This window comes from Giraffa tippelskirchi, chromosome 4 (assembly GCF_054371585.1).
Source record: "Giraffa tippelskirchi isolate mGirTip1 chromosome 4, T2T-mGirTip1v1.2.pri, whole genome shotgun sequence".
Taxonomy (NCBI): Eukaryota; Metazoa; Chordata; class Mammalia; order Artiodactyla; family Giraffidae; genus Giraffa; species Giraffa tippelskirchi.
In genome coordinates, this window is record NC_137278.1 from 64,262,567 (window position 1) to 64,406,745 (window position 144,179).

At 38.5% G+C, this 144,179-nt stretch overlaps 1 protein-coding gene and 1 long non-coding RNA gene across 10 annotated transcripts; one reads left to right on the forward strand and one right to left on the reverse strand.

Annotated features, from left to right (window-relative positions):
- Nucleotides 1-8,676: 8,676 nt before the first annotated feature.
- Nucleotides 8,677-11,816, reverse strand: LOC145545328 (uncharacterized). Its single transcript, XR_014082004.1, has 2 exons — nt 11,748-11,816; nt 8,677-9,795 (listed from the first exon to the last, which is right to left on the reverse strand). It is a non-coding gene; the product is annotated as an uncharacterized LOC145545328 (long non-coding RNA).
- A 116-nt stretch (nt 11,817-11,932) lies between these two features.
- Nucleotides 11,933-86,468, forward strand: EFEMP1 (EGF-like fibulin extracellular matrix protein 1). Of its 9 annotated transcripts, none has more exons than XM_081589607.1 (11): nt 11,933-12,182; nt 16,100-16,223; nt 20,365-20,413; nt 20,577-20,978; nt 68,604-68,726; nt 72,556-72,675; nt 73,622-73,741; nt 74,973-75,092; nt 79,457-79,580; nt 79,660-79,855; nt 85,843-86,468. In XM_081589607.1, the coding sequence occupies exons 2-11, from the start codon at nt 16,143-16,145 to the stop codon at nt 86,002-86,004; spliced, it is 1,497 nt and encodes a 498-aa protein (XP_081445733.1). In that variant the 5' UTR covers nt 11,933-12,182; nt 16,100-16,142; the 3' UTR covers nt 86,005-86,468. The 9 variants fall into 9 exon arrangements, with proteins under 9 accessions (XP_081445733.1, XP_081445729.1, XP_081445737.1 ...); XM_081589603.1 differs by having other exon boundaries at nt 16,136-16,223; XM_081589605.1 differs by lacking the exon at nt 11,933-12,182 and adding an exon at nt 14,805-14,955 and having other exon boundaries at nt 16,136-16,223.
- Nucleotides 86,469-144,179: the final 57,711 nt, after the last annotated feature.

The window sequence follows — 144,179 nt, forward strand, 5'->3', positions numbered from 1 at the left end:
AATATTATAAAATATGAAGAAATGTTTGAAATATAAATGTTAAGAAAGAATAAAACAATATACAACATCTTGTATATACATTAATATAATGTACATGCTCAAAAATAACAATATTGTCTGCATGTGTGCGTGTATGCACAACTAAGTCACTTCAGTCGTGTCTGACTGTTTGCGACCCCATGGACTGTAGCCCACCAGGCTCCTCTGTCCATGTGATTCTCAGGCAAGAATATTGGAGTGGGTTGATACACCCTCCTTCAGGGGATCGTCCCAGCCCAGGGATCAAACCCATGTCGCTTAAGTCTCCTGTATTGACTAGTGGGCTCTTTACCACTAGTACCACCTGGGAAGTCTAATACTGTCTACATTTACATATATGCTTAGAATAAATATGGGGCAAAGAGAGAAATAGAGAGCAAGGGAGCATATGGAAAAGTCTGGAAAGAAATACAACCAAATGCTAATAGCAGTTGTCTCTTAGAATGATAATGTTTAAGTCATCTTCATTATGGATGATTTTAAGGAGAAGAGGGTGACAGAGAATAAGATGGTTGGATGGCATCACTGACTCAATGGACATGAGTTTGAGCAAACTCCAGGAGACAGTAAAGGACAGGGAAGTCTATTGTGCTGCAGTCAATGGGGTCACAAAGAGTCAGACATGACTGAGCCACTGAACAACAATTTTTATAAAATTCTGCATTGAGCAAATATTACTTTTAAAAATAAAAAAAAAAAGACAAATACTGTTGTCAAAAAGAGTCATTAGGAAGAAGGAAGCTAGAAAATGGTTAGAAACATAATAAATTCATTTTTAACTGCTAGCAAACTACTAAAAATAAGCTTCTAACCAATTAAAATTTTTAAACCTATTGTCCATATTCCTTTAATATACTTTAATGTACTTCTTTAAAAAATAAGTGCTATTTTGTCTAAAGTAAAGCTGATTTATGCATTATTTTTAAATTGCTAGTTATTAGTGAACTCCAGCCAAGAATTTCTGAAAGTTTTTGAAAGAAGACTAAGTGATAGAAACTCAGCATGTGTACACAGCCGAACCCCATTTCCTCCACTGATTGGATATTTCCTCAGAGAGAAGAGAAAATAACTCCTTAATATAGCAAAACTTATATACAAACTAAGTCTTCACAATACACAGAGAAGGAAAATAATAACCAGATATTCATAGAATTTGCCAGATGTTTAAACCAGCTATTTGGAGATTCAAGAATGAGAATAGGTTTCATTTTTATGTATCTGAATGTGATCATTTGAACCATAAATCATTTTGCATTGCACCTTCCCTCCGAGCCAAACATTCAATAAAAAAATGAGGATGACAACAAAGATCACACTACGTAGTGTCTTTACTGCTCATTCCACAAACATCTGATGGGTATCTACCAAGTGTAAGGCTATCTTCATTTCTTCAGCAATACAAAGATAAAACTACTTTCAGCTCCAGGTGTGTGGAAGCTGGGCTGTAGCACAGGCTGTGGTCAGTATCTCGGGAGCTTGCAGTAAGGGCAGATACAAGGGTCACTTGACCAAAGACTACAGAGCATAGTGCTAGGCAGAAATAATATTAATACAAAAGGTAATCTCCAGGAGAAACACCAAAATCAAAGTCAGGTTAACCAAGTGAATTTTCAGTCCAAAGGAGGATACAGGACTCCTAGTAAGAGGCAACAGGTAGAAATCAAGATAGACAGAAAGATTCATAGGCTAGGGACCGGTAGAGAAATTTCCTAAGGCAGAGGACATTCTGCATAAAACTTCATAGAGTATGTTCTGCAATATGGCCTGGAAGGGAGGCAGACAAACACAGTCCCTGATTTCAAGAAAATCAGAGCCTGGCAGAAGAGATAAGATCTATGTCATCCTGCACAGGTACATGTCAGTTCCACCCAACGGCTCCTTAAGCCTTGAAATGTGTCTCAGTCAAATGCTCAATTTGTATTATGTGAATGGATGATAATAATGATGGTTATGTCAAAGAGACAAAGGAGGCTGTAGATAAAGAGATTGGACAGGGAGGTGGAAAGCTCCAAAGACAAGGTGTCAAGACACCTGGTTCTAGTCCTTGGCTCTACTACTAACAAGGGTTAAGCTGGACAAGTCATCTAAGCTCCAGTTCCAGGGAATTGGAGCAGATGGCTGCTAAGATCACCTTTTTCTTCTTTTTCCTTTTCTCCATAAAAGGAATTCATCTTTCTTAGATCAGATTGGAAAGTCCTTTCTGATCCTGCCATTCTTCCAACTGTATTGAATAAATTCAAGTATTTTATAACTCTTGGACTTTTTAAAAATTAACTGCAACTGAATCATCTGCTTGAACAGAGTTATTTAAAAAAAAAAAAAAAAAAGACTGAAATCCAAGCAGTATCTTTGTGATATCTCCCTTGTGGATATATAAACTTTTAGCCTCTTACCTTGAATAGAATTTCTATATTTGCCCTATTTAATCAACTATAAAAGTCAGATATTTCATTTCTTATACTTTTTCTGTTAGCAGCATACTATAAATTCCAAGAAGAAAGGGATTTTTTTTTTCCCTTTCCACATTCTACAGTGAGAAAGAAGTTAATGCTAGTTTATCAAAATAATTTATGCCTTATTATGCCTTAAAATTCGTCAAAGGGCAGAGAGAAAATAACAATGTCCATTCCATTTTAGGCTTTGGTCTCAGCAGTTCCACTGGTATAGGATAAGACATACAAAAGGGGAAAAATCATAAATCAGTTTTAGAAATTCTATTACACATTTTAAAAAACATTTTCAAAGAGATTTTGAAACCTGCTTTGTTATCTTTAATCAGTATCAAGATACAAGATTAAGTATTCACAAAAGGACAGATAAGGGAGATTTTCTATTCAAATAAAAATTCACAACAAAAGGGAAAAATACTTCAAATAAGGTAAACAACGTTGGAAAGTAGAACACAGAAAATTCTAAAAGTCAACAGAATATAATGGAAAGATTCCAAACTCACAAAAGTGGGAGAGTGATGACCCATTTCATTAAATTACATATTGAAATAAAATTACTGATTTTCAGAGGACGTTATTTCTAATTTCATGTTCCACAGTGCAGTCATCTCAAAATCCCATCAGCCTTGATTAGTCAAATGAAGTTTCCGAAAAGCTAATTTTGAAAAAAGGGAGGAACATGTTGCTGAAAACAAAGCTTCACATCTGTGTCCGCATCTGAAGTTGCTCTGTAAGATCTAATAACTTGTTAGAAAGCAACTTTGGTTTTTTCAGGGCTTTTTTTTTTTTTTGCCAGGCTGTGGATTTACATCATACATTTTTTCTGTCCAAGGAAATTCTAATTACTGGTTCCAATCATTTCTGATTGATTTGCTTTTTATTCATCCAAGGTATTCTCTGCTCTATGATGAAATCAAGCCTTCAATAAAATTCCAAAAATTTCAGAACAATTTACAAGCTCCAGATGACTGAAAGTTTTCTCATGTCCGTTTGGCATTTAGAAGAAGAGTTTCACCAAATATATTCTGAAGAAGAATACATCTGGCATTCACTAAAACAAAGAACTCACCAATGACATAATTGAGGCAAATTAATATCACATAAAAACAAATTTGCCAATATTGTTTGAGGCCAAAGCTGCAATCCAATTTCCATGTATTTCAACAAGTCTTCTTCTAAAGCACAGGCCACCAATCACATAGGTTAATGTTTGGTGGTGTTTCAGCAATCGATTTCATCAACACACATTATCTTCTGTGGAGTGTGTGTGTGTGCATATGTGTGTATTTGAAAAGACTCAAGTGTGTCCTGAAAACCCACTTAAAATTCATATTTTCTCTTGGCCTAATGCTGACTCCAATTCAGCAACGAAAGATAAGATTAAAATAAAAGAAACTTAGCACTAAAAAGACTATTAAAGACTACTTATTTAATAAAGGCAAGTATAACAGAAATTCATATGTGTATTCACCACAAGAAAATTTTCTTGGATAATAATGGTAAACTTAGTTATTAAAAAATGCTGAATTTTTAAGCACTGATATGAAAGCAGCCCAAGAAAATAAATAATTTAATCAACATCATTCTTGCAAGACGATGTTACAGGGGCTATCAGTAGCCAGTAATCAAATTTTATCATGATACTAAGAAATCTGCTGCTGCTGCTAAGTTGCGTCAGTCGTGTCCGACTCTGTGTGACCCCATAGACGGCAGCCCACCAGGCTCCACCGTCCCTGGGATTTTCCAGGCAAGAACACTGGAGTGGGTTGCCATTTCCTTCTCCAATGCATGAAAGTGAAAAGTGAAAGTGAAGTTGCTCAGTCATGTCCAACTCTTCTCAACCCCACGGACTGTAGCCCACCAGGCTCCTCCGTCCATGGGATTTTTCAGGCAAGAGTACTGGAGTGGGGTGCCATTTCCTTCTCCACTAAAAAAAGCTCTTTTTATGAAAGGCAAAGGCTTGTACAGGCAAATCTGATCCCAACATTGGCTTCTCTTTCAACAGATTAATAAGGGCATATACTTTCACAAACCAACTGGACCCACATACTGTCTGATTTGGTTAATATGGTCGAAAGTTATAGTCCATTTCTGCTATTCATATATTGGTCTCTAGAATACAAAGGGTACCCAAAGCTGGACACAGCATGCACCTTAATCAGCCACTCCTAGAACTGAGCTACACTCACAGGGCATCTTTGTTTTAGATGTAAATGGAGACTTAAAGCACATTGTGTAGTCATCAACATCTGTGAATTCCTTCTAAACTGTGATTGCCACCCCACCCGCCCGAACCAAACATATCTTCAGATCTTTAAAATTTCAGACTCCTGTGGGCTCAGAGCAATTTAACAAGATGAATTTATTGCAATCTCCAATTACAGTCTGCTCAATCTACGTATCAGTTTGAATCTCTGTAGTGGCACCACAATGCTTCTGTTCTGCCCCTGAAATCCTAAATTCCGTTGGTGGTGGGGAAGGAGTGACAGAGATGAGAATTCAGAACAAGGGTTCTAGCACCAGACAGCCTGCTTTTGAATCCCCACTTTGCTGCTCACTACTGTATGACCAGAGCAAGTTACTAAACTGCTCGGTGACTCAATTTCTTTTTTAGTAAAACAGGCACAATAATAGTTGTGTTACATATGGTGTAATCACTATAAAAATGGTAACTACTACTATTTACTACCAGTAAGGGAATATAATTTCATAAGCCACTTGAAATCCAAGAAATTAGATATCTCAGATCCATTTATTCAAAAAATACTATTGTCTGAGGACATTGTTCAGAGTGGGGCCACAGATTTCCATGATCCAGTCATCAAACTGCAGCATACTAAGTGTCTAGACCCTGATTCTTGTAAATATCCCATAAATTAGAGACAGTTACACACAAAAATATGAAGAAATTTTTTAACCTTAATGACCTCTTTCATTCTATCATTCAGTTAATCTGATTACCTGACTTAAGTCACCAGGATCAGTAATAACAACTACAGCAATAGCTATGTGCAAAGAACTGTACTAATGTCCTTATGTGCATTTTCTTATTTAATACTCATAAAAACTCTATGAGCTAAGAATTATAATTATTCCCATCTCACATATGAATAAACTGAGGTCCCAAAAGAGTTAAGTAACTTACCCAAGTTCACACAGTGAGTGAGAGCCACAGCAGGACTTGAACCCAGGCTCTCTGGACACAAGCCCTACACTACACTAACTCCTCATTGGGAGTTATCTTAGGGTATGTCCATTATTTCTGAACCAACTACTGTGTCTATAGATTTGATATTGATTGGCACAGTCTGAGCCACATGCTCACCCAAAAAGTCAGAGAGGAAAAATAAGCTCCCTACAAATCATTTGAAGTGGAAATTCTCAAGACCAGATGGCAGTGTCTGGATTGTAGAACCATAAGACTAAGCAGGCAAAGGATACAGCAGTTCCCAGTTATCCATGGTTTTGCTTCCCACACTTTCAGTCACCCAAGGTCAGCTATGGTCTGAAAATATTATATGGAAAATTCCATAAATAAACAACTCAAGTTTTAAATTGCACCCTTCTGAGTGTCGTGATGAAATCTTGAGCTGTCCTGCTCCAGCCTACCTGAGATCCTAACCATCGACATCATCTGCCTACATCCAATCAAAGACATCATCATGGTCCAATGATCCAGGATCACCAGAAGCAGATAATACTCCGTCTGACATTGTCAGAACGTCAATAGCAGCCTAATGTTAAGTCCCAATTTCTGTTGTATTCACCTCATTCATCTCGTCATGTGAGCATTTTATCACCTCACAACATCACAAGAAATGTAAGTACAGTATAATAAGATATTTTGAGAGAGAGACTATATAACTTTTATCACAGTATATTATTATAATTGTTCCATATTATTAGTTATTGTTGTTATCTCTTGTGAAAGTGAAAGTGTTAGTCACTCAGTCGTGTCCAGCTCTTTGTGACCCCATGGACTGTAGCCTACCAGACTCCTCTGTCCATGGAATTCTCCAGGTAAGAATACTGGAGTAGGTTGCCATTTCCTTCTCCAGGGATCTTCCCAACCCAGAGATTGAACCCAGAGTCTTGCAGGCAGACTCTTTACTGACTGAGCCACCAGGGAAGAGTTGTTATCTCTTACTGTGCCTAAATTACAAATTAAACTTTATCATAAGTATGTATGCCTAAGAAAAACATAGTATATATAAACTTCAGTACTTTTCATAGTTTCAGCATCCACTGGAGGCCTTAGAATGTACACTCTCTGGATAGAAGTGGATGACAGTATAAATGAAAATAAAATTTCAAAGCGGATGCCCCAGGTCCTGGCCTGCCTTGTAGCTCCGAGTTCAGTTCAGTTCAGTCACTCAGTCGTGTCTGACTCTTTGCGACCCCGTGGACTGCAGCACACCAGGCTTCCTTGTCCATCACCAACTCCCGGAGCTTGCTCAAACTCAAGTCCATCAAGTCAGGGATGCCATCCAACCATCTCATCCCCTGTCATCTCCTTCTCCTCCCACCTTCAATTTTTTTTTTTTTCAGCATCAGGGTCTTTTCCAATGAGTTAGTTCTTCACATCAGGTGGCCAAAGGATTGCAGTTTCAGATTCAGTAACAGTCCTTCCAATCAATGTTTTTCAGGACTGATTTCCTTTAGGATTGACTGGTTGGATCTCCTTGCAGTCCAAGGGTCTTTCAAGAGTCTTCTCCAACACCACAGTTCAAAAGGATCAATTCTTTGATGCTCAGCTTTCTTTATAGTCCAACTCTCACATCCATACATGACCACTGGAAAAACCATAGCTTTGACTAGATGGACCTTTGTTGGAAAACTGATGTTTCCGTTTTTTAATATGTTGTCTAGGTTGGTCATAGCTTGTCTTCCAAGGAACAAGCATCTTTTAATTTCATGGCTGCAGTCACCAACTGCAGTGATTTTGGAGCCAAAAAAAGTAGTCTCTCACTGTTTCCATTGTTTCCCCATATGTTTGCCATGAAGTAATGGGACTGGATGCCATGATCTTAGTTTTCTGAACGTTGAGTTTTAAGCCAACTTTTTCACTGTCCTCTTTCACTTTCATCATGAGGCTCTTTACTTCTTCTTCACTTTCTGCCATAAGGGTGGTACCACCTGCTTATCTGAGGTTATGGATATTTCTCCCGGCAATCTTGATTTCAGCTAGTGCTTCATCCAGCCCAGCATTTCACATGATGTACTTTGCATGTAAGTTAAATAAGCAGGGTGACAGTAGACAGCCTTGACATACTCCTTTCCCAATTTGGAACTAGTCTGTTGTTCCATGTCCAGTTCTAACTGTTGCTTCCTGATCTTCATACAGATTTCTCAGGAGGCAGGTCAGGTGGTCTGGTCGTCCCATCTCTTGAAGAATTTTCCACAGTTTATTGTGATCCACACAGTCAAAAGCTTTGGTATAGTCAATAAAGCAGAAGTAGTTGTTTTTCTGGAACTATCTTGTTTTTTCAATGATCCAATGATGTTGGCAATTTGATCTCTGGTCCTTCTGCCTTCTCTAAATCCAGCTTGAACATCTGGAAGTTCACAGTTCATGTACTGTTGAAGCCTGGCTTGGAGAATTTTAACATTACTTTGCTAGTGTGTGAGATGAGTACAATTGTGTGGTAGTTTGAGCATTCTTTGGCATTGCCTTTCTCTGGGATTAGAATGAAAACTGACCTTTTTCCAGTCCTGTGGCCACTGCTGAGTTTTCCATATTTGCTGGCATATTGAGTGAAGCACTTTCACAGCATCATCTTTTAGGGTTTAAAATAGCTCAACTGGAATTCCATCATCTTCACTAGCTTTGTTTGTAGTGATGCTTCCTAAGGCCCACTGGACTTCGCATTTCAGGAGGTCTGGCTCTAGGTAAGTGATCACACCATTGTGGTTATCTAGGTCATAAAGATCTTTTTTGTACAGTTCTTCTGTGTATTCTTGCCACTTCTTCTTAATATCTTCTCCTTCTGTTAGGTCCATAACATTTCTGTTCTTTATTGCGCCCATCTTTGCATGAAATGTTCCCTTGGTATCTCTAATTTTCTTGAAGAGATCTCTAGTCTTTCCCATTCTATTGTTTTCCTCTATTTCTTTGCATTGATCACTGAGGAAGGGTTTCTTATCTCTCCTTGCTATTCTTTGGAACTCTGCACTCAATGGATATATCTTTTCTTTTCTCCTTTGTCTTTAGCTTCCTTTCGTTTCTCAGTTATTTGTAAGGCCTCCTCAGATAACCATTTTGCCTTTTCGCATTTCTTTTTCTTGGGGATGATCTCAATCACTGCCTCTTGTACAACGTCGTGAACCTCCATCCATAGTTCTTCAGGCACTCTGCCTATCAGATCTAATCCCTTGAATCTATTTGTCACTCCCACTGTATAATCATAAGGGATTTGATTTAGATCATACCTGATTGGTCTAGTGGCCTTCTCTGCTTTCTTCAATTTAAGTCTGAATTTGGCAATAAGGAGTTCATGATCTGAGCCACAGTCAGCTCCCAGTCTTGTTTTTGCTGACTGTATAGAGCTTCTCCATCTTTGGCTCCAAAGAATATATCAATCTGATTTCAGTATTAACCATCTGGCGATGTCCATGTGTAGAGTCTTCTCTTGTGTTGTTGGAAGAGGTTGTTTGCTATGACTAGTGCTTTCTCTTGGCAAAACTCTGCCAGCCTTTGCCTTGCTTCATTTTTTAGTCCAAGGCCAAATTTGCCTGTTACTTGAAGTATCTCTTGACTTCCTACTTTTGCATTCCTGTCCCCTATAATGAAAAGACATCTTTTTTTGGTGTTAGTTATAGAAGGTCTTGTAGGTCTTCATAGAACCATTGAACTTCAGCTTCTTCAGCATTACTAATTGGGGCATAGACTTGGATTACTATGATACTGAATGTAGCTTGCAGAGGCAAACCTAAATTTAGAAGTCCTGATAGCTCATGTAGAATGAGTTGTCTTCCAGTCAGAGAAACCTGGAGTCATGGGCTCAGTGCTCCTTGCATCCTCAGGCTCATCAGCACACAGAAACAACTTAAACCACTAGAGAAGACAATATTTCTACCATCTCACCAGACCTAACAGCCAGGTTCTGGACTTTGTCATTCTTCTTTTACTGGCACTAGAGAAGACAATACTTCTGCCACAACTTACCAGACCTAACAGCCAGGTTTTAAACTTTGACATTCTTCTCTTACTGGCATTGAGTCATTTCTCCTTATTTTTGGGGCCTAGGAATTTTTCCTTTGTGTACTTAGGGGGCATTCTATGGGCAAGACTGCTCATGGCCTACCGCTGTAAGGAAAGAAATGACAAACAGGCAAAAGCAATGTGAGAAATATAGGTAAGTAGAATGTAACAACAACAGGTAGGTTCAGTATAATAACTACAAATAAATCTTGTTACCCAAGTCAGTGTTTGTGTAAAACTGACACAAAGAAGTTGAGCAACTGCTATGATTACCCAGCTAAAGCACAGCAAAACTCCAGGCAAGAACTCCTGGGTCCTTTCATATTTTCTCTCTACCACACCTTTTCTCTACACTTTTTTTTTTGTTTTGGCCGCACCACACAGTTTTCAGGATCCTAGTTCCCATACCAGGGGTCAAACCCAGATCTGAGCAGTGAAAGCTCAGAGTCCTAACCACTGGCCTGCCAAGGAATTCCCTTTTCTATACCTTTAAGTTTGCCTAGGATTGAGGGCTTTCCAAGGATATAGAACTTCCAGTGCAAAACATGGAAAAGTCCTGGGAAAACTGGGATGAGTCGATCACCCTGCCATTAATCCCTACATAATTGTTCCATCTTCACTGCCTTCTTAATTGAATTCATTTTTTTCACAGATTTCACTTTCCAGTTACCCACACCCTAGTGAAAACTATTAATCAGGTTTTAACCACAAGATTTGTGGCTCCATGACTCAATTAAAGCTTGTAGGTCCTTGAGACTTCTAATTATTTTCAGGGAATTTCTTTTTAAAAGGGAAAGAAAAAGTGAAGTCACTCAGTCGTGTCCGACTCTTTGTGACCCCATGGACGGTAGCCTCCCAGGTTCCTCCATCCATGGGATTTTCCAGGCAAGAGTACTGGAGTGGGCTGCCATTGCCTTCTCCATTTAAAAAGGGAGCAATAGTAAAATTTTATTTGTGATACATATAGTATAATAGTTGGCAAACTGGAAAAGTTACGGCTCCCTTATCATTGGTCATTTTTCAAATCCTATGAAGAGAAGCCAGAGTTGTCTTCCAGAAGCAGTGACTATTAAAGGAAAACCTCAATTCTTAAATCTTTGAAAATCACAAACACACACACAAAGGTAAGAAGATGGAGGGGGACCCAAAAGCTGATCCAAGCAGAAGTGGCTGGAACTCTCAACTTGCTCCAAGACAGAAAACCTGGGAAGCTCTCCCAATAGACTCTCCTAAGAAACAGCCAAGGCCTGGCACTCTGGAGTGCAGGACACAGGTAAAACACTTCACAGGAACCAGAGCTCCCAGAGTGGGATTCTTCCTCATGTTAACAGCGAGATGTTTTCTGTTTCAAGTAACTGAACACCTGACTCAAATTGGCTTGAGCCATAAGGAAATATATTACCTCATAAAACAGGGGTGCAGAGTCAGGGCAGAGTTCAAGTTTGGTTAATTTGGAAGCTCAACAATCAGGGCCACATTATGACTTTCTGGTCCCTGGGCAGTTTTACCTTCTTGGGCCCCTTTCTCCATAAAAATGATATTTTACAACTGCAATAGTATAGAGACAAATATAATCCAGACTGGATGATATTTATTTATTCCTTCTGACTTTAAAAAGTAAAATATTATGGAGAGGACTTCCCTAGTGATTCAGTGGTTAAGAATCCACCTGCTGATACAGGAGACACGAATTCAGTCCCTTCTCTGCAAAGATTCCACATGCCATGGGGCAACTAAGCCCAGGCATCAGAACTACTGAAGCTCACCGAAAGCCTGTGCTCCACAACAAGAGAGGTCAGCACAATGAGAAGCCCATGCACCACAACTAGAGAGTAGCCCCTTGCTCACCAACTAGAGACAGCCCTCAAGGAGTAATGAAGACCCACCACAGCCAAAAGTTAATTAATTAATTTTAAAAAACACTGTGGAGGACCCCTAAAAGTATCATGAGTTCTAGGGTCAGTTGGCCCTCTGAACAGTCCATCAAGATCCAGGTTCTCTCCATGTGGTTGGCCACACACAGCATGTATCACCTTTTTATGCTCAGGCTGGCTTACCTCTGGGCTGTGTTATGGCTGCCAGTGGCAATGGAGGCAAAGGGCTCCACTGTTCTCCAGTGTGGTCTTGGGCGACCTTTCACCTAGGAAAGAAATCCTTCCCCTCAGTTCTGATTGGTTGAGGTGGGACAATGGGCTACCCTGAAACAACAGCCAGAGAATGCCACTGCTGATTTCATTACCTTAGACCTGTCAGGAGATGCCCTATTTAAGGAATACCTAAAGAATCCTGGGTTAAGTTAAGATGGAGGAACAGTCTACTATAGCCTATCACACTATATATTCTAATATCTCAGAACAATCATTCACATGTATTTGATATTTACCATGAGTTTCTCACCTAGTCCCCACAACCTTAAGAAAGAAAGTGCGTTATCCTTCCTATTTTATAGAAGCAGGAACTGAGGCTTAGAGCGCTTACAAGATTTCCCAAAGGTAAGATTTTGTAAATAGTAAGTAAAGAGGTCAAAACATGAAAGAAAAATTTAATGTTAGACTTCATCAAAATTAAAAATGTTTGCTTTCAGTAAAACAGCATTAAGAGAATGAAAAGGCAAAACAAAGACTGGGAGAAAACATTCAAAAATCTGACAAAGAACTTGCAGGGAGGCTATATTTTTAAAAAAGCTTGTACTACTAATAAGACAAAAAAACAAAAATAAAGAAATAAATTAAAGATTTGAATGGGCTCTTCACAAAAGAAGACATAATGATGGATAATCAGCATATAAAAAAGTTCAGTATCATTAGCTATCGGAGAAAAGTAATATAAAACCACAATGAGCTGCCACTTACACACCTGCCATAAAATGGCTAGCATTATAAATTGCTGACAATATCACAAAGAGTTTCACATACTGTTGGTAGGAATGTAAAGTGGTATGGCTACTTTGGGAAACATTTTGGCACTTTCTTATAAAGTTAAACATACCTATACCATATGACCCAGAGATTCCACTCTTAAGTATTTATCTAAATGAAGGGAAAACATATGTCCACACAAAGATTTCTACATTAAATGTCCATGATGGCTTTATTCACAAACAATCCAAATACCCATCAACAGGTGAACAGATAAACAAACCAGGGTATATCCACACAGTGGAGCAATACTCATCAATTAAAAAGGAGTGAACTTCTGATATACCTAACAGCAAGGATGCGTCTCAAAAGTATGCTGAGTGAAGGAAGCCAGATGCAAAAATGTACATGTTCTAGGATTCCATTTACATGAACTTCTGTTGAGAAATGGCTGCAGGGGAGCGAGGGTGTAAGTAAGGAGAAAGATGAGGAGGCTAAAATAATTTGTGTGGAAGATGGTGGTGGCAGAGGCTAGCATGGTCATGAAAGAAGTGATAAGAAGTAGTTCAGTTCTGGATACAGTTTAAAGATGGAGCCAACAGAGTTTTCTGAAGAACTGAATGCAGTGTGTGTGAGAAAAAAGAGAAACCAAGGATGACTCTGTGATCTTGGATCTAAGCAAATGGAAAGATGAAATTGCTGTTCATTAAGATGGTGAAATAGGTGGGCAGAGAAGGTTGGGAAGGAGAATGAAAATCAGCAGACTGTTCAGTTTGAAATGCCCATTAGGTGCACAAATGAAGATGGCAGGTCAGGAGCTGGATGTACAGGAAAAATTCCTGGCTGGAGATAGAAATTTGGGAGTTTTACCCCCCCCCCCTTTTTTCTGGGGAAAGGGCTGAAGATAGGTAAAAAGAATTTAAAAAGTAGAAGAAAATTTCTAGACAGATCTTCTTACTGTACAAAAGCAAAGATACAATTTATTAAAGTTTGGAGGTCATTAATGACTGGGGAAACAAACACTGGAATTCTGGCACCAAAATCTTCAATACTATTACCAAAACCCCATACACTAAAATAACTGTGGTGAAGTATCAGGGTGGTGAAGCTCCTCTGATCTTGTCCACTGCTGTGTGGCTTGCAACCAACCTGGCAAGGTAGGTTGGCAACCTATTACATACCCCAGAGATAAGGACAGAGGCTTCCCCCTGGCAGCCTCTCTCTCTCTTGCATTCCCTATCATTTGATGCCCTTTGGTCCGCAAGGAAGGAGAAGGAACCGTTGGGCAGAGCCTCTGCCCCTGCTGAGGGAGTGCTGAATCAACAACTTCAGCTTGCATATTGTCTCATTCATGAAACTGTATTTTCTTCAGAAGTCATAACTGCCTTGGAGGCAAACTATTAATCTGACTTCAGAGTTGGAGCTTTCAAAGATAACCACAATCTGTGTGGTATGACTTGAAGAAGCCAGAAAAAAATTTTTTCTCTCCAAATTCCTGAAATTCCACCATTAGTATGAAAGGTGAAAGCGAAATATCCAACTTCGAATGACCAATGTTGGGGACTCCCACAAATGAACCAGTGGAGAGAAGAAAAGCAATAGACAAGAAAAGGGGCCCAAGGAGGGATGATGGTGGTTGAGAGACCAAAAACAACGCAACCTCACAATTTTGTGTGAGTGCTACTTGGCCTAGTCCCAACACCTCGCACACAGTAAGTCACAATTATTTGTTGAATGAATGCTCTTTTTTCTATATTTGAGGAAGTAGACACTCCTTCATCCCCTCCCCCAAAAAAGGTATCTTAAAGAAAAGGTGAAAGAACTAGTCCTATAAATGGGGTTAATTTACTCTCCTAGGATTCACTTATTGTTAAAAAAAAAAAAAAAAAGAGCAATTTCTCAGGAGGCTCGCAAGCTCTCTAGGAGAGCAGTTTTCCACTCCGCGGGGCACGAGAAATTGCCCGGGAGGCTGGAGCATCACCAAGGCCTATTCAAATCCCAAACATCACATGCCAAACGTGCCATCTTCTGCCTAGAGTCCCGGCGCGTCTGGGAGCCAAGGGTGAGGGGCTGGGAGGGGCGGGCAGGCGGGCCCTTGGAGGAAGGGGCGCAAACCCAGCTGCGCAGCGCGCCCTCCCTCCGGGTTTGCAGCGCTCAGCTCAGCCCTTGCGCCTCCCTCAGCTCTCTCCTCCGCCCCCCTTCGCCCTCCCCTTTCCCTCCTTTTCTCCTCCTCCTCCTGCCGCCGCAGCCGCTGCCAGACCTCGCCAGTTCAGACCCACGGGGCTGCCCTCCCCTGCTCTCTCCCCTCGCTGCCCGGGCCCGGAGCGCAGCGCGGCCGCGCAGGTAGGAGCCCCGGAGCGGGGGTCACACCAGCGCACCCAGTGCCCGCGGGGCCGCACGCCGAGGAGTAAGTGGGGTGACCTGAGGGGTGCAGTGGACCTGAGAACTGTCCCCACATAGTGCAGGATCTCTCAGGCAGAGCGGGAGGTGGAGGTGTGAGGTCTCGGAATGCGATCTGTCAGGATGTGCGAGCACTAGGTGACATCTGTTTGGATGGGCATGTGTGTGCGTGCCGACAATCAGCCGACAGGGCTTTGCCAGCAAATGAGGTTTTGAAAGTTTCAGGGAGCCAATGTGTGAGATTTAAGCCGCACCTGGATTCCACCAGAACTGGTTAGAAGCTGGAGCACTGAGCAGTTCCCCAGAGACAGCCGCCTGTTAACATACTGTTAAGAAAGCGGACCTCGCCTCCCTGGGGACGCCTGGCCGGCCGCCCTGAAACCGGTACTTCGGGCTGCGGTATGGTTCCCCAGTTCTGGCCCTAGGCAGACCCGATCCTGAAGGTAGCATTTCGGGGACCGAGACACCCGTAAAGCGAGAGGGAACTAGACGCTTGGGCTGCTCCCGTACACCACCTGGGGCTTTTAAACAAAGCTGCTCACAGAGAACGCGTGGAAATGCCACTTGGAGAGTTTGCGCTGGGGAATGTGAGAAGGAGTTCTGAAGGGCAGGTATTTTACTATGGGAGGAGATTGCTCCAGAGTTTTGCTGTGGTATTTTGTTTAAAAAAAAAAAAAAAAAGCTTGAAGTCAAAGTAATTCATATTGGTTCGCAAGTTTTTCTGCTGAACTTTGCAAGGAACTTAACTAGCTGGAGGTGAGCTTGTAAGGAAAGCCTTAACGTTCAAAGGAACATGAGATTTGCTGCCCCACTTCCACCCTCGAAAAAAAAAATGCACCATCACCTTTGAAATTAATTACCCTGTATTCTTTCTCTTTCACCCCCTTTCTCAAGCCTATTGTAGGTGCAGTGTAAAATGCGTACCTTACAGCTTTTGTGTATATTCATCGTAGCCGGACAGTGTAAATCGAAATGTAATTCTGCAGCCGTCTTCAGCCTTTGGTGTCCCGTTTGGCCAAGGGAAAGTTGAGGAGGGGGTGGGGAGATGAGAAGTAGATTAGAAGTTTGTGTAGGACGGAGCCTCAGCCTTCTCCACCTTCTCTACCTTGCTCGTTACTTTACAGCTGAAGTTTTATTTTCCTCCGCTGCAGATGCTAAGCATCGGTTTGTACTGTGTTTTATTTGAGATTCACGATGTTGAAAGCCCTTTTCCTAACTATGCTGACTCTGGCGTTGGTCAAGTCACAGGACACTGAAGAAACCATCACGTACACGGTAAGGGGTGATGGAATTTGAGATAAGTGCGGTTCAGTGGGATTCTGTGGCACAAGGGAGACTTTATCCAGTCCTGCCAGTCTATGTGGGCTATTCTCTGCGGAGGGTAATAAATTAAACCAGCGTTAGCAAGGTTCACGTTTAAGATACGTTGTAAATAGCCCGTCGTTTCAAAAGTTCACTTAGATCGCCATTTGAGATAGGGACCAAAATGTAAGGATTTATGCAAGGCCAAAAAGGGAAACTCCTTTAAAACAAAAATCAAAGTAAGCTACATGTTTATGAAACATTCAGCATATTAATGAGTATAAGTAATTGGAAAACATGAATTACTATATACATGCAGATAAAACCAGAACTCAAGGAGTAAGACTCAAATAGGAATGTTAAATATCACAAAAGCCCATCACCTCATTTGTGCATATGACTTATGTTCTCATGTAAATGGATTTTCTCAACTTTATAAAGGCTATTATTCACTTACAATCTAACTGATAGCTCATATAAATGCCACTCAGATAGACATGTGTTACCAGGATGCAGTATTTGGTAAAATGCATTGTGTGAAATTTGGTTTTGTATTTTCTGATTAGCATATCTGATATTTCCAAGTAATTTTTATTAATTAGCTAATTGTATGAGTACAACAAACATTGAATAAAGTATTGAAAATATCATCATCTAACCACCCCTCCCCCCCACTGCCCAGAATGGATATGGTGAGAACAAAGGGCAGTGCTTACCTCACTTCTGATGAGTTTGTTTGCACCTCTGTTTTGTGTTTTCTAGTCTTTAATCAGTGTTGTGAGGCAAATGACATTTGTCTTGGATCAGAATATGAAAAACATATTTTTCTACTTGCTCCCAACTTAAAATTAAGTAATCTTACTCAAAAGAATGTGGAAAATTTTTGAAAATAAAACTCTTAAAAGTGAGCTAATGTTAATTACTGATAATAAACATTATCTCACTTTTTTGATACCATATTATCCCTAGAATGTTAGTATTCATCTGGCAAATGTTCCTTGTTGTCCAGATCAACTATAAATCAAATGGGGTTTAGTATAAATATTTTGTTAACTTAATGGTAAATGTAGTTGCTTCCTCTGCTGAAGATAAATAAAGCAAGAGAAATGAATACATGTGTTGTTTATCTTCAGATGAAATTGTTTTGTTCTTCAGGCTAAACTTACTACCTTCTTAGGGAATTAAAATTAAATTAGCTACCCCCTTTTATATTCATGTAATAATAGATTTTATTGCTTTTACAATTGCTTATCTCGTACTCCCTTCCCTTTGCTAATCACCTAAACCTTACTCATCTTTAGCAGAGAAAGTTCCCTGTGGTTTAGACACTGTAGTTTTAAGACCACTAACTAGGGTTCCCCATTAGTATAACAGGTTTCCCAGATATGACACCCTTTCTGTGCCAAGATTAAATCTATTCTCTTTTAAACTGTATATGGCTATTAGTTCATGGTTAAAGGACAAGATGTAACTATATTTTTAGTAACTCCCTATGGAGACACTGTCTCTTTTCCTCCTCATAGCAAAGTATGAGCTAAGTGGCATGCTCTTACTTCTACTGATAGTAGAACTGAAGATCAGAGAGGTATATAAATTAAGACTACACAGCCAATAAGTGGTGAAACTAAATTCAGTCTAGGTTTGTTTAATAGTGATCCATATTGAATGTCCTGGAACTGAAAACCTAAAACAAACTGCAAGTTGCCTCTATTTAGCATACAAATTTATCAAGTGAACTGCCATTCTGCCTGGCTTGAATGACACTTTTCAGAAGGATGGGATCATATCCACAAGATAGCCTCATATTCTCCTTTCATATTAAAGATAGGATCCATTCAGTTATGTATTCATCATGTACCTGCCCTGTGCATAAGCAATTCTCATCACTATCAAAAGGATTCAAGTTTATTTGTTTACTAAAAAATATCAGACCTTAACCTTGGGGAATTTACCTTGAGAAAAGTACTGTTGAAAAGTACAAAGTATTATGCAGCTTATACATGTTGCTAAAGAAATACAAAAGCAGAGAGGTAATTAATGTTCATACTGGCAACCCACTCCATTATTTTTGCATGGAGAATCCCATGGACAGAGGAGCCTGGTGGGCTACCATCCACAGAGTTGCAAAGGTTTGGATACAACTGAAGCGACTTAGCGCACGCTGCCTTCAATAAGCTACTGGCTTATTGAAGGAGTTAGAACTTGCTGCTACTTCTTGAAGGAAGTGAGGACTTTGGATTATTCTAGAAAGGCTGAAGAGGCACCTGAATCAGAAAAGATGGCATAGTCAAAGGCTAGAAGGGAACATAGCCAAGTCAAGATCAGGAGGTGACAAGAAACTGGGTGGTATGGAGAACCTGAAGATGGTAGTAGTTGAAGATGAGGGGTCCGCAGGCCCCTGTGAGCTCTTAGATGGAGGAGCAGTGTGGCCAAGAGAGCAAAGAAAGTTTATCATAGAGGCTTGTGTGCAGAATGCAGTGATATGGAGACCAGCTAAGGAGATTTGCCTTCTCATGAGGTCAGGATGGCTTACACCAACATGGGAGATATAAAAATGAACACAAAGACAGCAGAGCTTGAAGGAAAATAATGGAAAAGTTGAAGTTAAAATTGTTATCCTGGTTCCTGAGAAATGTGGTAGTGCCTTGGACAGTGTTGGTAAAACTAGAAGCATTAGTTTGGGAGATAAAATGAGTTTAGTTTTCACCTTATTAAGTCTCGGAAGTCAGTAAAATATCTAAACTCATCTCTGTCTCCATTCAGCTATTTATTTGCCAAGCATCTGTTGTTTGCCAAGCAACTCTTGGCTCTTATGAAAGAATTTAAGTTTATTTGTTTATTTACTCTACTTTTGTTTAATCCTTCCTGAAACCTCTTGCTCAAATCTGCATGTGATCAGATGTTTTCTTGAGCTTAAGAATTCTTCAGAGGCCTCATCACTTAGACCAGCATTTCTCAAGAAGTAGCCCATAGATAACTTGTATCAGAATCACCTAAGTTGCTTGTCAGGAATTCAGATTCCATGCCCCCTACCCAACCTACAGAGTCAGAGCCTTTGGTTGGGCCCAGGAATCTCATTTTAACAAGCACCAGACTGATTCTTAAGCATAATAAAGCTTGAGATTCACTGACCTTCAAGGTGGAATTCAGTTCCCACTTGGCCTGTCCAGAGAAAGGCTTCCCAGGTTTGGCCCTGCCTACCTCTCTTACCTCACTGCATCCACCCAGGACTACTGGTAGCTCCTTCCAGCTTTGCACCTTTGCTTATGTGGTCCCTCATCCTAGACTTATCACTTCTCCCTGGAAAAAAATCCAACTCACTTGTAGCTTCGCCCATAAAGCCCTCCCTTCCACCCTATCATGCCTGCCCACAGTCCTGAGCAGAGTCCATCACTCCTTCCACAGGTGAACTTGTGTCACGACACCTGACATCTTGCTCCAACTAATCTACCTATCTCCTCTTCAGGCCTGCGAGCTGCCTGAGAATAGGAACAAGATCTTAATCATCTTTGCTTTCCCAGGGACTAGGATGGTGCCTGGTGTAAAAGGGCAGTTGGTTGACAGATGGTTCTGTCAGTGAGTGAACTAGAGAGGACCTTTAGAAACTGAAGCTGGGAGGCAGGCCATGGTGTGAGAGGACGGATCAGGACTTGACTGAATAGGAATGGTAAGGAAAGTCAGGTGCTGGAATGTTCTAAGAGGATTTAGAGAGAGAGGGAATAGTCAAGGGCTGAATAAAAGAACTCAGTTGGATTTTTTTTTTTTTTGGTAAAATTTATAATGTGGAAGAAGGGTCAAGTAAAGTGAAAAAAGCAGTCAGAGGATTACAGAATATTAGTATCAAGACAGAAAGGAATTCCAACATGGTTATGGGTGACTAGATCCAATGGAAATGCAACAAAACAGTTGAGACAGGTGGTGATTGAGAAGGGATCCCTGCAGCAGTCCAGTGCACAGGTGTGTCTTTTTAAAAAAGCTATAGAATGTTAAACTACCCATCTCATCATCTATGTGGGACTCTAGTACCAAGACAGTTGCCATAAATATGAAGCTTGTAGAGTGACTTCTTAGAGAGTGGATACTCAATTAACTGTCTCCTGGCCCCTCTTCACAGCAATGCACAGATGGATACGAGTGGGATCCTGTAAGACAGCAGTGCAAAGGTGAGCCAGCTTCAAAGACTTCCCATCTGATCATAGCTCTCTGTCTCCATCTAGTATGTCCTTCATGCCCCACCTGTATTATACCCAAAAGGTATAAGCATGCATTTACATGTTCAGCTTCCCCTGTAAGAAGATTTCTGACTCATTTTATTACTCACCACAGATATTGATGAATGTGACATTGTCCCAGACGCTTGCAAAGGTGGAATGAAATGTGTCAACCACTATGGAGGATACCTCTGCCTTCCTAAAACAGCCCAGATTATTGTCAACAATGAGCAACCTCAGCAAGAAACACCAGCAGCTGAAGGTGTGGGTGCAGCTGCAAATGCAGCCGCAACCTCTAGTACAGGCACTGGGGGTGTAGCAGCCAGTGGCATGGCTGCTAGTGGAGTGGTGCCTGGGGGTGGTTTTGTCGCCAGTGCTGCTGCTGAAGTGCAAACTGGCCGAAATAACTTTGTCATCCGGCGGAACCCAGCTGACCCTCAGCGCATTCCTGCCAACCCTTCTCACCGGATCCAGTGTGCAACAGGCTACGAGCAGAGTGAGCATAACGTGTGCCAAGGTAAGCATGACTTTCTATGCTAATGAGAAAGTTCTTGCCCAAGTGCACCTTTTGGTGAGAAAGACAACAGCTCTCATTTATTGAGAGCTTCCCCCTCGCCATTCTTTGTGCTAAGTGCTTTGCCTGCATTATCATATTCAATCATCACAAAAATCATAAAAGGTAGTTGCTGCCCATGTCATCATCATTTTATAAATTAGGAAACTGTGTCTCAGAGAGGTCACCAGTGGTTCTCAACCTTAGCTGCACATATTTAGAGTCGCTTGGGAGCCTTTAAAACTTTTCCAAGTCCAAACCACACCCCAGCCCAATTAAATAACACTCTCTGGGGGTGGGTTCCAGGAATCAGTATTTTTTTTTAAGCTCCCCAGGTGGTTCCAGTGTGCAGCCAAGTTTAAGAACCAGGGGTCACACAGGTGGTGAGTGCAGAAAGTGAAGTTGCTCAGTCGTGTCCGACTCTTTGCAGCCCGATGGACTGTAGCTTACCAGGCTCCTCCGTCCACGGGATTTTCCAGGCAAGAGTACTGGAGTGGGTTGCCATTTCCTTCTCCAGGTGATCTTCCCAACCCAGGGATTGAACCTGGGTCTCCCACATTGTAGTCAGACACTTTACCATCTGAGCCACCAGGGAATTCCCGGTGAGTACACAGCCAGCCTTCAAACCCAGACAGATGGGGCTAGAGTCACAGCTGTCAAAAGGAGCAGTCAAATTATTCATTTGGAATTTGAAATTGTGCTGTCAAGCTACTCCACAAATGCCTCCCTGTAAGGTCTCAAGCTTTTTTATTTTTTAATTGAACTTGCCAGTGACTTGTTTTCCTCACTGAGGAATAAAGAAATGGGACCTCTGCCTCTCATTACCTTTGAAGGAGTCTTCCCCCACTCACACTTATATCTATTTTTAAGCTCTCATTTGAGCACATTTCGCTTATATCACTTGCACTATGGCACCATCTGCCTGGGTTTTTCTGTTTATTCTTACAAAGAATACACATCTGGTAGACTCATGCTAGCAAACTGATAAGAATCTTGGGCTTTGAAGATGTGTAGCATATGAACTAACTGGACTGTGTGAAGGGATTTTGTTCCTCTTTGCCTACTTAGCAAACCCTTTTAGATCTGCCTGATGTGGCCATAGAAGCTTCAGAGTACTTTTTCACTGCCAGGCACTGACTGGGTACACCCCATATACACCATAAGTGCCTGGTACACACTGGCCAATAGGAAGGGCCCAGGAGTTCTTACCTTCTGCTTACATAAGTGAAGAAGAGAGCACCTTCCTCCCTCAACACAGAAGAGTTCAACTGGGGTCACCTAGCTGCTGTATTAAGTGAAAGAAGCATCTTTTGGTCTTCTAGGATGCTGCCCCTTATTCACGAGTGTTGAGTTTTATCTTCTGTATAAAAATATAGTAGATTTTAAATGGCTTATAGATGAAGTAAGGAAACCTATCAGGCTCTGACTTTTATTATTTTATATTTTGCATTCAAATTTTCAGTATCCCACATCAAGAGCTAACCCATGCTGTGATGGTGTCACTTTTCAGAGTGCCTATCTTATTAGCATCTGTTTTGTATTACTGTCATTGAGTCAGAATTCCACTATTGATGATGAATGCTTCAGCATCTGCTTGATATTCAGATATTTAATTTAGGATTATGTCAAAGAGATAACCTCATGAGGTTACTTATATTATATATAAATATATATTTACAAATAAATATATATTTATATATGTATGGTGTGTGTATTTGAGTGAATCTTGGCTTAAAAATACCTTGAATTTATTTAAGATGCCAACTTTTAATTGTGTTATTTAAATATATAATTATATTGGAAGGTTTGGTGGTATTTTTCCTGAAACTGAAAAGGTTTGGTGAAAGTTTTAAAATATTGACTTTTACATATTGAATTATTTTTTATACTTCAGACATATGTTTGAATGGTACTTAGGAGAAAATAAAAGCAGGTAAATGAAAGGATCATTTATCAGAAACTACAAAGTAGTTTATGGTCCATCATTGACAGTTGTGGTTGAAAGCAAGAAGAATGCCTAGAATCGAATGAAGTTCTAGAATAAAACATATTCAGGATTTACAACATGCATTGGTTACAGTAAAAACTGTATAATAAAAAGTGAATAATAAAAATGAAATCCTATTTAATCTTTCTTAAACAAAGATTTAGACTACCTTACAAAGTAAGGTCTTTTCTTCTCTGGGAATTTCTTTTTCAGTTATAAGCTAAAACTCTTAAATTCTTATGATAGATGCTAAATACATATTCATTGATTGTGTGCACATGGGGCATTTCCAACCCAAACTGTTTTGCATAATTCAACCAATTTCTACAATTTGAGATTGGGGGTCTGTATTATTAAAAGCAGGGTTAAAAGTTTTTTTGGATGACTTAAGGCTTAAGTTGGATTTCTTCCCATCACACACTTTTGCAAAGTGCCCATAAATGTGGATTTACTTAATTGTTGATAAAAGGGGGTTATTTAATATGATAACAACAGGATAACCTGTCTAGGGAATCTGACTAACATAAGTCGAATCACACTTGTGCCCGTTTATTATTGAGCTGATCAAACATGCAGTCCAGCTTCTTCTAATTGCCTACAGATGTATGACATTCTCATTCCAGGCCAGCAGCACAAAATAAGGTTTTATAACCAATGTGAAAGTGTAGGGACTTCTGCTTAAAACAATAATGTGCTCCAAGGACCTATATTACTGACATCATTGTAGAGTTTGAGGAACTTTCTGTTTTAATAAAGATCTCCATTCTCCTTTTAAATGTTGCATACTTATAACCAGTAATCCAAACACATTTACCATGATTGCTGGGTCAGAATAAATGAATGCCTTAGATGAGTCATATTTTTGTCATAAAATTATTTCTTTTTTCCACATATATTTTTCAACAGGTACAGTTTATCATTATATAACTTAAAGCTGAGGACATTTTTAATGTAATGACTGAAATCTGAACTGTATTTCAGTGTTAGTCAATTGTGCCCTTGCATGCACTATTATCAATCACAGTTGGCACTTAATAATTTAAATACCACTAGATATTTTAAAATATTTTCTATTTTAGGGACTTCCCTGGTGGTCCAGTTAAGACTCTGCATTTCCAATGCAGAGGGACAAGAGTTCAATCCCTGGTCAGGGAACTAAGATACCTCATTCCACGTGTAGTATGGCCAAAAATAAACAAGTAAATAAATAAATGTATTCTATTTGATAAATATATTTTTAACCAGCTTTCCATGTTTTACCATTTAGTCAAAACATGATTCTTTAACCTTTGTTCATCTATTTGTCCAGGTTTTTTCAATTTTATGCAAAACTAAGGGGTTTAAAACATAACATCCAAGTATCAATTCACAGTAAGCATTTTTCCAGGCAATTGTAAATAAATGAGCATGATACTGGGAGGTCATTCACACTGAGAATTTCAAATGACAGGTGGCATCTTTGGCAGCTATCAAATTTCATGAATATCATTTCAGTGTCACATACCTGGAGTCACGTAAAAATTAAGCTTTAGAAATTAATTATTTTCCATGAAATATCATCCACTTCAAAGACAACAGATATTCATCTGTTCCAAAAGGAAGCTGGACCTTTAGTGCATAGTCACTATGTAATCTTCAAAGGATATGGAGTTAGAAAACACTAATTCAAGTTGAGGAAGAGTTTTTTTTTTTTTTTTTTTTTTTTTACCATACATAACATTCTAATAGCCCCATTCTTGTAGGGGAAAAAATAAGAGAAATAAGAAAATCAATTGCCCAATTGAAAGGAATTTTTCCACTTAATTGAACTTTCACAAATTAAATGTAGAATATTTTGAATGGCTGGTAATTAAATCATTACTAAACTCAGCCAGGGTTTGCAAGTATCATTACTTACCTGCTAAAGAAACCATGCCATTAGAAAAGGAACTTGATACAAATGTCTAATAAAGCTGATTGTGGAGTCAAATCCAGAGTGCAATTTCTGGCTTGTATTATATAAGGTATAACTGAAAGATGTGAAAACATATCCTAACGTTTCCAACCATCTCTGTCTACCCAAGACTGTCCTGGTCTGAAAACTAAATGTCCCACTTCCCTGGAAATGCCTCAGTCCTGGAGAAACGGCATTGTTGAGCACCTCAGCAAACTCCCAATAACCAAATGTCCTGCACACCACAGCCAACAGTGGGAAAGTTTCAGCGTTAAAGCCACTTTTTCAGGTTAAAGCATTGTTTGTCCAGTAAGACTGTTTTTTCAATTTGTTTTAAACTTTGAAAAACTGTATTTCATTGATCTTTATGTACCTGGACAGAGCCTTTCTTTGCAGTTGTCAGGATTCTGCCCGTTTGTCAATTTCCACATTGTTCTAGATTGCATGTGTAGGTTACCTAGACATTAGCACCTACATACTTGTATACATGTCATACCATAATTAGTTCCTCTTTCCTCATTTCCACTGGGAAAAATTTTACCACTCAGCTAAATTAAAAACCATACTTCAGCTACAAACTTTTGTTTGCCAGATTTTTTTTTTCAGTTTTAGCTGTATTTTCAATGATTTTATTTGATTTCTGTTATTATCACCTATGATGCAGGAGCAACTAAAAAGCTAAAAAGAGAAATATGCTGCCTTTGGTAAAGCCTAAAGGAATTAAAAAATTATACTTAGGGTTAAAAAGCTCTACACTCTTGGAGACTATATATTATCCTCTGCACATTTCTTTATAAACATAACTAAAGTACTATTTTGAAAAGGAAAAAAGTTATTATCTATACAACTACTTTAAAAAAGATAAATTTGAACTAACACATAGAGATTCTCAGATGTTAGGGACATCTCTTGTTGGCTTCTTTCATTTGAAACTTAAATGATATCATATCCAAAAGAGGATTTATAAATTACAGTGTAATCAAGTAGCTTAGCATACTTGGCATTGTCATTACCAAGCAACTTTCAAATACTATCCTCACTACTGTCATTAGGGTCTCTGGTTGCTCCGGTTAGTTTTGTGAAGAAGTGCCTAATTTTGTTATATATAATTATACAGCCCAGCAAAGAGCTTTGATCTCAGAAAATAGATATTTTGCTAAAAGAAGACTATAATTGAGTAAATTATTATATTAACAGAAAAGAAATATTTCAAGCAGAATGTAAAATGGGTATTTTACCTACTAATGGTTTATTGTGTTTAGCTGTTAATTATCTTTGAATATCTTAAAATTCTCTAAGGCCATGTAAATGCATAGGTGTTGAGTTTATAGGGAAAATTTAATTACTTTTTAAATAAGCTGATGCCATATAATTGCATTGATTTCCTCCTGAAAAATTTAGCATTGTTTCATGATTTACATCTCCAAACACTATAGTCACCAAATTTCAGTTAATTTAAGACCCATTTTAATACACATTTGTAAATAGTATGTACATCTATGTGATTCAGGCATAGTCAGAAAATTCCTTCATAAAAATTGAATGATAGTTACTTGAGGTAGAAGGATGGAAGAGATTGATATTATCACACTTCTGCCACAAAAGACTAAGTTACATAACTATTTAACTCAATGATTTTTCTAAGTGTGGTTTCCAGACCAGAAACATCAGCATCATCCAGTAACTTATTAGAAATGCAAAATCATGGGGCCCATCAGAACTATTGAATTGGAAACTCTGAGGATGGAGCTCAGCAATCTGTGTCTTAACAATCCTATGATTTTGATCCCTACTCAAGTATGAGAACCAATGGCCTAATGTAATTTTAACCTCAGGAAGTTGCATTCAGTTGTAAAAATCAAAGGCCGGGGTCAGAATACTTTTTGTGGGATATGGGAAGTAATGAAGAGAAAACATCAAAAATACTTTCTGCTTATGGGACAGAATAATATGTCTACTTCTCTCACCATTCTTATTGTCATCACCAGTGCCCTCATCCCCAAATATGATTGGCCATGAGTCCTGGTTAGGACTGCATTCTTGAACCAAGAACATATATGTGCAATCTAGAGGGAAAGGGGGCATCTTAACAAGAAAACAAGGGGTCTTTCACCTCTCTATGAAGCCTGCAAGTGTGAAATACCAGGCTGCTGTCCTGTGCTCAGTAGCTCAGTTGTGTCTGACTCTTTGTGACCCCATGGACTGTAGCCCACCAGGCTGCTGTGTCCATAGAATTCTCCAGGCAAGAATACTGGAGTGGGTTGCCATGTCCTACTCCAGGGGATCTTCCCAACCTGGGATCAAATCCGCATCTCTTGCATATACTTCATTGGCAGATGGATTCTTTACCACTGCATCTGGGAAGCCCTGTGAAATACTATAAATGCCCTTAAATTGTCAGTAGGTGAAACTCACAGTTATGTTTTGGCTATGATAATGATTGGTGCTAAATAATACCCGTACCTTCTAAAGGCATCCCCCTTACACTCAAGGCACAAACATGTGGAGGTTCAGTTCATGTAGAGTTGCAAAAGAGGAAGAGGTTGATTCTGATTTTGGCCTTAAAAGTGTGCTTTATTTACCAAACTGATAGGAGATCCTTTCAATACCAGATACATGGCTGACATCCCCTTTAGATTCTGTGAATATCATCAAATATTAGAATACTATTCATATAAGTATCTTCTGTTCAATTAAAACTTTATCAAAGATTTACTTCCCATCAAAGACAAGATTCTTAAAACTAGTTAACACTTAATCTGCAGAATGAATTTTCCTCGCCCCATAGAAGCAAAAAAAAGCAGATTAGAGTAGAATTGCAAGTCTGGGTAACTTCAGGAATGTGCATTGGGTACTCATTATCTCTTTCTCCAGAAGAAAATTTCAAACTAGAGTCTCTGAAATCAACAAATTGCCCCATTGGTAAAGATTGCCTTTGCACTTGTTGAATTATTGGCACAATTTTGTTCTTTGAAACCAAAGAGTAAACAAAATTTGTCCCAAATGTGTTTGATTTTGCACGAATGTACAAATAAGTAAGCCGTGCCACATCTGAAATTCATTAGCATGCTTCTTTTTCCAGGAGTTAACTGCAAATTGCACACTCAAAAATAAAACTGACCAAGAAAACTGCATTCAAATATTGGCAGAAGAAAACAGCTCTCATTGTAAGCATTTAGCCACAATTGCAGACTTGCAGCTTGAACCTAAATGATTTGTAAACATTTAATAAAGATGAAGTTAAGGAATGACATGAAAGGAAGGCTGAATGCCAGGATACTGGCAGCAGCATGGATAGCTTATTGCTGTCAATTTTGTATAACCACAGATTAAAAGGAGGGACAGAGTGTGAATTAATGTTATATAAATGTGTACTAAATAGACTTTAAAACTTAAGATATTTGGCTAACTCAATTCTAAAATTTGAACTACCTTTGAAATAATTCTATGTTTATACTAGTCAAGGGTAACCAAGCAATACCACAAGTGAAACTGATCAAACAGAATGCAAAACCATTCAGTTAATGTTCAGTAATTCCATCAAATTTTAAGAATCACTTTTTGTTGTCAACGCACTTTGGTAGAATCAAAGTAGGAGTGGACATTGTTCTTTGAGAATTTGCCATCATCAACCTATGAATTATCAAATAACAATAAAAGAAACAAAATACAACTCTGGAAAATAACTCATGGGACATCATGAGAAGTACGTAATGAATTGCCAGAAGTAGTAGCAAAATCAATATGTGATACAGGTATCCTTACAATCTACTAAAATCGACATTTAGATAGAAAAAAAGAACATGTCCCCAGATATATGGTAAAGAACACATATATGGTTCCTTCCTGGAATGGAATATTTAGAAGAGAATAATGAGGGGAAGTTGAGAGTTCTGAAGAAGAAATTAAGATCCAAACAGCGAGGGAAGTAGCATCATGTAGACAAGCCAGAACAAGGGAAAAACAGCTTTGTGTCCATGTTCCTCCTACTCAAGAGTGGTTTCCCAGGAGACTCCCCCAGAAGCAGGGTGCTGCTGATAGGAATGCTAACAAGGTTAGGGGTGGGGGTATGTGGAAGAATACAAAATTAAACAGTACCCATGATGCTGAAGCACTGCAGAGCAAACATTTTGACTGGTTCCATCCTCAGTAATGCTCTCCAACGAAATACTAATGTGGTCCTCCAGCTCTGTCTCAGTATCTTCACAAATTATGTCCCATTTTACTTATTATTGAAATGGCACTAAGCAAATGTTTTGTATTTGTGTATGTGTGTTGTTTGAATAAATGAATGGTTTTTAATCATTAGAGTATTCATGCTTAAAGTTTACTTTAGTTCTAAAACCATCCTTGAAAATGAACTATTATGTATACCATATATGTATAAATTATATTTCCCAACTCTGTATGTATCAAACTTTTTATTAACAATGGAGACCTTAGATATCTAGTACCTATCTTAATTTTAAGACATTTGAAAGAAGAAACTATGAAATCTATTCTTTATATTATGGATTGTTAGGGTTTTAATAAACATTGGCAAATAAATAAGTTGTTGTTATCCCTAAAGCAAGACTAATAATAAGAAACACTATAATTCTTTTAACTTTCTGACAAGCCATTTAACCAGTGATTGCATCTCTGTATCAGATATATCCCTCATGAGAAATATAATGGTGAATAATGAAAATACAGTTGGGTCGGGGAAATGTTAATATTTATGATATTTGAAGTGAAATAATCACAAGGCTGGAAACATGTTTATGTAAGCTCTCCAATATTGTGGAGGAAATCAGGGCACTGGGTAAAACTCGGTAAAATAAGAGCAAAATAGGAAGAAGCGGTCAGAGCAATCTATCTTGGTCCTTTCCCTTGACTGCAAGCCACAAACTATCTGTTGTTTTTTTGTTGTTGTTGTTTGGTTATGTAATTTAAAAAAAAACTGAAATATAATTGACTTACAATATTGTGTTAATTTTAAGAGTACAGCAAACTGATTCAGTTATATTTTTCAGATTTCCATTATCAGTTATTATAAGATATTGAATATAGTTCCCTGTGCATGTATGCCCAGTCATTCAGTCATGTCCAACTCTGCAATCCCAAGAATAGCCTGCCAGGCTCCTCTGCCCATGGAACTTTCCAGGCAAGAATACTGGAGTGGCTTGCCATTTCATTCTCCAGGGGATCTTCCCGACCTAAGAATTGAACCTGTGTCTCTTGTGTCTTCTGCATTGACAGTCGGATTCTTTACCACTGAGCTACCTGGGAAGCACATAGTTCCCTGTGCTATACAGTAAATCCTTGTTGCTTATCTATTTTATGTATAGTAGTTTGTATATGTTAATCCCATACTCCTAATTATCCCTTCTCCCCCTCCATTTCTCCTTAGGTAACCATAAGTTTGTTTTCCGTCCGTGAATCTTTTTCTGTTTTGTATATAGATTCATTTGTATTATTTTTTAGATTCCACATGTAAGTGATACCATAAAACATTTGTCTTTTACTGCTTCACTTAGTATGATATTCTCTAGGTCCATCTATGTTGCTGCAAATGACATATTTTATTCTTTTTATGACATATTCCATTGTATATATGTATATATGGTGTGTGTGTGTATGTTTGTTGTTGTTGTTCAGTTGCTAAGTTGTGTCCAACTCTTAGTGACCTCATGGACGTCAGTGTACCTGGCTCCTCTGTTCTTCACTATCACCCCAAGTTTCCTCAAACTCATGTGCATTGGGTTGGTGATGCTATCTAACCATCTCACACTCTGCCACCCACTTCTCCTGTTGCCTTCAATCTTTCCCAGCATCAGGATTTTTTCCAAAGAGTCAGCTCTTTGTATCAGGTACCCAAAGTATTGGAGCTTCAGCTTCAGCAGCAGTCCTTCTAATGAATATTCAGGACTGATTTCCTTTAGGATTGACTGGTTTGATATCCTTGCTGTCCAAGGGACTCTCAAGAATCTTCTCCAGCACCACAGTTTAAAAGCATCAATTCTTTGGCACTCAGCCTTCTTTATGGTCCAACTCTCACATCTGTACCTAACTACTGGAAAAACTGTAGCTTTGACTATACAGACCTTTGTTAGCAAAGTGATGCCTCTGCTTTTTAATACACTGTCTAGGTTTGTCATAGCTTTTCTTCCAAGGACCAAGCATCTTTTAATTTCATGGCTGCAGCCACTGTCTGCAGTGATTTGGGAGCCCAAGAAAATAAAATCTGTCACTGCTTCCACTTTTTCCTCTTCTATTTGCCATGAAGTGATGGGACTAGATGCCATGATCTTAGTTTTTTGAATGTCAACTTTCAAGCCAGCTTTTTCACTCTTCTCTTTCACCCTCATCAAGAGGCTCTTTAGTTCCTCTTCACTTTCTGCCATTAGAGTGATATTCTCTGCACATCTGAGGTTGTTGATATTTCCTGTGGCAATCTTAAGTCCAGCTTGTGATTCATCCAGCCCAGCATTTCGCATAATGTACTCTACATAAGCAGGGTGACAATATACATCCTTGACGTACTCCTTTCCCAATTTGGAACCAGTCCATTGTTCCATGTCTGATTCTAACTTTTTGCTTCTTGACCTGTATACAGATTTCTCAGGAGACAGGTACGGTGGTCTCATATTCTCATTTCTTTAAGAATTTTCCATAGTTTTTGTGATTTCATACTTTGTTGTGATCTCCATTGTGTAGTCAATGAAGCAGAAGTAGATGTTTTTCTGGAATTCCCTTGTTTTCTCTCTGATCCAGTGAATGTTGGCAATTTGATCTCTAGTTCCTCTGCCTTTTCTAAACCCAACTTGTACATCTGGAAGTTCTTGGTTCACATACTCCTGAAGCCTAGCTTGAAGAATTTTGAGCATAATCATATTAGCATATGAAATGAGCACAATTGTATGGTAGTTTGAACTTTCTTTGGCATAGTACATCTTCTTAAACCAATTGTCTGTTGATGTGCACTTTGACTGTTTCCATATACTGGCTATCATAAATTGTGCTGCTATAAACATTGGAGTGCATATATCTTTTCAAGTTAGTTTTCTTCTTTTCTGGATATATGCCCAGGAGTGGGATTGCTGGATCATGTGGTAGCTCTATTTTTAGTTTTTTAAAGGAACTTCCATGTTGTTTTCCATAGTGACTGTACCAGTTTACATTCACACCAATAGTGTAAGAGAGTTCACTTTTCTTCACACTCTCTCCAGCATTTTACGATTTGTAAGCTTTTTGATGATAGACATTCTGACTGATATAAGGTGATAATTCATTGTGATTTTGATTTGCATTTCACTAATAATTAGTGATGTTGAGCATTTTTTTATGTGCTTGTTGGCCATCTGTATGTCCTTAGAGAATTGTCTGTTTAGGTCTTCTGCCCATTTTTTTATTTTTATTTTTTTAATATTGAGCTATGTGAGCTGTTTGTATATTTAGGATACTAATCCCTTGTCTATTGCTTCATTTGCAAAAATTTTCTCCCATTGTGTAGGTTGTCTTTTTGTTTGATAATGGTTTCCTTTGCTGTGCGAAAGGTTTTAAGTTTGCTTGGCCCTGTTTGTTTATTTTTTATTTTATTTCTATTGCTTTGGGAGCATGATATAAGAAAATATTGCTGCAATTTATGTCAGAATATTTTGCCTATGTTCTAAGAGTTTTATGGTGTCATGTCTTGTGTTTAGGTCTTTAAACCATTTTGAATTTATTTTTGTATATAGTGTGAGAGAGTGCTCTAGTTTCATTGATTTACATGCTGCTGTACAGGTTTCCCAACACTACTTGCTGAAGAGACTGTCTTTTTCTCCATTGTATATTCTTGCCTCCTTTGTCATAGATTAATTGAATGTAGGTGTGTGGGTTACTTCTGGGGTCTCTATTCTGTTCCATTGATCCATGTGTCTGTTTTTGTACCAATACCATGCTATTTTGATTACTATAACTTTGCAGTATCACCTGAAGTGTGGAAAGGTTATGCCTCCAGCTTTGTAATTTTTCCCCAGAATTGCTTTGGCAATTATGGATCTTCTGTGGTTCCATATAAATTTGAGGGTTATTTAAATTCAGACTTAAATTGAAGAAAGTAGGGAAAACCACTAGACCATTCAGGTATGACCTAGATCAAATCCCTTATGAGTATACAGTGGAAGTGACAAATAGATTTAAGGGACTAGATCTGATAGACAGAGTGCCTGACGAACTATGGACAGAGGTTCGTGACATTGTACAGGAGACAGGGATCAAGAAAATCCCCATGGAAAAGAAATGCAAGAAAGCAAAATGGCTGTCTGAGGAGGCCTTACAGGTAGCTCAGAAGAGAAGAGAAGCAAAAAGCAAAGGAGAAAAGGAAAGATATTCCCATCTCAATGCAGAGTTCCAAAGAATAGCAAGGAGAGATAAGAAAGCCTTCCTCAGCGATCAGTGCAAAGAAATAGAGGAAAACAACAGATTGGGAAAGACCAGAGATCTCTTCAAGAAAATTAGAGATACCCAAGGAACATTTCATGCAAAGATAGGCTCGATAAAGGACAGAAATGGTATGGACGTAACAGAAGCAGAAGATATTAAGAAGAGATGGCAAGAATACACAGAAGAACTGTACAAAAAAGATCTTCACGACCCAGATAATCACAATGGTGTGATCACTCACCTAGAGCCAGACATCCTGGAATGTGAAGTCAAGTGGGCCTTGAAAAGCATCACTATGAACAAAGCTAGTGCAGGTGATGGAATTCCAGTTGAGCTATTTCAAATCCTCAAAGGTGATGCTGTGAAAGTGCTGCACTCAATATGCCAGCAAATTTGGAAAACTCAGCAGTGGCCACAGGACTGGAAAAGGTCAGTTTTCGTTCCAATCCCAAAGAAAGGCAATGCCAAAGAATGCTCAAACTACCGCACAATTGCACTCATCTCACATGCTAGTAAAGTAATGCTCAAAATTCTCCAAGCCAGGCTTCAGCAATACGTGAACCGTGAACTTCCAGATGTTCAAGCTGGTTTTAGGAAAGGCAGAGGAACCAGAGATCAAATTGCCAATATCCGCTGGATCATCGAAAAAGCAAGAGAGTTCCAGAAAAACATCTATTTCTGCTTTATTGACTATGCCAAAGCCTTTGACTGTGTGGATCACAATAAACTGTGGAAAATTCTGAAAGAGATGGGAATACCAGACCATCTGACCTGTCTCTTGAGAAACCTGTATGCAGGTCAGGAAGCAACAGTTAGAACTGGACATGGAAAAACAGACTGGTTCCAAATAGGAAAAGGAGTACGTCAAGGCTGTATATTGTCACCCTGCTTATTTAACTTATATGCAGAGTACATCATGAGAAACGCTGGGCTGGAAGAAACACAAGCTGGAATCAAGATTGCCGGGAGAAATATCAATAACCTCAGATATGCAGATGACACCACCCTTATGGCAGAGAGTGAAGAAGAACTAAAGAGCCTCTTGATGAAGGTGAAGGAGGAGAGTGAAAAAGTTGGCTTAAAGCTCAACGTTCAGAAAACTAAGATCATGGCATCTGGTCCCATCACTCCATGGGAAATAGATGGGGAAACAGTGGAAACAGTGTCAGACTTTATTTTTTTGGGCTCCAGAATCACTGCTGATGGTGACTGCAGCCATGAAATTAAGAGACGCTTACTCCTTGGAAGGAAGGTTATGGCCAACCTAGATGGCATATTTAAAAGCAGAGACATTACTTTGCCAACCAAAGTCCGTCTAGTCAAGGCTATGGTTCTTCCAGTAGTCATGTATGGATGTGAGAGTTGGACGGTGAAGAAAGCTGAGCGCCGCAGAATTGATGCTTTTGAACTGTGGTGTTGGAGAAGACTCTTGAGAGTCCCTTGGACTGCAAGGAGATCCAATCAATCCATCCTAAAAGAGATCAATCCTGGGTGTTCATTGGAAGGTCTGATGTTGAAGCTGAAACTCCAATACTTTGGCCACCTCATGTGAAGGGTTGACTCATTGGAAAAGACCCTAATGCTGGGTAGGATTGGGGGTGGGAGGAGAAGCGGACGACAGAGGATGAGATGGTTGGATGGCATCACCGACTCGATGAACATGAGTTTGGGTAGACTCTGGGAGTTGGTGATGGACAGGGAGGCCTGGCATGCTGCAATTCATGGGGTCACAAAGAGTCGGACACGACTGAGCGACTGAACTGAGCTGTTCTAGTTCTGTTAAAACTGTCATAAGTATTTTTATAGGGATCATATTAAATCTGTAGATTGTTTTGGGTAGTATGGCCACTTTAATAATATTAATTCTTCCAATCCAAGAGCATGGGATATTATTCCATTTCCTTGAACCACCACCAATTTCCTTTATCAGTGTTTTATATAATTTTCAGTGTATAGGTCTTTTACCTCCTTGGTTAAGTTTATTCCTAAGTATTTTTATGTGATTTTAAATGGGATTTTTTTTTTTACTTTCTGTTTCTGGTATTTCATTGTTAGTATAAAGAAATTCAGCAGATTTATGTATATTAATCTTTTATCCTGCCTGTCTTGCTGAATTCATTTATTTAGTTCTAAAAGTGTTTGGTGGAGTCTTTAAGGTTCTCTGTATAGAGCATCTAGTTATCTGCAAATTGTTTTACCTCTTCCATTCCAATATAGATACCTTTTATTTATTTTTCTTGTCTGATTGCTGTGGCTAGGAATGAAACCATTCTTTTAAAATCTATCCTGTTAAAATGCTAAAGGGTAGAATCCAGGAAAGTTACTTAGTTGGTTGTAGGTGACTTAAAGAAGCACAGTTATGATCTGGTCCCAAGGTAGGAAGAACTGAATTTCTAGAGAAGTGAGAAAGAAATCTGAGAGTCCCAGGAAGAAAGAATGCAGAATACTGATGGGACCCTGGGAGCTAATAGCTAGCTTGTGCTTAACTCTATGTGTATTAGGAGTGTGAAGGAGACAACAGAACTAGAGACAACCATGAAAGCTGTGTGTTTTGCTTTATGTGTGCCCAACTAAAGTGAGAATCATGATGGAAACCACAACTTCCTTTGTGCATATAAAATCTCAAAAAGCTCTAGGGACTGTAGTGAAATAAGTTTTGCACTCTAAACAGCTGTATGTGCTGCAGAGAATCTAATCCTACTCCCTTGAGTGGACAGTGGAACACAATCCAAAATAGGAAACAACTCAGGGGTTCCCACTCATTGTTCAACCTGGAGACCAGATCTGTCACAATGTGGATCAGGGAAGAATTTTTGTTTGGTGGTGATTAATTAGATCTCACTATTTTGTCATAAGGCCCTCCTCTTATACATACATTCACAAAATGTCATTAATTTGTTGCTGTCATGTTCACAAAATGTCATTAAATTGTCATTAAATTGTTACTATTCACTAAAAAATTTAAGTATCTCAATATTTTTAATATACCAAAATTATGCAGAGCAGTATAAGTCTGCTTTCCAGAATCTATTATTCAGTCCTTTGAATTTGTTTATTTGAAGAAGCTTCTTAAAGAATTAGTTCAAAATAAATCATTCTCCGAAAATATGTGAGCAATTTATGTATCTGGCATCATGCAAAACCCACCAGTAAACTTTTTTCCTAATCACTGTTTTTCATCATTTGAGGCCTAAAGAGATAATGTTGTATAAGATGGTTTTCTCTGCTTATCCATATTCTGTCCTGAGAAATTTGTGATATCAGAAGGTACCTCATCTAAAAAAGGAAAGGATATTCCAAAAGAAGTTGTTAAAAGACACCTTAGAGACCTGCCTACATGGCCTAAATGCCCCCCTTCCTTGCCTGGATTTAGTTTGTTCCAGCTATTTACATTCACACATGTGCACATATACACATACCTACTCGAGTTTAGCCCATACAGATTCATGTGCACGAACATGTAATACACCATTTTTTTTACAGGAAAGTAACATGTACGAAAATTAAGCTGACCAAAGCTGATAATGCTTCTAAAATGATTCTCTCATTATTCTTATAGAATCAACTCTAGGAACTGCTTTGTAAATTCATGATTTTACATATCACAAGACAGCAGGGCACCTTGGACAGCTACTACATGATTCAAGCAACAAAAAACATGTTAGATGGAGTATAGAAAGAGTCAACAAAATAGAAATAAAAGTGTTAAGACATAACACTCTAAGATTGTGTTCTCTTACACTTCTGCAGCATCCTGGCCATGTCTTGACTAATCTTTCTTAGAGATTTACCTGGATTCCATCTTGACCTGTCTTTGTGTTAGAAAAGAAGAAAATGAGCAACTGAATTTTTAACAAAATAAACTTTTTAGATAGACCATCATAGAATGAATTAGAAAATAACATATCTGGGACTATTACTGAATTGCCATACTCTTCTATTTCTTCAGTTCAGTTCAGTTCAGTCCAGTCACTCAGTCATGCCCACCTCTTCGCAACCCCATGGACTGCAGCACCCCAGGATTCCCTGTCCATCACCAACTCCCGGAGCCTGCTCAAACTCACATCCATCGAGTCAGTGATGCCATCCAAACATCTCATCCTCTGTCATACCCTTCTCCTCCTGCCTTCAATCTTCCCCAGCATCAGGGTCTTTTCCAAGGAGTCAGTTCTTCGCATCAGGTAGCCAAAGTATTAGAGCTTCAGCTTAAGCATCAGTCCTTCCAATGAATATTCAGGACTGATTTCCTTTAGGATGGACTGGTTGGATCTCCTTGTAGTCCAAGGGACTCTCAAGAGTCTTCTCCAACACCACAGTTCAAAAGTATCAATTCTTTGGCACTCAGCTTTCTTTATAGTCCAGCTCTCACATCCGTACATGACTACTGGAAAAACCATAGCTTTGACTAGACAGACTCTGGTGAATTATAGTCAGGATGTAGCCCAGAATAAAAGATCACTCAAAAGGCAAGGCAGAAAATTCCAGTCATTCTCAATTAATTAAACCTCCCAATAAAAGCTATGGGCCCTTTTTGTTCATGACCTGGCATATAAGAAGAACCATAATCCAAGGAGGAAGGTAGCCAGAGAAAAAAGTTCTCCCACACAAGCTGGTAAAGATGCTGGGCTTTGTTCTAAACTTCAATTGCAAGACCTCCCTTCTTTAGTGATGGGAGTGTAGGGGTGCTAACGATAAAAAGAACCTAAATGAAAGAAGGAAATTTAATTGAGGTGCAATTTATACAACTAGTGATAATTCTGAAAAGCTGGGAAAGATTATTTAGTGGCTAGTTCATTTTGAAGTGAAGTGAAGTGAAAGTTGCTCCATTGTGTCTGACTCTTTGCAACCCCATGGACTATACAGTCCACAGAATTCTGTAGGCCAGAACACTGGAGTAGGTAGCCTTTCTCTTCTCCTGGGGATCTTCCCAACCCAGGGATCATACCCAAGTCTCCCACATTGCGGGCAGATTCTATACCAGTTGAGCCACAAGGGAAGCACAAGAATACTGGGGTAGGTAGCCTATCCCTTCTCCAGCGGATCCTCCCGACCCAGGAATCCAACCAGGGTCTCCTGCATTGCAAGCCATTTTTTTTTACCAACTGAGCTATCAGGGAAGCCCCTAGTTCATAGAAAAACCATTGTAAATTGGAGTTCAACTCTAAGTAAACTAAAAAAATCTTCTCATTGATTTTTCAATTTAAGCAGAAAAATAGATTGTGCAAGCATGCCAGAACAAGTTTCCAATAAACCAAGCTATCACCAATGGTTAATACCTAAATAGAATATCACTCTTAAAAAAAGAGCTTGCGCTATTTAGTTGTCATTGAAAAACTCAGCCCCAAACAGCATTAGGATTCTAATAGGGTTTTAAAAGAATTATTGGAAAAGCTGACTATAATGTCAAAGTCAGGAGTAGGCAGAATTACACATTCCCCAAAGCATTATCAATCCATAACAAAATTGTTATAACTGTTTTTCTTGGTAAAATACACTGTTTCTGGTCTCATATTAAAAGGAACAATATATAGGGATAGAGAATAGAGAAGACATCAGTAATGAAAATTGAATGAGTTATTTGATTAAATATGAATGATGTTTTGTATTTTCTCAAGAACTTAAAACATCAAGTAGAAGTCCTAAGAAGTGGGTAAAACCAACTGCAAGCAACTGCCTATTCCTCAGTATAAATCTCATATTAGGAAAAGAAGAATCAATGCAGAGTCAAGTCAGCCTTTGCAGTTGACTTGGAGACATTTTAAAGCCAGTTTAATAGATGACACACTCTATATTATGTTAACTCTATTACTCAGCAAAAAAGCAAACACCACTTTCCCTTAAAGGAGAAGAGATACTTTCTCTTCTCTGTTACTGTTAGGTGAATCTCATAACTACAAAGATCATAATTGGATAACTACTGATGCTGAAAATTCATGACTTAAGTGTTGCTTGTGCATTCAACAATTTTAAATACAAAAGTCTCCATTCATCTGCAAATACATTTCAAGGACTCCAGTGGATGCCTGAAACCATGGAGAGTACTGAACTCTATATATACTATTTTTTCCTATATATACATACCTACGATAAAGTTTAATTTATAAATTAGGCACAGTGAGAGATAAGCAACAATGACTAATAATGATATAAAATAATTATAACAATATACTGTAATAAAGGTTATGTGAGTGTGATCTCTCTTGTTCTCAAAATATCTTTTCGCATAAATTTAATGCCTTTTCCATTTTAACTTAGCACTTATTGCACACTGACCATGGCTTTTACAGTTTGAGTTTTGATAGCGAAACTAGCACAGATTTTTTTTTCCTTCCTCACAATTTCACATTTAGAAGATTCCTTCTTAATGTAGATCTTAGCAGCCTCAGGGTACAAATTTTTTTTCTTTCCTTATTAAGTCAAGAACTTCCACCTCTTCACTTAAAGGAAGCACTTTATAGTTTCTCTGCGGCATACCCTAATTGCCGGGATCACAATTCTTGAGCTTTGGGAAGCACAAGAATACTGTGCTTTGGGACCAGTATTATGTGAAATATGGGTCACTTGAAAACAAGCACTGCAATACCCAAAAGAGTGGATCTAAAAGCAAGATGTTACTAATCGGTTGCTGGGTAGGATATGCTAGACAAAGGGATGATTCATGTCCCGGACAGCATGGAGTGGGATGGCAAGGTATTTCATCGTGCTATTTAGAATGGTGGGCAGTCTAAAACTTATGAATTATTTATGGAATTTTTCATATAATATTTTTAGACCATAGTTGACCATGTGGGTAAGTAAAACTTCCAGAAAGTGAAACCAGAGATAAGAGGGGCAACTATATAAACCACAAGTTAAGATGAAACAGTGATGCCAGTTATGAAAATTTCCCTGGCTCCGCTGCTGAGTGACTCAAGGTAACAGTAACATTCTCCCCCCAACACCCACCTACCATCCCCACACACCACTCAGTATAAAAATTAGTCATCTAAGGAAAAAGCAAAAATGCAGTGAACACCTGTGAGGGTAGAGGCCAGTACAATATTCACACTTTTGTGAAGGAAAAAAGCAAAATAAACAGCTGAACCATATCCTTCTCTTCCAGGAACCTCCCCTTACCCTGGGAGACGAGCAGCTATAAGAGGAATGAGAGGCAGAAAAGGAGATGTTGAATGAAACTGTGAGAGAGAAAAAAATAGGGCAAGGTAGAAGAGTAGAGGACAATGAGCAAGTGTAAGACTATTCTCATCAAAAATGGGATGTACTGAAGTATCTTGTAAAATAGTATTACAAGGACCACTTTTTACCTATGTACATAGTAGGTATAAATGTATATTTTCCTCAAAAGACTGATGAAGGTAAAAAAGAAAAGGTGACAACTAAGTAAATCAGTTTTGCTGTTTTTATGAAATTGGCTAAGAGATTCTTTAAATTTGGGATTCAATTTCCTAATATGTTTCTGAGAAACTTCTATATGCTATGTGTGATAGGCCAGCAATTCTCAAATTTTAATGTACATATGAATTCCCTGGGATCCTATTAAAATGAAGGTTCTGATTTACTATGTGTGGGATGAGACCCAATATTCACACTTCTAACAAGCTCCCAGATTTTCTTGATATAGACAGAGCCTATCTTCCAGTTGGACAAGACTGAGCGAGTGAACTGAACTGAACTATCTTCCAGTAGCTGGCAATTTGTGCTTCCCACCAAGAAACTGATACGTCTAGTGATTCTTCATTCTCTATTTTCTGCAGTTATCAAAGTGGGTATACTTTGGATAAAATTAGATCTGCATGTGGTGGGGTTTTTTTCCCAAAAAGATGTTCTTCTTCCCTGATGAGATACTCAATGTCTCCAATATAAATTCCATTGTAACAGTTACAGCTATAATACATAGATATTTCCTTTGCTTACTAATTAATAGAATTTTCTCCTGTAGTGGAATGTTTTTATGCTTGAATGCTCAGGAGGATACAGAAAGTAGTTTGGCAGGAAAAGAGTGGCAGAAATTCCATGAAACTTAGTAAGAGAAAAAGGTTCCCATCTGAATCTTCCCCAAGTGACTCAGACTGTATTAAACCAGTTAACCTCTCTGAGACTCAGCTTTCTCAGCTGTCAAAATTAAGAGTTGTCTCTTCCAGCTCTCATTCAAAATAATTTTAAAAGAATGAGAAAGAGAAAAAGAAAGGTAGAGAAAGCGTACTTTGTCTAGCTACAAGCCTTGGAAGTGTGGTCACTATATGATTCTTGAACTATTTCTATTGATAGGAATTCTGTGCCTTTCAGTTGGCATTTTTTAATAAGGAAAGGCATACTAGAGCAAGTTAAAATTTGCCCTGAGAAGAATGCAGGTGTCTTCTGTGATTATAATAAAATTAATGACTCAGAAGGAAAAAAACAGACATTCCTAATGATCTGAAGCTTTACTGACAAAACAGTTCACACCTAGTACTAGTTGTTTGCTAAAAGTCTGGACCAAATCTCTGAAGTTTTAAAAGCTAGATCCCTGCAGGCTTCCCCCCAGGCACTGACATGGGCAATTGTTGTGGTTCATACCACAGCCAAGGACTCCATTTCAACCCTATTGTGGAAAGGAGTTGGGTTGTTCGGTGTGTGTGTGTGTGTTTGTGTGTGTGTGTGTGTGCGCGCAGGGTAAATATACTTTTTTGCATGTATTACTATCAGTTCAGTTCAGTTCAGTCACTCAGTCATATCCAACTCTTTGTGACCCCATGGACTGCAGCACGCCAGGCCTCCCTGTCCATCACCAACTCCCAGAGTCTACCCAAACTCATGTCCATCGAGTCGGTGATGCCATTCAACCATCTCATCCTCTGTTGTCCCCTGCTCCTCTCGTCTTCAATCTTTCCCAGCATCAGGGTCTTTTCCAAAGAGTCAGTTCTTTGCATCAGGTAGCCAAAGTACTGGAGCTTCAGCTTCAGCATCAGTGCTTCCAATGAATATTCAGGACTGATTTCCTTTAGGATTGACTGGTTGGATCTCCTTGCAATCCAAGGGTCTCTCAAGAGTCTTCTCCAATACCACAGTTCAAAAGAATCAATTCTTCAATGCTCAGCCTTCTTTATGATCCAACTCTCACATCAATACATGACTACTGTAAAAACCATAGCTTTGACTAGACAGGCATTTGTCAGCAAAGTAATGTTTTTAATGTGCTGTCTAGGTTGGTCATAGCTTTTCTTCCAAGGAGCAAGCGTCCTTTAATTTCATGACTGTAGTCACCAACTGCAGTGAGTTTGGAGCCCAAGAAAATAAAGTCTGTCACTGTTTCCATTGTTTCCCTTTCTATTTGCCATCCATGAAGTGATGGGACCAGGGAAAAGAAATCCAAAAAAGCAAAACGGCTGTCTGAGGAGGCCTTACCAATAGCTGTGAAAAGAAGAGAAGCAAAAAGCAAAGGAGAAAAGGAAAGATATTCCCATCTGAATGCAGAGTTCCAAAGAATAGCAAGGAGAGATAAGAAAGCCTTCCTCAGTGATCAATGCAAAGAAATAGAGGAAAACAACAGAACGGAAAAGACTAGAGATCTCTTCAAGAAAATTAGAGATACCAAGGGAACATTTCATGCAAAGATGGGCACGATAAAAAACAGAAATGTTATGGACCTAACAGAAGGAGAAGATATTAAGAAGAGGTGGCAAGAATACACAGAAGAACTGTACAAAAAAGATCTTCACAACCCAGATAATCATGATGGTGTGATAACTCACCTAGAGCCAGACAGCCTGGAATGTGAAGTCAAGTGGGCCTTAGAAAGCTTCACTATGAACAAAGCTAGTGGAGGTGATGGAATTCCAGGTGAGCTATTTCAAATCCTCAAAGATGATGCTGTGAAAGTGCTGTACTTGATATGCCAGCAAATCTGGAAAACTCAGCAGTGGCCAGAAGACTGGAAAAGGTCAGTTTTCATTCCAATCCCAAAGAAAGGCAATGCCAAAGAATGCTCAAACTACCGCACAATTGCACTCATCTCACATGCTAGTAAAGTAATGCTCAAAATTCTCCAAGCCAGGCTTCAGCAATACATGCACCATGAACTTCCAAATGTTCAAGCTGGTTTTAGAAAAGGCAGAGGAACCACAGATCAAATTGTCAACATCCACTGAATCATTGAAAAAGCAAGAGAGTTCCAGAAAAACATCTGTTTCTGCTTTATTGACTATGCCAAAGCCTTTGACTGTGTGGATCACAATAAACTGTGGAAAATTCTGAAAGAGATGGGAATACCAGACCATCTGACCTGTCTCTTGAGAAACCTGTATGCAGGTCAGGAAGCAACAGTTAGAACTGGACATGGAAAAACAGACTGGTTCCAAATAGGAAAAGGAGTATGTCAAGGCTGTATATTGTCACCCTGCTTAATTAACTTCTATGCAGAGTACATCATGAGAAACGCTGGGCTGGAAGAAACACAAGCTGGAATCAAGATTGCCGGGAGAAATATCAATAACCTCAGATATGCAGATGACACCACCCTTATGGCAGAAAGTGAAGAAGAACTAAAGAGCCTCTTGATGAAAGTGAAAGAGGAGAGTGAGAAAGTTGGCTTAAAATTCAACATTCAGAAAATTAAGATCATGGCATCTTGTCCCATCACCTCATGGCAAATAGATGGGGAAACAGTGGAAACAGTGGCAGACTTTGTTTTGCGGGGCTCCAAAATCACTGCTGATAGTGATTGCAGCCATAAATTAAAAGACGCTTACTCCTTGGAAGGAAGGTTATGACCAACCTAGATAGCATATTTAAAAGCAGAGACATTACTTTGCCAACAAAGGTCCGTCTAGTCAAGGCTATGGTTTTTCCAGTAGTCATGTATGGATGTGAGAGTTGAATGGTGAAGAAAGCTGAGCACTGAAGAATTGATGCTTTTGAACTGTGGTGTTGGAGAAGACTCTTGAGAGTCCCTTGGATTGCAAGGAGATCCAACCAGTCCATCCTAAAGGAGATCAGTCTTGGGTGTTCATTGGAAGGACTGATGTTGAAGCTGAAACTCCAACACTTTGGCCACCTCATGCGAAGAGTTGACTCATTGGAAAAGACCCTGATGCTGGGAAGGATTGGGGGCAGGAGGAGAAGGGGACGACAGAGGATGAGATGGCTGGATGGCATCACCGACTCGATGGACATGGGTTTGGGTAGACTCCGGGAGTTGGTGATGGACAGGGAGGCCTGGAGTGCTGCGGTTCATGGGGTTGCAAAGAGTCAGACACGACTATGCGACTGAACTGAACTGATGAGACCAGATGCCATGATCTTAGTTTTTTGAATGTTAAGTTTTAAGTCAACTTTTTCACTGTCCTCTTTCACTTTGATCAAAAGGCTCTTTAGTTCCTCTTCACTTTCTGCCACAAGGGTGGTGTCATCTGCATATCTAAGGTTATTGCTGTTCTCCTGGCAGTCTTGATTCCAGCTTGTGCTTCATCTAGTCTGGCATTTCGCATGATATATTCTGCATTTAAGTTAAATAAGCTGGGTAACAATATACAGCCTTGATGTACTCCTTTCCCAATTTGAAACCTGTCAGTTGTTCAATGTCTGGTTCTAACTGTTGCTTCTTGACCTGCAGAGATATCTCAAGAGGCGGTATTACTATATTACTATAGTAATATTAGTATATAGTATACTATATAGTATAATATAGTACACTGTACTATATTATACTATATAGTATAGTATATATGTTTATGTATTAAAATATGTTTATGTATTTTATGTATTTATATAGTTTATGTATTACTATAAGCTCATTTAAAATGTAAAGGTGCCAACATTAAATGTTACAGCTTCTTTATTATTTTCTTTTTTCCTTTTCTCTTTCTGTTTTCTTGATTTTGAATTAAGATTTCTTCTCTTCACTGTGGGACATAAGTACCTTTCAGCAAAGAACAACCTATTAAAAGTCTACAGATTTGTTCATTTCACATTTCAAGACTTTTTCAGCCTCAGACTCAAACTAGGCTTATGACCAAAGGTCTTTCCTGACTTCGTGCATTATTATCTGTTACACAGAAACCATAACGAAGTCTATGAGTTATCTCTTGCCACGTGACAAATTGACCTAAACATAGCAGCTTAAAACAACAAAAATTCATTATCTCACAGTTTCTCTAGGTCAGGAATCAAAGTATGGCTTAGCTGGGTCTTTAGGCTCTGGGTCTTTTACAACCTGCAGTTGTCTCAAGGCCTGACTGGGAAGAATCCCCCTCCCAGCTCACTCAGCTAGAGTTTGTTGGTAGGATTCACTTCCTGCCTCCATTCCTCACGAGTTCTTCCTCCATCAACTCCTAGCCACATCTACCTCTCTGTAAAGCATCTCACAGCACAGCAGCCTTCTTCATTAGAGTAAGCAAGAGAAAAGGCAAGAGGTGTCAGCAAAAGAGAGTACTAATAAGACTAAAGTCACAGCCTTTTGTAACTCAATCACTGAAGTGACAGTCCAGAACTTTTACCACATTTTGTTCATTAGAAACAAGCCACTAGATCAGCCCACAGTCAAGGGTGTGAATGCCAGGAGTCTAGGATCATTGAGAGCCATGTCAGAAGCCTACCACAATCTGTAATTAAAACTCCCCCTGAAATGATTCCATCTAAACCTTTAGAGTTAAATCTAGAATTTTAAATGGTTTCAAAAGGCAAAATATGGGTCAAAAAGCAAAATGCACCCACCTCCCCAGCAGTTCAGGAGAGTGGATGACTCATTCAGATACGCATTCTGATGGGTGCGGTCCAAACAGGCAAAGTACTGTTCAAAAGAAGAACCTCATAGCTTCTAACAGCTCCTTTTGAATGAATGTACCCTTCTCTTCTTCATGGACATGGAACTTCTAAAATGCTATCAATTCTCTCCAAAATCACTCCTAAATATTTATGAATATATTCTCTGATTTTCAAGTGTTTTAGTTAAAATCCTGCTTTACTCCACTCTACAAATAAACAATATCCATGAAACAAGAACTTTATGAGCAAACACAAAAACTCCCTTTATTTTTGCAGATCAGCATGTATCCGCATGCTTGTTATATAAAAGAAATTTAATAAACACAGTTCTTACTTCAACGTGAACTTTTGTCCTAGACATCTGTGATATTTGTGAGTTTGTTAGAGGATCATGGAAAATGTTCTCCATCTCTCTAATAGAAATCGCTGTTCTGTTTTGGTCATTTTTCTTCCTACAACCTATTCAAAAGTCTGCTCCTAGAGTTGTCATTTTTGTGTTTAAATATGTTTACATCTTTTCTTTTGCCTCAAATTTCTACTAGGAGACATGTGATGAATATAACCTAAGGTTACAATAAATAAGTTGTGTAAGACTTAAAAATTCAGTGGCCATAAAATCCAACATGACCTTTCTTAGGATTTAAGGAGCAGGTGTCTTGATAGGAGACAGAATGGTGGTTTGTTTTTCAACAAGAAGGCAATAATGAGGTAGAATAGCACTCTAAGGGAAAAGAAAAAGAGAAAGGGTATATGAGAAAAAATAGAAAATCACTATGATGGGAGATACTAAGAATTGAACAACCTATAAAATCAGATGGTGACATGTAGGAAAGGCCATCAGCCACATCCAATCTCCCTAAAAGAATATTCTGGTAGCGAGATTGTAACTTAACCAGAGTGAAAGAACCGAGAAAAGGCTAATGCAGCTATTAAAAGGAGTAACCAAAATCCAAAGGAAAGGGTTTGTTTTTTTTTTTTTTTTTCCTAAAAGAAAATGGAAATGGACCAAATGTTCTTAAATTGCTTTTTAAAGTACATAATACAGCTATGTATGGAGAGCAGTACATTTTCTCCTTGGTTCACTCTTCCCCAGAATTAGTCTCCAGGTTTTCTCAGGTGTTTCTAATGCCAATAATAAAACGCTCTATGGACCTGTTGAGTGGGTAGCAGGATAATAGGTGCCTCAGCAGCCAGGTAGCAGCCAGCCTCTGGCCTTGGGCCTGGAGCATTCCCAGGAGGCTAGACTGGTTCAAGAAGCAGACAGTGAGAGCTGGGGCAGCTCTCATGGGGCCCTCAGTCAGATCTGGTTCCCTTTACCATGAAATACAGGGCGGGGGGAAGCATTATGCTCATAATATCTCTTCATATTCAGCCATCCATTTGCTAATACATTCGCTTGACATAAGTAGCCTCACTAAATTCCTCTTTCCTCATCACTAACTCTAAAATGACAGTGTAAGGATTATCCTTTCTGCCACTTAACCGTGAAACAGCTCCAGACCAGTTTGTTGCAGGCTCTTCTGAGCTTAACCACATAGCTCACAACTGAGTGGATAATCAATCATTCTATGACTAAATCCATCTGGAACAAATTTGAAGAAGTGGCCATGTAGGTTTCTTTTGAAAAAAAAAAAATTAAACTGAAACCAGAGTTGATCTTTTCAAAGGTTCAGGAAAAAAATACATATATAACTTAGCAATGACTTTTCCCTCCAGAACTTGTGCATGCTCTCTTAATAAGATCGGTTTTGTCCTGGACCCATTTTGCATTTCATTTAATCTTTGAGAGAAGCGGTCCTCAAATGCTTTTGGAGGAGAGTCCACTTTCCAGAGAATGAGGTCATGATCCCTCCATGGAGAGAAGGAAAAGGGGACATTGTGTGGCCAGGTGGTCACCATAACTTCATGCTGATCTTAAATTCCTAAACACACAGGACTCAACAGAGAGATTATGGAACTAAAAGAGCCCATTTCTGGCTATTCTTTCTGAACTCACTACATTTTTGCCCTGCAGACATTGAAGGATAATTTAAATATCAAGAGTCTTGACTTTTAAGAACTCTCCCTTTCTTTTCCTCCGTAGACTCCAAATTGTTAGTGTAAATTTAGGATGTATTTTTTTCCATCTGTATTCTGAAATTCATACCATTCATACATTCATTTGTTCAATTTTTAGTCACTTATTCATCAATTTTTGCATCAATGCATTCAGTTAATATGTGTTCAAACTATACTAGATGTTTAGACACACCACCTTTCTTGCAAGGACTTTTCAGTCTATCTGAAGAGGTTTGTTGTTGTTCTTCACTCAGTTGTATCCAACTCATTGTGACCCCATGAACTGCAACATGCCAGGCTTCCCTATCCTTCACAATTTCCTGGAATTTGTTCAAACTCTGTATAGTCCATGGGGTCGCAAAGAGTCGGACATGACTGAGCAATTTTCACACTTTAACTATGTCCATTGAAATAGGTGATGTTATCCAACCATCTCATTCTCTGTCTCCCCTTTTCCTCCTGCCCTCAGTCTTTCCCAGCATCTGGGTTTTTCCCAATGAGTCAGCTCTTTTCACCAGGTGGCCAAAGTATTGGAGCTTCAGCATCAGTCCTTCCAATGAATATTCAGGGTTGATTTCCTTTAGGATTGACTGGTTGGATCACCTTGCTGTCCAAGGGACTCTCGAGTCTTTTCCAGCACCACAGTTCAAAAGCATCAATTCTTCAGCACTCAGCCTTCTTTATGGTCCAGCTCTCACATTCATACATGTCAGATTTTTAAAAATGAAATGAAAGATAGATAGAACACATTGGTGGTTGACAGAGGTGGGTGGTGGAGGGTGGGTGAAATGAGTGAAAGGAATCAAAAGGTACAAACTTTCAGTTATAAAATAAATAAGTCATGGGGATATAACATACAGCATGGCAACTATAGTTAATAACACTGTATTGTATATTTGAAAGCTGCTAGGAGAGTACATCTTAAAAGTTCTCATCACAAGAAAAGGGATATTAACTAGATTTATTGTGGTGATCACAATATATACAAATATCAAATTGTTATATCCCTGAAACTAATATAATGTCATATGTCAATTATACATCAATAAAAAAGAAAATTAACCAAATAATTCAGCTCAACAATTCAAGTCAACAAAACCCTAGTTAAGGGCCATAGTCCCTATGTAGTAAATGGTAAATGATGGTTACCAAGAAGCACTGGAGGGGGATGAACCTAGAGTCTGTCATACAGAGTGAAGTAAGTCAGGAAAAGGAAAACAAATATTGTATGTTAATGCATATATATGGAATCTAGAAAAAATGATACTGATGAACCTATCTGCAGGGCAAGAATAGAGACACAGATGTAGGGAATGGATTTATGGACACAGCAGGGTAAAGAGAGGGTGGGATAAATTGAGAGAGTAGCATTGACATATATACACTACCATGTGCAAAATAGACAGCTAATGGAAAGCTGCTATATTACACAGGGAGCTCAGCTTGTGCTCTGTGATGACCTAGAGGGGTGGGATGGGAAAAGTGGAAGGAAGGGTCAAGATGGAGGGGATATACATATATATAAATATATATACATATAGCCGATTCATGATGTTGTACAACAGAAACTAACACTTTGTAAAGCAATTATTCTCCAATTAAAAATTAATTAATTGATTAATTTAACAAAAAGAACTGGAAGGGTCCAAAGGAGGGATTGGTTGCTGCAACCAAGGGCCAGTTAAGAGTTTTGTGTAGGGAGCAGATGTTTTACAAATGTGAATAAATCTGAGAAGAAAATGGGCAGGCCCTGCTAGATGGACCTGAGCAATGGTAACAGTACTGTATTACTGTTCAGGGTGACGGAAAGAGGGTCTGTTACAGGGGAAGCAAGAAATACGATAGGGAAGTCATTGAAGGAAATTTATATAGAAACTTGAATTCTTGTTAAGCTATTTTTATTTAGTACTGTCAAAATTAGTAAAATGTTTTGAGCAAGGAGTGATCTAATAAAAATGCTACCTTTAGATAGTTGTAAGGCAAGGGGAAGAAATAAGCATACACATATGGTTAAATGTGTTAAATCACCCCAATTGGACTGGGGTGCGGAACTGAGACCAGAGGGCATATGTTAGTCTGTCTTGCTTAAAATTGAGTTTTTCAAGAAAGAATTGTACATAAATTTCAAGTTAGTAAATACAGTAACAATGCTAATAATAGCTATAAAAAAGTTTACTCCATAAGGACTATTTTCAGAATCATAATAATGAGTTAATACTTTGTTAAAAACTATTTCCAATAGACACATTCATTATTTTTGCATGCAAGTGCTTCTCCTGAGTCAAATGATGGTTCTAAACAAGTTCCACTTCAAGTAGGGTAAATTGTTTATAATATTGTTTAGCAATACATTTATTCATAGGTTTTACAAAAGTAAACATCAAATTTGTAAATTAATAACATTCTGGTGTAATTCAGCTCCTGTACCCAATGAAATAGCCAATTAGGAGCTAAGTAAGCCCTTAAATGATCTGAACAATCAGCCTTTGTGCTTCATGCCCACATCCATTAAACTGTAGAATGTTCATTAGTCATACTGTATGACTGAAGGAATATGGAGCAAGTCTCTAACCATAAACTGTCTAAACATAGACTGTTAACAACAGTTTCTCTTATTTTAACATATTTAAGTCTGTAACACTGCAATATGCAACGAAAACAACTGAAGTAGAGTCACACCCTAATTAAATAAGGGTTTTGCAGTTATAGAAAATTATGGCAAGAGGCAATTATCCATAGGCCCAGTCTCCCCTGTGAGTCTCCTACCATCCATTTTGTAAATAAGCATAAACTAAAGGAGTAATCTGATTATAAACAGAGGAGAACAACAAGTTCTCATGATATGTCATGAGAATATGCATGGGAAATGCATTTTCCAGTTAAAAATGATCTTCGTTTAAAAATGCAAAATGGGGAACAGCAATTTTAGAGTGGGAGTGAGGCTAGATTGCTAAGCTAATACAGCAAGAACTTAAAACCATAAGAATATATAGTGTAGCCTGTAGAGTAATCCAGAAGAATTTTAACTAGATTTAGAGATCAGTAAGTCTTGATACTATTTGGTTGGGGGTGGTTGTTTTGTTTTGGTTTTTTTGAAGATCTACTCACAGCTAGAATTTTGCAAAGACAAAACACCTGGCTTGTCTATTTATTGATCTAAGTGTCCATTCTGGAACACTTCATAAATAACAGTCATGCTTATGCTTTTCAAGAGTGGGTCTCCTGGAGATGAAATGTTAGTTGTCTATATTTGCTTTTTAATTATATTAGATTTTGGAATAAGATGGGAGGTAGAAATATTTTAACATTTGCTTTGTTACTTATAGTTTGGGAGATGGCACAAGACCACAGAGATATCCTATAGCTGGATCCCTAAGCATAATTTCAAAGTGTGAGATTATTCAACAAGGCTGAGTTGAGTAACTACTGTGTGCAAAGCATAGTAGGTGTTGAGAATACAAGGATGAAAGCTTATGGTGCCTGCCCACAAAGAGCTCGCAGTCTGAGCAAGAAGACAGTAATAGCAATGTGACATTTTGAGTCCCATTTCAGAAACTTCCCAGAGAAGGTACCACCAGACCTCAGTCTTAGGAAGTTGTGGGGATTAGCCTTTAATGAACTGGGGGAAGGGATGGAGGGAAAGAGAAAAAATGTTCTATGCAGAGAGAAGAGCATTTGCTAGTCATTAAGTAGAACACAGAAGAAATAAGTGCTCTGTATAGTTCAATGAGCATTTAAGATGATAAGTAAGTCAAATCAGGAAGGGGCCTCAACGTCCTGTTAAAAAGTTTGGATTTCATCCTGAAGATAGGTGGGAGGTGACATAATCAGGTTTGTTTACAGAAGAGGCAAACACATCACTTGCTTTTAAAACTTATTTCTAAATTATAAATTTGTTAACCTGGTGAGATAATTTTATTGTAGCTAATTAGAACTGTTTTAATTCTTCATTTTATACCAGTGCTACAAAGGCAAATTTAGTATGAATTTCATTATAAAAATGGCACAGTCCTGTTTATAAGTTTCAATCTTTATCAAACATAACACAGTGGGAAAAATATCTTAGCTCAAGGAAAAGCTTATAAAGTCAAATCCAGCCTTAAAATTCCACTCAGCATTTAGTCATTGTTCCAGGCCATTATGACTTTATCCACACAGAATATAACTGTAAACTCTTACAGGATTTTTACTACTTGAGATCTGTTCCATCTTAAAATTTGTACTAAAACTTACTGGAAAACTAGTTTGAAAATAAAATTATAACTCAACCTCTCTGTAACTTTGCAGAAGCTACAAGAGTTTCCACACATTCACCTTATTTGGCCTAGCATCCCTAGCCTTATAAAAAAATTGTTGTAGTGACAATATAATTATATAAATGCTATGGAAGTATTGAGTGTTATTTATCTTAAGTGTTTTGCCACTTTATAATCTACACATCAAATCTAATGGAGAGCTCAATTGGTACCTTCAACAAATTGAGGCTATAAAATTATATAGGCCACTGATGTGTGCCTAGGGTAATTCAGCTGCTGGTTTTTCCTAATGGAGTGTGCCAGAATTCAGTAGTCAGAGAAAAACTTATTTAGGACCCTAAGCCAGACAAAGTGCCAGAGGCACTCCTTCATCCTTAAGGTGAGTCTAGTTAAGCAGGAGGGGATAGGGGCAGCTGTCACCAAGATCTCTCCAAGATAGTTGATTTTCCAGAGGTAACGGGTATACTGCTATTCCTCTTTCTTAACAAGGATAATTTGTGGATATAGCAGTCCCAGAGCTCAACTGGACAGGTTACTTTCTGCAGTCATCTTACATTGGGCAAAGGAACCTGGGAAAAGAAGCTTAAGGAAGGTGGATATGAACTGGATAGAAGGACAATCTATCCTGTTAAGGTAGAAGGGTTAGGGAGAGGCTCGTGGGCAAAGGCAGACAAGTGGCAACATGTGTTTGCACCATGGAAATATGTAGCCTGGCTGATATTGAGGGTCATACAAGATGATATTGTTGAAAAGACTAGTTTTTATATGAAATTACCTGTTATATTATAGTGAGGTTCATCCAGTTATACAGACCTTCTGCATTTTATTGACATCCATGTACGTTTGTATTAGTCACAGGATTAAGTCGCTGGTGTTGGGGTTCTGGGGACCTGAGTAGCAGCAGATCACCTTACTGAAGAGATGGAGATGGCAGGGACAGTCTGCTGAGCTCCTAAGGGGTGCACTGGAGAGTCACAGCCCTGGGTCAGGGAAACAGCACTCACAAACCATTGCTAAAGCAACAGTGCCCAAGGCCTGCACTAGTAGGAGATCCTCACACTACCCTTGGATGTGGCATCAATCAGAATTCTCAAGGTAAAAGAATGGTCTGCCCGACTGAGGTGAAATTAAGAAAGGGCAAATACAAGATCAACTACAAACGCAAGCTGGAATCAAGATCACCGGGGGAAATATCAATAACCTCAGATATGCAGATTATACCACCTTTATGACAGAAAGCAGAGGAAAAGAGCCTCTTGATGAAAGTGAAAGAGGAGATTGAAAAAGTGGGCCTAAAACTCAACATTCAAAAAACAAAGATCATGGCATCCGGTCCCATCACTTCATAGAAAATAGATGAGGAAATAACAGAAACAGTGAGAGACTTTCTTTTCTTGGGCTCTAAAATCACTGCAGATGGTGACTGCAGTCATGAAATTAAAAGATGCTTGCTCCTTAGAAGAAAAGCTATGACAAACCTAGACAGCATATTAAAAAGCAGAGACATTACTTTGCCGACAAAGGTCTATATAGTCAAAGGTATGGTTTTTCCATATGAGAGTTGGACCATAAATAAAGCTGAGTGCCGAAAAATTGATGCTTTTGAACTGTGGTATTGGAGAAGACTCTTGAGAGTCCCTTGGATTGCAAGGAGATCCAACCAGTCAATCCTAAAGGAAATCAGTCCTGAATATTCATTGGAAGGACTGATGCTGAAGCTGAAGCTCCAATACTTTGGCCACCTGATGGGAAGAACTGACTCCTTGGAAAAGACCCTGATGCTGGGAAAGATTGAAGGCAGGAGGAGAAGGGGATGACAGAGGATGAGAGAGTTGTATGGCATCACCGACTCAATGGACATGAGTTTGAGCAGGCTCCGGGAGTTGGTGATGAATCGGGAAGGCTGGCATGCTGCAGTCCATGGGGTCACAAAGAGTCGGACACAACTGAGCAACTGAACTGAACTGAAATGCAAGATCGAACACTGAAATAGGAAGAAAGAGTCAGAAATGCAGGATGGAAAAAGGTGGGATAATAAGACAATAGAGAAGGAAGTCAGCCTTGTCACTTTCTGGTTTGTCACACTGCCACTGTAAGCATAGTGTTTTTCCTCAGGCTTTAAATTCTTTAATTTTTCCTATTAATTTTCTATGTTTTACTTTTAATATGAGAACAAGAATTTATCATATGCACCTATATAATTTATATATGGATATAATGAAAGCATTTGGAGGTCATTTGGTATCCAAAGCAACCAAAATTAATTTTCCCAAGTTTATTTTTCTCATATGCCATGTTTTTTTGCTTTATTAATAGCATAACTTTTAACCAACAAAAATTGGCTCCAGATCAAACATTCCTGCATGATATGATTGAATGGATGTTTCATTAACTACAAATGATATAGATTACCATTATGTCTTGAGATTCCTCAGATCTCCTGATTTGAGAAGTTAAGCACCTGATGCTTTCATCTTAGAATGTGATGCTGAGCTTTGTCCCTAATGAACAAACACCCAGAAATATTTGTCATGACTTTACATGTAGGTTTTCCCACATGTTTGAAAATATTCCCCATCTGTTCTCTAGTTCTGATTTATAATTTCATCACAACCTTGAGAAATGATGACCATATCCTTGACATGTGCTGTGCTTAGTCATTCAGTTATGCCTGACTCTTTGTGACCGCATGGACTGTAGCCCACCAGACTCCTCTATCCATGGGAATTCTCTAGGCAAGGATACTGGAGTAGGTTGCCATGCCCTCCTCCAGGGGATCTTCCTAACCAAAGGATCAAACCTAGGTGTCCTGCAAATATAATAATAAAAATTGTTTCTGAAATTTGTATTTTTCACAGTTTTTTCAAATCTCTCAGAATTACACATAGGTTCTAATTAGAGCGCCAATTAAAGCTATGTTTGCTAAACATTAATACTTCATAAACATTAATACTCCATTTCTGTGGATGGGTCCTATTGCCACCAACTGCCCTTTCATATCTCAAAATATGAAATGCAAATGATGTAGACTCTTTCTGTTTTGCCAAATCACATTTGTGTGAATGTTTTCAATTTCCCTAATGAGAAATAACTGTAAGAAAGAAAGGGTGATTTTGCCTATTCTTGCATCCATGCATCTGGAGTACGCCAAAGGAAGGGAAGTCATTCAATGCTATGGTTATTCCTCCTAATTGGATTTCAGTCATGACCACCACATTCAAAATATGACACTGAGCAAGGAAACCAAGATAGGATATACCAGGACGTCTGCAGTTTTCTTGCTTCCTTCCACTCGTCTATAACAGAAGTACCATCCTGATGTACAACAACATATAAAAACCTCACAGTGTTAAATACAATTTATTGAGTCCTCAGTGTCAATGAGGTGCCATTTTGGATGTGTATTACTTCAGTCCATCCTCACAAGAATCTTATGAAATGCGTATTATCCCTACTTGACAGGCATGGCAGTGAGACTTGGAAAAGTTAAATGACTCTCCCCTGACACATACCATAAACATGGCGTTGCTTGGATTTGAATTGAGACTTGTTTGACTCCAAATCCCATGATCTTACCCACTCTTCTATCTCAGTCATATTTCATATCTTTCTGTCAGGGAGGTGCACAGGGAAAAAACTTATTCTGTGGTTCCCAGACTTTCTAAAAAGATTGAGTCCTCCCATAAACTCTTAATTCTTGGTATAATAAAGCTAGGAAAAAATCTATCACAAGCAACAAAAGAAAGAAACAATCTCAAGTAAAATAATTTAAAACTTAAAAATACTATGTAGTGAGAAAATAGTATGGCTATTCAAATTCCAAAAGCTATGGAAAGAGATCTGTAGTTGACGGTCACTGATAGGGGACCTCCTTACAGCTATCTGGCAGCTTCACAGTCATCCACATTGATCATATATGTGCCTGAAGTCAAAGGTTTTCATTTAAAGGTTTCCATAAACAAATTGTTATATTTCTAGGGAGAAATAATTCTAGGCTAATTTTAAAATTAACAATATGAATTACTCAATTTTTCCGTTTTTCTTCTAAAATGAAAACTTGGAATATGATAGACTCTATGGATGTGCTCCATGCGGTAACCATTTTAAGTATATATAACAGATCTAAGAACATAGACTTTTTTTTTCATCTGTGTTTATTCATGCCAAGAAATTCTCCTAAAGACTAAGTTTGGCATCTACCTTTAACACATAACTGGCACAGGTCCACCTCCCTTTGTAGTCTGCAGACAGAAACCATGTACAGGGCATGTTTCCCCACAAGATTTTTTTTCAGAGTTTAAGCTGGCAATCAATCATTAAGCTTCTCTAAATTCTGGGCAGGTATGTAACTTTACAGGTACACAGTACTGCCTAAACATTGAAGAGAACTTTCTATTCATCCCCCTCTGCTAACAGAGCCATTTAATCCTGTTCAGAAAGATGAGTCCATTTTAAATCCTCCTTTGATTCTACAGATTAGGAGGAGGGGAAAATGCTGGAAAATGAAAAACAAGGGACGAAGAAACAGTCATGGCTCTCAAGAAGCAAAATCATGTTTTTCAGGTTTCCCAGGATCCAATATTGTGTGTTAGAAAGGGTAGAAGCGATAAGAGCTAGAAAATGAATCCGTTTTACAACAGCATTCAGGAATTCAGCAAAGTGAGCTTTAATTTCAGATTTTTAAAACTGAAAGAGATTTCAGTGAATATATATAGTATTTTTGCTTCTAATGGAAATGGAGGGTAAAATGCCCCAAACTCATTTAAAAAGTCCAAAGACTATTTATATACTAGCTTGAGAAATCTTTAGCATCAAACACCAGACCATATTTTTAGGGAACAGTATTTTCTTTTGTCCCCTATTGCCTTTAGGTACTCTTTGAACTAATAATCAGGAGTTATTTGAATGCTATTGCTTCACATCACTAAAAGTGTTTTAACACTGGTTAAGGGGATATACCATAGCTTATGTAGGTCAAACACAATTTATCAGCAAATTAAATTCAAGTATGCATGATAATTCATGAACAACTTGGAGGAAATGGTAACTATAGTATCAGTTTGGAACAAAACCAAAAAGTCAAATCTTACTTGGTATGATGGCACATGAAACACTTGGGCACAAGCTGATAGCTGCTCGCATTTAACATTTTGAACACTGAATAATCTTCAGCCTTAATATTATAAAGCCTGCAGAGTCTTCCTTCCTGAAAATTTCTTAAAACTAACAAGGAATTTGTTAGTGTACTGTATATATTTTGTTCGTGTTTGTTATTAAACTATATATACTAATATATATAGTATATTATATAGTATCGTATAGTATAACTATAACATATAGTATATATTAGTATAATAACAAGTCTAGGATTTCTTAACTACTTCCTTGCTCAAGGAAGAGAGAATGAAAAACAAAACACTTAAGATGAGATCTTTCCTTGTTATACTTTGTCATAAAGCAAGTTTTTCAGATGTTAGAGGAAAAATTATAGAACTATAAAAGTAAATATCACAATATATATTATGTATATACAAAGATATATGCATGTACACCATATGTCAAAGAGAGAAAGTATAGATATTCAATCTTATTGAATCCTCACAACTTTCTACACTGGGGTAGATGCAGCGCCTATTTTTCAGTGTTTTTTTAAACAAAATTTTCAAAATTAAAGTTGAATGTATGATACAATGAGCATTGATCACCCACCATCCAGATTCAGAAACTGTTAATATTTGTACGCATACCTTAACAACATCTTTAAACACAGATAACTGGTCAAATCCCACCCCTGCCCCCGCCACACATATACTATACACACACTACTGGGATTAAAGTTACACCAGTTGCATATTTCCAGTGATAGGAACCTTGTTATCTCTTAATATCTTAAAATGTTCAGTGACCACAACATTTTTTTCTTTCACTGAACTAAAATCTGCCTGCCTTGGATTTCTACCTGTTTATTATGGCAGCCCACTCCAGTGTTCTTCCCTGGAGAATCCCAGGGACGGGGGAGCCTGGTGGGCTTCCGTCTATGGGATCGCACAGAGTCAATCACGACTGAAGCGACTTAGCAGCAGCATTCTAGTTCTGCTCTTCGGAAAGACATGGTCAAGATCTTTTCCTTTTTTAAGCTGCTGCTGCTGCTACTGCTGCTAAGTCGCTTCAGTCGTGTCCGACTCTGTGCGACCCATAGATGAAAGCCCACCAGGCTCCCCCGTCCCTGGGATTCTCCAGGCAAGAACACTGGAGTAGGTTGCCATTTCCTTCTCCAATGCATGAAAGTGCAAAGGGAAAGCGAAATCGCTCAGTCGTGCCCGACTCTTAGCGACCCCATGGACGGAAAATCCTCCGACCATGGGATTTTCCAGACAAGAGTACTGGAGTGGGGTGCCATTGCCTTCTCCTCTTCTTTAAGCAGCCCTTCAAAATCCTCAAGTCACTTTACAGCAGACTAGCTCAGATAGAAATCTCATCTTGTAAACTGGTACAGTGTGGGGAGAAGATAAGGATGATGTAAGGAGAAGAGGGGCTATAGTCCTTAAAGGCTGGCATTTTCCCCGCCTCAGGCTTTGATACGTAACATTTTCATTTTCACTTAGTCTGAAATAGTCTTAAATTTCAATTTTGTTATCTTCTTTAAATCATGAGCTCTTCTGAAGTGTATGTCTTCTTTTCCAAAAGAGAGTGATTTTTCTAGTTTTGTCATCATTTTTGTTGCTGCTTCTCTCTTACTTGCTTTGCACTTGGAGAATAAAATCTGTATATTGCAATTTTTGAAGTTTATTTAGACTTAAGACCAGCATATAGTTATTTTCCATTAATGCTTTCTAAATATTTGAAAAGGTTATATATTCTGTACAGTGTTCTATATATGTCAGTTCAAAGTTTTTAACCATGTTATTCATATTTTCTATTCATTTTTGCAAATGTGTGTTTATTCTTTTACTTACTGGGAGAGATTGTTAAAATCCTTTACTGTATATAGCTATTTGCCCTTTAGTTTGATTCATGTTTGCTTTATCTCTATTGAGGCTATGTGATTAAATGCAGTTAAATTTAGAATTTCTACATTTTTCTGGTGAACTAAACTTTTATCATTACACAGTATTATTTTTTATCCTTTCTAATGTTTTTTTCCTTAAAGTCAACTTTGTCTGATATTAATATTGCAAAGCCAACTTTCTTTTGGTTAGTGTTTACATAGTATATTTTCCATCTTTTTTCTTTAATCTACCTGTGTCCTTATATTTAAATCATTTCTCTTGAAACAGCATATTTGGGTTTTGTTTTTGTAATCAACCTGAGAACTTTTGGTTTTCATAAGAGCATTTAATTCACTTACCTTTAATGTAACTATTGATAAGTTTAGGTTTAAGCTACCATTTTACTATTTGCCTTTTTTTTTCATTCTGCCTATTATAGTTTGTTTTTCTTTCTTTTTTGCTTTCTAACTAAAATGATGGGCTATTTTGTATTACTCCATTCTCCCCTGTATTAGATTTGAGTTTTATACTCTTTTACTATTCCTTTAGTGCTTTCCCTAGGGAATACTTTCACATGTACCCCTGACTTATCAAAGTCCAAAATAAATTGGTTTTATTTATTGGTTTTACCTCTTCCCAGACTATAACAGGACTTTAAAATACTTAAACTCCATTTATATTCCTGCCAGCATAAGCACTTTATTCCCATGTATTTTAATTCTAATTTTTTATAAATCACAAAAGACCTTACTATTATTGTTTTATAAAGTCAGTATTCATTAAGATTTACACACATATTTATCCTTTCATTGCTTTTCATTGTGCTGAAATTTTGAATGAAAAAGAAAAGAAAATTTAGTACAAATTTGGTGTCACACCACTCACTCACTTCATCCTACCTATCCATTTGGAATTCAGAAAACTGTAAGGGCATTCAGGCATATAGGAAAACATTATGCAGAAGCATCATAAGTACAGTGTAATGAAATGGGTAGGAAACTACACACAAGAACGGAACATGCTCTGAAGGCAAGAGGCACAAAGATATACTTTATTTTCAAAGTCTTAGGCAGTTAATGATTTGGAGAAGTATTGCCAAGTTACATTCAGCAAATTTAGTAGTGTACCTCAATTTAGTGGGCACGAAAGCTGTTTATTGTTAAATGAACAAGTATAATGTAATTGGTCTCATACAATTAGGAGGTCCTCAAGCCATGCTTGTTATAATTGGCATTGCTATAGCCAGCGGCTTATGAGACCTCAAGTGATGACTGGGCTGAAGGAGTAAGCCAGGAATGTGTATGCCTTGGGCTAGAGAGGCTGACTAATCTGGCTGTTAAGGCCTCAAGGATTGGGGCCAGGAGTCAAATCACAGTGCTCAGGGAAGGCATGGTGGGCTCCTTCGAATTTACTCAGTCTCCATTCAGTTCATCACTCTCCAGTGGTGTGATCTGGAGCTGGAAATAGGAGGGAGGTGGGAGGGGCAAGATGAAGTAGTGGGGCACCAGAAAACACAATTGAAATATAAGTGCAAGTGAGGTGAAAATCTCTCAGTCATGTCCAACTCTTTGTGACCCCATGGATGTTGTGCACCAAGCTCCTCTGTCCATGGAATTCTCCAGGCAAGAATACTGGAGTGGGTTGCCATTCCCTTCTCAGTCAATACAAAGGCGTCCCCTAATAAGATGGAATCACAACTCCTCTGAAGGCCATTCAGTGTGAAGTAGGTCCTTGACATATATGGGATGGGCTTGAACTTTCACACAGAATCCTTTATTCCTGGTACTGAGCCACCCTAGAACAAAGACTGATGGTGCTGCTTGTTTCAAAATACAGTTTTACCTCCACTGTATTAATGATTGATTATAGATTAATGATTGATTGTAATAGCATTCAAATACCAGGGTCATCTTTTCTCAAATATTTTTAATGGAGTATTAAGTTTAAGAAGAAAAGAGAGAGTTTACCTGGATGTGACATATTCACAGAGATTCCAGAGAACACTCCTGACAATTAACAACCATTTATCAGTAGAAAATGTATTTCCCTTAAGATTTTAAAAGCAATAAGCTTCACTTCGACAGTGTGCAAAAAGAGCTGAAGAATGAGGATTAAGGTCTTTGAGTCCTTGCTCGCTCTCTTGTTTTGGCCTGATTGGTCCATTTGGTTTGTTTGTAGTAGAGATGGGTCACAAGTTGATCATTCATGTTTACCAGTTGATTTTCTCCCCCACATTCATGAATGTTAGATATGAATTCATGAGGTTAGGCATGAACTATATGTCTAATCTCATCCAACATCTTGCAAATGAACACCTCTAGACACAGAGGAAACTAGGTGAGAGAAGGTCATTTGTAGTGCAAATCCACTATCGGGGCTGACAAGGCAACTCCAAGTACACGTAGCATGACTTTTCCACATGGTAATAGCACATTTCAAGATTCTGTTAGAACACAGTGCAATACCAAGGACTTCCAGTACAGTTGATTCACTACTCTTCTAAAACAAACAAATGAACTACCTGGGAAGCTGATATTTCTTGATTTTGGTGATATTTTTGTTTATCATTTAAAGCACACCAAACTATTAACAATCTGTCTTGCCAGAACAGATAAGAATCTAGAACTATAAATCTACTGCTGGCCATCAACAAAGACAGTCCTCTTTTGTTACTCAATGTCAGTATTTATTTTCCCCACTAGAACTGCTTAGCTTGGGTGAATTCTAGCTGATAATTTCAGAAGGGTGAAAAGCTAACTAGAACTGGGCATCTGTCCCAGATAAATCTGATTCCAGTACTATTAAAGAAGCAGCAAGGGAAATAGAAAGTCTTTGACAAAAATTGTTGATAATTGGCTAAGGACTAGGGAGGGAAATGGAAGACTTGGAGAGCTATGAATGTTACTCTGATGAGCAGAAAGATGCAAAGGAAGAATCAATGCCCTAATGATTAACAACTCTCTCTTTAATTCTAAAAAAAAATTATATATTTATATAATATATATAAAATATATATATATGTATAAATATACAGTAGAACTTCTACTATCCAGAACTCTTAAGGAATAAGCCTTTCTGGAGACCTAAATTACAGAAGCAAAAGAGAAATCTTTCTTGACTCCAAGATTTCTCTGTTCCATGTTACCTTGAGCAGGTCACTTACCAACCTACATTTCAGTGGCATCCTCCTGCCTCATCCAAAAATTGTGGATAATGAGACCATTATTCCACAGGATTGTTATTAGGATGAAATCAGAGGCTTGTAGGTCTGATTTCCTAATCAAATAATAGATGTTTAAATACTATTAAATATTTACCTATTTTTACACCAGTTAATTTTAGAATTTTAACAAATTTGTATATGAAGTCATATAAAATACTACACATCTTATCCTTAATCAGATTTCAATCAACATAATATAATGCCTTGATTACTCAGGCTATCACTATCAATAGCCACTAATGGATGAAGCAGCAATAAAATAGCAATGCCTCAGCACTTGCTGAAATAGATGCTACCTTCCAGGATTGTATTGAAAAATAAGATTAATATCCAAAATAACTATAAGATCTTCGCCCAATGAATCTCTTTCCTTCAAAAGGTTTCATAGATTAAATAGAAAGTGTACTTTTCTGGGAACTAATTTATTATCCTGTTACTATAAAAAAAAGAAAGAAAAAAGTAGAAAAGAAAGAAAGGGGGAGGGAGGGAGGGAAGAAAGCAGCCAGGAGTAAAGTAACTCCTCCTTACAGCAAATATGAATCTTGACCTTTTTCTCCTACTTCATTCCATTTATGAGATTAAATTAGTATGGTTGGGGAAGACATAATGTTTTAGATCCACAAAGATCAAGAAATAGCAGCAACTTGAATTTAACCATTACCTTTTCTTTGCTATCAAATAATATTTACAGTGGCCCACTCGGAACTAGTAAAGATCTGGTTATTTTACTCTAAGGATTTATGGTCTGGAATTACAAAGATGTATTTTGAAAATTCTGAACTTTTAAAAATCTGTGCATATCATTAAGGACAGACAGTCCATTTTACAGACAGAGAAACAGAAAAGGAATTGATGTCATGGCCCTAGATCACAGAGGCAGTGACAGAATAAAAATAATTTCAGTCCCTTTATTTCTATTTCAGTGCATTCTCATCAAATACAACATCTGGTGAATGGTGGCTTATTCCAAAGTAGTTCTAAAGTATTCCCTTAACGTAAAGCAGCACAAGAAAAGTATAAGTGGTAATATAGAGCATTTAAGGTACACAAAATCTTTGCCCATGAAAACACACTGAAGTAACTCCATGTCTCCATGTCGTGGTAAGTTATCAAATTATGGAAAGAACATTGCAAAGATTAAACTGTTGCATAAGAGAGAGAAAGCAGCATGAGTCAGGGGTTTGGGAAATATGAGTCATACTGAAGGGCAGGAGCCAAAAATATAGAGAATGAGGGCCTAAGCAGGGACTTAATGGACACCACAGAGATGTGGACACAGTTGCCTCTATTAACTCTGAGAGAAAACCAAATATGCAGTTCCATAGACTGGGGATCAGTGCGATAAAGAGGCTAGGAGTAAGAGCTGAGCGAAGATCAGCTGGATTATTTAACACAGTGATGATGCCAAAGTCAGCAAAAGAGGGACCTACAATAGTATAAATCACTGGAAGGGAGAGTGTGGGCACATTTTTGAAAAATGAGGGAATCACCAAATATTGCCATTAGCTATTCTTAATACATTAGAATGATGAAATGTGAGTTGATTTATGTGTCGTGATATTTTAGGAAGCACATTCTATTATTTTGTACTTTGGTAATGTTTACATTAGGCTGTGTCTACATAGTTCAGAGCTGCTTCCTGTGGTGTTCAATCTAAACTCTAATCACACCTTTGCTCTGTGCTCTGTGCCATGCTCAGTTGTGTCCAACTCTTTGCGACCCCGTGGAGTGTAGGCCGCCAGGCTCCTCTGTCCATGGGATTTTCCAGGCAAGAATACTGGAGTGGGTTGCCATTTCCTCCTCCAGGATATCTTCCCAAGCCAGGGATTGAACCCATGTCTCTTGTATCTCCTGCATTGGCAGGTGGATTCTTTACCACTGTACCACCTGGGAAGCCCAATCACACCTTTAAGGCCTTGAATTTTGCTCATGACTTGAGTTACCATTTTATGAGCACCTTTAACCAGGCACTGCACCAAACTCCTCATACACAGTACCTCCAGCCATGCTGACTCCAGCTGTCTGCCATTCTTCTCATGCAAACCGCTTCTATCTTATCAGCATTTTCTAATGTGATCTCCCTTCTGCCTAGAAATAGCCTCCTATTTCTTTTTCTTTTTAAATTTTTTTCACATGTGTTGTTTTATTTATTTTTGGCTGTGCTGGGTCTTCATTGCAGCACAGGCTTCTCTCTAGTTGCAGTGTGTGGGCTTCTCATTGCAGTGGCTTCTTTTGTTGTGGAGCACAGGCTTCAGGGTGTGTGGGCTTCAGTAGTTTGCAGCTTCTGGGCTCTAGAGCACAAGGCTCAGTAGTTGTGGCACATGGGCTTAGGTGCTCCATGGCATGTGAGATCTTCCCCTGACCAGGGACCAAAACCATGTCTCCTGCATTGGCAGGCAGATTCTTTACCACTGAGCCACCAAAGAAACCCCTAGCCTCCTATTTCTGCCAATCCACATACCTTACCTTTTTCAAAATGCAGCTCAAAATTCACCTCCTTGGGCCAGCATTCCACCTCTGATGCTGCCTTTTTCTTCCTAGCTTCTGTTTTTCTCTACTCCGTTGCCTTATAGCCATTTCCACTTGCTGACATTTTGGTGTGTTTCTTACATTTTGCCTGTTACTCTGCCTTGTAAATGTTTAGTTCTGTGAGATAAAACACTGACTCTACTTTGTTTAAACTATAGGCATCCATTCTTAGCAAACAACCTTGATTCATTCATCCATTTATTGAACATTTATGTTTTGAAAACCCATCATGTTTCATGCACTCTGTAAGGTTCTAGGAATACAGAAAAAAAGTAATACATAGAACTTATCCTCAAAGAACTTGGTTTTAAGGCCCAAGAAACGTGATAACTGTCTACCTAAAGAACCTAGTGAGCTGAACTGTCAAAGATAACTTACAAATAGTTTAAAAACAACACAAAAACTCCTCTCCCCAGAGTACTGTTTCCTAGATTATCAGGGAAACTGTGGCTGACCTGAGTAGTTTCCCTTATGAATAAAGAATTGCTTTTGCGAGTAAGGTATTCCCACCACAAAGGACTTTTATAAACATACCTGGGAAAACCAGGTCTGCTAGTGCATCTGCGCAGAGATCGATAGTCTGCTTTGAGTTTCTAGCATAGTAGTATATTTTAGATGTATACAAGCAGAAAAGATAAGCATAAAAGAGTTTAACAATGTAAAATGATTTTTGCATGATTTTGTATAGATGTGTGAATAAACAATAACAGGATCTCAAAGAACAACTTGCAAATTAATAAAACCATGTTATTTAAATAAACCAACAAATTTACAGTCTTACTGAAGATAGTTCAGCATTACATCCTTCAGCATTACATAACTTGCAAAGAGCAAAGGAGATAAAATATTTTAAACTCGAGTCAGAAAAGCCATAAATGAAAATGTAGTCTGTTCATTTACTAGCAGATGCAGCTCAAGGTATAAGATGAAGCATCCATTCAACTCCTTTGGAATAATTTCTTGAAGGGGATTTCATGCAATTGTGTTTTATTGAATTTCAGGGAGTTTTCCCATCTGAAAGAATTAAAACTTAAAGTGAATCCAGGTAAGTAGAAAGTATATTAAAAATATCACCAGTCAATTCTAGGTGAGGTAAATCCTATTTCAGTTTTGTTTGTTGTTGACAGAGAAAGGAATATAGTGGCAGTAGAGATGGTGACATTTTATTTGCTTTTTGGGTTTTTTTTTTTTTATTAAATTACTTTAATTCACCTAATACTTTTATTAAATTATCCTTCTTAGAAGGTAAACAAACCTGGCTCTTAAAAAGGAACTGGTCCAGGGAGCACGACTTTTATGTATGAAACCTATTTAATGATATATTAATTCCACTGGAAATGTTAGCCTATTTATCAAAGAGAACTGAAGGACAAAAAAAAAAAAAGAATAGGAAGGAAATCACATCAGGAATGCAATGGGGTGGAGGCAGTTTGCAAAGAGATGTCTCAGAAAGAAAAGCCACAGTCACTGGTGAGGCCTCCTTTAGAAAATGCAGCAGCCAACCCAAGCCCTTGATCTTCCGCCAGCATGTACTGAGGAAACTTGCCACATCTGAATCTCACATTGCTGTATCTCTCAGGGCTGTTATCACTGCAAATGCTGGCAAATGTTCTTGACATAAAACAATAGGAATTCTGCTGTCATTTCTGTATTAGCGAGTCATAAAGCTCTGAAGAAACCCCAGTAGACATGTTTTCATCAAGTGCATATGAGAAAATAATAAAAGACACACCAAAAAAAGCAGATAATTTTAAAGAAAGATTGCTGTACCTTTGCATAATACCTAGAAAGGACAGAGTTGTAATCACTGATTTGAAAGTAGTAATAAAAATTTTCAAAACAGACATAAAAATAATAACAAAAATTTTGCCAGAACTTTAAACCCGGATAATAAGAATTATGTAAGTAGATGCTTTTATAGGTTATTATCCAATAAACAGCCAGGCACCCCTCGGGGATTCTTTATCTCCCCTCCCTCTTTCTCTTGGAAAGAATCCCTCCTGTCTTTTCCACACCCAGCTAACCAAAGCCGATATCTGAGGACAACTCTCTTATAACCTGAGCTTCCTACATTAATATACTGGGTAGTGTAAGTGCAGCAATTATGCTTGAAAATAAAGGAAGATGAAAGGCAACACACCCGGGGCAACTCTCTGAGCTTCTGAAAGGGAAGGCAGGATTTAGGAATAAATTCTAATTACTGATGGTTCATTTTCAGTACTGATTTTTGGCCCACTATTTCCTCCAAAGCACCTTCATGGGTCTACCACAGTGGTGATTCAGACACCCCAAAACCTCTCTCAGTTTTTATGCAAAATCTGTCATCTAGGAATTACAAATTTTAGATATTTTTAAATGAAGCTTAGAGTCTTCAGTTGTTGAAGAATGCCAAAATTTCATAATCTTTTCATCTGTGCTATTTAACCTCATAAATATGAGAGCTTCAAATGAATGCAAAGGTGATGTGGAAAAGGCAGAACTAAATTTCACTTATAAATTATTCCAGTATGAGTGCATACACACAAATCCACATCACATTTTTCCCCAGACATTAAACTTTTTATTTTGTATTGGGGTAGAGCCGATTAACAATGTTGTGGTAGCTTCAGGTAAACAGTGAAGGGACCCTGCCATGCATATACCTATTGATCTCAAACTGAACATTTTTTTACTTTTCTGAACTAAATCTACCTACTCCTTAAGGTACATTTAGTAAATTATTCCAAGAAGTGAAATGCTTTAGTAAAATATGCATTTTAAACTATACCAGCCTATCTCTCCTAGAGGAACATGATTAAATTTAATCCCTTTTATTTTGAAATATGTAATGAAAAGTTTATTCATCCATGTTATGCTAAAGTTTACAAAAAAAAACAAACAGCAACAAGCAATGCATAATATTAAAGCTTGATTTTTACCTAGGTATTAGGCAGATTTTTAGAGATTGGTCACTAGAAATTATTTCAAATGTGATATATTGGGTGAAAAAGCAAGTATCATACAATTTAACATTTTAAAACACCCAAAACAATACCATATATGCTAATGGGTGCATATATGTTCAATGAAAATATAAAAAAAAAAATCTCAGGGAAGGATTCACGCCTACCAGGATGGTAGTGGGTAGGTGGATAAAGGGATGAGAATGGAGTAAAGCTTTGGTTACACCTCCAATGTTTCATTTCTCAACAAAACAAAGTAAACTGAAGCGTACATGGCAGAATGTTAGCGTTTGTTAAATCTATTAATAAGTGGTATACAATGGCATCTATGAAATTCCTTTCTGAACATTTGAAATAATTTATCATTTTAAGCATTTCCAATAAAACAGTATTACAAAGTAATGTTTTAAGAATAGAGTGAAAACTTGGTTTCTTTAAGAAAAGTATGGCAAAAACGATGGAGGAAATACCAAAATCCCCACAGTCAACTCAAACTCTTTCTGTGCTGTGTGTCTTTATCAGACATAGACGAATGCACTGCAGGGACACACAACTGTAGAGCCGATCAAGTGTGCATCAATTTACGAGGTTCCTTCGCCTGTCAATGCCCTCCCGGGTATCAGAAGCGAGGAGAGCAGTGTGTAGGTAAGTACAACAGTGCAGTAAGCCAAGTCCTGTCTGGAGCATCTTAATTGTTTAACCCTCAGGCCTTCAAATCAAAGCACTCTTCTTTATTTGCAGAATGATAATGCTTATTCTTTCATTGACTACCAACCCATTTTCCATATTAACAAGAAAAAACCAGCTTCATAGGTTAAGCATATTCTGGATATCAAAGTGTCAGTTACATCTTAGACTAAGCAAAAGGAGAAATTTAAGGTATGAGTGAGACCACAAAAGCAGAGGAAAATCATTTAAATTAGTTATTTGGTGTTCTAGCTCTAAAACACTGATGCTATGGGCTTCATTCACTAGGTTTTGGTGTAACATAGCTTACAGAGCAAATGTGTGCTGTGTGTGTGCTCAGTCACTCAGTCATGTCCAACTCTTTGTGCCCCATGGACTGTAGCCCACCAGGCTCCTTTGTCTATGGAATTTTCCAAGCAGGAATACTAGAGCGGGTTGCCATTTCTTATTCCATGGGATCTTCCCGACCCAGGGATGGAATCTGCATCTCTTGCATCTCCTTTGTACTATAGAAATAAAACCAGCCCCTATATCAAGAGCTCATGTGCAGGAGCGCTTAGAATGGTACCTGGTCCCGGGTTGAATAGTTGTGTGCCATCATTATGTAATGAGTTAACAGACTTGTACTAAACATTCTTTATGTTACAGTGGCTCCAGTACTAGAACTGCCACATGTGAGCCCTCCTTGAGAGCTCTAGTTGAGCTCTCTGAGGGCAGAGGCCAAGTCCGGTTTGTGTCATTGTTGTCTCCCCAGTCCCTTAAGTCTGACAGCCAAGTAGATGCTCAATGCATGCATTTTGAATGACTGAAAGAACACAATATAGGGAGGCTGGCAAATAAGAAGTCAACTAAAGTGCTCTGGGTGCAATCTTGAGGCCCAGCACTAGGATGAAACTCTGTAATTGACTCTCTTTGTCCACTGACTTACATACTTCCTCGTACCATTAGATCAGTGAAGATTCCTTATTTTCTCTTAGGAACAGAGGATAAAAATCTCTGGGGACAGGCAATGCCACATTCAGTTTTCACCAGTGAATGTGAGCTGTTGGTGTCAGGATGTCCACTCTGAGCTCTCATAGGCCCTGGCCCTTCTCTCTCTGCCATAGGGTTCTGCTAGGTGCTGGGGCTAGCGTCCAGTCTCTGATAAAGGACCAGGAATTTGCAGTGACTGAAGCTGTGATTTAGGAGAAAATTGTTCAGAAAAAGTCACAGGCACCAAAGTTTTGCACGTTGTATTAGTCAGGAAAATAAACAACTGAGGGTATAAAGTATAGAAAAAGAATAAACCCAGCCTACTATGGGAAGAATCAAAGCAAATGGAACATATGGTTAGAGCTCTTTATGATACGGTAGGAGATGTCCTTAAATTCAGATCTCTTCATGTGACTTCCCTGCTGTTCCCCTCACCTCCAGAATCAACACTGCATTCCTCAACAGCATATAAGGTCTTCCCCATGTGATCCTTGCTCAACTCTGTTGTAACAACACCCTTCTCCTGCCAAAACAATTACACTTTAGCTTTGTCCCACAAGTTCTAGTTCCCCAATACATCACACAGTGTCACACTTTGCTACCTCTGCATAAGATTTCAGTACCAGAGACATGCACTCCTGACAAACTCCTATTCAAATCTTAAATTCCAGGTCAAGGTCACTTCCTCTGGGAAGTGTTCCATGATCTCTCCAAATATAGTCACTCCCTCCTCTATGCCAGTAATTCTCAAACTTTGATGGATTCTTTTTGTAAATTTCTAGGCTCTTATAAATCAATATTTCTGTAGAGTACAATAAGAATGTTGCAGTAACACCAAATTGCTATTCCTAAACACATGCCCCCAACTTCTATACTTATTCATTGTGGACTGGTCCAAATAGACCAACAGTGGTCAGCAAGTCACACTTTGAGTGGAATGGTGCTCCCTCTATCTCTTGTACACTTTTCTATTTTTGATCTTATAATTCCATGCAATAATTTGTTTCATGCCTGTTTTCCATACAAGATGGAGTAGAATATACATATGATTATCATCATATGTTTAGCAGGGTAAACCTACATTGCCAACCACAATGCTAACAAATAACAAAGGTTCAATGAATGTTTACTTGTTGAAAAGACATACACCATTTATTCATCAAATATTTATTGAGGGCTGACTGTGTGCTAGGTTCTAGACCACTGTGGTAAACAAACAGATTTTACAGAATCACGGCCCTCATGGAGCTATTAGAAAGTACCACTTACATAACTTAGCTATTGACATTGGCACCTGGCTATGATACTAGGTACTAGGAAGAACTGTGCCACAACTGCTCTTAATTAGTATGAACTTTCCATTCATTCAACTAATGTTTATTGAGCACCTACTGTGCCAGACCCTATTCTAGGTATTAAGCACACAACAGACAAAAAATACTTTATCTCTACCTCAAGGGGAGAAAATGGATCTTATTTGTCATGGATTACAGAGAGGAAGACAGACAAGAAGCAAATAAACACATAACACAATGACAAGGAGTGTCACTGGCTACAAAGAAATATAAGGCAAGATTAGGGGTAGAATAGAGCAGAAGTTATTATATATGGATGGACAGAAATGGCCTCCCTGACATGACATCTGATCAGACAGCTAAATAAATTAGGAGGGAAGCTATGTGAACATTGTTATTGTTTATTTAATATTCAAGTTAAATCATATATATTTGCAGCTTATTCATAATAGCTTCCTTTTTTTTTTTTACCTATTTCGTGTGAGGAAGTTTGCCTATGTCATCTTATGTTATCCTCCCAACAACTCTACCACATTGTTGTATTATTACCCACAAAAGAGGAAATGGAAGCTCTGAGAGGTTAAGACCAAGCTAGTAAATGCCAGAACAAAGACTTAAACTCAGGTTACCTCGTGGTACACTACCTACTTGAGCACACTGCCTCCCACACTTGTAGTTATTAAAATACCAGAAGAGTTCAGCATAAAGTTATGTTTTGTTTTCATTTTTCCCATAAGATAGTATCATTACATTGATAGTATATAATTATTATTTTAAATTACACATGCCATATTTGAGTTGTCACAAAGTGTACAGTTGTGAATTAATGAAATTCTATTATGCTTCTAAAATATTAATTCTATTTTGCAAGTTCTCAATTGAGCATTTTATAGTTGGAAATATTTATATGAGAAGGACACAGGCTGGAACACTTGATCAGTGTGTCAGAAGGGCACTCTCAAAAAGTAACTTGTTTAGTATCCCATTCCTTCCATAGCATTCTTTCACTTGATTCTCACAGAAACTTCATAAGATACACATAGCAAGCATTACTGTCTACATTTTACAGAAGAAAAAACAAGCTACTGAACATTTGAGTGACTTCACCAATGTCACCAGCTGAGCAACAGCCTCCTTTCTTAATTTTATACTATATCTCAATTCTTCCATAGTTCTTTTCTACTTCTATAATTATAAGTAAGTTTTTATATTCCCAGCCTGACATTCTCACTTATATGTGAAATAGCTTAATTACTTTTCCCTCTTTAAATCTCAACCCATCCAGCCAGGTTTATGAAGTCTTTGTTCTTAATGTCTCATTTAACTAGAGAGGGCATACAAAAGTATATTTAAAGCACAGATACCCTAATTTTTTAAAAAGAAAAATAATTACTTTTAAAATGAGGTCTCCAGGTTTTCTAGATAATGCTCTGCTGAGAACTTGAGATTAAACAGGTCAATAATAGTAATTTGGATAGTTGGTAATTTGGTTCTCTTTGCGTGTGTGCTTAATAACCTAGATATAGATGAATGCACCATCCCTCCATATTGCCACCAAAGATGTGTGAACACACCAGGATCGTTTTATTGCCAGTGCAATCCTGGGTTTCAGTTGGCAGCAAACAACTATACCTGTGTAGGTAAGTCTTCTGGAAACAGCCAACCAATTTCTGTCTTCCCAGCAGCATCTCCAGTTTTCTATATTCATGGTTTCCATCAACTTCCCCGCATAAAGCTGAAAAGACAATAACCAATCTGGTTTTTAAAAACACATCAAGATGTAAATGGAAAAAATTCTTAACTTTGGTTTTAGTTCTCCTCTGTGACAGTATCAAAAAAAGGTTTTAACTATAGATCAATTGATATACACACACCAGTTAGTCAACAGTGTGTGATACAAACACTGAAGGTGCCAAAGAGGTTACTATAAGTTCAGATACATAAACTTTCTGCTGAGAGTGCATCTGATTTTCACACGCTTCTTCTACCCTTTCAGAATGCAATGTCACGGCACACAATTTTAAGATTGGCATGACATGGAAAAAATCTAGTGCAGGAAAAATGCCTTTTCACAATATTTTCAGTGCCTTAGAGCATTGCAAAACTCTGTATGGGTCTCAAAGGCTTATGTTATAATTGTAATGGAATTTAACAGGACCCATTTAAAAAGTAATAAATAGCAGAGATAAATCTTCACTACAGCATGCTGAGAGACCGTATCAGTATGTGTCTTATATCAATTATTTATAGACTTGGCACTTTGCATTTGAACAATAAAAGAAAATAGATATTGGAATGTATATTTATTAGAATCATTAAATTCTTTCAGAAAGATTCATCAAACACCAAACTAACCGTCATTCCCAGGAAAAAAAAAATATTCTGGTATTTCTAAAAAGTACATGACAGATGTTTGAAGTTGTTCCAATAAATATGAGACCTGAATGGATGTTCTCCAGTGAGCTTCTGCAAGGCAAAGAATCCAGCTAGGGAATTACTCACTTATCATCAGATGACATAGGTACAAAAGAGCAAGGTTATGTTTAAAGACATAAATATATAAGTGTGTATGACCTTGCCTTTCAGATATAAATGAATGTGATGCCAGCAATCAATGTGCTCAGCAATGCTACAACATTCTTGGTTCATTCATCTGTCAGTGCAATCAAGGATATGAGCTAAGCAGTGACAGGCTCAACTGTGAAGGTAAAATATTACCCAAATAATTGGTAGTAATAGCACAGTTCCTGTCTTTGCTGTTGCTTTATCTGAGTATATACCTGTTTAAGAAAGCAAATTTTTATTATGTTCTAAAATCCAGTTAACTTAGTTCACTTATAACACTGTCTTTTTAGTATGTTATCAAAAAAAAGGAGAAAAAAATAATTGAAATACTAGATGTAGGCTGGGTCTGATAATTAGCAAGGGTACTCTAGTGTCTTGCTTCTCAAGTGTGATGGGCCAGCAGAATTGGCACCTCCTAGGGGCCTGTGAAATTGTAGACTCTCACAGCCCAGCCCAGACCTACTGAATCAAATTCTGTGTCTAATGAGAATTCCAGGGGACTAGTGGCATATTTAAGTTCAAAAGTAGCTGATTGCATGTCAGGAACATTAGAATAGAAACCAAAAGATCTGGCCCCTAGGCATCCCTGCCACTGCGTGCTCAGGGCACATTTCTTAAGATGCCTTCATTTCACTCTCCACATGATCAAGAAAAGGGCCATTTAACTAGAGGGATCACCATCAGAATCCACTGCACATGCTCGCTCCACTGTGTAATTCAAATGGCCTAAGACATCCTGAGGGGGATGCCATTGACACTTCATGCTCTTGACTTCCTCACAAACTGTCCCAGCTTTACTTGGGGCCACAAAGATCACACCCTACACAGAGAGGCCTCCCATCATGCCCCTGCGCTCAAAACCAAAAGGGGCTGGCTCTGGACGGCTGCCTCTGCCCTTTTGAGCAGACTATAAGAACAGCACCACTGAGAAATGCAAAGCCTTCTGCCAGGGCATCAACCTCTAGAAGCTAGCACAGGGATGGAACTTGGAGTTCAAAACTCAGATGAACTTGGAAGGAGAGCCACCCAATTTCTGAGAAGGCAAATATGAATCTGCATCAAGGGTGGGTCTGCCAAGCACAACACGAGGATCGTCAACCACAAACCACTTCTTTCAGTCTGCTCAACTAGGATGGTTAGTTCCAGGATTTGCCAAAGTGTCAGCAGTAATTGAGTAAAACTGATGGTAAGAAAATTCTCTGCTCTGTGAAGTTCCATGAGAAATAAGCTGATATTGTTAGAATTTGCATTTGAGCCTCTCATAAAGTATTGCATTTCTGTTTCAGAGACTGCAATGTTTTTTAAAAAAATTACCAAAATAATGACATGTAAGTGTTCAACTCTGTGTTGTTGCTTTTGTCTGGTTCAACAGACATTGATGAATGCAGAACCTCGAGCTACCTGTGTCAATATCAGTGTGTCAATGAACCTGGGAAATTCTCATGTATGTGCCCCCAAGGATACCAGGTGGTGAGAGGTAGAACATGTCAGGGTAAGTTTATTGTTTTCAGATCTGTTAAGTTTTAACCAAGAAAAGCAGGGAGGAAGTATTGGAATCTCTACCACAGACTCTCGTTTTTTACAATTTGAGCTCTTTTTCCCCCTATTGATCATGAGACATGCACACCTCATAAAGAGGATATTCAGTGTTATCTTTCTTTGAAATTTAAAGTAATAATTTTTTTATTAAAATAGAAATATTTTTAATAAAATATTAATCTGCCTTCTAAATAGCCTACATAATTCCTGTGATATACACCCTCTAATCATCCACCAAAAATGATTCAATTATTAAAATATTTCACCATGAATTTCAGTATAGAACATAAGCTTAATGTGTGGTTAGGTGTACCTCAAAAAGATCTCAATTCTCTAAAACACTAGGATTATAAACTGGATAGTAGTAAGTGCTAACAAAATCAGCATCATGTGTATTAAAATGTGCCTGAATTCTTCAGTTAAAAAAAAAACCTATTAATCCAAAAATAGCTAATGTCTTTCGATCCAGTTTTAAAAGAAATATTCAGGTGATCTTCATAGCGACATATAGGTAGAAGACGCAGCTCCCTACATAGGATGATTTCAGAATTTCTCTGAAAGATTTGAAAATCCTGGAAAAATTGGTACAAGCACATGTTTATGTAAATAAGTGAAAAAAATGACTGAATTTGAAGACAGAAAATCTGTTGAAGACCCAGCTATATGACATTCTATCTATACAATTTTAACAAATTATCAGACTTCTCTGAGCCTGAACTTTCTCATTTGGAAAAGGGAGTTGAGGGAATAAAATGGAATAATACACAGAAAAACTATAAACTATAAAGCCTGGAAAATTCAAGATGTTTTTATGAAAATTTACCTAGCAATATAAATGACTAGTAGCAAATTTTTTCTAGAACAACAGTAAAATTTTGTTAAGAAAAGAAAACATCTAGGAAAGGAGATAGGATTCTTAGTCTGCATCATGATTTTGCAGGGAAACATTAACTCACAGGAACATCTACTACCTGATACTTTATAGCATGCATGTGATGATTCAACTAGAATCTAACCACAAAACATGAGCATAATCAGAATGTAGTTCATTTACACAAGTAACATCTTTCTACCCCTTTCAAGGTTACTAGAGAGTCTGTAATATTAATTGTGGAAAAACATTGCATTCCAAAGTTTTTATTTTCTGAACTCTAATTGAGAGTTTTAACATGAATATTACATGCAGGAAAATGTTAGCCAGAGGGTCATCTTAACCAATTTCCCTGGAGCCCTTCAAACAAATATCTATGTGTTTTTTTAATCATAAACGGACTTGATACCCAGCAAAAGACAGAAACAAGTTAGCATTCAGTTACCTGCCTACTTTATTTATATGGAAACATTTATATCTGTTATAAAAGGTGAAATGCAGTGGAATTGCAAATAAGGGATTCATCAGTGTTGTATCTTGAAGAATATTTGTTAAACTAAAACATTTTTTGTAAAAGAGACCATTCTTTTAAGGTATGAAACAATTGGTTTACCCCACTGAAAGCATCCCTTCCCAACAGTCCACAGGTTAAATTAATACCAAAATAGTTTCGATTCTCACCTTCCCCTGAAAAGTTTATTTGGGGGATGAAATAACCCCAAACTGTTCTCATTTCCACAGTCTTTCAAAAATGAAAACTCTCTGTGTATGTGCTGGTTGGTGTGGGGAGGGGAAAGGGACAGTGGTGAGGAAGAGAAACAGAGAGAGAGAGAGAATATTCAGATACACAGACACACTCATGAAATATTTTAATACTATTAATCATTTCTGAAAAACTTTCCAAAATGATTAAGGAGCTGATTATGCTAGGCTGTAAATTACTGGAAGTAATAAATAAAATTATTACATAAAGTTTCCTTTTGCCACTTTTGAACTCCATATAACAAACCAGTCCTGTAGCTAAACAGCATCTTTATTTTTCAAAAAAGTGAAAAATATTGAAGGGACAAGTCAGCTGTGATTTCTTCTGAGGAATCTAAGTTCTTTCTTTAGCCATAGCCAGTCCAAAAGAAGATACTTTTTGTAACTGACTCTTGGAAACTGCATGGCTTTTCCAGTCTCCTCTTGGGTTCCAGATAGCTCTTGCCAGTTTGGAAACTAAAAGAAAATTTTTTTTCTCCAAAGACAAAGAATGGAATTATTCTCATTTAGAGGATGCAGTACCTTGTGGTGGAAAGATGCCTGTCACTACCTGTATACACTTGGGTCAGCCACTTAACCCTTATTTGTTTTTCCTTCATGCCAAATAGGGATATCTTTCTCACCATCTCCACATGTTGTGCAAAGAGCAACTTAGTTCAGTTTCAGTCAGTAAATCAGTTCAGTCGCTCAATCGTGTCTGACACTTTGCGACCCCATGAATCGCAGCATGCCAGGCCTCCCTGTCCATCACCAACTCCTGGTGTCTACCCAAACTCATGTCCATTGAGTCGGTGATGCCACCCAACCATCTCATCCTCTGTCATCCCCTTCTCCTCCCACCCTCAATCTTTCCCAGCATCAGGGTCTTTTCAAATGAGTCAGCTCTTCACATCAGGTGGCCAAAGTATTGGAGTTTCAGCTTCAACATCAGTCCTTCCAATGAACACCCAGGACTGATCTCCTTTAGGATGGACTGGTTGGATCTCCTTGCAGTCCAAGGGACTCTCAAGAGTCTTCTCCAACACCACAGTTCAAAAGCATCAATTCTTCGGCACTCAGCTTTCTTGATAGTCCAACTTTCACATTCAGTTTAATATTTGCTAAAATCCAGGTGCCTCCAGTGCATTCATGCTATGTGATGAAGGGATAAAAAGATGTGCACGATGGCGCTTACCCTCCAGGAGTTTACAAGCTAATAGAAGGATTGAAACAAACATTCAGATTTCAATAATGCAAAGCAGAAACCAATAAAGGCCCCAAAAGAGGAAAAATGAGATATAAGAATTCAGAGAGAAGAAAGAGATCACATCCCAGCAACTAGGCCATGACTGCCTTGTTAACAAGAATTCAGTAAATTATTTATGGAATAAGTAAATTAACAAAGGAAAATATCTGATTGTGTGGAAGGAATGATTCAGAAAAGACTTACATTGGATAAAATCTTATCACTATTCAAATGTAAAGGGAGGCACACATAAGGATGTGCATATTAATGTAATTTTTGTCATTGTTGTAAATGTAATGGTTCTCTGGAGAAACTGTTCCCTCAGATGTCATCTGGGAACTCTTGATTCCCAAATCTAAACTCAGTCTTTGTCCAGCCTGACCTTTCTACAACGCTCCTTCCTGAGACTCTCTCCTGTTCTGACCTCCTTGAATTGCATTTTCCTGGGTTGCTTCTCACTGCTGACAACCCCTTCCTTAACTCCTCTTCTTCCCCATGATCTTTAAATAGCCACATTCTATGGGCTTCCCTGGTAGCTCAGCTGATAAGGAATCTGCCTGCAATGCAGGAGACCCCGGTTCAATTTCCGGTTCGGGAAGATCTGCTGGAGAAGGGATAGGCTACCCACTCCAGTATTCTTGGGCTTCCCTGGTGACTCAGCTGGTAAAGAATCTGCCCACAATGTGGGAGACCTGGGTTCAACCCTGAGTTGGGGAGATCCCCTGGAGAAGGGAATGGCTACCCACTCCAGTACTCTGGCCTGGAGAATTCCATGGATTATATAGTCCATGGGGTTGCAAAGAGTCAAACATGACCGAGTGACTTTCACTTTCACATGCTAGAATGCTTCATAGCTTCATTTCCTTTCCTATAAACAGCTTCTTAAGGACAGTGTAACCCACTCTCAGAGTACCAACTATCCAGCAGCATACTACAACTTACTGAAACCACATTCTAGCTTTTCCCTCTCTTCAAGCTCCTGAGCCTGCCAATAAACTTCCATCTCCAGAGTTTTTGTTTGCTTTCTCACCCTGGAAGGCCCTCCCCACCTCCATGATAAAAATCCTATCTAACCATCACCTTTTCTAGGCCAAGCTGAGAGGGCTCCTCCTTCCTTCAGCCTTCCCTAATCCCCCAAGAAGTGGTGTCTTTCACTTTTATTTAAGCATCACTTTTATTTAAGCAAAGCCAATGGCCTAGCATTTGGCTTTCAATTCAACAGATGAATAATAAATGCTTGATAAAATATGATGAAATGACACATATTAATCTGTTGAGAATGGTTCCACTACATCTGTTCTGAATTAAATGCAATGAATTCAGGTCCCACAAAGTTTTAGGTCTAAAAACAAATTAAACAGTCCAGATTGTCATATACCTCCTTCTGGTGGCATACTGGCATCTGCCACTTAGGCAATTTACTTATATCAGTAAACTCTTTGACTCTGCATCTCTACAGATATAAATGAGTGTGAGACCACAAATGAATGTCGGGAAGATGAAATGTGTTGGAATTATCATGGCGGCTTCCGTTGTTACCCACGAAATCCTTGTCAAGATCCCTATGTTCTAACATCAGAGAAGTAAGAAAAAACAGAACTTTTGAAACTGAGAATCTTCTGATTTTACCAAGCTTAACAGTGAATACTTTTGTCTCTGCAGCCGATGTGTTTGCCCAGTCTCAAATGCAATGTGCCGAGAACTTCCTCAGTCCATCGTCTACAAATACATGAGCATTCGATCTGATAGGTCTGTACCATCAGACATCTTCCAAATACAGGCCACAACCATTTATGCCAACACTATCAACACTTTTCGGATTAAATCTGGAAATGAAAATGGAGAGTTCTACCTAAGAGTAAGTATCCTGAGGGCAGCCTTAGCTGTTGAGAATGGTTCAAGTTTGTTGTTGAAAGTGAAAGTGAAGTCGCTCAGTCGAGTCTGACTCTTTGCGACCCCATGAACTGTAGCCTACCAGGATCCTCCGTCCGTGGGATTTTCCAGGCAAGAGTACTGGAGTAGGTTGCCATTTCCTTCTCCAGGGGATCTTCCCGACCCAGGGATTGAACCCAGATCTCCCGCATTGTAGGCAGATGCTTTACTATCTGAGCCACCACTTGTTTAATAGTAATTCACTTGGAAAGAAAGCTAACATTTAAAGAGTTTTTATGTGCAGGCATTGTATAAGGCCTTCCTGTATGCATTATCTCACAATCCTCTTGGTAATATTGATACTTGGCAAGATTAATATTTATCTCCATATTTTACAGAAAAGTGAGACCCAGGGAGATGAAATAGCTTCTCTAAAGTTACTCAGATAAAAATTATAGACTCTAACAGAGTTATATGTGACCACCAAAATACAAGCCTGCCTGCACACACACACACTAAATAGATACTACAGATCAGTGATAGCTATTTAATTGTACATAGAAAAAATAATTCCTACAGAACTTTTCAAAAACCCTGAATTCCTTATTGTTACATTCACAAGATTATTTACATTTGCAGACCCAGAAGTATCTGAGAAATGACCCCAACCTCCCACCCTTGTACCATGTATACAACCAATAGTTGTACAATTCTTGCAAATTTCCAGGAAGGCAATGTGAGGTCCCTTTATGGTTTCCTTTTCTTTCATTGCCCAAATGAAATCTTTCTCTGAATTCTGCCATTTCTCTCTTGACAGTGTCCCCTGTGTTATCTTTGCTTCCTCATGTCCCTGACTCTCTTTCTTTAAACTGGCTCTTAGTACCTCTCTAATCCCTCCAAGGGTTTCCCAGCAGATCTTCCTGACTCCAGCGCCTCAGCCTTCCAGTCCCCCTGCAAAATCTTAGCAAGTTCATTTAAGGTTAAAATTCTGACATTTTAAATATGGCTCACCACTTCATGTGAAAATGATGGCACCCCACCAACCAGTTTGCAGGGTTACGGTAACTGTTTCATGTTAAGGATGTTATTCATCCAGTTACAATTTTCTCAAAACTCCTTTGGGCACTCTTCAGTTTTATTCGAATTTTAAGGTCAATATTTCATTTTGAGAATATAAAAAGTAAATTGGGAAATTCATCCTTGTGGTAAAGTTTACAGATTTTTAATGTTTACACGTTTATCCTGTTCTTTGATATATTAAGTTCCCTTCCAGCTCCAGAATTATGTGATTCTGTTTCTTTGCCAGTAAATTAGAAATGATTAATTTCTCATGACCAACTTCTGAAGAGAAAAACCCAACCCAAATACAATCTGTTACTATTCTTTTTTCTAATAACTAAAAATAAACTTTTTTAACATTTGATGTTTTAAATTTGAGATATACTAGATATTTATAAGAAACTTACTTTAAAGGAACTTCACACAGTTCAGATAATAACAATTTAATAATTTTAGCCCAAAGAAATCACATTATTTGTAACCCATGGCAACAAAATAGGTTCATCTTAAAATCTACTTTAAAAATAATTTTCCATTTGGAACTCTTAGGTATAATTTAAGAAAAAAAATTTCCTAGGAGTATCAACAAATAGTTATGCAAAGTTCCTGCATTTTTTTTTAATAAACATGGCACTATTAAAGTTTTATGATTCATATCAGTGCACTTATCAACTTGATATTTTCAAATATATATACAGTATTTTTCTCAAGTAAAATCCCTTTTAATGAGTGATATAAAACATTGTCAATTTTTATAATCCCAGAGTTAAATACTACTATTTGAAAACCAAAAAGAAGCATTTAAAATAAAAAGATATTTCAAGACTACTTCTTATCACATAATTCAAAAAGTAGTTGTATCAAATCCTACAAAATGTCTTCACTGAATTCCGCTTGTGCTGAGGCCATTTACAATTAGCAGGCATTAATTAAACACTTATTAAATGCTCAGTTCCATGCTAGGTATATGTAATACACAGCTCCTTATATCAAAGAGCTTTAAATATTACTTTGTGGCATAGCTAACACCTATGAAAACAGCAGCAGTGTTTAATTGTGTTTAATTCCATGGTCCGAGACATCAAAGAATTAGGAGTCAAAGACAATTTCTTGAGAAGCATGAGACTGGACCTTATCCTTGAAAGAATCTGAGGGGTATAGGATTTTATTTATATTCCTTTTGGGAGAATACTGAGAAAATCATCTTCCTTAGAAAAGTGAACATATTAGAAAGAAGTAATACATGAAATTGAAGGTAGAATACCATCCTTCACCCACACCAGCCAATATCTGTCATCCCTTACTGAGACTTGTTTTTCTTCATAACCCTAGCACCACCTTCCATAATATTTATTTGTCTGTGTCACCTACTACAATGTGAGGGCAATGAGCAGAGACATTGTCTATCTGTTCACTTTTCCATGCACAGCACATAGAATGAATGGTACCTGGAATTTTGCAGATGCTCAAAAATATTTTTAAATGAATGAATTAATTCACTCAACACCTTCAAGGTATCACTGTTACCTGTAAGAGGCAAGTATCATGCTAGGTTCTAGAGATAGAGTAGTGAATAAAACCAAACCAGTTTTGGTCCCAGTGAGGCTTATGGTCAAGACATTGAACAAGTGTTCACAAGTGTGCTGAATGTTTCAACTGAACATGGCAAATTCCTCATGAGTACACTACATGTCAACCCTAACCAAGATAGTGGTGGTCTGGGAGCTTCCTGGAAGTAGATTTAAACTGAAGACTAGCAGTTAGAGACTAGCAAATGGAAGGAATAAAAAGCAGACAAGTTGATCTACAACTCCAGGTGCTATAGGCAGAGTGATTTGAGAGAAGCCTGAAGAGATGAGCAGGGCCTATATCACATAATGCATGACAGATCATACTAAGGGTTTCAAGAAGAGGAGTTGCTATCAGATTTTCATTAAAAAAAAAAAAAAAAAACAACCCTGGCTACACTGTAGAGCCTGGATTAAAGTGGAGCAAAAATGGAAATGGAGAGACCAGTAATTCAAAAGATGGGGGACTAGGGTGGTAGCAGTGTGTCCAAAAGAAGTGGACAGGTTTATGATGATATACGAAGAACTACATGACTTGGTAAGCCATTTTTTATGGGGAGGTGAAGGAGAATGAAACACCATGGATAACCTCCAAGTTTCTGTCTTGAGCAACAATATATGGTGGGACCATTTACTGAGATAAGGAAGAAGGAGTTAGTGTGGAGAGGAAGCCAAGGAGTTCAGTTTGGACATATGGAGTACTGGTTGCTTTGAGACTTCCAAGTAAATCTGAGTAGAGTATTGGATATGTGGGCTTGGCATTCATAGTATAGACTTTAAAGTCACTGGCAGATTTGTCATACTTGAAGCCATGGCTATGGATGAGCTCACTCAGGGAGAGTATGTAGGGAGTAGGTGAGATCACTCAGATCTGGGCACTATTATAGTCATCTAGGACCTTAGCCTACAAATCTCTGGCCATGTCATCGCCCATGAACTTCAGCTTCATGTCACTCTGTCACCACCCCAGAGCCACATGATGGACACTTTTATCATGCAGAACAGCTCCACACTGGAATCTTAGTCTCCAGTGATCCCCTCAGGGACTGATTCTCCTTCTTCTCTTTCATGCCCTCACTTTACCCTCAAAGTGATGTTAGTCCTCTGACCCCTCATCCCCCATTTTCTTACAGCCTATCAACTTCTTGGTAGACCCTTGAACTACTGTCATCAGCACCTCCACTCCCTGTCCAGCAACCCTACATCAATCACATAATCCATATCTATTTTCATACCTACCATGTCAGCACAGATTGGTAATATTTTAAATTTTCAGATGTGTCCTCAGTATGCTCAACAATCCTATTACTTTCTTTTGTTCCTTCTTTTCAGTCGCTGATTGCAAATGTCTGCATACTCTTTAAGTACTTCAGTTCAGTTGCTCAGTCATGTCTGACTCTTTGCAACCCCATGGACTGCAGCATGCCAGGTTTTCCAGTCCATCACCAACTCCTGGAGCTTGCTCAAATTCATGTCCATTGAGTCACCCTTCATTTTCAGTAGGTAAATTCAGCTCCTACTCTTCTGAAACCACTGAAACCAACAGTCATGAATTATTTGAACTTATCATCCTATCCCTTGCAAATTTAACCCCATGTGTCCCCCTTCTATCCTCCTTGTTTGAATTTTCCAAAGACAAACTCACTTCTATCCATCAAGGCCAACTCACCCCTGTATTCTTCATTCCATTTCCTTTGGGAACTTACCCTATTAAATTCTAATATACCTCCTACATATCCAACTTGTTTTCCCTCTAGATGTTGCCTCCTCTCTCTATTCTCCCTTCCTAGTCAAGGTTCTTAAAGCATAGTCTGTAATCACAGTCTCTACTTTTTCACTTCCTAGTTACTCTTCCGCCTTCTATTCCCACTACTTTACTGAAATTGCTCTGGAAAAAAAGCCACCAACAGCATCCATACTGCTACATCCAGAGGCATTTTTCAGTTCTGGTCACCCTCATGCTCCCCTGCTCTATGGGGCACTTCTTGCTGTTCATCTGTTTTCTACTTAATTATCTATTTCTTCTCAGCTTCCTTCAATGGCTTCTCTTCTGCCCATCCTTAAATGTTGGCCTCTCCCAGACCCATTATTATCATGTGTACATTTTCTCCCTTGGTTTAATGTGGTGCTAGTATTAAAGAACCTGCCTGCCAATGCAAGAGACATAAGAGACTTGGGTTCCATACCTGGGTCGGGAAGATGCCCTGGAGGAAGGCATGGCAACCCATTCCAGTTTTCTTGCCTGGAGAATCCCATGGACAGAAGAGCCTGGCAGGCTACAGTCCATAGGGTCACAAAGAGTCAGACACAACTGAAGCAACTTAGCACACACACAATTGAAGTGACAGCTAAAGTCCTAATCCATTGTTTCTATCCCTGCCCTCCTCTTGGCATCCAGATCCACACATCTACCTGCCTGCCTGTCCAAACTGATCTCTCGGGACTCTCCAGTACCCATCATATTGTCCGTCAAAATGAAACTGCATCCATTTCTCCAGAACATCCTTCTTTACAAAACTCCCAATTATTCTGGGTGACTATCCTCAAGCAATCAAAAGCCTTCCCTTAATGCTTCAGAGTCCTTCTCTTTTTCCCTGTGTGTATACACCTCTATATGGGCTTCCCTGGTGGCTCAAATGGTAAAGAATCTGCCTGCAATGCAAGAGACCGGAGTTTAATCCCTGGGTCTGGAAGATCCCCTAGAGAAGGGAATGGCAACCCACACCAGTATTCTTGCCTGAAAATTCCATGGACAGAGAAGCCTATTAGGCTGCAGCCCATGGGGTCACAAGGAGTCAGACACGACTGAGAAGCTAACACATACACGTACATATGCCTTTATGCATCTTCATGTAACCCTGCATATCCCCACATATCTTAGCATTTGCCACATTCTATTGAAACTAACTATTTACATATCTCTTGACCTATTAGAATATAAACAGATCCGCAATGGTGAGAAGTGAAAGGTGACAACTTTATTTATCAGTCCAAAAAAATCAGATTCTCACATAAACTGCAGTGTCTATAATGAGTCATTTTCACATGAACTGCAGTCTCTTATTGATATAACTACTCAATAAAAGTGAAGAGAAAAATTAACACAGAGAGATGAAAGAAAAAAAAGAACGATCAAAAAAACATGTTCCTATATCTGAAACTAATGACTGTGTGGACAAGAGACAAGATTCAAGAAAGACTGTAACCAAGAATGGACTAAGTAGTGACTTTAATCCTACCTTAGAATTCTTCCCCTAATTCTTATAAGGAAGTATATTCACAAATAATAGAAACTCCAATAGAGGAAAAATTATTCTCTCACTCCCTCATTTTTCTTTCATTTTAGCAAACAAGTCCTGTAAGTGCAATGCTTGTGCTGGTGAAGTCGCTATCAGGACCAAGAGAATATATAGTGGACCTGGAGATGCTGACAGTCAACAGTATAGGAACCTTCCGCACTAGTTCAGTGTTAAGATTGACAATAATAGTGGGGCCATTTTCATTTTAGTGTTTTTAAAGAGTCCACTGTAGGCATTTAAATCAGCCAAAGAATATTATTATCTTAAAGCACTATTTTATTTATAGACATATCTAGTTCATCTGCATATATATACTGTACACTCATGAATAATTCAAACAATTACACCATGGTATAAAGTGGGCATTTAATCTGTAAAGATTCAAAGGTTGTCTTTCTTACTGTATGTAAATTAGACATTAATCCACTAAACTGGTCTTCTTCAAAAGAGCTAAGCATACTCTTTCTGGTGAAACTTGGATTCTTTTCTGGAAAAGTGGGACCACGCAATGATTGTCTTCTGTGGTGCTTAAGGAAACTTACCATAGCTCCACTGACAGTCTCATAAGGAGACAGCCACCATAACATTGAACAGCATGCAAGTTCAAGAATGAGATTTTAACTGCTTTGTAAGAAAATGGAAAAAGTCAATAAAGATATATTTCTTTAGAAAATGAGGATATTTGTGTTGGTTTTTACTTTTATGATCAGTCTAAATGTAGTTGTTTATTACATAGTAATAAATCACTATCGCATAGTATAGTACTTTCTATATTTTACATTTTTTCAGAAATTTTTGTTATGAATGTAAACAAAAACAGTAAGCAAAATTCCCAAAATGAATAAGATATCCCCTGGAAAATTATTATATTGAGAAATCTGTGGGGAGGAGATGAGAAAACAAATTCATTTCTAAACCACTTTGGAGTTGACCAGAAGAAGCAAACTTGGTGTACTAGTCAGTTTGAGTTGCTATAACAAACTACTGTAGACTAACCGGATGGCTTACAAACAACATAAATTTATTTCTCACAGTCTGAAGGCTTGAAGTCCAAGATCAGGGTGCCAGCATGGTCAAGTTTTGGTGACATGCATAAGTCCTGACCTTCTACTCCCACCTCTAAAATATATATAATTGTAGAAGTACATATAATCTATGTATTAAAATGTGTCTGTGTGCTCAGTTGCTCAGTTGTATCTAACTCTTTGTGACCCCATGGGATGTAGGCCACCAGGCTTCTCTGTCCATGGAATTTTTCAGGCAAGAATACTGGAGTGGGTTGCCATTTCCTACCCCAGGGGATCTTCCCAGCCCAAGGATCAAACTCACATCTCTTGCACCTCTTGCATTGCGCCACCTGGGAAGCCCCTGCATAGGTTATATATACTTCTGGCTTCCCTGGTAGCTCAGCTGGTAAAGAATCCACCTGCAAGGCAGGAGACCCTGGTTCAATTTCTGGGTCAGGAAGATTTTCTGGAGAATGAATAGGTTACCCACCCCAGTATTCCCTGGTGGTCAGTCAGTAAAAGAATACCCCTGCAATGTAGGAGGCCTGGGTTCAACCCCTGGTTTGGGAAGACCCCTTGGAGGAGGGCATGGCAACCCACTCTAGTATTCTTGCCTGGATAATCCCCATGGACAGAGGAGCCTGGCAGGCTGCAGTCCACAGGGTTGCAAAGAGTCGGACACAACTGAGTGACTAAGCACACACAATAATATATTCTACAAATATTTTATACATTATAATTTATATATTTATATAATTTAAATATAATCTATGATAAAATAATAATATATTTTATATATATATTTTTTGGGACCTACAGAAGCCATTAACTGCAAACAAGATGGTTTCCCTTTCATCCCAACACCTAGTCCTATTCACAAATTGTAAACACATGAAAAGGGTTGATAAAGTGTCACTGATGCAATCCCTTTTCTTCTTTTTAATTGTAAAATATGGATAAAACTCACCATTTTACAGTGTACAATTCAGTGGCATTTAGTATATTACAATATTATGCAAATATCACTACTACCTAGTTTTGTAACATGCCCATCACTCAAAAATAAAGTCCATTAGCATACCCATTAGCAGTCACTCCTCATTCCCGCTTCCCACAAGCTTTGGTGGGAGTTACCACTTGTCTACTTTCTGTCTCTCCGAATTTGCCTATTCTAGATGTTTTATGCAACTAGAATCATACAATAGATGTCCTTTTGTGTCTGGCTTCTTTCACTTAGCATAATGTCTTCAAAGTTCAGCCATGTTGCAACATATATAAGTATTTCACTCCTTTTTATGGCTGAGTGATATTCCATTGTATAAATATACTACACTTGTTTATCCATTCATCAGTTGATAGACTATAGTTGATAGGTTGTTTCCACCTGCAATTTCTTTGTATCTGGAGTATCCAAAAGGAAACTGATTACAGTCTAAACCACCCATTTTTAGTTTCATTTTTAACTAAAAAGAAGAGCAAGTGAAAAATAAATTTTATTCACAGAAGCAAAATCCTGAAAGACGCTAACACATGAGTCACTTTACAGGTACAATTGTCCTCAGTAAACATAAAAATCTCATGCTCTCTTCAAACATAATTTGAAATTCAAAATAAAGTAAATATCATCACTGAAAACAAACGAAAGCAGTAAAGCAAAGCTTTGTTTTCAAACTACACGTGACTCCCTCCTTCCCTCCTCCATGAGAATCACTGATTTAAACCAGCTCCCATGGATAAGAATTATAAAAATAATTCATCATCAGAGTCATTACTATTCAGTAGCAAACATTAATTGAGCAGCTTCTATGGTAGTCTCTTCTAACATCTAACAGTGTGATGGAGCATAGAAGAACCAGAATTTGATTCTCAATTCTAACATTAACCAGTTATGAGATTTAGCTTCTTGGCACCCTGGTTTCTTTATACATAAAACTAAGATATTGAAACAAGGTGTTTTTTTCATCTTTAAAAACTATAACTATTCCTTATACCTGAGCTGCATTGAGAGAAAAGGTGGCTCTATTTCCCAAACTTTTTACAACATTTGAGTCTTCTTTGTATGCAGTGGCTGCTGGGAAGCATTGGACATTGGTAAAAAAGAAAACTAATAGCTCCTACCCCAAAACATGTCTTCAAAATGAGAGTTCATTGCTAGGGACAAGGACATGAGAAATAATCCAGTTTAGCTATAGATTTTTAAATTACAATTCAAAATGACTTTTTTTTTTTAGTTTTCACTGTTAAATTATGCATGTTTTGCTCCTTTCTACTGATTCTAACTGAAATATTACTTCTCATGTTAAACTGAAAATGATTTTACTTTGTTTTGCCAGCAAAAAATTCAAGTCATAGGTTCCCACACTTCGAAACATGCTTCCAGAAAAATCACATATTCTTACTCAGTAAGCCTCAATAATGAAGACTGAACTAGTCATTTCCATCACCAGTCCAATGCCTATACCTGGGTTCTGAAGCTTCCATGCTCTCTGACTGGACAGATGTATTTTCTGATAGCAGTTAGAAAAGACCTCTTGGTTGCTAAGACTTCTCAAAAGAATAACTTCCCTTCAGCTGCCAAATTTCCCTCTTAAATAGGTTTTTTGACAATATGCAGACTTCATCTCTTCTAAACATAAAATCTCCCATTACCTACACTTCTTTTTAATAATAATAGGATTCTAAACTTAGATGCCACCTGGTGAAACCAAGTTATTAACACTTGCTCAACCTACTCAATGCTTTGTGGTGACCTAAATGGGAAGGAAATCCAAGGAAGAGGGCATATAAGTTTATGTGATTCACTTTGCTGTACAATAGAAACTAATACAACATTGTAAAGCAACTATACTCCAATAATAAATATACAAAACTTCTTTTAAAAGACTTGCTCAAGGTCACAGTTTATTGAGCAAGAGCACTGTGCCTTGAATGAATGTCTTATGACTTAGATTAGGGCTCTTTTCGTTGGCTATACTCCAAATTTCAACACCAACAAGCAATCACTTTCGTTCCAAGCTTCTTCCTGCAGTATCCACCCCAAACTGTGGACCAGCTTTGCTGACTACCACGAGCAGTTGTCACCACTGCTGTTAACTGCAAAAAGATTGAAATAGCACAGGTACTAACCTGATTCTGATTTACTCTGTTAAACTTTGCTCATTTGTTCTCTAAAAAAACTCCTCTAAAACAAAAACTTCTCTAAAAAACAAGGCAAAAATAATTGTTACACAAAATACTTCTGAACTCTAGAAACTGAAACTCAAGGACCAATCATGTAGACCTTACTATACTTGAGAGCTTAAAAATTTCTGAAAGGAAAAAAGAAAGCCTATTCCTAAAGGTACAAACAGAACTCTCTGCACGGGGGAGCTTTGAGAGTGACAGTAAGGGTGGAAAGGGGTTAGCATTCTCCTCATTCAGAAACTAGACCAAAAGACAATGAGTCCTTCCTCCCATAAAATCAGTGGAAGGTAAGGGGTTAATGAAAGATTACTTCCAGTCTTGATATAAGTTAACATTCATTAGGTGTTTATTGAAGGAGCAAACAACGAACATCATCACCTCAGCACCTCATCATTCTTGCTTTAAAGGCTTGAAATAACATAAGAGACACCATATTTTATTAACAACTCAGCCAACTGTGGGGCTTTTGATTCTTTCATAACGTTTAAGTTAAAATGATCTCCCTGGGGCTTCCTTGGTTGCCAGTGGTTAAGAACCCACCTTCCAATGCAAGGGACATGAGTTTGATCCCTTGTTCAATAACTAAGGTCCCACGTGCTGTGGGGCAACTAAGCCTGTGTGCCACAACTGTTAAAGCCCACGCACCCTAGAGCCCTTGCTCCACAAGAGAAGCCATCACTATGAGAAGCCTCTGCACTGCAACTAGAGAATAAACCCCCACTCACTGCAACTAGAGAAAGCCCAAGTGCACCAACAAAGAGCCCATATGTTGCATTGAGGACCCAGTGCAGCCAAAATAACCGCTATGATAACATCATTTACTTACTTAATTCACCTCATCCTCAATTTGAAAAATGACCCCCCCAAAAAGTTAGGACTTTTTATTGTGATTTAAAATATATAAATATTAGAGGGTGGAAATAAGCTAGAAATCAATCCCCGTTTTTATCTAAAGAATATAGTTATCTCTACCACTCTGCCTCTTAAGTCACTTAAGTCGTGTCACTTAAGTGCTGCTGCTAAGTCACTTAAGTCGTGTCCGACTCTGTGCGACCCCATAGACGGCAGCCCACCAGGCTCCCCCATCCCTGAGATTCTCCAAGCAAGAACACTGGAGTGGGTTGCCATTGCCTTCTCTACAAGAAGTTGTTTTAGTAAATGCAAAGGATGGAAATAGAAAGATTGTTCAATACCCTAAGACCACCTGAACACGACCCAATGGGATTATTATTTGGGGGGAAGCTTCACAAATACAAGTCTATTGTTGAACTTTGTTTCCATGATTGCAAGCAGTTGCTTATGTTTTGAATGGCCATGTATGCTTCTAACTTTCTAGTTCTTCTTTTAAAATATAGAACAGCTGCTGCCCTACTCATATGTTACACATAAGAAGCCCACAAGGGACAAGGCCTTCCATTAATATGTTGAATTATTTTTAACACATTTGTGTTTCTATCCTGACTCATCATCTCAGAGAGAGGGCAAGTTTCCATCTTCCCAGCTGGGGGGAGCACCTGCAAAGTACAAATGCAAACTGTGACACATCTGGTACCAAAAAACCAATGTTGTTTCATCTGGCCAGCAGACTAAAATATCAGGATTGTTGAAGAGAAACAAGGCAAAAAGTTAACTGCCATTTATATGTAGTCAACACAGATGTCTAGTTAAGCTGTTTATATTATAAGCGCATGTGTATGTTAACAGAGCACAGACTCCTTTAATAAGCCAGAGTTGGATTATAAACGCAAGAGAATTTTAAAGCCCTGAATGCAATAATTTGGTTCTTTTTTATATTCCCATAGAAACTAAATTAATTTCATCAGAATCTCAGCATTCTTTTTAAACAGACACATTTAACACAAATAAATAATTTTGTTGAATACCAAATTATTTATTTCCTTTAAAAACTGTATTCCATGTTTTTTTATTTTAATGTTTATATTATGTTTCTCAAAGTGACTTAAACCAGGTGTCTTGGCTTCTGTTGCCCCAGAAGAAGACCCTGTCACAGAACTGAGTGTGGGAAGTTTGACAGGTTAACTTAGGAAGCACAGGTGAGAAACTAGGGAAAGTGAGTCAGGGAAGGGAGAGATGCTAATAATTGAGTGAGTAAATGAGTGGGTCACTTCTGTGAGCAAATTAGTACTTAGTTTCTCTGGGGATCCTCTGAGATATACTGTGGAACTCTCCTCAAAAGCTCCCACCAGAAGCTGCCTAGACAGACTCCCATCCCTTTGGGAGGGTTGCCCCCGGGGCACTAATGCCACACACACCCAGTTATAACTACCTATAGGGGGGTGAGCTTTCTGGCACTGGAGAAAGCCCTCAGGCAGAGGAGAAGAGAGACTAAGGCTTGATATGGGATGTTGTCAGGGAGCTAGAAACTTCTACTGCAAACCTCAGTAAGCTCTTGCTGCTGAAGGACTGTCTGCCAGGCAGCAATACCCACACTGCTTGGATCCTGACCACAGAAGCACATGGCCTGATGGTTTCATACCACATAAGCCTTTCCTGAAACTTTTTCTGTCGGTTCTTCATCTTCCCCCCCTCCCCTGCCTTCCTTTCTCTGGAAAAAACTCAAGTTTTCTTCTCCTCTGTGTATCACTCATTTAGCAAATCAGGCCCCAAACATGTTCATTCGATGCAAAGACATGCAAGATATTATGTAAAGTGGTATTGTACACTTAACACCATGAGCTTGATTTCAGAGCACAAGTCCAACTACAGAGTTTTATATAAAATTAGTTGCCATTCAAAGATGAATTTTCATGGAAGCTAGTAAAGCTAAAGCTTCAAGGCCTTTCCCTTGCATCATCCTTTCCAAGGCTCTGAAGCTACAATGTATCCATGTTATCATGTTATTTTTGTAAAATTTGAAAAAGTAATACATTTTAGCCAAATGGGTTAGGACTGATCATTCCTCTTAGGTGCCCCCTTTCACACTTCTTATGTTAGGTAGAACTGGGATGGTCGTAAGGATTTGAGGGAATCCAGCCCAGGAAATTGAGTTAGGAAAGCACATTTAACTTTGCCTTAGAGAAATGTACCTATATAGTTCACAATCTCTTCTATGTATGTTTAATTCCAGCTCCTGTCTGATATAGGAATATCTTCTAAAAATATTCTTACCACCCACCCTCCATGTTGATTTTACCTAACAGCATGCACAGAGATTCAAGGCTAGGGGTCTTATCACAGTTTAATGTGTCCTACGAGAGTCAAACACGACTGAGCAACTAACACTTTCACACAGTATCCAGCACCAGAGTAGGTAGTAGAAGAGAAACAAGTTTTGAAATATGCAGAGCCGGAAGCTAATCTATGAAAAATTCTCCCAATCATCAGAGGTGAAAAATGAGAACCAAAAGATTTGGTTTTTATTCAATACCTTTTCAGGAATATATTTAATTATATAACATGTTGTTGTTCAGTTTCCCAGTCATGTGCAACTCTTCACAACCCCATGGACTGCAGCATGCCAGGCCTCTCTGTCCCTCACCATCTTCCAAAGTTTGCCCAAGTTCATGTCTTGCATTGGTGATGCCATGCAGCCATCTCATCCTCTGACACCCTCTTCTCCTTCTGCCCTCAATCTGTCCCAGCCTCAGGGACTTTTCCAGTGAGTCAGCTGTTCGTATCTGATGACCAAAATACTGCAGTTTCAGTTTCAGCATCCATCCTTCCAACCAGTATTCAGGGTTGATTTCCCTTAAGATTGGCTGATTTGATCTTCTTGCTGTCTAAGGGACTTTCAGGAGTCTTCTCCAGCACCACAGTTTGAAGGAATCAATTCTTTGGTACTTCGCCTTCTTTACCGTCCAGCTCTCACAACCATACGTGACCACTGGAAAGACCATAGCCTTGACTATATGGACCTTTGTTGTTAGAGTAATGTCTCTGCTTTTCAACACATTGTCTAGGTCTGTCATAGCTTTCCTGCCAAGAGACAAACATCTTCTGATTTCATGGCTGCACTCACCATCCACAATGATTTTAGAGCCCAAGAAGAGGAAATCTATAACTACTTGCACCTTTTCCCCTTCTATTTGCCATGCAGTAATGGGGCTGGATGCCATGATCTTAGTTTTTTTAATATTTAGTCTTAAGCCGGCTCTTTCACTCGCCTCCTTCACCCTTATCAAGAGGCTCTTTAGCTCTTCTTCTCTTTCTGCCATTAGAGTGGTATCATCTGCATATCTGAGGTTGTTGATGTTTCTCCCACCTATCTTGATTCCAGCTTGTAACTCATCCAGCCCAGAATTTCTCATGATGTGCTCAGGATACAGATTAAACAAACAGGGTGACAGCAGACAGCACTATCATACTCCTTTCTCAATCTTGAACCAATCAGTTGTTTAATATAGGGTTTTAACTATTGCTTCTTGACCCACATACAAGTTTCTCAGGAGACAGGTAAGATGGTCTGGTATCCCCATCTCTTTAAGAGCTTTCCATTTATTATGATCCAAACAGTCAAAGACTTTGATATAGTTGATGAAACAGAGGTAGATGTTTTTCTGGAATTCCCTAGCTCTCTCTATGATCCAGCAAATGTTGGTGATTTGATCTCTGGTTCCTCTTCCTTTTCTAAATCAAGCATCTTGAAATTCTTAGTTCACATAATGCTGAAATCTTAGCATGCAAGATTTTAAGCATGACCTTACCAGCATGGGAGATGAGTGCAATTGTCCAATGATTAGCATCTTCTTTAGTACTACCCTTCTTGGGAATTGGGATAAGGATTGACCTTTTCCAATCCTGTAGCCAGGTCTTCCAGATTTGCTGACAAATTGAATGCAACACTTTGATGGCATCATGCTTTAAGGTTTTGAATACATTGTTCTTAAATGAACAATATAGTAGCATATGCAATTATAAATGCACCATATCATAAAAATATTTTTCATATATTTCTATAAGAACTCACTAGAAATTATTCTGACAATGAGAATTGAATTATAATCCCCCAAAATCTATAATCCCCCCCAAAATGGTAATTTATTGAAATGAAGAAATAAATTTCAAGTAGAAATAATGAATAGATGCTTACATTGATCAAATTAATAAAAAGGACTGAATCATGTGAACATGCTGGGATGGAATTTAAGGGCCCTGCTACTTTGATAGGGAGAAGGCAATGGCAACCCACTCCAGTCCTCTTGCCTGGAAAATCCCATGGACAGAGGGGCCTGGTAGGCTGCAGTCCATGGGGTCGCGAAGAGTCGGACACTACTGAGTGACTTCACTTTCACTTTTCACTTTCATGCACTGGAGAAGGAAATGGCAACCCACTCCAGTGTTCTGGAGAATTCTCCAGTGCCTGGAGAATCCCAGGGACGGGGGAGCCTGGTGGGCTGCCGTCTATGGGGTCGCACAGAGTCGGACACGACTGAAGCGACTTAGTAGCAGCAGCTACTTTGATATGGAACACTAACATCAGTAAAGAAAACATAAAATTGATCATTTTACCACCACAGCAAGGTCATTGACAACTTATTAGTAAGTGAATGTGGCCATTTCAAAGGGTGTTTAACATTAGCTCTTGCACAAGAAAACTAGGAGTGATTTACAGTTGTATATATCTTATATGATAGAAGCTTGCTAGAGGTTTCCCAAATTTGACAAAAATTTCAAAAATTTGTGTCACATTGCCAAAATGGCTCTTGAAACCAAAGAAATCTTTTTGTAAACCTGTCAATTTAAAATTGTTCTCAACCATTCTAGAAGAAAGATTGGGTTATCTTTCTATTCTTTCTATAAGAAAGGACCTACTGTAGAGCACGGGGGATTCTACTCAATACTTTGTAATAACCTAAATTGGAAAGAAATTTTAAAAAGAATAAATACATGTATATTTATAACTGAGTCACTTTGCTGTACACCTGAAACTAACACAATGTTGTTAATCAATAATACTCCAATATAAAATAAACATTTCAAGAAAAAGAAATGATGTTACAAAGTTGTGGCCATAGGCAATCAAACAGTATGTACCCAAAATGTAGGAGGAAAAGTATTACCAAGGAGTTTCTGGTAGCTAATTAATAAAAAATATTATTTTCCTAGAATTTGTGATGTTTACTGTCAGCTTTTAAATCTTGTGATTTGTGACTTGTTTTGTTATTTTAAATAAGAATTCCCCTTTATGGCTAATTTCACATTTATAATTTGTATTCTTTCCCTTAAAGTGAGCTTCTAAATATGTATAGGCTTTGCTCAAAGCCTGGATGCATCCCTGATCACATGAAGTAGTCCTGCACCTAGCAATTATGGGGCTTTTGTGAAAATAGAAAAGAACATTTAATCTGAGCCTTAGAATATTTGCATAAGCAGGGAAAAAAGGTATAGGAGGTAACTAACCCTTTATTTCAAATTTAGCAGCACAATGCTTAGGCATCAATTAATCTTGTTAATAGCAATTGTGTATTTAAAAGTTGCTAATTTCTGATTCAAGCTCAAAAGCTGAAAAGTCTCTTTCAACCTCTGGCCTCTACTAGGTGTGTTCTTACAGTGATTAAACGTGCTGTTCCTCTTCTTTGTCTCTTAGCAGTGATTATCTGCTTTTATTTCCTCCTAAGATCTGTTGATTAGCCATTAATAAGAGTTTTCCTTGTGGCTCAGCTGTTAAAGAATCCGCCTGCGATGCAGGAGACCTGGGTTCGATCCCTGGGTTGGGAAGATCCCCTGGAGAAGGGAAAGGCTACCCACTCCAGTATTCTGGCCTAAAGAATTCCATGGACTGTATAGTCCATGCGGTGACTTTCACTTTAACAAAGACCTCAAAGAGATAAGCTTTCCAAACCCCTGGTTACATCCCAGCTCCAGGCCACCTTATATAATAATTTCAGTGTAATTCACTTCAGTAAACATTCACTGGACATCCACCATACACAGAGCACTGCGCTAAGTACTAAGGGAGCAAAGGTAAATATGACATAGTCCTTGGACTCAAAGAACTTACAACATGATTAGAAAATTAAACACAATAATATCAGTTCAATTTTTTTTAAATAGTCACTATTTGTTGAGCTTTCAGTCCATTACCTCATTCCTCATATTCATCCAATGAAGAAGGAGTTCCATTTTAAACAATGAAGTTTAGTTCCATTTTACTGATGAAGAAGCAGATTTAATGACTTGTTTAGGGTCAGATGTCAAGCAGCAGCAGGACCAAGACTGGAAACAAGACCTATCTTTCTCTAGAGCCTTATTATGATCTACCGGGAGCACAACTGAGAGCATTTAACCCTGATTGGGGGACATCAGAGAAAGCAGAGCTGGTCTGAAAGGTGGAATGGGTTTGTCCCAGTAAAGAAAAGTTATTCCTACAGAGGGGAATTTACACACAAAGGCAAGGAAGTAAAACACAACAAGGGACATGTCAAGAAACCTCATAAACCTTGTAGCTCCTAAATTAACCAAGATCCTGACTCCTAATACTGAATAACGTGGTGACAAATCTCACTCCATTCATCAGTTTTTTCATTTCCTCAACCTTTCTTTACACCTCTCCTTATTTTAAGTTTTCCACAAGCATGGATACAATGGCTTTTTAAATACTCTTCCTATTTTTTAGTGAATTTAGTAATTGGAGGAAACAAATAATCAAATAATCCCACAAACAAATGTAAAATTGCAACTATGACAGATTCTACCAAAAAGGCAGGTGGGGCTCCAAGAGTCTATAATGCAGGAAATCAAATGACCTACCTAGGCATCCCTTGAAAAATGTTTCCAGAGCTGAGCTATTGGAAATGAGAAGGAGATAACTGAATAAAAAGGGAGGGAAGGGTGTTCAGAAAAGGGCCCTACATACACAAGGGCCCTTGGGAGGGAAGAAGTATTTTGTGGGACAGAGTCCAAGGGACTGGAATACCAGTGGAAGTGAAGCTGAAAACATAACAGGATAGGAGATAAAGCTAGGCAGGGTACCACTGAAGAATTTGTGCCTTTATTCTTAGAGCAATGGAAAGCTACTTAAATATTTTAAGCAGGTAAGCAATGCCATCATATTTTCACTTTGGAAAAACTCCCTTTGATCTTCAGATAAACTGGAAAGGAGTCAGAATGGATTTTTTTACACACTACCATGTGCTTGCTCCTTGGAAGTAAAGCTATGACAAACCTAGACAGCATACTAAAAAGCAGAGACATCACTTTACTAATGAAGGTCCACATAGTCAAAGCTATGGTTTTTCCAGCAGTCATGTGAGAGTTGGACCATAAAGAAGGTTGAGCGCCCACAAACTGATGCTTTTAAACTGTGGTCCTGAAGAAGACTCTTGAGAGTCCCTTGGACTGCAAGGAGATCAAACTAGTAAATCCTGCAGGAAATCAACCCTGAATATTCATTGGAAGGACTGATGCTGAAGTGGAAGCTCCAATACTTTGGCTACCTGATGGGAAGAGCTGACTCATTGGAAAAGACCCTGAGGCTGGGAAAGATTGAGGGTGTGAGGAGAAGGGGGCGACAGAGGATGAGATAGTTGGATGGTATCACCGATTCAATGGACATGAGTTTGAGCAAACTCAAGGAGATAGTGAAGGACAGCAAAGCCTGGTGTGCTGCAGTGCATGGGTGGCAAAGAGTCAGACACAACTGAGTGACTGAACAACAACAACAATGTGAAAAATAGATAGCTAGTGGGAACTTGCTGTATAGTACAAGGAGGTAAGCTTGGTGCTCTGTGACAACCTAGATGGGTGGGAAGGGGTGGGAGATGGGAGGGAGGTCTAAGAGCGAGGGTAAATATATCTACACATATATATTTACATATGTATATATATACACATATAGCTGATACCCTTCATTGTACAGCAGAAAGTAACAACATTATGAAGCAATTATACTCCAATTTTTAAAAAAAGAACTAAAAAAAAAAAAAAGAAGAAAAAGAAGACTATGCAAGCAGCCCAGGAAAAAATGATATGCTAACTTGGACAAAAGAATTGGTGGAGAGCATGAAGAGAAACGAACAGATTGTACATAGGAGACAAAATAAAGGACTTAATGATAGGTTGGATGTGGAGAGTAAGGGAGAAGGACTTGTTGGAAATAAGCCTAGGTTTCTGGTAGCCCAATAGGCAGATAATTGTTTCTAAGCAGAGATTCAGGAATCAAGCTTCTTCCATTTGGGAGCTCTACCGCCTGCAACTGATGGCTTCCAAGGTCCCTGTGGTCATCTACATCAAGAGGTAGATCAATAGCAGATTGAAAATGAGAACTTTTTATGGAGCAGGACTGGAAGTGGCTTACATCACTCTGCTATATTCCTTTGGCCACACTTGTGAGGGAGGTTGGGAAATAGAGTCTATCTAGAGAAAGCAATGGCAACTCACTCCAGTACTCTTGCCTGGAAAATCCCATGGACGGAGGAGCCTGGTAGGCTGCAGTCCATGGGGTTGCACAGAGTCGGACACTACTGAAGTGTAGTATACACAGCAGCAGCAGCTGTGTATACAGAAAGAAGAGCAAAGGGGTTTTTTTCACTAGCCAGCAGTCTCTGCCTCAGTGGAGAAACTAGAAAATGAGTACAGTTGACCATTGAACAAATGGGTTACGGACCAGCCCTTTGACCAGTCAAAAATCCATTTGACCCTCCTTATACTCTGTATCTGAGGTTCCACATCCATGGATTCAAGCAACTGTGAACTGTGTAGTACTGTTTAATTTACTACCGAAAAATGTACATATAAAAGGTCCCATTAAGTAAAAACTCCTATTGTTCAAAGGTCAACTATATATTCTTTAGTAAGGCAATGGAAGTGTTCCATTAGGGCAGAGAACAGTTTTCTAATTCCTAGAATTTTTTTCAGTTTCATTTGTTTTTCTCTATATCCCTTCTCTTTACCGTACTGTTTGTGTTCAAGAATAAGTAGGAGCATTACTTAATTCCACATCTTTATGTATTCATTTTTAATGAGAGCAAATCACCTTTTCAATACCTATCCATTCAGTGGATATTTAAGGGTCTACAGTTGTCTCAGTCTAGTTGTTTACTTCTTATCCAGGGAAGGCAGAAAGAAAGACAACTATTCTTTTACTGTTAAGAAAAAGGTTATCAGTACTTTAAATTTATAAGAAAAATGTTTATGTGCAAATATGATTACTTTGGGCTTCCCTCATGGCTCAGACAGTAAAGAATCTGCCTGCAATGCAAGAGACCTGAGTTCCATCCCTGGATCAGGAAGATTCCCTGTAGAAGGGAATGGCAACCCACTCCAGTATTCTTGCCTGGAGAATTCCATAGATAGAGCAGTCTGATGGGCTTGAGTCCATGAGGTCACAAAGAGTCAGGCATGACTGAGTGACTAACACACACATGATTACTTTAATGTTATTTCTAATAACCAAACAAATGAAAACTGTAACAGTACAATAATGGGGGCATTTAAATTATGGCACACCTATATAATGGAATATTATGCAGTGATTAAAATGTTTAGAAAGAGATTTTAATGGAGTGGAGAATATTTATGACATAGTGTTAAGTGGGCAATGAATAAAGGACTATCTCAATTACATAAATATATGTATGGAGAGAAGAAATACACCAAATATTAACCATAGTTATTTCTGAGATAGGATCAAAAGGACACTGTAGTCTCCTCTCTGTAGTTCCTTATATTTGTAATTTATTTTTTACAATGATATTCATATCGAATTAAAAGTTTTCTTTTTAAAAATTAAAGCAAATTCAAAGAAGCTATAGAAATCTTGAAAATATGATAGGTAATCACAGATGGAAAACTCAGCAGTGGCCATGGGACTGGAAAAGATCAGTTTTCATTCCAATCCCAAAGAAAGGCAATGCCAAAGAATGCTCAAACTACTGCACAATTGCACTCATCTCACACGCTAGTAAAGTAATGCTCAAAATTCTCCAAGCCAGGCTTCAGCAGTATGTGAACCGTGAACTTCCAGATGTTCAAGCTGGTTTTAGAAAAGGTAGAGGAACCAGAGATCAAATTGCCAATATCCGCTGGATCATCGAAAAAGCAAGAGAGTTCCAGAAAAACATCTATTTCTGCTTTATTGATGATGCCAAAGCCTTTGACTGTGTGGATCACAATAAACTGTGGAAAATTCTGAAAGAGATGGGAAGACCAGACCACCTAACGTGCCTCTTGAGAAACCTGTATGAAGGTCAGGAAGCAACAGTTAGAACTGAACATGGAACAACAGACTGGTTCCAAATAGGAAAAGAAGTACGCCAAGGCTCTATATTGTCACCCTACTTATTTAACTTATATGCAGAGTACCTCATGAGAAACACTGGGCTGGAAGAAGCACAAGCTTGAATCAAGATTGCTGGGAGAAATATAAATAACCTCAGATATGCATATGACACCATCCTTATAGCATAAAGTGAGGAAGAACTAAAGAGCCTCTTGATGAAAGTGAAAGAGGAGAGTGAAAAAGTTGGCTTAAAGCTCAACATTCAGAAAACTAAGATCATGGCATTTGGTCCCATCACTTCATGGCAAATGGGGAAACAGTGGAAACAGTGGCTGACTTTATTTTGGGGGGCTCCAAAATCACTGCAGATGGTGACTGCAGCCATGAAATTAAAAGATGCTTACTCCTTGGAAGGAAAATTATGACCAACCTAGACAGCATATTAAAAAGCAGAGACATTACTTTGCCAACAAAGGTCTGTCTAGTCAATGCTATGGTTTTACCAGTAGTCATGTATGGACGTGAGAGCTGGACTATAAAGAAAGCTGAGCGCCAAAGAATTGATGTTTTTGAACTGTGGTGTTGGAGAAGACTCTTGAGAGTCCCTTGGACTGCAAGGAGATCCAACCAGTCCATCCTAAAGGAAATCAGTCCTAAATACTCATTGGAAGGACTGATGCTGAAGCTGAAACTCCAATACTTTGGCCACCTGATGCGAAGAACCAACTCATTAGAAAAGACTCTGATGCTGGGAAAGATTGAAGGCAGGAGGAGAAGGGGACAATAGAGGATGAGATGGTTGGGTGGCATCACCGATGCGATGGACATGAGTTTGTGTAGGCTCTGGGAGCTGGTGATGGACAGGGAAGCCTGGGGTGCTGCAGTCCACGGGGTCGCAAAGAGTCAGACACAACTGAGTGACTAACCTGACTGAACTGATAACATCTTGGTGACCTACATACTTCAAACATCATTTTCACCACCAGATACATCCACAACTGAGCATCATTGTGGATGTGTCAGGTCCACCAGTGCTGGTAAAGCAAAGCCAAAAAGCAGAACTGAGGCCAGAGAATCAGACCTCAGTAGATGATTGGCATAACAAAGCCAAACCTCCTAGTAAAAGAGAATTGGGGAAATAGCTGGACTTTGGCTACACAAAGCAAAGCAAGAGGTCCAGGCTTTGAACAAGTAGATGTAAAAGGCAAAGCTGCTGGAGCAGTTTGGATTCATAAGTGTTAAGTGAGGGTCAGGAGCAAGGATTCAGGTGCCAGGAGTTCATATTAATCTCCTAGGATGGAATTTTGTGCCTCAGGTGAAAATCTAAGGCATGCCTGCAAACATCTTAACAAACAAACATCATAGCTTAGTGTTACCAAATAGGTGTTACCTTTTTCCAAGAAAGGTAATTTTTAATGCCTCGATATTTCAATAGTAATGATGATAACATTTCCTGAGCATCTATTGTATACTTTTGACTGTGGCCTTACACTGCACTAAATGCTTTATATGCTTGCAGATATTATCTCATTTTATGACATAAGCATTTCTATCCCATTTGAAAGATGAAGAGACTGAGTCTTGGAGAGGGAAACTGCCCAAGTCACACAGGTAGAAAGTGGTGGTGCCAGGTCTGCAACCCAAGTCAGTCTGATACCAAAGCTCACAGGCCTAACCAGTTCATTACAGGTCAGTGGTGAGTTCCCTGTGGCCATGGATATTTCTGTGCTTCTTTTTTTAAACATGTCAGTAAACCAAAAATCCTATCTACTGGGGATGAGGCTAATAGAAACCATAGGTGAGTAAAGAACATTAAGATCTTCAGTGCCTGTTAAAAAGAATATTACTACTAAATATATATATATATGTATATTTATTTATGAGAGTTAATTTGGAAAATAAAGAAGTCTCCTCAGCATTCCTAACATTACATCATAAGCTCTGAAGCTGACTCTTCTTTATCTCTAGCTGAGGTAAATAAGGAAGAAATGAAAAGTTTATACTACAGATGGCTAAGAAACCATGAAAATTAGCCCAGAATCAGGAAGAATCTAAATGGAATAAGTAAGCTATTAAGCAATTAAGATTTCTGTTTGAAAACACAATGTACAGCCCTTATGTAATTCTTCTTTGGATCACTGAATTGTACCTTCTTTAGACCAAACATCCAAAGAACAGTAAAATATAAAATATAAATATAAAAAATTCTTTACAGTACAGCAAACATTTCTGTGGACTGAAGCATAAAATCAATTGGGCAAAGCTGAACAATGAATAAAAGAGTAAATACGCCCTTCTTTACTTGTCAGAGATTTATGTAGAGCTGTTGAATATCAGTTGCAACTTAGTAACATGCTTAGTTTTGTTTTTTTTTTTAATGTGTCAAAATTTGACATGTTTTCTTCTGTTGAGTGAAAGCTCATGCAATTAGCTGTGCAGAAAGCTACAAACACAGTTCAGGTCACTTTACCTTAGCAGAGGTAATTGTTTGCAAATTATCAGAGTGTATACACTCCAAGTGCTGTCAAATCTAGCAGACCATTCCAAAAGTAACCATGGGGCTTCAGTACATATAATTTACTCCCTCCTGTTCAAAAAAAAGGTTAACCCTTCAGCAGCAATTCTCTTCCTTTTCCCAAGAGATACTTTAAATACTCGGATGAAACTGAAGTAAAATGAAGTCAAGTAAAGTGAAGTGAAGTGAAAGTCGCTCAGTAGTGCCTGACTCTTTGTGACCCCATGGACTGTAGCCCGCCAGGCTCCTCTGGAGGGAAATCTCTAGGCAAGAATGGAATTCTCTCCATGGAACTCTCCAGGCAAGAATACTGGAGTGGTTTGCCATTTCCTTCTCCAAAGGATCTTCCCAACCCAGGGATTGAACCCAGGTCTCCTGCATTGCAGGCAGACTCTTTACCATCTGAGCCACCAGGGAAGCCCATGATCACCTTGGAGGAGGGTCAGAATCAAACATCTGCTCAACAACAGCTAAGAAATTTTGGATTTGTTTTGTTTTTTTTAATGATTTGAGTGCCAATCTGAAGATTTCATTTTGAATTCATTGCACTGATATCAAGATACACTTTATATTCTACGGGTGTGCTTAAAGGAGGGTGGGGTAAGTTTTGATGTCAAATAAACTGAACTAGAGGATAAATAAAAAACAACAAATGCAAAATTATGTAACACTAAGTTTTTCAGCTCTCCCAGATGCTTCTGTAGCAAAGAAGGTATCCCAGCAAGTCAAATGCATGCCCTGTTATCTTCACAATAGCTTCAATAATGATCTATTTGGTGTGGAAGCAAGCTTGGCCCCTGGCTCTTGACAGTTTTATAGCCCTTGGTCAAAGTTTTCAACAGCATTTGGGCAGGCGTGACTAGGCAGCTAGATTACACATACTGACTTTCCACTTGCAGATACAGAGTATTTACTTTACAGGGTGAGCCAGTAAATCAGCTGACCAATTAGGCCACAGATTCTTTGTGCCTCATGAAAGCTAAGCAAAGACTGAATATAAAAATCTCAGCAACGCTTGCAGACTGGGCTTTCCTTTAATGTGTCTTCATATAATCTCCATGAAAAAGAATGTCAATGACCAATAATCTTCAGAACCACTTCAGTGTAAAAAACAGAATGTCTCTCAAGTGAAGAGCTCTAGTTCTTTGGGTTTATGGGGACCCACATTCAGACAGTAGATAGGATCAAACTTCAGAAAAGAAGGCAATTTTATGAGAAATCTCCAGAACTCCTCTAAACCCCACTGCTATTTGGCCTGTCATTCAAGTACCTCCACAATCAATTTTTCAACTTTTTTACCAATATTTCTATTCCTATCAATCAATTCTCTCTTCTAGCCAAATTGATCTTCCCATGGTCCCCTGAGCATGTGATGTGCACTGCTACCTTGCTGCCCCATCTTGAACTGTTGAACACCACTTAGAACATCATCATCCTTGCCCAGCTACCTGTAGGTCACTTCTACTTGAGTGGCTGCCATACTGCAAATTCAACAAATCTAGTCTACCATCAAGACTATATTCTTATTGAACTTCCATTACCAGCACCAGCATTCTTACATTTCAAAGAGGCTCAAAACCTTGGACTCACTTTTGAGTCTCTTTCTTCTTCCATATATCCCATATTTATTCTTCCAAGAGTCCCACAGCCTGTGGATACTAGCATTGTTATATTTCTTGCAAATAACCACCTGCCTTTTTCAATTCCACTGCCAACACCCTTGTTCAGGCCTATTTCCTCACCTGGGCCATTTAAAAACTTTCCCATTGTCCTCCCTGTCTCCAACTTCTCTACCTTTAATCCAATTTAGATACCTCAACCAGATGAATCTTCCTAATTTTGGCTCCAAGTCACATCACTTCTCTGATAAATACCTTCAATGGCATCTCATGGCCTAATAAAGTTTAATTTAGGAGTTGACCCCAACAGCATTCCCCAATAAACTTTCTATACTGAAATCTTTATCTTAGAATTTATGTTCAGGGAACCCAACCTAAGACACCCAAACACCTTTCATATCTTTCACTTCTGTCCTTCATATAATGCCTACATTCCAGTCAAACCAGGCCATCTGCCATCCTTAAAGACATGCATTATCATGCATTATCACTAACCAACTCATCCACAAAGTATCTACTGAATATCTAAAATATTCCATACTCTAGAAGAGGTATTGACAAACCTAAATGGATATAGACAAATGAATAGGCCATGAGCATTCAGTATGAACACTGATTTTCCAGCTGAGACCAGAGGAAGAGCAAGGGAGAAGAGTGTGCTAGCTCAGGAACAGTGTGCACAAAGTCCTGGAGATGGGAGAACTCATCTGGGGAGTCCACAAACTGCAATAGCACTTCAAAATGGCTGAAGCTCGGGGAGCTTAAGTGGTGGTAGCAAGACATGAGGCCAGAAAGGCCAGCAGGACCAGAACAAGAAAGAATAGTATCCTTATTTGGGGATCTTGACACCAACCTTCGGGCAGAAGAGAGCTATTAGAGAGCTTTAAAGTAAGAAAAAATTGACCACATTTGTACTTTAGAAAGATTCCTCTGCCCACAATGTAAAGGAAGAATTAGCTGGAGGAAATATTGAAGGCAGGTGGTTATTTTAGTTATTCAAGTAGAAGATAACAGAGAGCTGGCCCAAGGAGGTAACAATGGAGACCGAGCTCCTGTTGCTGCTGCTAAGTCGCTTCAGTCGTGTCCGACTCTGTGTGACCCCATAGATGGCAGCCCACCAGGCTCCCCCGTCCCTGAGATTCTCTAGGCAAGAACACTGGAGTGGGGTGCCATTGCCTTCTCCATGGAGACTGAGAGACCTGGACAAATTCAGGAGATATTGAGAAACTAATATAAAAGGTGTGATGATTTATCATATGGAGGGTACTAGGGAAGGAGAAGTCAAAGATTAAATCATGTTTCAGACTTAAATAACTAGATGTATATTATTCACTGAAAAAGGAAACACTAAGGAAGATACATAACTAGGGAGAAAAACAAGGAGTTCAGTTTTGGCCGTGCTAGATTTAAGGAACTTAAGTAAGAGTTGGATATGTGGGTGTGTACAAAAGACAGTTAGCTATATAGGTCTGACTTTTGAGAAAGCAGTCTGGCTAGAGGCACAGGTGAGGCATCATCAGCCTACATTTGGTCATAGAAACCCAGGGGTGAGACTGAAAAGAGCTGTCAGAAAAGCAGAGAGAAACTCAGCGGAGTGTGATGTCATGAAATCAAGAGAATATTTCAAGATAAAGCAAAAGGTCAACAGTATCAAATAGGCCAAATAAAGTCAGGACCAAAAAGATTGTCCACTGATTATAAACACCTCTGCGTCTTTGCTCAAACTATTCTACAACTAGAAACCATAGAAACATTTCCCATATTTCTTTCAAGGATAGTCTCAAATCGCCTCACATTTGCGTGGTGATTTATTGAACATCATCACTTGTTACCTCATTTACTGACTAAAATTTCGAGGGTTAAAACCACCTCTTATGTATCTTGGCATCCCTCTAAGCTCATTAAAATGTGAATGCAGTAGACTCAGAAAAGGAATCAAATTTGCAGTGAAAGCTCCATGAAAAGAGAAGAATCTATGGATGGCAAGAGCTGGTCCACAGGCCAGAACTATTGCTTGTCCCTGTCAGCAAGACAGCACAGCTAAGATAAGTGTGTGTCCACACAGACAAGTCATGAAGCATTGCCCTTGATCGTTTAGAAAGAGATCCAGTCATTATCCTTATATGCAAACTTACTAAATGAAATGATGGTGACAAGCTCATCCTGCCTTTTCACCATGACATTAACCTCATGGACCAGGTTAGTGATAGATCTGGAGCAAAATACCCACAACCCCCAGATCCTGACTGACCTCACTCACCCCAAAAGGGAGGCCATGTGTAGACAAGGATAGGGAGGCATTTGTCTTCTGACTGTTCTTTTTTCTGGAGGGCAAATAGCTATTTGAATAGGTGCAACTGCCAGCTTCACTTACCCCTTCATAGTTAATGAGCCTATTTTGTTTTATAGGTGCTTCAAAAGAGCTGACAGGAGACAGCTCTGAATGGAAAACACGAAGCAACTTGCTGAGCTCTCATTGTGAGGTCAACTGCTTGCCTTCTCCTGCCCTCGCAGACCTACATTTAAATGATTCCCTTTTCAAACACAGAGCAAAACCCAAAGGAGAAAAGAATTCTCACGTTTCAAGTGTCAACAAGGCAGCTTGAGGGAGATGCAGCCACCAACACAGTAACAGTTAAAGCAATAGTGATGGGGTACATGTTTTGAAGACATTCAGCCTAAACCTCCAAAACTTGCAGCTCAGCAAGTTGCCCTCCCCCATCCCTGCCTACGCAACATTCCTCTTAAGTTCTCAAGAGGCCCTGGCATTTAGAACACTGGCAAATATTTATTCAATACCCAGAAAAGTACTTTAAAAAACAGTTGGTCCTTGATAGCGGTAACACTCTACACTGGTAACAAATAACCCTTTAAGCAGTACTTTTTTTATAAATGGAGAAGACAAGAGTAGTGAAGATGAAAGTTAAAGGTAAAAATTCCCAGCAGTTTCTGTCTAGAATATGTTGCCTAAAGAAAGTTCAGTTCAGTGAGATGTTAGTCAATGCCTATTAGTATTCAGCACCACAGGAGTTTGGGTGGTCCCTTCTTTTCATCAAGTCATCTTGTCATTCAGCATTGCCTCTATATTAATATTGCACATAATATTGTAAACTGCACTTCTAGATGTCTTTACCCCTTATACTGTGGTTTCCACTGACAACCCTGAGTGGCTTAAAAATAGAGAATCCACTTAACAACTGGCCCAGCCTACAGGTGTCCAAGGAGGCATGGCATCATTACTGTGGGATCAGCCATGTAAGGAGAGAATTTCAGACAGAAGAAAGAGTACTATGAATCTAAAGCTTAGAAAGGAAATTAGAGATTTAATCCAATGCCAGCATTTTACACGACTTGAAACATTTTTAAACAAGCCAAGACATGAGAGAAAGTATTTCACCAAGGTCACGTAGTTACAAGTATCTTCTCAGAATTAGTTATTCTCTTGTGCCACCACTGTTTTAATACCTGTAATACTAGATTCCTATCACAACATAATGGCTTCCCTGGTGGCTCAGCGGTAACGAATCTGCCTCCCAATGCAGGAGACACAGGTTCAATCCCAGGGATGGGAAGATCCTCTAGAGAAGAAAATGCCAACCCACTGCAGTATTCTTGCCTGAAACATCCCATGAGCAGAGGAGTCTGGTGGGCTATAGTCCATGGGATTGCAAAAGAGCTAGACACGACTTAGCAACTAGACAACAACCACATAATAATATGAGTAGCTACACTTCATAATCTTAATAACCACACAGAGCCAACAGTTGACTAGCAGGCCTTCAGGAGTAACACACATAGAGGATTAAGAATAATTTAGGCATAAAAGAATATTCTCCAAACACCAACTAAATGTTAAGTTGTAAAGAAGGTTATTTGTAATAGACTGGAAAATTTTCACCTGTAGCTAGTAAAATAATAACAACAACAAAAACAGGTGGAATTTTTTAGGTATATTAACACATCTAATTCTGACAACAATCCTATGGAGCAGAATTATTATTACCCCCATTTTAGAATTGAGGAAACCAAGGCTCAAAAAGGTTAAGTAATTTTCCCAATTGTTTATAGGTTCTATAGCTAATCAATGAGAAATCAAAGAGTTAGATCTACACTGTCAAGCTTCAGAGATTGTCCTCTTAATCATTATGCTGTACTGACTAGACGTAACATCAATCAGTTCAGTTGCTCAGTCATGTCTGACTCTGCAACCCCATGAACTGCAGCACGCCAGACTTCCATCACCAACTCCCAGAGCTTGCTCAAATTCATGTCCATCGAGTTGGTGATACCATTCAATCATCTCATCCTCTGTCGTCCCCTTCTCCTCCTGTCTTCAACCTTTCCCAGCATCAGGGTCTTTTCCAAGGAGTCAGTTCTTCACATCAGGTGGCCAAAGTATTGCAGTTTCAGTTTCAGCATCAGTCCTTCCAATGAATATTCAGGACTGATTTCCCTTAGGATGGACTGGTTGGATCTCCTTGCAGTCCAAGGGACTCTCAAGAGTCTTCCCCAACACCACATTTCAAAAGCATAAATTCTTTGGCACTCAGCTTTCTTTTTGGTCCAACTCTCACATCCATATATCACTACTGGAAAAACCACAGCTTTGACTAGATGGACCTTTGTCAGCAAAGTAATCTCTCTGCTTTTTAATATGTTATCTAGGTTAGTCATAGCTTTTCTTCCAAGGAGCAAGCATCTCTTAATTTCATGGCTGCAGTCACCATCAGTCAGACTTAATATATACAACCATAAACAACATGCATAAGATTGATTTAATTTTTTAAAGTTTTATTCTATATACAAAATTTAAGCTTTTTCTACTTTTATATAGATCTTGGAACTGTTTTCTAAGACAGTAGAATAATACAATATCCCACAGTTTTCAAGCTGTCCTCTCCACTGATGTGTTGTATTTCATTTCACTAGCTAATGTTTATAACTAATTAATACAAGACTGCGTTCAGTTTAAGAACTAAGGGTATGGACTTATTTTAACATTTCTCAAGAATGCAGACTTTTTCTCTAAAAGATTGCCTTTTTTAAAACTAGAGATTTAGCACCTCTATCTTTTGGTCATCGTTCCTAAGTTGTTCTAGTCCTCATAATTTATTAGTGGAAATTATGCTTGGTTTTGGAATAACCCATTGCAGACTCTACATGAGATTACCTTTCACTAAGTATAAATAAGAGTGCCAATTGTTACTACATATTTTATCAATGAGAAATTAACTGTAACTACAAGTGAGCCCACTTTTTGAAACAAAAAGCCTAAATTTTTTTAATGGTCGAAATAGGAGATGGCTTCTCTGTCAAATACTTATCACATACATTTAAGCTGATCAGAATTCTCCAAAGTGTCAAATTATAAACCACTGTCAAAAAACAACAAATTAATTAATTTTCAATTTACAAAATAATCTGAGTAATTACAATTCAATAGAATTTGTTGAATATAATGTGACTAGTCAGTACCAGTAACAAACAAGCATCCATGTTATTTATAGGCAGAAATAAAAGGGTTACTTATTGATTAAATGTGGAAGATCAACTTCTTTTTATCTCTTCTTCTCTAAGTAGCACATGGACCTCAACAGTTCATTTTTTCTCTCACTTTTCAAATAAGATAAAGTAAAAATCTGATTTCAAAAAAAATTATCAACTAAACATACCAAGCATGGTATTTTACTTTAGTAAGATAAACATGATGAACAGGACAACATAATAGATGCTCATGAGATATACCAAAAAATTTTAAAAATAGGTCTAAAATAATTTTGCACCACTAGTTTAACTACATTTTTAATGGAGAAAGACACAGTGTAGTACATGTCACTAAATCATTATAATTCGTTGACCAAGTTTCTATGTACACTTGCAGTATTTCTAATTTTTCTATTTTATTTTTACTTTCTATACTATTTTCATTGTGATTACTTCTTTTGGGGGTAAGTTTTTCAATTAAGCTTTTATCATTTATGAGATTTTTATATACATCAAATGTTACTGATTATACCTTCAATCATTCCAAATTTTCTTTTCATGACCATTTTTTTCATACCAAGTAAAAATTTAGCCATCTAAATTTTGTCAATATTTTATTCTTCTGTTAAATTTTGTAAATAACACATTTTATAATGTAAAGTTTTAATAACTGTTATTGTCATTTATTATTGATTCTTTACCTATATAATATTCATTATGATCTTGATTAAAAAATAACTGATTGCTTTGTTGGTTCATGATAATGAGTAATTTCTCTCAGATAATCCAATATTGACCTAATTATTAACGGTCAGCCAGTTGTATGGTTTGTATACTTCTAATCACCTTTGTATTCCATGAGCTAACATCTACATCCTACATCATTGACTGAATTGTCTTGATCAAGTTGTTTAACCTGATGACCTGGCTGTTTCTATTTTCTAATTTATAAAATCAAAGTTATAATAGTGCATACCTTATAAATTGCTATGAGAAAACACATGCAAACCACCTACAACAGCATCTGGCACCTAGAAATCAAACACAGCTAAACACAGCTATCATACTTTTCACTTTTGTTATTAGTGTTCAGTAAAAAGCAAAAGGGTCAAAATGCTGTTGCTATCAATGTGATGGAGTCAAAATGGTAAGATCAAAACAGCAAAATCAAAACGTGGGATCAAAATATCCTGTTTTATTTACACCTAGTACCTAACTCTCTTTGAAAGAAAGAAGAAACTTACATTATTACATTCTCTATCATAATTTAGCAACCATTTTACTGTCTTAGGAATGACTATATTAAGTTCATTTAAGTAAAAAAATAAAATACAACACTATGTAATTCATAGCAAAGACTGCTACCTCCTAGTGACTTGTTTTTGGCTATAAAAACTGCTCACAGTTCCTAAAAATTGAAATATGTGTGTTAATTCACTTCCCTGATGTATATAGAGGCAAACATTCTCAGTGAAATACTAGCAAAACAGAATCCAATAACACATTAAAAGAATGATACAATATGACCAGGCAGGATTTATCCCTGGGATGCAAGAATGGTTCAGTATGTTGTTATTCTTGTTGTTGTTGTTGTTCAGTCTCTAAGTCGTGCCCGACTCTTTGCAACCCCATGGACTGCAGCACACCAGGCTTCCCTGTCCTCCACTATCTCCTAGAGTTCAGTATAAGAAAATCAATTAATGTGATACCCTACATCAACAGAATAAAGAATTTAAGTCACATGATTGTCTCAGTAGATGCAGAAAAAAAGTGTTTGACAACATTCAACACTCTTACATGATAAAAACTCTCAACAAACTAGAAATAAAGGGAAATACATTTACATAATAGAGACTATATATGAAAACTCCATAGCTAACATCATACTCAATGGTGAAGAAATGAAAATTCTTCCTCTAAAAACAAGAATAAGACAAGGATGCTCACTCTTACTACTTCTATTTAACATGGTACCAGAAGTTCCAGAGCAACTAGATAAGAAAAAAATAAAATACATGCAAATTGCAAAGGAAGAATTAAAATTGTCCCTGTTTTCAGATATCATGATCTCATATACAGAAAACTCCAGACATTTAAACAAATGTTAGAATTGATAAAGAAGTTCAGTAAAATTGCAGGATACAAAATAAATGTACAAAAACCAGTTGCATTTTCATACACTAACAGTGAACTAGCTAGAAAGGAAATTAGGAAAACAATCACATTTTCATTAATATCAAAAAGAATAAAATATTTAAGGATAAATTTACTTAAGGAGGTCAAAGATTTATATACTAAAAACTATAACTACTAAAAACTATAACATATTGATGAAGAAAATTAAGAAAGGCAAAAACAATGGAAGATACCCCATATTCGTGTATTGGAACCTTAACACTGCTAAAACATCTGTACCCAAAGTGATCTACAGATTCAATGCAATCATTATCAAAATCCCAAAGACAATTTTTACAGAAATACAAGATACAACTCTACAATTTATATGGAACCACCAAAGGTCACAAATAGCCAAGTCAATTCTGAGTAAGAACAAAGGTTGAGGGATCACTTTTCTGATTTCAAAATAGATTATGAAGCTATAGCAATCAAAAAAGTATGGTATGAATATGAAGACAAATAGACCAATGGAACAGAATAGGGCCCAGAAATAAACTCACACAGATACAGTCAACTGATCTTCAGCAAAGGTTTCAAAAACACACAATGTGGAAAGGATAGTCTTTTCAGCAAATGACTTTGGGAAACTGAATGTTCACATGCAAAAGAATGAAACTGGACCTTTTTCTTACATCATAAAAAAAAAAAACAAACTGTAGTAGAAACCCCAAAACCATAAAACTCCTAGAAGAAACATAGGGGAAAATCTTCATGACATTGGTTTTGGCAATGATTTCATGAATATGACACCAAATGCACAGGCAACAAAAACAAAATTAAAAAGTGGGGCCTCATCAAATTAAAAGACTTCTGCTTAGCAAAGGCAACGATCAACAGAGTGAAAGGCAATCTATGGATTGGGAGAAAATATTTGCAAATCAAATATCTGATAAAGAGTTCATCTCCAATAGATACAAGGAAATCCTACAATTCAATAACAGCAAACTCACTAATAATCTGATTTCAAAAATGGGTTTAGCCCATTTTTAAAACATTGTAAAAAAATAATGTTTTATAGTAAACATTACCTGTCCAAAAAAAAATGAGCTAAGGACTTGAATAGACATTTCTTCAAAGACATAAAAATGGTCAACAGGTATACAGAAAAAGTGAGTGTTCATCATCACTGATCAGCCAGGAAATGTAAATCAAAACCATAAGATATTATCTGATACCTGTCAGAATGACTATTATGATAAAAGGCAATAAGAATTGGCAAGGATATAGAGAAACTGGAACAGTTGAACACTATTGGTGAGAATGTAAAATGGTGTAGTCACTGTGGAAAATATTATGAAAGTTTCTCAAAAACTTACAAATAGAATTACTGTTATGATTCAGCAATCCCATTTCTGGGTATACATCCAAAAGAACTGAAATTAGGATTTCAAAAAGGTATTATAACTTCCATATTCACTGCAACAATATTCACAAAAGCAGAGGTAGAAATACCCTAAATGTCCATTGACAAAAGAATGGATTTTTAAAATGTGGTATACACTTACAATGGAACACACCTCAGACTTTTAAAAAAAGGAAATTCTGCAATATTTGACAACATTGTGGGCCCTTAGGACATTATGCTTAGATAATCCAGGTATAGAAAGACTAAAGGGAGTAGGAAATGGCAGCCCACTCCAGCATTCTTGCCTAGAAAATCCCATGGACAGGGGAGCCTAGAGGACCACACTCCATAGGGTCACAAAGAATTGGACACAACTGAGCAACTGAGCATAGAAAGACAAATATTGCATTATTCTACTTATATGAGATATTTAAAATAGTCAAATTCATAAAACCAGAGACTAGAATGGTGGTTACTAGGGGTTAAGAGAAAAAGAAAATGAGGAGTTTTTAATCAACAGCCATAAAATGTTAGTTAAGATGAATAAGTTCTAGAGATCTGCTGTACAATATTTGTGTCTATAGCCAACAATAATGTATTGTAAACTGAAAATGTGTTAAGATGGTAGATCTCATGTTAAGTGTTCTTGCATTAATAAAATAAAACAGAAAACATATCTCAGTTTTAAATGCTTGAGGGCCTCCAATAATTCAGAGTGCTTATTATAATAACAAAATAAGTATTTTTGACATGGAAGTCTTATCACCTTTCCGACCCTCTCCCCAAAGCATTTTGATGGCTCCCCATTGTGCTCAGATGGAAAAGAATCAGCCTGCAACGCAGGAGACCTGGGTTCGATCCCTGGGTTGGGAAGATCCCCTGGAGGAGGGCATGGCAACCCACTCCAATATTCTTGCCTGGAGAATTCTCATTAACAGAGGAGCCTGGCGGCCTGAAGTCCATGGTGTCGCAAAGAGTCTGACATGACTGAGCAACTAAGCATAGCCACTGCCCCATTATTCTTAGGATTAAAGAACATGGCCTTTGAGCCTCTAGATGATCTGGGCTTGGCTGCCCATCTTCATATCAGCCTGCAGCCTCATCCTCGCTCTATTCCAGATTCCCTGTCCCTCTCTTTCCCTGTCCCCCATCACAGAGCTTTGGTACTTGGCCACAGCCTCTAGGGAATGGCTCACCCCACTCTTCAACAGAGTAACTCCACTTCTTCCTGCAGATCTCCTCCCACCTCACAACTATGTCAAACCCACCTATTTTATGCTCTAATAGCTCCATGTACTTCCATTTTTTAACTCTTACTACTGATACCATTTTGAATATATTTGTGTGATTATGTGATGACCATCTGTCTTTCCCACTGGATTCCAAACTCCATACCTGGTTTTACTCACCATTGTTCACCACTGTTTCACAGTGTGCCTGGAACAGAGTAGGTGCATTATGAAACAAATACACAAATGAATGGCCTCAACAAAATAAGCAGATTTGAATTTATATTTATCATTTGTGATACATAAATATGTAGTCGCCCAATATGTAGTTCCAATCTGGGGCATGTTCCCATAGAGGAAGCAGGATTTTCACCCTGAATAAAGCCCTCACCACAGGAATCTAAGGGGAGAGCATGAAGAACTTCAGAGATCAATGACCTCTAGTTCCCCTGGGAGGGATTAAAGTTACCATACAGGTGGGGAAAGCCAGGAGGTGCTAGAGCAAGACATGGTAACTGCATTAGGAGTTATTCTTGCCACAGCTACTCTCCCTTCTGAGAGTTCCTCTCTGCTCAGATATTGTAAGGATTTCTGACCATCTGACAATATTGATCTTTTGACCTCTCTGAAAAGAGTCAAAATTTTTATGGCTTGGAAATTGTTTCATCTGTTTTTCAGCTCACCATAACCTAATCTCAAGCTATAATATTTGCAGGAGAATCTAAGTGTGCAAAAAAAAGTTTCAGTTCGTTCAGTTCAGTCACTCAGTCGTGTGCAACTCTTTGCGACCCCATGAATCGCAGCACCCCAGGCCTCCCTGTCCATCACCAACTCTCAGAGTTTACCCAAACCCATGTCCATCGAGTCGGTGATGCCATCCAACCATCTCATCCTCTGTCGTCCCCTTCTCCTCCTGCCCCCAATCCTTCCCAGCATTAGGGTCTTTTCCAATGAGTCAACTCTTCGCATGAGGTGGGCAAAGTATTGGAGTTTCAGCTTCAACATCAGTCCTTCCAGTGAACACCCAGGACTGATCTCCTTTAGGATGGACTGGTTGGATCTCCTTGCAGTCCAAGGGACTCTCAAGAGTCTTCTCCAACACCACAGTTCAAAAGCATCAATTCTTTGGCGCTCAGCTTTCTTCACCATCCAACTCTCACATCCATACATGACTACTGGAAAAACCATAGCCTTGACTAGACGGACCTTTGTTGGCAAAGTAATGTCTCTGCTTTTAAATATGCTGTCTAGGTTGGTTATAACCTTCCTTCCAAGGAGTAAACGTCTTTTAATTTCATGGCTGCAATCACCATCAGCAGTGATTTTGGAGCCCAAAAAAATAGTCTGACACTGTTCCACTGTTTCCCCATCTACTTCCCATGAAGTGATGGGACCAGATGTCATGATCTTAGTTTTCTGAACGTTGAGCTTTAAGCCAACTTTTTCCCTCTTCTCTTTCACTTTCATCAAGAGGCTCTTTAGTTCTTCTTCACTTTCTGCCATAAGGGTAGTGTTATCCGCATATCTGAGGTTATTGATATTTCTCCCGGCAATCTTGATTCCAGCCTGTGTTTCTTCCATCCCAGAGTTTCTCATGATGTACTCTGCATATAAGTTAAATAAGCAGGGTGACAATATACAGCCTTGACGTACTCCTTTTCCTATTTGGAACCAGTCTGTTGTTCCATGTCCAGTTCTAACATGATACACAAATCTCAAGAGTATCTCTTCATGGAATCATGGTGTTCTATGAGTGGAATGGACCTACATGAAGTCATAACCCATCACCTTTCACACCTGCAACCATGAGTCACTCCAAGCTTCTCTCCTGAGTGTTCCCTTAAGCTAGGGCAATCTGTCCCATATAGTTTAAGGAGACTTGGCATAGAACTTCATGAAAGTTCTGTGATAAAAGAGCAAAGAAGGTTATATGTCTCCACAAAGATGTACAGAAATAGGAAGAGATGGAGCAGAAAAGGAGGATATGTGGAAACAGGAGCTGGGAAATGAATAACAGCAAAAAAAAAAAAAAATTAGGGGAAAACTGAAAATTAAAAAAAATTCTGGAAATGTGCACAAATTGAGATAGCCCAGGATATGAGTCAGAAAGACTTGATTTTAAAAAAAAGACAACCAAAGAAAAATAAGGAAAATGAAGATGGCTTTGCTGTTTTTGTTGTTGTTGTTCTCTTAACATAAGTTTACAGTTACTAAACACAGCAAAATTAGAATTGCAATAATGTGCTATATGTGAGGGAATTCAATTTTTTGAGGTAAAAAATGCAATCAGCCAAGGATATGTGCAAATCAGAAGAAAAGATTCAAGATGTAAGATGCAAAATAAAGCACACCTTACATCTGTTTTTTTTTTTAAGAAATCACATTGAACAGCTAAGATTCCTTTCAAAATGTTTAATATTCCTTCTCTTTACCAGCTTCCTAACAGTGTGTTCACCCACATATCCCAATGTTAGCGGCACATAAAACAAACCTTTCATAAAAATAAGAAATAAAAATATGTATATGAACACAGGAGATTCCTGATATTGGCAAGACTCCAATTCACATATATTCTTAGGCTAGACCCACTAACATTAAGAAGCCAATTTGCTCTTAGTTCAGTAATGGAGAAGGTTCTACCAGCCTTGGTTTCCATGTACTAGGGTATTCTCTATAAGGAGCAAGATGTCTCCAACAGATCTTCAGAATTCTTTTATGCAATATTGCTGCAAGGTGTGTAAACTCTTCCTGACTACCAGTCTACAACAAGGCAGTAACTGAAGTATCAGAAGACAGTGAAAATTTGGTTCGCTGTATTTTTGACCAATAGCAGTGTAAGAGCTTAAGAAAGAATGTACTATTCATGAGTGTGAAATCTACAGCAGGGAAGCCATCTCTTAGGACAAGACACTTGCATGCAGTAAAGGACATTCTGCTCCTCAGGAAGATCTAGTGCTGATCAACAATAAAGCAAATAAGGGCTCTGTCAGAACAAATAAACAAACACTCTTTGAAAGGGACAAGGTGCAGATCATATAGAATAATCTTAGCTGAAAAATGTCAAGAAGGAGGCACAGTAACTCCCTTTCTGCCAAAGGCTGACTCCCTGGGAGGGACTCCCAGAGCAGTCTTCAAGTCTGTTGACTTGTTTTTTCAAGCTATTAATGTAACTCGCAGCTACATTGGTTTGTTTTGTTGTTGTGACATGGTCTCCATAGATGTGCATTGAAATCGTGCCCAGCTGCACTGAAGCCAAGAACCATGCAATCTGGAGGTTGTGCAAGCAAGATTACAAGGCTCCAAGGTATCCAGTGCCTGCGCTGCTCATCTCTTCCACTTACCTCGAAGCTTGGCTTGTCCAGCCTGGGCAAGGGAGTGCTGCACTGGGACCAGATCCAAGTGCTTTAGGAAAGTGGCTACATTTACAGAGAAGCAAGAGAGTTTTATCTTCACACCAGGGCTTTATTTGCATGCCTAAGGAATGGTCAGCTTAACCAGGATCAGTTTAGTGCCTGTTTGTTTTTAGTTGTCCCTCTTCCTTTTTGTACGGACCCCAACTTTCTCATATTTACTCCTCTCAGGAGTCCATTACCCTTATGTTTTCTTCATCTCTGTCCATCTCAGGAAATGTATTTGCAAGAGATAACTTGATCAATTCATTCACACAGAACTTAGAAAATAAAAGTACGGGGAAAAATACAGGGCATCCAGTTAAATTTGAATTTCACATAAACAATAATTATTTTTTAGTGCAACCATGTCGCAGCCAACATTTGGGACATATTTATATTATTTACTGTTTATTTGAATTTCAAACTTAACGTTTGTCCTGTACACTAAATAAATAAATGACTACATGAAAGAGTAAATGGCTTATGATGTTTTTACCTCGCCCAAGGCTATTGTCTGAATTTTAACTTAGAGTTAAAGTCCCCATAGCTCTAACTAAATTAATAATTAGGAGATCTTAGCAACAAACTAGAAGAAAAACATATTGTACCAGGTAAGCAATCACTTATTATGTCCAGCCATAAGGAGTCATATTTCTAAAATTAAAAGACTACAGCCTAGAGGCAGAAAGCATCACTTGATTATTGCCTGCTTGTACTTAAGGCTACTTATCAATGTTTATTTCAAATCAGACAATGTGATTGTTCACATTAACTGGTGCTTTATTCTTCTAGATGGAGAGAATACAATTTAAAGATGCAAACCTCTGCACCAAAATATCTGTTCTTACACTGTCTTCCATGAACTGGAGACACACATAGTGTTAGTTGAACATCCTAGGCCTCAGCTCACATCTCATCAACAAAGACGTTACATACCATATCTATCAACAAAGCCAAGCATGAATACATACTCTTCAAGTTCTCCGAAAACCTGTAGTTAGGGTCAGAGAAAAAGGAGATATATGAAATTCAGTTCAGTTCAGTCTCCCAGTTGTGTCCGACACTTTGTGACCCTATGAACCGCAGCACACCAGGCCTCCCTGTCCATCACCAGCTCCCTGAGTCCACCCAAACCCATGTCCATTGAGTCCATTGAGTCGGTGATGCCATCCAACCATCTCATCCTCTGTCGTCCCCTTCTCCTCCTGCCCTCAATCTTTCCCAGCATCAGGGTCTTTTCAAATGAGTCAGCTCTTCGCATCAGGTGGCCAAAGTATTGGGGTTTCAGCTTCAACATCACTCCTTCCAATGAACACCCAGGACTGATCTTTAGGATGGACTGGTTGGATCTCCTTGCAGTCCAAGGAACTCTCAAGAGTCTTCTCCAACACCACAGTTCAAAAGCATCAATTCTTCGGCACTCAGCTTTCTTTATAGTCCAACTCTCACATCCATACATGACCACTGGAAAAACCATAGCCTTGACTAGACAGACCTTTGTTGACAAAGTAATGTCTCTGCTTTTAATAGGCTATCTAGTTTGATCATAACTTTCTTCCAAAGAGTAAGCATCTTTTAATTTCATGGCTGCGGTCACCATCTACAGTGATTTTGGAGCCCAGAAAAATAAAGTCAGCCACTGTTTCCACTGTTTCCCCATCTATTTGCCATGAAGTGATGGGACCAGACTGTTCATTGGAGGGTGTTCATTGGAGGGACTGATGTTGAAGCTGAAACTCCAATACTTTGGCCACCTGATGAGAAGAGCTGACTCATTGGAAAATACCCTGATGCTGGGAAGGATTGAGGGCAGGAGGAGAAGGGGACGACAGAGGATGAGATGGCTGGATGGCATCATCGACTCAATGGACATGGGTTTGGGTGGACTCGGGGAGTTGGTGATGGACAGAGAGGCCTGGCGTGTTGTGGTTCAAGGGGGCACAAAGAATTGGACACGTCTGAGTGACTGAACTGAACTGAACTGATGGGACCAGATGCCATGATCTTAGTTTTCTGAATGTTGAGCTTTAAGCCAACTTTTTCATTCTCCTCTTTCACTTTCATCAAGAGTCTCTTTAGTTCTTCTTCACTTTCTGTCATAAGGGTGGTGTCATCTGCCTATTTTAGGTTATTGATATTTCTCCCAGCAACCTAGATTCCAGCTTGTGCTTCTTCCAGACCAGCATTTCTCATGATGTACTCTGCATATAAGTAAAATAAGCAGGGTGACAATATACAGCCTTGACATACTCCTTTACCTACTTGGAACCAGTGTGTCGTTCCATGTCCAGTTCTAACTGTTGCTTCCTGACCTGCATACAGGTTTCTCAAGAGACAGGTCAGATGGTCTGGTATTCCCATCTCTTTCAGTATTTTCCACAGTTTATTGTGATACACACATTTCAAGGCTTTGGCATAGTCAATAAAGCAGAAATAGATATTTTTTTGGAACTCTCTTGCATTTTCGATGATCCAGTGGATGTTGGCAATTTGATCTCTGGTTCCTCTGCCTTTTCTAAAACAAGCTTGAACATCTGGAAGTTCACGGTTCATGTATTGCTGAAGCCTGGCTTGGAGAATTTTGAGGATTACTTTACTAGCATGTGAGATGAGTGCAATTGTGCGGTAGTTTGAGCATTCTTTGGCATTGCCTTTCTTCGGGATTGAAATGAAAACTGACCTTTTCCAGTCCTGTGGGCACTGCTGAGTTTTCCAAATTTGCTGGCATATTGAGTGCAGCACTTTCACAGCATCATATTTGAGGATTTGAAATAGCTCAACTGGAATTCCATCACCTCCACTAGTTTTGTTCGTAGTGATGCCTCCTAAGGCCCAGTTGACTTCACATTGCAGGATGTCTGGCTCTGGCTGAATGTGAATGATCACACCATCATGATAGTCTGGGTCATGAAGATCTTTTTTGTACAGTTCTTCTGTGTATTCTTGCCACCTCTTCTTAATATCTTCTGCTTCTCTTATGTCCATACCATTTCTGTCCTTTATTGAGCCCATCTTTGCATGAAATGTTCCCTTGTTATCTCTAATTTTCTTGAAGAGATCTCTAGTCTTTCCCATTCTATTGTTTTCCTCTATTTCTTTGCATTGATCGCTGAGGAAGGCTTTCTTATCTCTCCTTGCTATTCTTTGGAACTCTGCATTCAAATGGGTATATCTTTCCTTTTCTCCTTTGCTTTTCGCTTCACTTCTTTTTACAGCTATTTGTAAGGCCTCCTCAGACAGCCATTTTGCTTTTTTGCATTTCTTTTTCTTGGGGATGGTCTTAATTCCTATCTCCTGTACAATGTCATGAACCTCCATCCATAGTTGATCAGGCACTCTATCAGATCTAGTCCCTTAAATCTACTTCTCACTTCCACTGTATAGTCATAAGGGATTTGATTTAGGTCATACCTGAATGATCTAGTGGTTTTCCCCACTTTCTTCAGTTTAAGTCTGAATTTGGCAATAAGGAATTATTTCATATAAGGAATAATTTCATATAAGGAGTATATGAAATTAATGGTAATCAAAGGAAAATAGTAAGGAGAATTGATAAAAGAAAGAAAAAAATTATAAATACAAATAGCAAAAATGTAAAGGGAGTGAAGAAGACCCTTGGACAAACCCCAATTATCTAGAACAGGTGGCTACCTCCTGATATGAGTTAAGTTCTGGGAAGAACCCTGTGGAAAATACTAGAGATAAGCTCATTTAAGATCTGTTCCAAACTTCTTCTGCAATGCCTTTCTATGTATTACAGAGGCTAATAAACAAAACTGCCTTTTCCCACACTTTCTTATAACTATGGTTCTAGATATGATATAGACTGCATTATTAGATTCACTTTCAGAATGGGAATTCAGACTCTGTAAAGCAAGGAGAGTCACTGGACATGAGGTATCATTCTGCTGCTGCAGATGGAGTATTAACTCCCCAGTTTAGCAGAAGTGGTTTCCTGACCACAGATTCTCCATTTGACAGGCAGCATCCAAATCAAGACAAGTACAGCAGTTTCTATGATGATTCAGTTGTGATGTGGCCTCAGGATTTGTTTCTGGAAGCTCACCAGCCTAGATTCTATTTCTTCTACCCACAGACCAGTTCTGTAGACCATTGAATACCCTGTCATTAATACACGCCAGCTAAAGTAGGGTCTGTTCTCTGCAACTGAGCACTAACTGAGACAAGCTGCTACTACCAAAATATCTACTTCACTAGCCTAATGGTTCTCAACTTGGCAATGTCTGGAGACATTTTGGGGTCACATATAAAAGGAAGATTACTCTTGGCATCTAGTGAATAGAGACCAGATACTACTAAACATTCTACAATGCACAGAACAACCCCCACAACAAAGAACTGTCCAGTCCAAAATGTCAATAGTGCCAAGATTGAGAAACCCTTCTGTAGCCTAGAATCGAATTTGAAAGTTTATCATTTAAAATATAGTATTTGCCTCTTTCTGCCATCTTTCCATGCTGCCATAATAGTGTGCATGAATGTCCTGGTTGATATTCTCAAGAGTATCAACAATGCTGAAAAGAAATGCAAACATGAGGTGCTTAGAAGGCTATGCTCCAAAGTCATCATCAGGTTTCTAATTGTGAAGATGAAGCATGGTTACATTGGCGAATTTTAAATCATCGATGATCACAGCGTTGGGAAAATTGTTGTAAACATACAGGCAGAATAAATAAGTGTGGAGTGATCAGCCTCAGGTTTGACGTGAGACTCAAAGATCTAGAAAAATGGCAGAATAGCCTGCTCCCATCCCATCAGTCTGGCTTCATTGTACTGAAAACCTGAGCTGGCATATGGACCATAAAGAAGCAAGACAAAACACAATAGGGAAAACACTTGGATTCTTTTTCTAGGGATGTAATACAAATAAAATGCCTCAGAGGACAAAAAAAGCACAATACAGTATTTGCAATATGTTGGTTTAACAAGAACTCTTTCACAATGCAAATGGTCCTCAAAAAATTACAGATAAAGTTTTTGTTCTCTTCCATTGTAATACTGAAAACCACATTCTATTTCACACTGTAATATTTCTGCAATCATGTCATGGCCTAAAAGGTATGCTTTTAATGTAGTGATTTTTTTCCTATCGACAAACAGAGTTGGCTATTTGTAGTCTCAACCCTAGCTCCTCAACACAATCAACGCAGTGCTTTTCATTGGTTTAAGCATGAGGTACAGACATCAATATTTCTTCAATGCTCCTTGTAGTCAGGGTCAAGAACCATTAATTCTGAGCATTTTAAAGAATTTGGACCCCTGAAGATAGAGAAAAGGAAATAAAAGGGATGCCACTAGGAAAGATAAGCAAAAGTGATGGCAGACAACCAGACAGACTTCAGAACCTCACTCTTCCACCCAGGACCAAACCTTGTTACAATCACCAGAAAATGTGCTAACACTCCAGCCTTATAGTTCTTGAGTAACTTTCACGAGCTCTCTGGGACTCAAAGAAAATAACAAGTAGAGAACTGAACTAACAATTGATCCTGACAAAAATAAATGGAAGATGCTTTCGTCTACTCCAAACTCAGTACGTATTTTTTTCAGCACATAAGGCGAAGCAAGCTGTATCCTACAAATATATTTCCTATAATTTGTAAACATCTCATTCCCCTGTAAAGTCTATCTCCTCCCTTGAATGAAGAGGTGCTCTATAAACATTGGCTAAATTGAATTAAATATACTCCCTAAACGTGCTTCCGACTTAAAATGTATGCTGCTGCTGCCGCTGCTAAGTCGCTTCAGTCGTGTCCGACTCTGTGCAACCCCATAGATGGCAGCCTACCAGACTTCCCTGTCCCTGGGATTCTCCAGGCAAGAACACTGGAGTGGGTTGCCATTTCTTTCTCCAATGCATGAAAGTGGAAAGTGAAAGTGAAATCGCTCAGTCGTGTCTGACTCGTAGCGACCCCAAGGACTGCAGCTTACCAGGCTCCTCAGTCCATGGGATTCTCCAGGCAAGAGATATTAGCCCTCTTTAAAGGAGAGAGCAAAAATTTGAGAGAAAATAGTAAAAGGAGACAAAGGAACTAGCCCACTCCAGTTATCTCTTCCTCCAGCAGTAGAAAAGATCTACACAGGTCCAAATAAATGTTGCCTCAAAAATTTGCTACTACTCCAACTTAATAGCCCTACTACTTCATTGTTAATTTTTTTAAGTCAAAATTGACACAGTAAATTCTACAGTTTCCCCACCTGCCTCAAAACCCAGATGGTAGACTTCTAAAGCCAGATCTTGGATAAGATTTTGAAACCATGCTCTGCTATACACAAAAGGTATGTTTAGGTGACAGTCCATAATACTACAAAGGACTGAGTCTCAAGCAGTCAGTAGAGTCTGAAGCCTAAATCCATCTTTTTAGAAACAATCACTTTCATCATTTCAGCAGAGTCAGTTTTCCTTTGTTTTACATTTATTTATTCAGAGACTTCTAAATACAAGCTGCTCTCTTGAAACAGCCTCTGGACCCAAGTACAATAAAAACATTAAGTAAAATATATGATTAAAAACACCCAGCAGTAAGGCTGGAACAGTATCAAATGAGCTCTCCAATTTAAGTGCCAGTCATAGAGGATAAATCCACCTGCCAGTGACCAGAACCATGATCCCCTGCCCCCACCCCACCCCCGGCTTTCCCATGGATTCCGACCAGCTGATGCTGCAGTGGGCGCTCTCTGCAGAGGGAAGGGCACACTCAAATATTCCATTTCTTTCCTCACCCTTGATTTGGCTTCCCTGGTGGCTCAGATGGTAAAGAATCCGCCTGCAAAGCAGGAGACGTGAGTTTGTATTCCTGGGTCGATAAGATCTCCTAGAGAAGGGAATGGCAACCCCCTCCAGTATTCTTGCCTGGAGAATTCCATGAACAGAGGAGATTGGCGGGCTGCAGTCCATGGGGTCGCAAAGAATCAGACACGACTGAGCAACTAACAGCTTCACTTTTTTTTCATGTTCCTCTCCTTTCATTCAGCAATAGGCTAAAGAGAAATTCACAGAACCCCCAAATCTGGGAGACACTCGGACATGGGAATTTTACATAACATTTTGGCTTTGGCAGGTCAGGAATGAAGAGTTGGAAGCCCTCGACTGAAAAGGACTCTGTACTCTGTGGGCAGCATTATTCTTCCTGAGGTGTTCTACCCTTGGTTCTGGCTCCAAACACTTCTGAATGCAGAGATAGAAGCAGAAGTAATATGGAATACACAATGTAGAGTCAAAGGGAACACCATAGGGAATAGCATGGATTTCAGACAATGTAGACATTTCACATTTAGGGGGTGGGGGTTCCCATCTATAAAATAGAACCTTCTACAAAATTACCATCTACATAATAGGTTATAAACTTTCACCCCCTTGTGACACAGAAAATTCCCTAAATTCCAAATGTGTTTACACAGCTAATTAGGCATGAAAATTTTAAATCTAGCACAGGCCTGTTAAGAAGGTCTTGTTATATGCAGACATGTTCTGTCAAGGGTGTGTATCTAGTGAGAGATGGCATCAATGGCTAATATGATTTTGTTATAAGTTCTATCCTTTTTTTAAAAGTTCATAAGTAAAAAAAAGCAAAAGATCTTGGCTTTCTTCTTTTATGTATGATTTTCCCACAAATCTCCCACCATAGGAAAACAAGAAAAGAGATTTGAAAGAAAAAAATAGTAGATCAATACTAGGTAGGAATAGTATTTCAAAAATGGTGAAAGTGAAAAGTGAAAGTGAAGTCACTCAGTTGTGTCCGACTCTATGCGACACTGTGGACTGTAGCCTACCAGGCTCCAATGTCCATGGGATTTTCCAGGCAAGAGTACTGGAGTGGGTTGCCATTTTCTTCTCCAGGGGATCTTGCCGACCCAGGGATTGAGTGGGAACATGTTATTTTGTGTTCTTCTGTATTCTGTATTATTCATTCCTCTTTTTTTCTTTAATGACAAGGGTGCCCATATCTTATTACAAAGAAGCTACCACCAAAGAAGATAAAAATGCCTTTTATCATGCATCTGGCCCAAATTATATTTCTAGAACTCCTTTTCAATCAGCCATGGTGTTTTTCATAATTTTGTCAAATTGGCTGAATCTCATGAGCTGCCTGCTACTACATACTAAAGTGCCAGGCTGGTATCTAAGAAGAAAAAAATAACATTTTCCTTCACTCTTAACCCACAATCTGACTTCTTATGCTGAATTCAATCCCCAGCTAATTAGTTCAAGAGTAAGCAACTTTAACCAAGATTTGGTATTACTTTTCTGTTTCTGAGAGCTGGACTTTCCCCAGATGTAGTTCTCTTATTACCCTTTGCATTTTAAATAAGCCATTTTGGAGCATGGCTCTTGCTTTTTGTTTAATATATGCGCCCCTTGGGGCTGTACTGAAGCTTGTGATGGCTCTTCGCCAGCAGTCAGAGCAACAGAATATCTACAAGATCCAGCTTTGTCCTACAGTTGGCATTCATTGTGTAGCCCCAGTTGAACAGAGCGATTGCAAGTCAATTTTCTCAGAAATTCAGGGTCCCTAATATTGTGACATAGACTCTCCCTTCACTTCCTCCATCTTGTTTGTTTTAAACATGCAGTAACATTTCCCTTCGGAGAAGGCAATGGCATCCCACTCCAGTACTCTTGCCTGGAAAATCCCATGGAGGGAGGAGCCTGGTAGGCTGCAGTCCATGGGGTCACTAAGAGTCGGACACAACTAAAGCGACTTAGCAGCAGCAGCAGCAACATTTCCCTTATCGATAGTTTCTAGAATAAAGTATTCCTTAGAAGGCTACCTTACAGATAACTGAAGACTTGCTAAAGTATTTGATTAAAAAAAAAAAAACTTTCTAAAATGTTAAATAGTTCTGGTGGGTCTCAAACAAGGTATGCCAAAAGTATTTTGACTCTTTCTTGATGAGTTAGGGTCATCTTTAAACCATCAGTTATTTTACAATGGAGTATACCCTGGTGGCTCAGATGGTAAGTAATCCACCTGCCATTTAGGAGACCCGGGTTCAATCCCTGGGTCAGGAAGATCCCCTGGAGAAAGGAATGGCAACCCACTCCAGTATTATTACCTGGAGAATTCCATGGACAGAGAAGCCTGGCAGGCTATAGTTCATGAGGTCGCAAAGAGTCAGACACGACTAAGCAACTCACACTTTCACTTTCATAAAAAAAAAAAATAACCAGTGCATAAAATTATTTGCCCCTACATTCAGTTGTTACTATATTTTCTTGGTTACTTTGGTAAATTTTTATATTTTTATTTCTGTCCCTTTCCATACTATCAAACTATTTCAAACTATCTGTGTTCACTTTGCTTTGATGTTCACATGCCAGTTTGTAGAAGCAAACTTTGGGTTCATTGCTTTCAGCTTGCAGATGGCTGGAAACCCAAATAAATTTGCTGCAACAATATCTACTTGAAAATTAAATCAGTTTTGGATGGTATTCTGAAGCTCAGCCTTCTGAGCTAAATGCATAAGCATCAGGATATGAATGTGTAGCTGCTATTCTGGTTACTCAAAGCCATTTGAGGTCTTCACCTCTATCACACAGAAGAACATAACCAGGTACTTGTCCTTCGGTAGTATTGCACACTCAAGTTCAGCAATTTGTTCACTCTCAGTGTTCTCCTCTTTCCTTCTTGTTCTTGTCTTCTCTTCATCCCTCTGATTCTTTCTTTGAGCAATTGCTATAAGCATTAAATCATCCATTGTGATAAGGAAAGAAATCATAAAGGAAAGAGTAAAACATTTTAATCAATGCAAACTGAATCTTGATTTTTGGGAGGCAGTGGGCAGTGGTTAAATGATTGGCAGGAGAAGGATAAAGGTACATCAAAATGGAAGATTTACTTTTTAAATTTGCCTCTCATCAAAATGGAAGTATTAAGCTTGGCTATGCTCACAAAATCCTCTGACACTCATATGTGGCCATCTCCCAAGGTTATAAAATCTCAGCCTCTTTGACTAAAACCCCAACAGCTGTTGGAAATGTCTGTCCTAGGCAAAGATGACCTAGGAAAAGTTGACTTGGAGTGTCAAAAAAATCTCATCAAAAAAAGATAAAAGTTCTTACTCAACCCTACTCTTTATCATGTTGGCATTGGTTGGGGATAGGGTGACCAACTTGTCCTGACTTGCCAAGGACTGTCCTGATTTTGAGACCAAAACTCCCATGTCTAGGGAACCTACTTAGTCGCAGGCAAATTGGGACATTTGGTCACCCTGATGGGAGATGATGCATCAAAGGTCTCTCATGTTTCCCCCAGCTGATCATTTTTACCTTCAAAGCAAAACTTTTCATTTTTACAGTTAAAATTTCTAAGAATTCAGAGTCCTCCTTTTTTCCTTTTGCTCAGCCAGTCTCGAGAATTATTTCTTAGTAACATCACTAGCATCAATTTCCTCTTTATTATTGCCACCAACTTGGACTTTATCCCCTGATCCTGGGCTATTGTAAAACTTCCATGAAGTCTTCCTGTCTTCACTACATTGTGCATGCCCTTCTCAGATTAATCTTTCCAAAATCCTGTTTTGCACAAGGTTCAGCTGAAGTCCCACCTCTTCCATGAAGCCTTATATCTTCCCTGGCAGGAGGGGAAACAGGGTGGGAGAAGGAAGTGGCAGAAGGTAGGCTTAGGAAAGGTAGGGGTGCTATGAGGCCAATGCAGGCTGCCACCTCACAGAAGCTGCTAAAGAACAAAATCAAGACAGGCTGTAGAAGAGAGAGACCAGCAAGGCACAGAGTCAGTAATCCAGAAAAGGTGGTCTGAATCAACCACCAAACCAAGGAGGTCGAGCCACAGACACAAATCTGCAAGGTCCATGTGGATATCCAAGAGCCAGGGTGCATTGTTCTCAGCACACTAGATGCAAGAGGGTCACATCAAGCAAATCCCTCTGAGAGCAGACTACCCGACGGCTAGTTCAAAGCAGGGCTGGCCACATGAGAAGGGAAAGGAAACTGCAGTAGGAAGAACTGCCTGTCCACCCTTTCCACAGCCAGCAGGTTCTAATTTGGAAAGTTGTTAATATATTAATGTATGCATCCCTTAAATGCAAAGACAATATCTTATAACCCCCTAAAATTTCCCACACCTAGCACAATATGTAGTCAATAAACATTTGATTTATATGGTATAAAGTGTGCTCCCATGTTCTAAAGGCCATGTGCATGGGAGACCATGATAAGCACACAGCAACTCCACTTCTTTTCAGGAAGTGTGGAAGTCATCTGTCTGGTTTGGGTTTCAGATGCACTAATCAGCAAACAGAGCAAACACAAATTCTCCCTTTCCTCTTTTAAAACTTCAGAGTAAACCATTAACTCTCCTATTTCTTTTTGTATCCTAGTTCAAATCCTAAGCGCAAGAAAAAATAATAACAAAACAAATTCACCACGACTCAGAGCAAAATCAGCCTTATGTTTTCAAGCTACAGTGTTTATTAGTACTTGAAGTTCAACCAGAGAGAAAGAAAAATTGATCTAGTTCAGTTTTTCAACTTCAGAATTTTCAACACACATGCTAAATCACTTCTTGAGCAAATCTCGTGGTGTGTCCATGCTGAGAATCCCTTTAAAATGATGAAGTCTTTTAAAGACTTTGCTAAGAATGTATTTTTCACTCAATAACACTTAGGGGGAAAAGATCCAAGTTAAAATGAAGGACTATCATGTTAGCTTTATAAATGTAATCACCTTTCTTTATTCATTGATCTATGAAGTCCCTTGAGTACACAGGGTGGGGAGCAATAGTTAAGATTTACAAATAATATGCTATTGGAAATGCTTCAAATGAGGGTCTTGTTTTAAGTGCCAAAGTAAGCACCTGCAACTACTAATATAAAAGGAGACCACTTTGTTTTCTATAAAAAAACAAATGTCAGATGTAATTTTGGAATCTCTGGAGAAAAAAAGGAAGGCTTCAAATGAATCTCTGATAAGAAACAGCATGGCATGCATAATGCTAGAAGTGTTATTAATCTAAAGAAAGTGACAACCTTAAACTTTGTAAATGGTCTAAATCAGGATTTCTCAATACTATCATGAATAGTCAAGCACTGTGGACATTTTGTACCAAATAATTCTTTGTTTTGGGGGGTTGACCTGTTTATGGTCGTATACAGATGCAGTGGGCTTCCCTAGTGTCTCAGTGGTAAAGAGTACACCTGCCAATGCAGAAGATGTGGGTTTGATCTCTGGGTTGGGAAGATCCTCTGGAGAAGGAAATGGCAACCCACTTCAGTATTCTTTGCTTGGGAAATCCCATGGACAGAGGAGCCTGGTGGGCTACAGTCAATGGGGTCGCAAAGAGCCACTTAGCTAATGAACAACAACAACAAATGCCAGTCGCAGCCCCCAACCCCCACCAGTCGTGAAAAACAAAAATGTCTCAGACATTGCCAAATGTTCCCTAGAAGGCAAAACCACCCCCAAGTTGAGCACCACTGATTAAATGAGAGAAACTTTTTTAAAAGTGAAGGCTCTTAAGACAGCAGACGTAGGACACAGCAAAGAATCAGTGATGTCAAGATGTCAAAGGAATGCTACCCTAAGATAATCAGCTTAGACAAGCAATAGAAACAATGCACAAGACTAAACATAACTGGAAAATGGAACCATAAACCTAACCAGCAAGAACAAAGGTATACTGAAGAAAATGAGAATGGCCAGCATCACTTGAAAACCATTTTTCTTAAATTTTTATCTGAAAAAAACATCTGTCTGGATAAGAAAGTCAAAGAAAGTCAAACAGTTTCACTCAGATACATACTATAAAGAATGGCAGTTCCCTTCCCTGCCCCTTCAAAACACAAACTTCTACTTGCCAAGTATTGATAAGTTCATATATGCATCTGTGAATGTGAAGATGCATATATGAACTTAGAACTCTCTGTATCTCCCACACCTAGCAGTATAGGTACTCAATAAATATTTGATTTAAATGATAATAAAAACATGCTTTCATGCTCTAAAAGGTTTTAAAGAAGACATATCAAAGAGTGGTAAAATGAATGATTTTGTACGTCTCACTTGGAAATAAGAAGCTAAAGGGAAAATCCAGACAAAGCTCAGCAGAAATTGGAGTGGGAAAAGCAAAGGTCAAAGAGTTGAAAAGACTTGAGTTAAATCCCAGCTGCATTGGTCCTAGATATGTGAATTTGGTTTTATTTACTCTATTGTCGGAGAAGGCAATGGCACCCCACTCCAGTACTCTTGCCTGGAAAATCCCATGGACGGAGGAGCCGGGTAGGCTACAGCCCATGGGGTCGCTAAGAGTTGGACACGACTGAGCGACTTCACTTTCACTTTTCCCTTTCATGCACTGGAGAAGGAAATGGCAACCCACTCCAGTATTTCTTGCCTGGAGAATCCCAGGGACAGCAGAGCCTGGTGGGCTGCCATCTATGGGGTCGCACAGAGTCGGACACGACTGAAGCGACTTAGCAGCAGCAGCAGCACTCTATTGTACCCTATAGAATGAGTACAATAATCCTACCTCAAAAGACAGTTAGGATAATTACTAAGATGAAGTACACATAGTGAGGGGAAAAAAAATCAGCTCTCTTGATCTCCCTCTCTAAGATTAATGGATTTCTAACCATAAGTGCAATATCTACCAAACTTAATTTTCTCTTTGAAGTCAGAAAGAGAAAAATCTCAAATCATTGTGAACCTAAAACTAAGTGTTAACAAAGTCCCACACCAACAATAATAATGCAAAAAATCATCAAGGAATACAAAAAAAGAAGATAGACCCTTGAGAATAAGTGGATACAATATTAATAGAATACTATCAATACAAAATCAACTTGGCAATCTTTTGAGGAAACTCTAATGCATGAAGAGAAAATTAGAGCCAAACAACAAAGAATGTCTTCTCTCTTCTATAAAGTATTTAAAAGTTCACTTAGTTAATTGCAGCATTTTTATTAATTAAAAACTTTTTAAATATCTGTGCTAATTTTTTTTAAAGAAAAAGAAGATAGATTAAGCTGAATATGATTAGAATTTTCTTTCAACATCTAAAAGCTTTTAAATTGAAGGTTATTTCTGGGGTCATGGATATATTCTATTATTTCACAATTGGGTTTTGATTAAACAGATGTATCCATTTGTCATAAGTTATTAATTGTTCATTTAAGATATTGCATTTCAGCAAATCAAAACTACAATGAGGTACCATTTCACACCAGTCAGAATGGCTGCTATCCAAAAGTCTACAAGCAATAAATGCTGGAGAGGGTGTGGAGAAAAGGGAACCCTATTACACTTTTGGTGGGAATGCAAACTAGTACAGCCACTATGGAGAAGAGTGTGGAGATTCCTCAAAAAACTGGAAATAGAACTGCCATATGACCCAGCAATCCCACTACTGGGCATACACACCGAGGAAACCAGAACTGAAAGAGACACGTGTACCCCAATGTTCATTGCAGCACTGTTTATAATAGCCAGGACATGGAAGCAACCTAGATGTCCATCAGCAGATGAATGGATAAGGAAGCTGTGATACATATACACAATGGAATATTACTCAGCCATTAAAAAGAATACATTTGAATCAGTTCTAATGAGGTGGATGAAACTGGAGCCTATTATACAGAGCGAAGTAAGCCAGAAAAAAAAAACACCAATACAGTATACTAATGCATATATGTGGAATTTAGAAAGTTGGTAAAGATAACCCTGTATGCAAGACAGCAAAAGAGACACAGATGTATAGAACAGTCCTTTGGACTCTATGGGAGAGGGCGAGGGTGGGATGATATGGGGGAATGGCATTGAAGCACGTAAATTATCACATGTGAAACGAATCACCAGTCCAGGATCAACGCATGATACAGGGTGCTTGGGGCTGGTGCACTGGGAGGACCCAGAGGGATGGGATGAGGAGGGAGGTAGGAAGGGGGTTCTGGAAGGGGAACACATGTACACCCATGGCAGATTCATGTCAATATATGGCAAAACCAATATAATATTGTAAAGTAAAAAAATAAATAAATTTTAAAAAAAGATATTGCATTTCAGTGTATGTGAAAAATGTTACATAAATATATACATATGCACAGATATATATGTATGTATATATATGTATATGTACATATACATGTGTATATATTTGTATATACAAATATATGTATGTATGTATATATATTTATTTTAAAAACTTAAAAATTTTTTTAAGTATAGCTGTAGAAATTATGTGATTCAGAGCATTTTCCTCCCCCTCAAACTGGTATATTTTTATAAATCAATTTTAATTGTCAAAGAAAAAATAAGTAATTTTTAAAAGAAAGAAAATTAGTTAGTTCACACAAACCATATAAAGAAAAAAGGAAAGTAAAAAATGAACTCAAAAATTTTAACTCCAAATACCATACTAGGACATAAGATATCTCTTTTGCTGGGTTTTTGGGGTTTTTTTTTGTCATTTTTGCTGTTTTATTTTTAATTGTCTTTTGCAAGAGAAACATATCCAAGTTACATTAGCAGTGGTTCTTACATTCTTGGGAGTTAGACTAGGGATCCTTTGAATCAGAGTAGGAAATACATACAGGCATACAGAGAGAAATTTGGAATATGATTCCAGATACCTTATAGGTCAGGTTAGAAACCTTTCAACTAAAAGTTACCAAATGGTCAAAGGCCTGTCATATCTGTATGATTATAAGAGAAATATAGGTTATTATCCTAGTGGTCAATAAAGGTGATTTCTGAGCACACATTAAATAAATAATCAAAGGAATAAGTGAATTAAGACATTTTAGTCATATTTTAAAATCAAACTTTAGCTGATGCTGGTATATTTTCCTTTCAAGAGCTTTAGAAAAGAAACAAACTTACACAAGTTTTCAAAGAGAAATATTAAAATCTCAAGGATAAAAATAAACAAAATTGAAAAAGGATAGAATTGAAAAAACCAATAATTGGCAACTTGGAAACAACCTTTTGTGATGCTTCTCGGGTTACAACAACCTCAGTGCCTCCTTCCCCAGTCAAACCAAGGTACCAGAAACACTGAACTCTAATGCTCACTCTTAACGATAAATGAATAGCCAAGGCTTGCCAGATATTTAAAGAAAAATTATAACAAATAAAGTCCCAGACAAACTCTGAGGAAAAGTAATTTTCAACATCAAACTGTGTGAGGTAAAATAAAGTCCTTTCCAGACATAGATATCCTCACACAAACTCCTAGGTACTCTTTTTCTGAAAGCTACTGGGGAATGTGCTCCTCTAAAGTGATGGCATAAACCAAGAGAAAGGCAGATTCAGCACAGTAGAGAAAAAATTCTCAAGATGGTGTCAAAATGAATACTTCATAAACAGATGTGTCACAAATTTAAAAAGAAACCAATCCTGGTTGAAAAGGGAAGATAAAAGATAACAGGATGGATTTCCCTAGAAAGGAAATAAAATGGAAGTTGCAGATTATCCTACAGATTTTATCACGTAGAAATCTGTATTGAGAGTCACTTTACAGAAAAGAATCAGCCATAGATTCAAAAAGTTAAAAAGCTAAGCAAATGAAATTAAAAACACTTATTAACTCCAAGATAACTTAGAAATTATATAAGATGCAATTTTCATATAAACTATATATATACTATATACATATATAAACATATATAAAACATGTTTTAGTGTGTTTAATCTTTACATAGTATATATTATATTGTTTATAGTATAATCTATATATCATATAAACTACATATTTGACTAAATACTATAATATAAACTATATGTACAATATATAGTATAAACTATATATATGTACTATATAGTACAAGGGAGAAGGCAATGGCACCCCACTCCAGTACTCTTGCCTGGAAAATCCCATGAACGGAGGAGCCTGGCGGGCTGCAGTCCATGGGGTCACTGAGTCGGACACGACTGAGCGACTCCACTTTCACTTTTCACTTTCATGCCCTGGAGAAGAAAATGGCAACCCACTCCAGTACTCTTGCCTGGAGAATCCCAGGGACGGGGGAGCCTGGCGGGCTGCCGTTTATGGGGTCGCACAGAGTCGGACACGACTGACGCAACTTAGCAGCAGCAGCAGTAGCATATAGTACAAACTATATACAGTATACATAGTATGCGTGAGTCCATGCTAAGTTACATCGGTCGTGTCCAACTCTTTGCAACCCTATGGACTGTAGCCCACCAGGCTCCTCTGTCCATGGGATTCTCCAGGCAAGAATACTGGAGTGGGTTGCCATGCCCTCCTCCAGGGTATCTTCCCGACCCAGGGATTGAACCTACCTATCTTAGCTCTCTTGCACTGGCAGGCAGGTTTTTTACCACTAGCACTACCTGGGAAGCCCATACATAGTATAACTATTGATAATATACACAGTATAAACTACATATATCTCATATATATACACAAATTATATAAATACACAAGTATATAACAGTTATAATAAATCACTAAATATCAATTCAACCAAAAATTGTGACTCTGCTATCTTGGAAGGAATGGAATGAAAAAAGGAAGTATAAGAGAGCCAAAATAAATAATGTCTAAAAATGTTTAATCAAATAATAGCAGTATATGCATAGTATTTTGATATGAAAAGCAAACATTGAATTAAATAGCTGAAGAATTTTAAAATGGTTACCTAAAGGAGTTGGGGACGGCCAGAAGGACAAGAGGCAATGTAGTAAAGAGGAATTAAAAGAATATTTGATTTTGCCTAAACCTGTTAGCATTATTTGACTTTAAGACTAAGTGCCCATATTACTTTGAAGAAAAGAAGATAATAATAATTTTTTATAAAAAGAAAGAAAGGAAGGGAGACAAGTGAAGCTTTCCCCTTTAAAATAGATTTATATACATTTACGTGCTAAGTCACTTTAGTTGTGTCTGACTCTTTTGCGAGCCCGCCAGGCTCCTCTGTCCATGGGATTCTACAGGCAAGATTACTAGAGTGAGTTACCATGCCCTCCTCCAGGGAATTTTCCTGAACCAGGGATTGAACCCACATCTCTTATGTCTCTTGCATTGGCAGAGGCTTCTTTACCACTACAGCCACCTGGACCAAAGTAAATAATGTCTAAAAATGTTAAATCAAATAATAGTATGCTGTTATTTGCATGCTATTATAAACATGCTGTGGTATAAACATATTATACAACCATAGTTCTACAATAAGAAAGCAACTGCTCGCCACTTTTCAGTTTGTAAAAAATTCACCCTTAGGGTTCAGTTATTTAAGTTCAAGCTCAATCTAAGTGATCGTATTAGGTCCAGGAACAATGGTTGAGGAATTAATAGGAACTCTGGCCTTTGAGGTTTCATTTACAATCACTTCCTCCAACCCAGCTTGTGTGCTTCAGGAGGGTTTGGATTACCACTTCCACAAGGATTGAAGAGCTAGAACACAGCTCCTTCTCCTTTGGCAGTTCTCACATTACAGTAGATAATATATAGTAAATAGTTCAAAACTTTAATTATTGGAACAGGAGGTACAGAAGGACAAATTTACCTAATTTATGGGGGGAGGAAAATGGAAATTAGTATCTTATTCATAGTAGTATGAATACAATGGACAAAAAGCTATCATTCATAAAATAACATCACTGTAAACATTCCCAAGACTAAGTATGCCATTGTAAGCATTCCCAAGACTCATACTCACTTGGCATGCATGCTCACTACCAAGTAATTCAGGAGACAAACAAACCCTCCATTATATAACTCTTATTTTACTTTTCTTAATCTTTGAGTAATTAACATTGAATAAAGTTGTTTTCTGGGCCACTCCACAAATAGTTTCCCAGAAGAGAAAAGCAAATAGGCCTAAGCATGTGATAGGCTTGGAAAGTAATGAATCTTAACAAATTTGCAGTTGAATTATTGAACTGTTAAGATTGTGGAGTTAAAGAGAAAAGATTTGGATTAATGAGTGAGGTTTTGTTACCTTTGTTTCTTTGCTAATTATGTTTGGTGCAGCTGCTTGTTGCCATGAGCACCAAAAGTTATGATGCTGCAATTCACACCGAATATTTTTATTTGGAAAACAAGGTCTCACTTACATAATTGAGGTTTATCAACCACATGAACTGCGAGTGGGAGATTTACATGTACCATAAATTTATTTGCTAAACTATTGATCTTGTTGATTTTTAGATGAACTACAAAATGGTGCTTCTTCAATTTAGAGAACAAGAACCTTTTCACTTATTCATTCAACAAATACTTGCTGAGTACCTACTATGTGCTACTATATACTGTGTGCTCTAGGATCTGCTAGGTGCTTAAAAATACAGCAGTGCAAACAGAGAATTTACAATCTAGTGGGGTAGGTAGATAATTAAGCAATTAAACAAGCAATTATAATAGGATGATTTAAGTGCTTGGAACACATATAATAAAACATTCAACATACCCTAGGGCTCACAGGTGAGGAGGGCTTAGTCAGCTAAGTTTCCTAAAGGAAGTGACATTGAATGGAACTGCAAGGAGATCAAACCAGTCAATCCTAAAGGAAATCAGTCCTGAATATTCATTGGAAGAACTGGTGCTGAAACTGAAACTCCAATACTTTGGCCACCTGATGCAAAGAACTGATTCATTGGAAAAGACCCTGATGCTGGGAAAGATTGAAGGCAGGAAGAGAAGGGAACAACAGAGAATGAGATGGTTGGATGGCATCACCGACTTGATGGACATGAGTTTGAACAAGTTCCAGGAGTTGGTGATGGATAGGGAAGCTTGGTGTGCTGCAGTCCATGGGATCGCAAAGAGTTGGACACGACTGAGCGACTGAACTGAACTGAACTGAGAGATGATTGGAAGTTATCTATGTCGAGTAGGATGAAGATGAGACAAAGAGGCTAAGGAAGGCCAGGGGCCAAAGAGAGCTATGAGGAAGCCACTGCAATAACAGAGGGAGAGGTGACAGTGGCCTGAACCTGGGTAATAGCAGTGTTAGAGAAAAGGAGATGGATCTGAAAGCTAGTAGGAAGATAGAATTGGTGGGATTTCATGACTTACTAGATGTGAGAGATGAGGAAGAATGAGGAATGAAACATAGCTGGTTTCTGGCTTGAACAACTGGGCACATTGTGGGTGTTCACTGAGATAAGGGCACATAGGAGAGGCAGGTTGAGGAGGGAGATAACTAATTCAATTCTGAAAATGTTGAGTTTGAGGTACACAGCAGACATTCAGTGGGAGAATTCTAGCAGGCAGTTAGAATATAGGGTCTGGGCTACAGATACAGATTATGAAGTCATTGTCTCGGAGCAGACAGTTGAAGCCTCTGGTTTAGATTATATCATCCAGAGGAAGTCTACAGAGTGGGAAAAGTAGGCCTTTAGGGAACTAGTCAAGGAAGGGAAGAAAGAAAGTAGCCAAAGAAAGAACAGAAAAGAGAGAATGAGTATCAGATGCCACAGAGAGGTCAATTCAATAAATATTTATTAAGCACATATATTTATGTGCCAAGGACATGCTACTGGGTAATGAGGATAGAGCAGTGAAAAGCACACACCCAGTCACTATCATCAAAAGGAGAAAAAGCAGCCATAGGATTTGGGATTATAAAACTGTGTGGCTTTGGCAATAGCCATTTTACTGGAGAGAGAAGCTGAATTAGAGTAGATTGAGGAAAGACTGAGAGCTGAGTAAGCTTTAATGGCAAATGGAGACAACTCTTTAAAGTGAGGTGACCATGAAGAGAGGCAAGAATGAAGAACAGTAATCAAAGCAGACAGAGAGTTAAGGATAAGGGGTTACTTTTCTGGTTTCATTTCTTCGGTTTTTAATTATATGAGAGGTCTGAACATGCTTACATGCAAAAGAAAAATGTGTCATGGAAAACAAGAAGTTAAACTATCCCAACACTTTTAATCAATTATTTTCCAATATATAATTAAAAGTTTTTCAAAAAAGAAAAGAAGAGGTTAGTAGTACCAAAAAAAAAAAAGGTGGAGGTTTCAGGGGTGGATGAAGATGGTCTCTGAGGGAAAAACAGGAAATGGGAGGACTCTGTAGTTCATCTTGCAGTCTTATGTGTATCATCTCCTGCTGTGTCCAAAGCACATGCCAGCTCTGAAGGGAGCATCCAGCTATATAATGACTGCCCCACTTTATTTCCAGAATCATTAACCAAAAGCCTTAAATCTCCAAACCAGTAGGATTTGGAAACACGTGGTAAAACTCTTATGCCTCAAAGCCAAAGACTCAGGCACTTTAATGGTGCTATCAATAGCAAAACTTCTTTGCCACCCTCACCAATCCCTAAACTATAAGGAGACAAGATCATCTATGTACCTGCTTCAGCTTAGCTTTGTTCACATCCCCAGGGCCCTAGTACAAAGAGCAAGTGGGTCAGGAGGGTGAGGAGACGATCCTGCCTTCTATCTCAGGTGCCTGATTAGGTGCATACACACACACACATGTAAACCTGTGCCTTGGGTCTGGAACTTCTCCTACTCCCTGCCTTATTTTTAAACAAGCTTTCTAGCACAACCCAGCTTTGCCTATTTCCTTTACCATTGCTATTCTGTAATTTAAAATCATCCCCTATGGCAGTCCCCACAAAAGAAACTCCTTTTGAGCCTCCAGTGTCTGCTGAGAACTAGACTAAAATTTCCTCACTCCTATCTGACCTTCATTCAGCTTTCCTCTAACTTCTCCATCCTCAGCTCTCACTCTCCTAGGTTCCCAACATGCCTGAAGGTCAGCGCTGTGTCACACCTCCAGTGGGATTCCAGAGTTGATAAAGAAGTTTGCAAGGCCTTGACTCTGAAGTTAAAACATAGAATAAGGCTCAAGTGAAATCATCTCCTTTTACTAACCTAAAATCTAAATTATTAAATACTGTCTATGTTGGTAGTGAGGTGGGACTTGACTAATTCTTGACTGGTACAAAAGGACACTGAGTCAACCACAGCTCAGGTTTCCACTTGCATTTTATTAGTTCTGTGAGTTTTGGCAAATTGCTCAAGTTCTCTGAGTCTTACTTGTCTAATCTACAAAATGGGGATGATTAATGCCAGCATTTGTATATTTATGGCATTCTAAACACTAAGAGTGACCTCATGTAATTCTCACAATAACCTCATAAGGCAACTTCTATTTTTAACCATTAGTACTTGATGGGCAAAGTTCAAACCAGAGCCTTATTTCAGAGCCTGCCCCATTAACCACTGCACTCTAGCGAGCAGTGCAGTCTAGCAGAGCACTGCATGCTAGTGAGTGACATTCCCTCATACTTCCAGGACTGTAGAGAAGAGCCTGGGATATAAAATAATATGTGAGAAAACACTTGGTAGATTATCATTTAAAGGATATAGAGTTTCAATGTCACAAGATGAGTAGAGTTATACAGCTAGATGGTGGTGATAGTTGCACAGCAATGTGAATGGACTTAATACTATAAAATTATACACCTGAAAATGATTAAGATGGTAAGTTTTATGTAATGTGCTTTTACCACGTATTTTTTTAATTTTTAAAGAAGAAAACAGTAGATTATAAAGTGCCACACATATGAAAACTATTAATGATGTTTTTGTTTCTTTTTAATTTCTAAATTAGCAAGTTCCAGAAGAGGATTTTATATGACTCACTTTTAGTTCTCTCTGAATATCTAGAATAAATGATGAAAATAGGGGAAGCCTAGTATAAAATGGTAGCACCTTTATTTCAGCAGTCCTAATGGCAGAATAGAAATGAGGAGGGAAAAAAGTGGGTCCAGGTTTCACTGGTTTTCACTTTTTGGTTTTCACTGGACAATCGGAAGGTTCAAAGCCTGACTGCATACACCTTCTCTGGCCACTTTCTGCATTATCCAATGGAGGCTACAGAATATGCTTTCAAGAGTTAGAGCCGTCTTCCAAAGGGAAAGGTCAAAACTGAATCTCAGGAGATCACATCAGTGTAAGGGGTGGGTTTCAAATCTGCTCTTTCACATCCACTCTTCTTCAGACTGAGGCTGAGAGCCCCCCAAAGATTGCCAGCATCAAAGGCGCATGATTCCTAGCAGGGTGCACATATCCTACCCTTGCCTTGACCACGATGGGTCCTTCTGTCATTTATTATACTTATGCCATTCTAATACCTTCCCTTTCTTCTAAAAATACTTTTTTTTCTTTATAAAAGGACATGTTCATTATTTTAAATTTTAGAAAATACAAAGGTGTTCTTGGCTAAGTAAGGAATCGGCCCAGTAGCTTCAAAATTGTTTTCTGATTCTCTCCAGAGAATAAAAAAGTGAAGTCCAATCTTATTTTGTAGGTGAATTAAGTTCTGAAATTTTCCTTGGAAGTTTATTATCTGGCACTCTGTTTGCACTCCTTCTTTCAAATAATATCCTGAAAGGCCAATAGATTTCTAGAAAAGCCCACGAAACCCTACCTAATGAAAAACAAAACTGAACTGCAGCATGGGTAGGGCTCTGACACCAAGCCACCAGATTCCAAGCTCCTTCTAGGAGGCAGGGTCTTTGCCATCCATTTCTGAACCCCCAGCACTGGCACACATTGGGCATGAAGCAATGGTGATTTCTAACTTTGACTTTACAAAGAGACAGCAACCAGTTTTGTGGGCATCTCCTCCCTCAAGCAGCATTAAGAGTGTCCAAAGTTTCCACAGCTGGAAGGAAGATGAAACCATCTAGTTAAAGAAAAGGACTTTAGTGTGTAAAGGTCACTGGTGGATTGAATGTTCACAAACTGGGAGCCTGCTTACTAGAATGGTCTCATCATATCCTACTTTACTGGTGACACATACAATCAACAGCCAGTCATATTTATCAGATAGCTCCCTTTTATTTGTTAACTAACATATTGGTTCTTAGAAGGAACACAAAAGTATTCCTGAAGGCAACACATCTCCTGACTACATAAATTTTCTCCTTTCTGGACCTACAACAGTAGGCACAAAAGAATTGAGAATAATAAATGTACAAGGCAGTACTATTTAATATAAGAATAATTTAAGTAACTCACTGTTTGTAATGTATTGATTTCTTGCAAGTTTGGCTCTCATTCATAGTGCATTTCCTTTTTTTTAATTTATCCAATAAATATTTGTCTGCAGTTTCTGTGCACCAAGTGCTGGACAAGATTCTATGAAGACACCTGTAATCCCAGCCCCTCACAAAGTGTCAGACTGGTAAAGTCAGGAGATTTAGTGAATATTGGCAGGGAGTGGGTACCAAACAAATAAATATATATTTCCAATCTGTAACACATGCTGTGATAGGGAATAATAGGAGAGACCTACTGAAAGGAGGTAGGAGTAAAAAGCATTGCAGGTAAAGGAATCTACCTGTATGGGTACTCAATGAACTGAGAGAAAAACAATGTGGCTGAGCAAGTAAGCAAAGGGGCAAACAGCATTAAACAAGGTTACAAGACCTTACAGGAGCCTGGATTCCACTCTAAGTCCAAGAAAAGCCACTGAAGGCCAAAACCAGGGGAACATGAGCCAGTTTATGTTTTAGAAAAATCACTTTGATTGCTGGGTGAAGGGCAGATTTGAAGAGGTTCAAGAGTAGAAGACAGGAAATCAAATGGAAGCTGTTGCCTTTAGAGGAACCAAGTTTCCTTGAAAAACAGAGTCATAAATGATAAACACATCCTGCCAAACTATGTCTAGACACTGGGGAAAAGAGGGCTTCTTCATATTACTGATTATGATTTGACATTATACATTTATTAATTTATATAATTGTGTATCTCTTCAATGTCTGTCTCTCCCATTAGAAAGTAAGCTTGGACTTCCCTGGTGGTCCAGTGGTTAGGAACCTGCCTGCCAATGCAGGAGACATAGATTCAATCCCTGGTCAGGGGAAAATTCTACATGCCACAGAGCAACTAAGCCTATGGGGCACAACTACTGAGTCCCTGCTCTAGAGCCTACAGTCCATGCTCCACAAGAGAAGCTACTGCAATGAGAAGCCCGCAGAATGCAACAAAGAGTGACCCCTGCTCACCACAACTAGAGAAAGTCCTTAGGCAGCAACCAAGATGCAATGCAGCCAAAATAAATAAACAAATAAAAAGTATCTGCCTGCCAATGCAAGGGGACACGGTTTCGACCTCTGGCCCGGGGAAGATCCCACATGCCTAGGGGCAACTAAACCCATGTGCCACAACTACTGAGCCTGAACTCTAGAGCCTGCGCTTTGCAACAAGAGAAGCCACTGTAATGACAAGACTGCACAACACAACAAAGAGTAACCCTCACTTAAAACAACTAGAGAGTGCCCATGTATAGCAG

Bases quoted from the DNA above. Each gene is read 5' to 3' on its own strand.
- EFEMP1 (XM_081589607.1), top strand. From the start codon at position 16,143: ATGTTGAAAGCCCTTTTCCTAACTATGCTGACTCTGGCGTTGGTCAAG. The intron at 79,581-79,659 runs GTAAGAAAAAAC...TTGTCTCTGCAG, and splicing joins TATGTTCTAACATCAGAGAA to CCGATGTGTTTGCCCAGTCT. The intron at 79,856-85,842 runs GTAAGTATCCTG...CTTTCATTTTAG, and splicing joins ATGGAGAGTTCTACCTAAGA to CAAACAAGTCCTGTAAGTGC.